At 39.7% G+C, this 133,286-nt stretch overlaps 3 protein-coding genes and 2 long non-coding RNA genes across 16 annotated transcripts; 1 reads left to right on the top strand and 4 right to left on the bottom strand.

Annotated features, from left to right (window-relative positions):
• Positions 1–1,909: 1,909 nt before the first annotated feature.
• On the bottom strand, positions 1,910–14,007 carry LOC141599225 (succinate--CoA ligase [ADP-forming] subunit beta, mitochondrial-like). Of its 3 annotated transcripts, none has more exons than XR_012523768.1 (10): positions 13,818–14,007; positions 12,439–12,546; positions 10,979–11,031; positions 10,519–10,606; positions 9,901–9,978; positions 9,660–9,803; positions 4,141–4,242; positions 3,914–4,021; positions 3,300–3,363; positions 1,910–2,258 (listed from the first exon to the last, which is right to left on the bottom strand). XR_012523768.1 is itself a non-coding variant. In XM_074419179.1 (7 exons), exons 2-7 carry the CDS (start codon positions 12,541–12,543, stop codon positions 8,808–8,810), a joined length of 489 nt encoding a protein of 162 aa, XP_074275280.1. In that variant the 5' UTR covers positions 12,544–12,546; positions 13,818–14,007; the 3' UTR covers positions 8,760–8,807. The 3 variants fall into 3 exon arrangements, 1 of the variants encoding a protein (XP_074275280.1); XR_012523767.1 differs by having other exon boundaries at positions 9,901–9,981; positions 13,818–13,890; XM_074419179.1 differs by lacking the exons at positions 1,910–2,258; positions 3,300–3,363; positions 3,914–4,021; positions 4,141–4,242 and adding an exon at positions 8,760–8,828.
• Positions 14,008–43,302: 29,295 nt separating this feature from the next.
• Positions 43,303–43,923, bottom strand: LOC141600631 (uncharacterized). Its single transcript, XM_074420877.1, has one exon. It carries the CDS (start codon positions 43,921–43,923, stop codon positions 43,303–43,305), a length of 621 nt encoding a protein of 206 aa, XP_074276978.1.
• A 21,593-nt stretch (positions 43,924–65,516) lies between these two features.
• Positions 65,517–101,187, top strand: LOC141599222 (nuclear pore complex protein GP210-like). 10 transcript variants are annotated; one of them, XM_074419172.1, is made up of 8 exons: positions 65,518–65,857; positions 66,806–67,071; positions 67,720–67,885; positions 67,968–68,192; positions 69,630–69,976; positions 70,408–70,588; positions 81,579–81,757; positions 100,899–101,187. In XM_074419172.1, exons 4-6 carry the CDS (start codon positions 68,066–68,068, stop codon positions 70,561–70,563), a joined length of 630 nt encoding a protein of 209 aa, XP_074275273.1. In that variant the 5' UTR covers positions 65,518–65,857; positions 66,806–67,071; positions 67,720–67,885; positions 67,968–68,065; the 3' UTR covers positions 70,564–70,588; positions 81,579–81,757; positions 100,899–101,187. The 10 variants fall into 10 exon arrangements, with proteins under 10 accessions (XP_074275276.1, XP_074275273.1, XP_074275271.1 ...); XM_074419175.1 differs by lacking the exons at positions 81,579–81,757; positions 100,899–101,187 and adding an exon at positions 74,096–74,226 and having other exon boundaries at positions 65,517–65,857; positions 67,968–68,141; XM_074419170.1 differs by lacking the exon at positions 100,899–101,187 and having other exon boundaries at positions 81,579–81,996.
• Positions 101,188–110,430: 9,243 nt separating this feature from the next.
• LOC141602462 (uncharacterized) lies at positions 110,431–111,140 on the bottom strand. The gene is made up of 3 exons (XR_012524457.1): positions 111,040–111,140; positions 110,650–110,778; positions 110,431–110,572 (listed from the first exon to the last, which is right to left on the bottom strand). It is a non-coding gene; the product is annotated as an uncharacterized LOC141602462 (long non-coding RNA).
• A 9,374-nt stretch (positions 111,141–120,514) lies between these two features.
• LOC141602461 (uncharacterized) lies at positions 120,515–123,947 on the bottom strand. The gene is made up of 3 exons (XR_012524456.1): positions 123,770–123,947; positions 120,977–121,059; positions 120,515–120,839 (listed from the first exon to the last, which is right to left on the bottom strand). It is a non-coding gene; the product is annotated as an uncharacterized LOC141602461 (long non-coding RNA).
• Between the last annotated feature and the right edge of the window lie 9,339 nt (positions 123,948–133,286).

Below are 133,286 nucleotides of genomic sequence, written 5' to 3'. Positions count from 1 at the left end.
AGATTAGCCTTTTTTCTCAACTGATTATATAACAGCCCGTGAAGTTCACGGGTTTAAAACTAGTGAGTTCTAATTTCAAAACTCACGATTTTATTTTGAATATTCAAGGTTGAGATTGAAAAGTTTGAGCTTTAATTGAAGTATTTGAGTTTTAATTTCAAAGATTTCATCTATACTCAAAATTGGATTTAACAACTCAGAATTTTCATCTCAAAACTAACAACTTTAAATTTTTCATTTCTACGACTTTCAGTTTTATCATTATAAATAAGGAGTTGTGCCTTACTTATACAAATTATGATTTTAGTTTAATAACAATTACTTTTAATATGACAACTTCATGTTTTAAGACTTGTGTTTTTGTTATGAAGTACGAATTACGTTGACTGATAATTTAATTTGACAATTTACTTAATTATAAGTTAAAAACTCAAGGCTTTGAGATGAAACTTTGTGTTTTGGGTGGTGCGCCTCATAGCGGTGTGAAGATCAGCGTTTGTAGGTGAGCTAAATGGCAGGGTCATTATCGTTCGTGAATGACAAAGGCATCAGTCCCGTGCATTAACGGTGGTAGTGTGAGGGAATGTCGTTGATGAAAATTTCAGTTACCCCATATTGTTGGTTTTTTTTTATTTCTTTTTCCTTTTTAATTATTTAAATCTTTGGGCTTTTAGTTAATGGGTTGGTCTCATGATATGAGACCGTCCTATATAACAATTTGTGCTCCATATAATTGAATAGTACAGTTTTTTATGCATGTAAATTTGTCGGAAGAAAAGCTTGAGAGAGACGGTCTTCACTGTGTTAGGGAAAGACTACTCTTACCCTTTTATGTGTTTTTCATGACCTTTTTTTTAAATTTTGATCGTTGCTTGAATTGAATCTTAACTACCTTATACATATTTCTATAATAACTGTATCTAATTTACCTTCAATCCTCATTCAAATCTATTTTATTACTTATGGTACCATTTTTACTTTAAATTGTAAAACAATCGCACAATAAAGTTTTTCAAATCATTTTCTTATTTGTCATAATATGATATTTCGATTCGCAAATTAGCAGCAACTTTCTTTATATTTTAATACTCCTTGTAAAATATATATCAACCTTTGTACTTATCAATAATTTGTGAATATCTTATTTAAATTTTGATTAATATACTTTTATATAATGACAAATGAATGTAAATAATATATAATAAACTATCAATAGAACTTGAAATGTATTGTGAGGGAAATAACTTTAAAATTAGTAGGAGAAATACATATGACATTTGAAAAATAAACTTCCTATTATGTATAATTAAATATGACATTAGCAATAACAAAAGACGTAGGACATATTTCAGCGTTCATTTTACTCTTTACATGAGTAAATTCCATGTAGTACGTATTATTCATGCACATATTTCAGCCTCATAATACCTCATTTTTTTAATCGAAAGTTGTTATAAAATTGAATATTATAAATATATCAAAGGTTTTTTTTCCTTCTAATTTAATAAAAAGTGAACCAATACTAATGAATAATTTTTTAATATTAATAAATTGTAGATAATTAATTTATTTCTTGTTTCTAATAATAAAATTGTAAAATAATTAATTATGGAATTGTTTGTACTTATTTGTTTATCTTTTCTTACTAAGAGCGATTTTTATGCGTAAATTAGACATTTACTTTAAATAAGAGAGATGATCTATCTCTCATTTAAATCAAATTTCCATTTTCCTTTTTGGATTTTTGTAAGAACTAGTTGTTGCACCGCGCCCTATCGAGCGCAGTGCCCCAATTTGGCTAAATCGTTATGTGAAATATGAAGGGCAAGTGAAAACATAACATGATAGGGCGCGGTGCCCCAATTTGGATAAATCGTTATGTGAAATATGAAGGGCACATGAAAACATAGCAGGTCTCCCAACATCATATATTTTAAACCGGTGGTCCAAACACAACCAATGTCATGACATATTAACACCCGTGTTTGCTGATAAATAACACGCTTTGCTTCAAATTAAGCATACAACAATAATAGAGAAAGCACATTATATGAGAAGTTTTTTCGAAGACAGAGTAACAACCTGAATATACAACTCCAATATAGTCCAATGACAACAAATATGCTTAGCAAATTATGGAGTTACAAACTAATGCCTTAACGATGACCCAGCCGCATAAATTTATTTTCGTCCACATGAACAGGCCCTTCTTCACCTACAAGCTGCACCTTTCTTCACCTACAAGCTGCACCTGGAACCTGCACATAGTCCACCCGACCAATTTAGTGTATGAAACTATTTTCATCGTAGAGGCAGTAACTCTTCCATGTAAAATATACGACGGAAATCAAGGAAAGAGACAAGTCAGCTCATGGAACCATGTTAGCCCTCAACCTATCCACTCCTATTTGAACAATGGCTCTATTGTTAGACCATTTGAACAGTGCCTCTTGCAACCATGTTAGCCCTCAATCTATCCACTCCTATTTGAACAATGGCTCTATTGTTAGACCATTTGAACAGTGGCTCTATTTCACATGAATAGATTACTCCTAGAAACTATTTTAGACACGAAACCTCGTATGGACTACTATTGTCCTATTGTAAATTATTTTAGACACGAAACCTCGTATGGACTACTAAATGAGATCTCTTTACTTTCGTTTTGGGTATAAGCCAACCTATTTGTGAAATTTAACCGAGGACATTAAGAACAATTGGTCGATCAAGAAGTTTGACCAACTCAAAGAAGTCACTTGGATACATCAAACAATTTCAAATTAAATCAACAAAAATGAAATCAATATACAGCTAAAGCAAGCAAAAATAATCAGCTCAAGTGTAGTAAATTTTGTTATTTGCACCAACCCCAATCAGACTAACAAGACAATTTTCACTAATTTTGACAATGGTAAAGCAAGAGTTTATCAGCGTAAGACAATTCACACCATTACTTTAAAGGTCAGAGTAACAATAAAGAAACAAAAGCACCAAGCACTACTGAATTGACGTAATTGGAAGGGAGAGAAGATAACAAGATGAGCTGCTAACGATTTTCTTAAAAGGTGGTGGGTTGAATAAGCAGGGAGATGGGAGACCATGGTATACAGGATGAATAAGCAGGGTATATATGTATCTCTGTGCCTCACACTGGTTTCTGCGCTGACAATAAAGACTTGACAAACCCCAGAATACAGAATAAAAATCTCCATGTCATTTCCACAGAACAGTAGGATAACTATACAGCCTTGAAAAACTCCCTGAATACAAGAGCATAGGCGGCATATAAATGGATCTACCTTATGTGGAAGCCTGAACGCGAGACCTGGATGGTCAAAGCTATGATATCCCACGGACGAAGTCCTGGCATGAGACGAAAAATTAGTGAGAATTGATCCGACACGATTTATATGAGACCGTCTCACATGTGACACCAACCAACACACCATATAATCAAATGAGTAATGCTATAAGCACAAGGATGATTCAGGAGCCAAAATGGGTAGCCCCACACTTCCATAAGCACAAGGAGTCCACTCCCATAAATCACTTTGGAACGGATTGGATAGATTCTATATGAATCAAAGGGTGTATGAGAGAAATTTAGAAACCACTTGTAAGCAGAAAGGTATGGAGTACGGACCAATATCACAACTCAAATCACACCCAAAAGGGAAAGAAATACAAGGCAACTGATCTGAAAAAAGTCAAAACAACATTACCAGGGACTTTATAGCACTTGGTTCCTGCAAATTACAGGGTAATCGGGGTTCGGATGTAGGCAAACTTACTCTTGTTTTAGCAAATAAAAAAAAGTTCGAAACAATCAAAGTAACAACTGAAACAGGTTTCATGATCAATGAAAAAAAAAAGATTTAAATGAATAGATTAAGAAAGTGAAGAAAGAGGGTACCTATTGAGCATGGTGCCAAGAGATACTATGGTAGACATTTCTGAAGAAAGTGGCTGCGATAGTCAGTCCCAAAGCGGTTGTAACCTCGCTAAAAAACCACTCTCCTACCTGGTGTCACAGAAATCCAAACTCATGTTAGGTGTTGGATCACAAGAAAACGAAGCTCGTGTTAGGTGTCAGATCACAAGCCTGAAAATAATACGAATAAGGTTAACATTGTAGCATACCATGTCCCAGGTGAGAGAAGGAATCCATAAAAAGCAGCCATCAAGAAAAAAATACCATCTGTAAACCAGCCGGAACAACTCAAAAGTTCAAAATCTTCAGTCCTGGAAGTTCAATATATCGCATAAATTTCAGTTAATATATCGCATAAAGAACCACACTCGGCCTGTATATTGGTAGGCTGGCCCACATGGATTGCCGCCGCAACAAATAAAAACGATTGGGAGTTTTGTGACAATGCAAAAAGGAGACCTAAACTGCAATTCATGGGAGCAAAACTGCATAAACTAAACTTGACAATTGAGTAGAGACTATTAGGGAAGAGAGACGGGAGTTCAGGAACTCGGGAATGTCAAGAGGAAAGACGACGTGGATATTAGAGGGAGTTCAGGAACTCGGGGTGTGACGCGTGCAAATTACCACTCTAGTCATCATCACTGTAAACATGTCAAAATAAAATAAAACTAATACTTATTAATTCATATTTTTTCACTCTACAAATGGAGACCCATCTTGATATACTTTTCAACATAAATTTTCGTTTTTTATCCGCTTATATAAAAAGTCTTGTTGATAAGTTTTTTTTTTTTTGTAAAATGTTAGGCCAAACACCAACAGTTTTATAAAAAAGTGAGCGAGTAGACTACTAGATTTTTGTTCTAAGCAAGAAAACTGTATATTCCAAATGTTCCGAAAGAGGTTACCTCTAATCGATTTTTAAGCATGTGTTCAGAATGTGCAAACATACCATTTGAAATCACCTCCCTTTTAGTTTTGGAGTTTTATGTTTATCACTAATTTAGGAATTAAGGAATTTAGGAATTCCAATATGGGAAACTGTGTTTTCTATGCCAATATGGGAAATGGATAGAAAACACAGTTTAAATGATAGGAATTTAGGAATTTATACATAAGTTAATTTTTTGAGTATGAATGTATGCATGACTAAACATAGTTGTGATCTTTTGTTTCTTGTTTCTCGTCACAGGCGGACAATTCTCTTGTCTACAGACAAATGAATGCGCTCCCAGCCCTTGCCCGTCTTCCTGCCTTGTCTATGTGAGTTTAATTTCCTGATGCAATTTCTCACACATTTTTCAATCAAGAGTCATTTAGAGCCATCTCTATATTTTCAGTTAACAAGGGCAAGATTGCGGTCTCCATACGTTAGACCTGCTTTCCTCACTTTAGCCACAACCCTTCTTTGAGGTTTTGAGTCACTGGGTTGACGACCTTGCAAAAAGTAAACAGAAAACAGGAACTGTGTTTTCATGACGTGATTACTTCTTTTTGGTGTCTCACATCATGACTTTCAACTACTAGATCGAAATGATCTGATGGCTGCCCTTTTCGAACAATTGTGCATGTTGTGTTTACTTTTTCGACTTAAGTGGGGGTGAGAAATGTGGTATTTGTTTAGTTGCTGTGTTCAGACCGCATTGATCCATTAATTTAGGTTGTCTTTTGAAGTAGGATTTCTAACTTTTCAATTACTTTAAGGAGTCGGATTATAGATGCAGTAGACTCTTGAATAATAATTTGTGAAATGTTTTAAGGAGTCGCCGAGCCTACTCTACTGCAGACGGAGAGGACAACTTTCCCAGGGCCTTCTCAATGGAGCCAGGCGAGTTTCCCAAGGTACTTTGTTCCTCTTAATTTTTTCTATTCATGAAAGTTTCAGAAAGACATATATCATCAATATTTCAAGCATTTTTAACCCTTTCAATATTTGCAGTGGATAATAAAGGGGCGCGTAATAATGGGTGTTCCCATCAGACCTAATATGAAAGTCCAGATCGATACCGATGCTAGCTGTGAGCATATTTTTAAAGGGAGATTTTAAATGTGCATAGGGCACGTGGCACGGGATGTGGTGACAGGGGAAATTTTATGGTATGCAACGGGCGTCTGCAGACATTTTTGTGAAGATCCGAATGTAGCAGAGTTGGTTGGTGAGGTCTTCACGAGATTTATAGCTAGGCGCTTCAGCGTTCGCGATTTTATTGTCGTAGGCGACAATGAAACCGCAGTGGAAGTATTGAATAGATCTGTGCATGACCTTCCTAGGAAGAGGATCAAAGCAAGTGTGCATTTCACCTGGAGAGAACTCTACGAATGCTTTTGGGAGGGGGAGAGTATAGATGATGTAGAGGTGCATAAGATTGGCAGGAATGATAACAAGGCTGCAGATTATTTGTCACAAGCCGCACGAGATGGTGGTTCTAGTTGGGACAAGCATGTTGAATCTTTTTTGAAAGAAGTGAACAAGGATAAGAAGCAATGGAAGAAGAAGCGGGTGTTGAAGCAAACTTGGAAAATTGAAGCACAAGTGAAGGCAGAAAAGATGGAAATGGGGGGTAAGAAAGGTTGGTTGTCTGGTGGAAATATGAAAGAGAAAGGAACGAAAGAAGATCTGAAGAACGTTGCAACACAGAGGCAGCAGCAAAAAGGAGGGAAGAGTAGGTATGATGACAACACTAATGGTGATTTGAAGAAGAGAGCTGAAGCAACTAAAAAGCAACGAGAAAACTTTAACAGAGCTAAGGTCTATCAAGGACAGAAGCAGGTGAAGCCAGGGAAGAAAGAAGATCTGAAGAACGTTGCAACACAGAGGCAGCAGCAAAGAGGAGGGAAGAGTAGGTATGATGACAACACTAATGGTGATTTGAAGAAGAGAGCTGAAGCAACTAAAAAGCAATGAGAGAACTTTAACAGAGCTAAGGTCTATCAAGGACAGAAGCAGGTGAAGCCAGGACAGAAAAGGAGGTAGAGAAGCAGCAAGTGGTGTTGGTCTCATCTATGGTTTGCTACTGATTTGTGGTCATGGACATTTGTCATTCCTGCAAACTATTCATGAGAAGCAACAAATGTCCATGACCACAAATCAGTAGCAAACCATAGATGAGACCAACACCACTTGCTGCTTCTCTACCTCCTTTTCTGTCCTGGCTTCACCTGCTTCTGTCCTTGATAGACCTTAGCTCTGTTAAAGTTCTCTCGTTGCTTTTTAGTTGCTTCAGCTCTCTTCTTCAAATCACCATTAGTGTTGTCATCATACCTACTCTTCCCTCCTCTTTGCTGCTGCCTCTGTGTTGCAACGTTCTTCAGATCTTCTTTCTTCCTGTTTCTGTCCTTGATAGACCTTAGCTCTGTTAAAGTTTTCTCGTTGCTTTTTAGTTGCTTCAGCTCTCTTCTTCAAATCACCATTAGTGTTGTCATCATACCTACTCTTCCCTCCTTTTTGCTGCTGCCTCTGTGTTGCAACGTTCTTCAGATCTTCTTTCGTTCCTTTCTCTTTCATATTTCCACCAGACAACCAACCTTTCTTACCCCCCATTTCTATCTTTTCTGCCTTCACTTGTGCTTCAATTTTCCAAGTTTGCTTCAACACCCGCTTCTTCTTCCATTGCTTCTTATCCTTGTTCACTTCTTTCAAAAAAGATTCAACATGCTTGTCCCAACTGGAACCACCATCTCGTGCGGCTTGTGACAAATAATCTGCAGCCTTGTTATCATTCCTGCCAATCTTATGCACCTCTACATCATCTATACTCTCCCCCTCCCAAAAGCATTCGTAGAGTTCTCTCCAGGTGAAATGCACACTTGCTTTGATCCTCTTCCTAGGAAGGTCATGCACAGATCTATTCAATACTTCCATCATGTTTCATTGTCGCCTACGACAATAAAATCGCGAACGCTGAAGCGCCTAGCCATAAATCTCGTGAAGACCTCACCAACCAACTCTGCTACATTCGGATCTTCACAAAAATGTCTGCAGACGCCCGTTGCATACCATAAAATTTCCCCTGTCACCACATCCCTTGCCACGTGCCCTGTGCACATTTGAAATCTCCCTTTAAAAATATGCTCACAGCTAGCATCGGTATCGATCTGGACTTTCATATTAGGTCTGATGGGAACACCCATTATTACGCGCCCCTTTATTATCCACTGCAAATATTGAAAGGGTTAAAGATGCTTGAAATATTGATGATATATGTCTTTCTGAAACTTTCATGAATAGAAAAAATTAAGAGGAACAAAGTACCTTGGGAAACTCGCCTGGCTCCATTGAGAAGGCCCCGGGAAAGTTGTCCTCTCCGTCTCAGAGAGAGTAGGCTCTACGACTCCTTAAAACATTTCACAAATTATTATTCAAGAGTCTACTGCATCTATAATCCGACTCCTTAAAGTAATTGAAAAGTTAGAAATCCTACTTCAAAAGACAACCTAAATTAATGGATCAATGCGGTCTGAACACAGCAACTAAACAAATACCACATTTCTCACCCCCACTTAAGTCGAAAAAGTAAACACAACATGCACAATTGTTCGAAAAGGGCGCAGCCATCGATCATTTCGATCTAGTAGTTGAAAGTCATGATGTGAGACACCAAAAAGAAGTAATCACGCATGAAAACACAGCCTCGTTTTCTGTTTACTTTTTGCAAGGTCGTCAACCCAAAGACTCAAAACCTCAAAGAAGGGTTGTGGCTAAAGTGAGGAAAGCAGTCTAACGATGGAGACCGCAATCTTGCCCTTGTTAACTGAAAATATAGAGATGGCTCTAAATGACTCTTGATTGAAAAATGTGAGAAATTGCATCAGAAATTAAACTCACATAGACAAGGCAGAAGACGGGCAAGGGTCGGGAGCGCATTCATTTGTCTCAGACAAGAGAATTGTCCGCCTGTGACGAGAAACAAGAAACAAAAGATCACAACTATGTTTAGTCATGCATACATTCATACTCAAAAAATTAACTTATGTATAAATTCCTAAATTCCTATCATTTAAACTGTGTTTTCTATCCATTTCCCATATTGGCATAGAAAACACAGTTTCCCATATTGGAATTCCTAAATTCCTTAATTCCTAAATTAGTGATAAACATAAAACTCCAAAACTAAAAGGGAGGTGATTTCAAATGGTATGTTTGCACATTCTGAACACATGCTTAAAAATCGATTAGAGGTAACCTCTTTCGGAACATTTGGAATATACAGTTTTCTTGCTTAGAACAAAAATCTAGTAGTCTACTCGCTCACTTTTTTATAAAACTGTTGGTGTTTGGCCTAACATTTTACAAAAAAAAAAAACTTCTCAACAAGACTTTTTATATAAGCGGATAAAAAACGAAAATTTATGTTGAAAAGTATATCAAGATGGGTCTCCATTTGTAGAGTGAAAAAATATGAATTAATAAGTATTAGTTTTATTTTATTTTGACATGTTTACAACATACAATTTGTCATTTGCATTAAAAATCTTTAAAATAAAAGTAAAAGTTAGTCGGGCCAAACAGCACAGTAAAGTAGTTTCAATTAGTGATTAGATCTGAAACTAATTTGCTATTAGATCTCAAAGCTCCTCTCATTTGTTGCTGAAACTTAGTACGATTCCAACTGAATGTTTCTTTCTACGTTTGTTAAACTATGCATAAATTCTAGTGTATACAGCGGAAAAATAGAAAGCAAGTCAGCAAAAATCAAATATAAAGCTATACAGCGGAAGTTTTCACCTTCAGCAATGAGTAATCGCTTTGACTGGAAAGATTATACAGCTTCTTCATTTGATCCACGGCAGCTGCCTTCAGTGCAAGACCACCATCAATGACCTTTAAAGCATCTTCGTTGGCACTTCCAGTGAAAACGTCGATAGGGACCTATACAGTCAATAAGCACGAATCATAAACATAAGAAAATCATTCACGCACCAAAAGGAGATTAAAAAAGTGATAACAACAAATTTCAGGAACTTACAGGATCCCCAGCCTTGGGGTCAAGGGTGAGGGCAAAGTACATCTCATTTACCAATGTCAGCTTTTCGCACAAATAGACCTGCTAGCACAGGAAAAGAAATAATCAGGTTCCAAATATCGCCAAATCTGACTTCTCAAAGCAGCAGACCGACAGAGGAGAAGGTGTAAAGACAGAAAGTAAAACATACTTCTTAGAAATAAACGTTAAAAAAGTCATAAAAACATTGTTTGCAATATCAGCGGAAACCATATTACATAAATGAACTAAAACAATTCTAAAGCACTGTTCTCAAGGCAAAATGGGCCTATGAATCATTGAAGACAACTCATTATGATGAGGCAGGACATAACTTTAACCAGATTCAAGTGCTTCATGACCACACTAAAGAAGTCCACCAATTTTACTACCATGTAATAGACTAATAACAACAAAAAATACCCTCTGCTTATGGAAGGACTACATTTGGTAAGGTGTTCCCCATCAACACTACATAACATGACAATTAGGATACTTCATTTCCAATAATAAGAATCTCTTTAACAAACAGCAATGTCCAACACGCACCCGTGTCAGACACTTGCAGCTGATTCAGTAAAAGAGCAAGCAGATATAAGCTACCTGGTTCAGTAAAAACAGCTTAGCCTGAGATGCATTTGGTTCAATAGCGGGATCTTTATCAGCATCTCCAAGCATGATTTCATGGACCCTGCATGTAACAAAAATAAGTCAACTGAGCCATCATATGACAAATACACTTTACTCCGGCATTATTCCTATTTCCTTTCACAATTCAGGTAGGATATCATGATATCACGTAAAATGGTGACTTAGTAAAGCAATTGCTCAACCATGAGCACTTGAAAAGCAAAGAGTAGCAATACTTTGTACTTGGTGCACTCAGATGTCAACAAAACAGGGATAACCGGACTTTCATTGTCAACACCCTACGGTGCACAACTGTTGGTGCTATTTTTATACCTTTGATTAACGTGGAATTTTTCTATTTAATAGCACAAGGAGGTTAAAACCCCAAAAAACTCTCCATTAGTGTTAATTAGAGTTATGGGTTATAGCTTACCTTTTTGCAATATTAGAGGACACATCTGCCGGATTCACAGCCTTTGCTCCCAGCTGAACAAAAAAAAAACATTCTAGTAAAGAAGGTAACAGTCTCAAGATCTGCGAATGTCAAAACCGTAAACTAAGCGCCCAGAGGGTAAAAGGAAAGCAGAAAAACATAGATGTTCGCTCCGCCTGTTTACAAACACGCTAAATCCACACAATATCAGACACATGACAATAATCTTGTCAAAATAGAGATGGCTTAGGAGCACTAAATAACTAATGTCGGTATATTCCGTAGATGATAAACATGATTAGCTTACGAGCATTCACCATATTCAGCAACCAAAGCAGAATTTATTAGATCTCTTAACCATTTTCTAATCTGATTTAAATTGAATAATTATTTTCACTTGTTAGCATTTTGCTGATTTCCTCTACTTTTCCATTAGTTACAGAATGCCAAACATCAAGCTAGTCAACAAAGTGTAACAGTAGAAGTTTTACGAGCTTCACTCTGAGCTACATATATGGGGAGCTTGGCAAGGAAATCAGATAATTAGAGAGCACATATCTTATTCAGTTGAGTGCGGTTAAAGGCTTGGCCATCTCAAACCCCACTAACTTGGTGTTTGTAAAATAAGTTTTTGGCGCATAGGTCCCGCATCAGCTTCCTTATCCAACTTATTGTAATATTTGTACTCTGTAATTTAATCTCTCACAAATAGTTCTCAAATACAAGCTTTACGTATGAAACAACTATCCTGGTTCCCTTAATTTTTCAGTAGTCTACACGTAATATTCTGAGTAACCACCACTAACACATTACATCATTCTTTGGATCGCAGATTCGCAGCATAAAAAAAACTCCTATTAACTTACCTTAGCGGCGTAACACAACTTGTCACTTCCCAATCACTAAATATACTTCCTTGAGAGGGCCAAAGGGGATACGGTGAGGAAAGAGAGGAATGAAAGGCTATACAACTTGTCACTTCCCAACCACTAACCACCTTCTCCTCCCCTTGCTTTTCATTTTATGCTCTTAATCCCTAATAAATACACACATCCCAAGCGACCCCTAAGACACAATGTCCCTCTCTAACAACCTCATGAATAGTTTAAGTATTTCATTATAGTCTATCCCTGCGAATAGCCATGTTTCCTTTTTAAACATGTTTGTTTGGCAGAGAGTGAGACTTGGAATTCCTACCCTACATGCATATAATTACATAAAAACTAGCCAAAAGCAAACATAAAGTATATGTAGAGACAGAGGAAGTACTTTTTTTGTTTTTTCCACGCAAGTATATCTTATATATAAGAAGTTGATGAGTGTATATTACGACAGTTTGTGACATACCACTTACAAGAGTGCTTCAAAATTCAAATAAAGGGTGTTGCCAATAGAATCACAAAAGCAAACTATACACATTCATAACAATCAGCATCAGACATTTTGATGAGAGGTGATACCTCAACAAGTGCAGCTTCATTCCTAGGAAAAGCTCCCACGATAGAAGGAGAGATTTCAACTTCCCTTGCACCTGCCATCATAGCTGCCTCGCCCCACCCTAGCATATTCTATCAAATGAACAGCCACAAAAGCGCAGGTCATATATCTTATCTCGTAAACTAACTAGCAGGCCCGGTTCTGAGGGTCGTCTAGAGGGGCGGCGGCCTAGGGCCCAAGCTAGAAAGGGGCCTATTGTTCAGAGTGTTAAAATAATAATAGTGGTAGGAAAAGAAAAAAAATCTAATTTAGTAAAAACGAAGCAATGCTTTTCTAATTTCTCACCCTGACTCTCTACCCTCCTTTTTTTTTCTAAGACCCGAATTCCCAACTCTTTTCTTCTTTAATTGGAAATTTAGAATTAAAAAACTCATCTTCTTATTCCTAAGCAACGGTTTCTTAATTTCAATGGCCCAAGATATAAGATATATGATCACTGATTAACTGATTTAGTTGATCATAACCTTAAAGCTTTGATTGAGATGGTCTTCAAATGTGGTAGGGTGAGGCTCTTGATAAAAGTTAACGCCTTAATTAAGAGTTAATCTTCTTCCACTACCACCACCCTTAATCCACCCTACACAACCCCAAGAACTGCAGCAAACCCACTATTAATGTTTTGCCGCAACTCCTTTGGTCAACCACCGCCAAAATTATTGGCCACCAACCTCTTGGCCAAATTACCACCAAAATTGCATTATCTCACTACTAAAATTCGACCACCACTCCTTTGGTCATTTGTTAAAAATTCGCCACAACCCCTCATGGTAGATATTATTTTTAAGCGAAAGCAGCAAACCACTTGCCCAAAACCCGGCATGGCTCATCCCAAAATCCACAAAGCCTCTTCCGCTACACTAAGAATTGCATTATACCCACTCCAAATTATGACACTATCCTTCTCTCACTACCAATTTCGGCCACCATCTTCTTATTCTTCTACTGGATTTACCCCAAAAGAATAAGAGGACAATTATCTAGAGTAATTAATGCATTTTTTTGTAATTGGAAAGGTATACGCAAAAATAAAATTCAAACACCACTGATTTCACTTGCATTAACTAGCACATGTACATTATCCCTGAAAATCAAATAAGCAAAGCTCAAAGTTTAAAGCACTCATTCATTAACTAGCACACTCTTCGACAAATCATCATCAGTAAAATCAGATGAAACATATGAAATTAAGAGCAAATTAATATCAATTGAATAGCAAATTAATACAGTACTAATTTAAGGGCAAATTCGTTTGAATAGAAAACTGAATAGCAAATTCGTATGAGATTCAATTCAAATAAGCATATGAAATTAAAAACAATAAAAAGATTAAAATCATACTTACTAAATAATTGATGGATTCGAATTAGGAATAAAAAAAGAGGGATTTATCCTTCTTGTCTGGTCGTCGTCTTCGCGGTCACTATCGTCGTCAAATTTGCCGTTTAATCTCAGTTTATGGTTAGAGGTGCGTTTAGGGTTAGAGCCTAGAGGTGGGTTTTGGGCTCAAGGAGAGAATTGGGATTTTGGTAAAGAAAGACAGTAAGAAGTATAAGGTAAAGAAATTAGGTTGACTAATCAACATATACCATCCTCTCGGATGAGAAAGGTAAACGAAATTCAAAGAATTTTCATTTACCACGGAGAACCATAATAAGAAAGGGTACAAAGAAGGAGACTCTAGTCTGAAAAGTCGGATACTTTAAAACCCCAAAAAAAAAATTCATTACGATAAAATAGAAGCTGAGAAGTAACCTTACCAAACTGTAAATAACACAAAGGGGAACAAAGAAACCTAAAAACCAGATTTGTGTACACATCCAAAAGGATTAAAAACTTCAATACACATTCATCAAAAAGCTAAACTTTATATTCTGAAAAAAAATGAACAATGAGTTCAATTTACAAAGGTAAATCGATACAAATTGCTATTAAATCCTTAATTTAAACCTTCGTACGGGTTAATAACCTTGATTATTTTAAAACTAAGTTATAGAACATTATCGATTAGGTGTTTCGAAATTCAAATCCGGGTATCCGATAATTCTTAAAAAAATGAAATATCCTAATCTTTTATGGTCTCTTGATACGTACTTGATTCTAAGCATTAAGTAGTATATAAAGTTTTGTTATCTCGAATTCTAATTTATTAAATACTAATCATAATAAGTGTAAGGCAATATGGGCGCTTTGATAACCCTTATGATTAATATAAAGATAGGTGTTTTGAAGTTCAAATTCGGGTGTCACATAATTCTAAATAAAATGAAATATCCTAATCCTTTATGGTGTCTTGATACGTACTTGATTCTAAGCATTAAGTAGTCTCTAAAGCTTTGTTATCTCGAATTCTAACAAAATTTATTAAGTACTAATCATCGTAAGTGTAAGCCAATGAGGGCGTTTTGATAACCCTTATGATTAATACAAAGATAAGTGTGAAATAAATGAATAGTTTACATTTGCTATATTTTGGTAGGGGGAATAAACCAAATGTAAACTATTGACTAAGACGGAGGGAGTATATATATTTTGTTTGAACCATATACCTACCCTTCAAATACGGACAATTTACTTACACATGTCATTCTTATAAGTTAGTCATTTCAAAAAAAAATTGTTCAATTAATAAGACCGTCTTACATAAAAATAATAATTAATTTTTTAATTACTTATACATAAAGTTCATTTTTATGTTGTTTCTTTCACAAAGCACATGTAATGTATACTCCTATGATCATCTTATTGCTATCATTCCACCGTAAAGGCGTAAAAGATAAATCCGTCTATGTTTTTTGCCACTATAAGCAAATATACAATTTAGTGACAATAAAATTATAGTTTGTTAAATTTTAATTTTAACCATTAATAATAAAAACTCTTAAGAGCTATCTTTCACAATACTTAAGTGACTCAAAAGATTTGGGTTGATTCCCATGTTTTAAGTATGGCTTCTATTTATAATCAAAAGATCACCCTATCTTAGCTTATGCATGCTAATCTTTCAATGTGAGACAAATCTACTATTTACACGTCGTATATTCACAACACCTGAATTATTTTTCAATGTGGGACAAATAACATACTAATAAATACACCATCTTTTTCACACCTAGCTCGATATCCAACTCGAATCCCGAAATACGGACAATTTGCTACTCATATATCTAATAGTAGTTATATTTAATATTTAATAATATGAGCAAATACTATATGTTAATATTCGTACATTCAACATCCAATCCAATTAATAAAGAGCAAATACTAACAAACTAATCTTATCTAGAGTCTAAAGTTTTTCGCACATATATAGATAACATTTGTGCAATTTTATCTTATTGCTAACAAACTAATCTTATCTAAAGACCAAAGTTTTTCTTATGTAAAAAATTAACATTTTTTTCTTATAAATATTAAGTAGTTTTTAAGAGTTGGACTTTCTAGATAAAAAAAAATGTTAAAACTTGAAAAATTAATATTATTTAACGTTACTTTTAAATTCTCTTATATAATAAGAATACTACTGGTGTATGTTCGTTATTTAAAAAATAAGCTTAAAAATTAAAAAATAAATAACTTATTGTTAAACTACTAAATTTGAGTAGAAAAGGAGATGATATAACAATATATAATTGTGAAACCACCAAAATCAAAACTATAATACAAATAAATTTCACTATTGTGGAGGTAATAATACAAACTCTTATAAGAGTTATCTAAGACAATATTTAAGAGATTCAAAAGATTTTGGGTTGATATTTAAGTTCCAAGGATAACTCATATTTATAATCATAGGATCATCCCAAATTATGTTAATGTTCGATGTGAGACAATTCTACTATTTATAATAATAGGATCAGCACACCTTATGTTAATTTTTCGATGTGGGACAATTCTACTATTTATAATAGGATGACCACACCTTATGGTAATTTTTCGATGTAGGATAATTCTACTATTTATACGTAGTATGTTCACCACATCTTATTCTTTTACAATGTGACATATAATATACTAAGAATTACATCATTTTTTTCGCCCCTAGTTCGACATCCAACTCGATTTAATAAAGTTTTGTTCTTTGGATTTTTCCCTCTTAACTGATGTATGAACTCTTTTTGTAAGTCTTTTAATTTAAGTACATATTTAAACAAAAAAAAAGTTGAAGACGGATAATTCCGTCTTAAATAAAAATTCGTGGATAATAAAATACAAATAAATTTGGTATTAAGACTACATAAGCTGTTATGGCTTATGGATTTTTTAAGAAAATATTTTTGTAGCATTTTATTATGAGTGTGTTGTCAGTTGCTAGAGCTAATATGGTAGATAAACCTTGAGCTCTTTGCTATACTTGGATTTCTTCAACTTGTTGTCCGCTTAATTGTTTGACTAATATTCAGTGAGTTGGTCCCATTGTAATGAAATCATACCTAACTCATTTTTATATTCTCATTCTCATTAAATTGAGTTAATCAATATTAATCGCTTTTAAGACTTATTAATTATGGAGATCATGCATACTTATTGTTACATTTGTTAGTTAGTCTAATCAGTGTTCGATTGTTAGATTAAAGTATAATATAATTAGATAATTGAATCAAGAAAATCAAGGTCACTTGTATCAATTTAACTGTTAGAGCACAACAAATATAACATATAAGACAACTGTAACATATAAGAGCTCTTTAAGAGAGTACTTAAGAGACTCAAAAGATTTTGGGTTGATATTTAAGTTCAAATGATGACTCATATATATAATAATAGGATTATCACACCCTATGTTAATCTTTTGATGGGATAATTATATTATTTATAATTGGATGACCCCACCTTATGGTAATTTTCCGACGTGGGGCGATTTTACTATTTATACGTAGTATGTTCATCACACTTACATTATTTTTGAATGCATGACATACATTATTTACTTTAATTGCAAATGTAAATTGTAACTTAAAACAAAAAAAAAACTTAAATATGACTTTAGAACTCAAATATTACAATTGTAATTTAAAATTATTGAACAAAAAGTAAAAACATTTATTACTTAATTTTAGAAATTTCTTTTTAAGATAATTAACTTTAAAAGGAGATAGTTAACTATTATATATTACTTGTCGGTATTAATTGTCGGGCGGTTAATTTTATTTAACTAATTTTGTTACCCGTGAAAATCACAGGTCCATTTCTATCTTGCTTATCGATTCCCATTTGTTGTGCATATGGTTAATATCGCCCTTAGTTCTGTAATGTGGAAGTATTGATTGATACACTAAGTCATTACCCTTATTTCCTCAAGGTAACAAAGCAAGCAAGTGCCCTTTATTTTGTTCCTTGTTGATTAAGTCGCACTTTTTTTCTTCTTCTTTCTAGCTATGAGAGGTAACCTTTAATTCTTAATCCAACTTTGTGAAAATTTTTGTCAAATTCTATGAGCCTCACTATTCCCTTTTTTGGTTGTTACATGTTGGAAAGATTTTATTTACTTTTATTGTTTTTTGTATTGCATGCTTTTACTCGATATTTTCATGAGAATACAATTAAAACACACAATAATTATTGAGTGGGAGCCATAAAATTACCGTGCATTTTAAGATTTTAAGATAGGGGAGGTGTCAGCTTTATATTCACATTGGTAATGCTTTTATAGGTTAGTCTTTTGGTTATGGATTGACCATGCAAAGCGGAAATGTTCTAACAAATACTTCGTAGACTGTAGTTCTCATTGTCAATTCAGAATATATCTCGTACACTTGGGCTTGATCAACTTTGCTCGCTTCCGGCAACCTATATCTTAATTTAACGACTTGTATCTCGAACCTTTAAAATCAACCCAAATTTTTATAGTTCTTCAAGATTGAAAGGAAATGCATCATCTTATTAATATTAACATATATATGATCTGAATTATTAAATATAAGCTATATATAAAGAGATGTTTCAATATGAAAAGAGGTATGCAATACAAGGTAGTGACCCAATCTCCAGAAGCTCATAACCAGCAAAACCACATAGGGAGATAAAATAGTAGGGGATCGTTTAATTTCGACGCAATATGCAAATTGAATATATCATCTATTTTACATCACAAGCCCGATCAAGTATTTACAATTCACGTTCCATCATATAGCGGAAAACCTAGAAATACACAAAAGTAATACGAAATATAGAGTAGTATATAATCCACTTCTGGTGGTGATATTGCACGCAAATTCCTTTGCATCTAAATCTCTAATTATTATTAGTCCAAGTAATCCAATCCAAACTCTTTGAAATCAATTATCTACTCCATTAACAACCTGAAATAACAACAAAAAAGCTATCTTTAAAAAAAATACAATTTTAAATCAAGGGAGATACCCTACACAATTTTCAGTTCATTTTCGTAGGTGATGTCGAAGATTTCAGGGGTGTATTGCTATGAATAACCATCAAATCTAAAATAGAAGGAAGCTGCCAATCCCACCGCTCCATCTCTTGCTTCAATTTTACTTTTCTGTTTCATATTCAATATAATCATATAAACATAATGTTAATGGGCAAATAATTACAAACTTATAGTAGTAACTTTACAATAATGATAATGACTAACAACAAATAAATAAGAACATCACACATGCACAGATGCACTCATGTAATATCATATACGAAAATTAAGAATTAGGTGTCAGTTGCTTACTATAGACTGGGCATATTTCATCATGTTATTGGTGACGATGCAAAACAATTCTTTCGCATTTCAACAATGTTGATGAGGAACATTTAGAGTAATTTTACGTAACGCATTGGAGCAATAATGCAAGAAGTTAGAATGTTTATGCGAATACGGTCAACTATTTACAATATCAGGACCTTTTAGTTTCCAGCACCATTATTGGCAACAACGCATAGGAGTAATTAAATGGTGTTAAGGTAGATTAATTGAGGTGGCCATTAAGGATGCAGTGTATGATTTAGATGCTTAACTTTGTATATTTATATAAGAGTAGAAGGATATACATTATGTTTGGCTTGCTTTATTATTTTGCTATTTTGTCTTCTTAATTGTCCATGTTATACATTCAATGAATACAGAGTTAAGAGACTTATGTTTCCTCTTTCAACTGTGTTTAATTAGAAAATCTTATCTTCATTAACGTAAAATGGTGAGAGTTATAGTATAGATTTAATTCGGAATGAGCGTTAAGGAGCCAAGGAGGTGAGAATGTGTAAAGACAATTTAATTTAATTTATTGGGTTAATTTTTTTATGAGCCGTTGACATGGGGTTTGGAGGGTGTTAGGCGGCGTTTAGTAATTCAATGTGGCATTTTCTATATGGTCTACGTGGCTTTTAGGTGGCGTTTTAGCTTAGCCTTTTAATAAGATTTTATAGATAATCAACTTTAAAAAGAGATAATTAAAAAAAATTAAAAATATTTATTATTATATACTACTTGTTGGTTTTAATTGTCGGGCAGTTAATTTTATTAAGAGAGAGAAATGATATTGAGCTTTTATGTTTATATGATTGTATCGAAGATAACATAAAATATACGAGTAATCTGTGAATATTTTTTTTTCTAATTTTTAGAATATAACATAAATATAGACAAAACTTTCGTATATAAATTGTATACTTTTTTTATCAATAAATCTTGATAAAACATTATTCAGTCAGAACTTTGTGCATTTTTTGTAAAAATCTTCATTCATTATTTAGATTTTACAAATAAAATGAATGAGTAGATCCGTGTAATTTTTGCACGGGTTTAAAGTTAGTAAAAGGTAAACAAATGACCGGAACGGAGGGAGTATAATAAATAAAGACAAAATATTGAAGACAAACAACAATAATAACAAAAATCGTGGCAAAAGACTAATAAACGTAACAATATTCGTAGCAAAATATTAGTAATTTGTGATAAAGTTTAGTAAATTGTGGTCATAAACATAACATATGTGGCGATATATTATGGCAATATACCTATTGATTAATAGAAGTTTTTTCTTACGAGTCTTTTTTTGTTTCTCAACGCCCAATGCGATCGCGAATCCGGGTTTACAAAACATCATCAACGTAAAAGCATAGATAGTCCCGTAAATTTCACGGGTAATAGAACTATTGATTTAAAGAAAATGATCATACATTGTATTTTTTTAAAAGGGCCCTAATCTACACTTTTACCTAGGGCCCCACAAACCTCGGGATCGGGCATGCTAACTAGATAGGGTTATTATAACCTAGGTTCAAAATCGGACAACATAAATAAGACAATCACTCTACAAATGCACTAATAGCTTCCTACCTAGCCATTCCTCATCTTCCACAAGAATACTCATATAAGATAACTACACTTTCCGGCGCATTTGACGATTCAACACAAACAACGCCTCACAATACAACAGATTTTCTATAACTAACATCAATTGAAAAAAAATTAATTACTAAAAACTCCTACCGTAACTAATCAATTTCTTACATAATAATATATGATTGGATGGATATATGTAACGGCATGAGATTACCGTAACAATTAGACGAACAAAAAATCGTTCAAAATTCAAATAAACTGAAGCTCGAAATTAAGATACCGCAAAATTACAAAACTATATAAAAATACATTACTATAAATAATTACACCTAAATAAGATAATTGAAATTGAAAAAGTAAACAAAGAGATATGAGGTGCGAACCACGTGACGAAGAGAAGCGTGGAGAACACGTGACTGTTCTTCCTGGTACTCAGTCACATGACGTTTCCGAGGAGTTTCCTTCTCCGACGTCGATTTAGTCGAGTTAGTGAATTGCGATTGATCAGGAATGTTAGGGTTAGGGTTTTGCGGAGAAGACGAACAAAATCGAAATGATGATGCTAATGATGACAATGAAAAGGCGATGATGGAAGGACGATTAATGACGATGGTTGATCGGAGTGATTGTTGAAGAAGGCGGCGTTTAACGGCGGTGCGATGCATGGTTGCGCGATGCATGGTTGCGCGGCGGAGGAGTGGTGGGATAAATGGGGTTAGGGATAAATGGGGTGGATGAGGGGCTTAAATATGGTCCGATATCCGATCTGAATCCGATCCGAATTTTTGGATATCCGATCCGAAAGTTAAGTTTGGTTTGGATATCTGATCCGAAATCTTTGGTTTTGGTTTGGATATGGATATTAGAATTTGATGGGGCATATTCTGCACCGCTGACCAAGTCAACATACTGAGCAAGGTCAAAGATATCCACAATAAGTCAACGACTTAGACAGTCTAGCCGATGCAACCCATCGGCTCACACTGGGTCTCGGCCTGACAACCAGCCAGCCGGGACACATATCCGCGTACTCATATCCAAGACCCTCGGCCGGCCTGCCATAGGTCCATCGGCCGAGGGTAGAACGGTCTTTCCACCTGCTAGCCACTTGGCCACTACGTGACAAAAGGTGAAAGCCTATAAATACTCCTCAACCTTCATTGAGGAAAGGATCCATAAATTAACCTAAGAATCACTATTCATCTGGTAATATCTTCCTTATCTCTCTACAATATATCCTTAGTCAGGTAATAGCAACTTATCCCACTAAGTTCACTGACTTGAGCGTCGGAGTGAGTACGCTTGGCACCAAGCCAAGCCCTCAGTTCGTTCATTGTTGCAGGAGAGGCCGAGAGGAACGATAGAGACGCGAGGAATCCAACTCGAGACATCATTCTACAAGCCACGGGTGGTAACAATACTTGCTCTGGAATTACACCCGGAACAATTGGCGCCGTCTGTGGGGAAAGACACTAGAAGCTAGTCACATTCATTCCCAAACAAAAATACACGCAAAAAACCCACCCCAAAAGCCAAGAAGATGTCGAAAGAACAAGAGGCATTCGTGACCGACGAAACCGAATTCTACCAAGATGATACCGTCCACAAATCTGGAGCTGTGCAACCCTCCGCCGGTCAAGTGATTCAACCGGAGTACGGGATGCCAATAATACCAGACACTCCGCTGTCTGCCGACCAGGTCACCATCATGGGACATGTGGTTGACATAGCAAAACTGAAGATGCTCCTGGACCTAATTGGGAGTACGCCGGCTCACACTATCACGCCGACAAGAGCGGCGGAAACCGTCCAGGAGACCAGGGCCCAAAATGTGACCCCAAGAAACTTGAACGGAGCATTAGGAGAAGCTGACCCTGTCAAGACACCGGGGGAGCCCAAAGTGGTCGTGGTGGACCTAAGTCCTTCTCGCACTCGTGAGAAGACTGTGTCGCCGCGGCACGAACGAGGCACACCCCGGAGGAGCGAGAGAAGCCCAACTCGTCAGAGTTGGAGAAGAAGCCCGACTCGCCAGAGTCGGAGGAGAAGTCCTTCTCGCTACGAGGAGAGAAGCCGGACTAGGAATGCGAGGAGCCGATCGCCGCGTGTCGTCCGACATGTAGTCAGGCAACCCCTCAGCGCCTACGTCCTAGATACCCCTGTCGACTAAGTCGGGTTACCACCTATAGCATACAAAGGGGAAGGTGACCCGACCGACCACGTCGAGGCTTACGAGTCTCACATGTCGGTATGGGAGCAACCTGATGAGGTTTGGTGCCGAATCTTCCCAACGACACTTTGCATGGGATGGCACGAGTTGGTACAAGGGGCTGCCGACGGGTCGGTATATCTTTATTACGCCGACCTAAAGGACGCATTCCTAGCCCAAGTATTCTACCGCAACAAGAGGAGGGCCGTGGAAACATCGGACCTTCGACTATCGACAGAGGGAGGCGAGTCTCTCCGAGGTTATGTGAAGAGGTTCGACGCCAAGGTTCAAAGAAATTCGTGAGTGAACAAATGAATCAAATGGCGACCTTCGCGCTAATGAAAGGCCTCCCAAGGGGAGACCTAAAAGACGAGCTCATCGAACGCGGCGGCCTGACCTTTGATGCCGCCAGAAGGTTGGCTGATCAAGCCATTAAAGTGGAGGACTACCACAAAATCTGGGTAGGCCCCAGCGGGGCCGACCACTTAGAAAAGAAGAGCCACCGGGAGAACAACCCGAATGAAGAGCGCCGTGACAATAATCGGTCACGGTCTGGCCAGCCTGCCAGGAAACAGGACTCGGCGGGCGCCGGGGGGAGTTCGGCACCGTACTACGGAAGCGATAATAATCACACCCCTCGGTCGTATCCCGCCGAGGTCTTCACCCCGAGCAAAACGAAGGTCGGGAAGTGGAAAGGCCCCTAGGGCGAGAAGTGACGGTGACACGAGCCGATCTTTGTGAGTACCACGCCACACCGCCACTTAACAAATGACTGCCGGCATTTGAAAAACGCCATTGAAGATCTAATCCGAACGGGAAGTCTCGGCAAATACGTAGGCGAGGCCGAAAAAGATACCGACAGGTCAAATAAGAAATCCGTTTACGAGCGAGTAGGAGTAGTCAATGTCGTCATCGGGGACAACGAAACGGTGGGTCCGCTCATGGGCACAAACGGCACTGAATGAACTATATCAGGCCATCAACTTTGTGCCCGACACAGCAACCCCCGCTTCCAACATCCCCGATATGACCATTGGGAAGAAAGACTACGAGGGAGTCATCGCCCCTCACATTGACCCACTTGTGGTCCTCCTGGACATAGCCAACCACTTGGTGAAGAGATGCCTGATTGACACGGGCGCCTACACGAACATTATGTACAGAGAATGTTTCCTCGACCTCGGTCTGACGGTTGAAGACTTGAGCCCCTACACCAAACCGTTGTACGATTTTTAAGAGCCGGCTGGTACCCCAGGATCAATCAAGCTGCCCGATAATGTTAGGCGAGGGAAGTGCGGCCAGGAACGTTATGTCCGAGTTCGTGGTCATTGACGGCTCGTCTGCCCACAACGCCCTCATAGGCCGGGTCACTTTGAGCGAAGCCGACGCTGTGATGTCCATCCGGGCCCTAACATTAGTGTATGTCTCGGACCGGGGGGAGGCGCATAAGCTCGTCTCGAAGAACGAGGAGGATCCCGGCTTATGGGAGGTTTACGCTAACGGCCCTTCCATGGCGAATAGCTTGAAGGCCGGCATCGTTATTGTCAGCCCAAACGGAGACATGTTTGAGCACGCCTTGAAGCTTACCTCATTGGCCTCAAACAACGAATCCAGGTACGAGGCGGTGATAACCGGAGTTGAGCTAGCTAAAACCGCCGGGGCGGAGCATCATGGTGAAGACAGATTCACTCTTAGTGACCAACCGGATCGTAGGGAGAGTACGGCCGGGACTACGGGACGATAAAGTATCTAGAGAGGGTGAGAGCCGGCGCTTGAACTAAAATCCTTCCGGATCACAAAGACACCCCCCGCATCCGGAAACGACCGGACCATCGGCATGGTCGAAGGAGCAGAGACCGAGGAGGTAGAGATTGATCCGGGCCGCACCGTAATCGTCGGTGTCAACAACTGGAACCGAAATTCGAGCCGACCTCCTGGACTGCGAGGAAGAATAAAGATGTTTTCGCCTACTCAGTGGCCGAGATGCCAGGCGTGAGCCGGGAGGTGATTGTTCACAAGCTGAACGTACTCTCCACCGCTCGCCCAGTCAAGCAGAGAATGAGGAACTCCTCGGCCGAGAAGGATGAAGCCATCAAAGCCGAAGTGGATAAATTACTAGCGGCGGGTTTCATCATGCCTTGTACTTATCCTGAGTGGTTAGCCAATGTTGTAATGGTGAAGAAGTCATCGGGGGCATGGAGAATGTGTGTAGACTTTACCAACCTTAATAAAGCATGCCCCAAAGATTGTTATCCCTTGCCTCGAATAGATAGTTTAATTGACGCCACGGCGGGCTACACCATGCTGAGCCTGCTGGACGCCTTCTCAGGGTATCACCAGGTATTCATGGCCGAGGAAGACATGCCTAAATGCGCATTTATCACTGCTAACGGCACATACATGTACAAAATGATGCCGTTTGGTTTGAAGAACGCCGGAGCAACGTACACAAGGCTGGTGGACAAAGTGTTCCAAAATAAAAAAGGACGGAACATTGAGGCTTACGTCGACGATGCTATTGTAAAGAGCAAATCTGACAGCGAGCACTTGGCCGATTTACACGAGACATTTTGTTCACTAAGGAAATACAAGATGAAGCTCAACCCAATGAAATGCAACTTCGGTGTCCGGGCAGGTAAATTCCTAGGTGTACTTGTCAGTGCCAGAGGCATAGATGCCAATCCAGATAAAGTCCGAGCAATCCTAGACCTGCCAGAACCAAGGAATCGAAAAGAGGTTATGATGCTGACCGGGAGAATGGCGGCTCTCGCCCACTTCATCTCTCGGTCAGCCGACAAAAGCACCCCATTCTTCAAAGTGTTGAAGGGGAATAAAGACTTCAGCTGGGGGGAGGAATAGAGCACGGCTTTCAAGCAACTGAAAGCTCATCTTCAAACTCTCCCAACTCTGTCCAGGCCGGTACTGGGGGAAACGCTATACCTATATATAGCAGTTACCTCGGCCACGGTCAGTGCTGTGATCATCAGGGAAGAGGACAAACAGCAACACCCAATCTACTTTGTCAGCCATACGCTGTTGTCCGCCGAGAGAAATTACCCACTGATTGAAAAAGCAGCCTTCACCGTCGTCGTTGCCGCGAGGAAGTTAAAACCTTACTTCGACGCACACCCCATGACGGTCCTAACCGATCAGCCATTGGAGAAAGCTTTGGAAAAATTCGAACGATCCGGTAGGCTCGTCAAATGGGCAGTGGAACTCTCTGCCTTCGGCATTCAGTACAAACCAAGGCCTTCGATAAAAGGGCAAGCACTTGCAGATTTCCTAGCCGAATGCACATATCAAGAGGAGCCAAACCCAGGTGTATGGGAGGTTTACACCGACGGCTCCTCCACGACGAACAGCTCAGGAGCCGGCATCCTTATCATCAGCCCAAACGGGGACGAGTTTGAGTATGCCTTGAAATTCACCTTCTCGGCCTCGAACAACGAATCCGAATACGAGGCGGTGATAACCGAGTCGAGCTAGCTAGGGTCAGCTGGAGCGAGAACACATTGTGTTGAAGACAGACTCACTGTTGGTTACTAACCAAATCAGAGGGGAGTTTGAGGCTCGGGACGACGGAATGGTAAGGTACCTGGAAAGGGTAAAGGCCGACATAGCGAGATTGAAATCTTTCCAAATCCAATGCGTTCCCAGATCTGAGAACAACCGGGCCGACGCTCTCTCAAAACTTGCCAGTTCAACCATCAAAAATATCAGCCGAACCGTGCTAGTGGATATCGGGACCGCTAAAAGCATCATCGACGACTTTCTGCGCGGTGGGCAACATCGAGGCCGTGACAACGTGGATGACTCCCATAATGAAGTACAAACTTGCAAATGAGTTGTCGGAGGACCGCAATCTCTCGGCCAAGATAAAGAGGATCGCCGCCAGGTACTTGTTGTTTGAAGGAGAATTATACAGAAGGTCCGTAATAAGACCACTTTTGAAATGCGTCGGCCCAGCCGACGCAGAGCTAATTTTGACAGAAATTCACGAAGGCATCTGTGGTCACCACATGGGGGCAAGAACGCTGGCCCACAAAGCTCTCCGAGCCGGCTACTTCTGGCCCACCATGCTTGCGGATTCCAAGGCTAAAACCAAGAAATGCACGAACTGTCAAATGCATGCTCCGGTGATACACGCTCCTTCCCGAGACCTACAACCGGTGCTTAATCCCCTCCCTTTCGCACGATGGGGATGGATATGCTAGGGCCATTTCCAACGGCCTCCGGAGGAAGGAAGTTTTTGATCGTCGCCGTTGACTACTTCACCAAATGGGTTGAAGTCAGTAGCGATGACTGCAAAAACCACAAAAACCGCCGTCGAAAAGGTAATCTGGGAAAATGTTATAACTCGTTTCGGATTACCCCAAGTTATGGTATTTGACCACGGCCGAGAGTTTTGGAGTGACCTGATAATGAACTGGTTAGAAGAGCTTGGCATCAAGTTTGCATACTCCTCCGTCTCATCACCCACAGAGCAACGGGCAAAGGAGGCGGCCAACAAAACAATCCTCAACGGTTTGAAAAAGACAGTTGAAGACCTTAAGGGAAGGTGGGCCGATGAACTACCCGGTGTCCTGTGGTCCCTTCGGACCACGGAGAAAGAAGCAACGGGGTACACCCCCTTCCACTTAGTCTACGGCTCCGAAGCAGTCCTGCCAATCGAAGCGACGGTGCCAACATTCAGAACGGCTACCTTTAACCCAGTTGAAAACGAAGAAGGCCTGAGAGCCTCCCTAGACCTGGTCGAAGAAAGCCGAGATACGGCATGCCTCAACTTGGCAGTATACCAAAACCGGATGAAAAGAGCCTACAACCGAAGAGTCCACAAAAGGGACTTAAAAATAGGAGATCTGGTCCTAAGGAAGTCGGCCGCCACCAACAAAGGAAATATTCATGGTAAATTAACGGCCAACTGGGAGGGACCCTACAAAGTAGTTGAAGAGATGAGACCGGGTACATACCGGCTGACCGACATGGGGGGCGTGCCCTTGATGAGCCACTGGAACACTGACAACCTAAGAAAATACTTTGTATAAGCGGCGGAGGTGTCCAAAACCATTGTCGGCACCCCGGCGCGTGTTTATATCTAGTGAAGAAACATCCAAATTTTCCGCCAGTATTTATCTCCTCCGTGGTCGATACGCTAGAAGAAACGTATACTTAGTGCAATTGAGACGCAAATCTAGCGATCAATATGCCTACACAGTTACGAACGCTGTCGAGCCGCAACCCCGATTACCTCGGTCGAAGCCGAGAGCGACGGGGAACACGTCGGTCGATACGCTAGAAGAAACGTATACTCAGTGCAATCGAGACGCAAATCTAGCGATCAATATGCCTACACAGTTACGAACGTTGTCGAAGCCGCAACCCCGATTACCTCGGCCAAAGCCGAGAGCGACGGGGAACACGACGGTCGATACGCTAGAAGAAACGTATACTCAGTGCAATTGAGACGCAAATCTAGCGGTCAATATGCCTACACAGTTACGAACGCTGTCGAGCCGCAACCCCGATTACCTCGGTCAAAGCCGAGAGCGACGGGGAACACGTCGGTCGATACGCTAGAAGAAACGTATACTCAGTGCAATCGAGACGCAAATCTAGCGGTCAATATGCCTACACAGTTACGAACACTGTCGAGCCGCAACCCCGATTACCTCGGTCGAAGCCGAGAGCGACGGGGAACACGTCGGTCGATACGCTAGAAGAAACGTATACTCAGTGCAATTGAGACGCAAATCTAGCGGTCAATATGCCTACACAGTTACGAACGCTGTCGAACCGCAACCCCGATTACCTCGGTCAAAGCCGAGAGCGACGGGGAACACGCCGGTCGGCACGCTAAAGACGTTAAACACAGTTGGGACATGCATTCAAACTGCCTCGGTCATACCGAAGGTAAAAACGAAGGCACTCAATTAATAACGCAAAAAGACAAGTGAGGGATTGTGATCAAAGCCCCGGCCAAGCCAAAGGCCAATAAGACGAACTTTATTGAAAACGATTCTGAGAGAGAGTACGACGACGGCCGTCCCCGTAGGGATAAGCCTAAACACAACCTACCAAGAGTTTTACTAACAAAACACGGGAAAGAAAAGCAAAAGATTACAGACATATCATTTGAAGCGCCAAAAGTGGCAGGGAGGAAAGGCTCAATAGTTGGCCCCCGAATAGCTAAAGCTATCCGAGATGCCGGGTGAGTCCGGTGACGACCGCCCGTCTCCCTATGCCTGTTGCTGCCCTCCATCAGTAGCAGCAGCATCTTCGGTGGCCGGCTCAGAAGAGGGCTCGACATTTTCAAGTTTCTTCAGCCTCTCACCCTCCTTCACCTTTGCATCATAGGCCGCCTTGGCCTCAGCTATCCGAGCCGCCTTCGCCGCCTCCGCCTTCTCCTCGCAGCCCCGCTTCGCAAAGATCGGCCATCTCATCCAGAAGCTGCTCAAATTTATCCCACGGGAAGGAGCCGTCAGGGATGAGCTTTTTGATTGCCTCCCTGGTCGCCTCCTCGGCCTGGTCCCGGTATTGGGCGCACATTTTAGGGAGGAGATCATCTTGAAGCATTTCGATATCCTTCTCCTTTTGAGCAAGGGAAGCCCGCGTGTCCCTCAGCGCCTCCGCCTGGTTATGGAACAGATCCTTCCACTCTTCCCTCTTGGCAACCACGGCGTCATAAGCGCCCTTATACCGGTCCCGCTCCTCCATCATCTTGGCAGTGGCGGCATCAGCATCCTCGACTTTGGCCCTCTCGGCCTCCAACAGCTTCTCAACTTCCCCCACACGCCTCTTGGCAGCAAAGAGGTCCAGCTTAGCCTTCCCGGCTTCACCCCTTGCAGCGGAGAGATCAAGCTTAAGCTTTGCGATCAGCGGGGCAGATTGGGCCACGGCTTTTTCCTGCTCCATGATGTGAGAGCCGGCTATAAGGGTCCACTTCGCCAGCCTCTTATATATTTTCTCACCCTCCGCCACGAGCTCGTCGGAAGAAATCTTCTGAACTGAGGAGTCAACGGTGACATTTCTATCACCCGTCTTCTCAGGCTGCTTCTCGAGCTGCCGCTCAGTTAGAACGACAGCTGCCGACGGCGGATCTACAAAAAATTTACACAGAGCATCCACGTCAACACGCATCGACACATCAGAAAGTCGGTCATCAGGAATGTCCAACGAACCAGCTAAGTCTCGAACCGCAGTTAGGTCCGTACCCGATCCGGACCCTCTTAGTCGGAGGGCCGGTTGGGGCGCCTTCTCCCGGCAACGGTGGAAGCGAGACGGTGGCACTTTTCTTTTCCTCGGAGGGAAGGAACCTTAGCAACGGTCACCACCCCATCGGTGATATCGATGACCTCCAAATGATCCTTCCGGACCACGGGAGTTGAAGAGGGGTTGACACGACGCCGCCGCCGTTTTGGACGCCGCCTTCTTCGTTCTCTTCGGCACGCCTCCGAGAACCCGTGCAGGGGCCGCCTCGGATCCAAAGCCTTGTTTGCTGTCCATCAGCTCGTTGGGAGCTAGTCTGCGATCAAGCTTGGTAGCCGTAGGACGCCGTTGAACAACCTTCTGTGGACAGCGGGCCGCCCACGAGGGCGCTTGGTGAGAAACGGGGACAAGCGTTTGCATTTTGTATGGAGTCGCCACCAATTTTATGGGAAATTGGAACCGTTCGAATACCTCGTGTCATGTCAAGACACAAAGTAAAGACATGAACACTAAGCAATCGTTACCCTTAGCATTCTATGTCTAGAATGACTCTCGTGGATGCCAATGAACACGGGTGTTCACGGAGATCTGGAGTAAGGGGTGAGGGTACGTATTAGGAAGCTCTTTTGATCGAACACCTAATCCCGCCCGCCTCGATAGCGGCCTCTACTAATGATTAGGGAAGTTATTCGTACTTGATATATCGTCGGCTATATGCATGCAATGCAACATCCAAGTTTTAATCCTAGCATGTGAGAATTAATACTAAGTCGGTTGAACAATTAATTAGGCATACAATTGGGTCGAAGTTGGATTTAAGTCAAATTACATGTGAAAACATACAAGGGATAAAACGATAAAGATTATAAAGATAGAAAATTACAATGATGAAAATTACAATAATTACAACGGAATAAACGATTTATGTCGAAAACACCCTTAAAACGGATAATTTGAGAAAAAGGAATAAGAGAAATAAAAGAAAGGATTAAATAAATTAACGAATAGAAACCAGGTGACATTACGAATATTAGTTAAATAATTACGTAGGTTAATTAAACTAGGTCAAGGCAGAAAAGGAGTTCAGGGACAGAACTCAACCTGGAAGAGGCGCAGCAGAGCTGCGCCCTGCAGAAAGGCGCAGCGATTCTTTGCGCGTCATTCCCAAGGGTGAGTTAAGGGCCGTGTGCCGAATCGCAAATCGTTAATGTTAATTGTTAATTTTAATGGATCGATTGATGATATTACTCGGATAGAAGTGATTAACAGAATTATTTACATATGAATGGGTCGTAAAAACAGTAAAACATGGATGAGACGGAATTAAACGGATTAATTACATGAAGGGACGATGTTAATGAATGAGTCCTCTATTAAGATCAATTAATTAGGCTAAACATGATGAATATACAATGAATTAACAATGAATACGGATGCAAATATACCAACAATGAATTCCAGAAACTCAATATGAATGAATTGAATCTCTAAAACCCGAATTGAATATTAATAACGAAAACCCGCAAATATTGATTATAAGGGATTTAAGTCGGATTTATGATGATTAAATACATGTGAATTAATGATGATTAAATATACACGTGAATTATTAAACTATCATGCGAACGAATTGACGAAATACGAACAGAAACAAATAAGAAAGACGAATTACAGAGGACGGGGAAGAAGAAAAGAAGCAGGAACTGCGGCAGCCTCACGAAGAGGCGCAGCGATTCTTTGCGTCTTTCTCGACGCCTGCTCATCGGAAATCCGCAAAAACAGGTTTTAAAGCACGGTTTTAGAAATCGGTTTTAAAAGATGTTTTCGACATAAACCTTACAACGATGATACGAAAAGTAAAATACAACAAATAAAGAGAGTATACACCCTCAGACTTACATGTTGACGGAACGAGATGAACTAAGTATCGACTAGTGAATGCTTGACGCGAATGCAAAGAGAGTGCCCTCGTAAGAGGAAAACGATTGAAATAAATTGATTAATTAGATTGATTATTGTGGAGTTGGTCAAATTGGTCGGTCATACAACGGAGAGGCTGGTACCCGGAAAGATCCGAGCTTACGTGGTCGGAAGTCCAAGCACGTAGGCGCCAATTAGTAAGAACGAAGTCTAGAATGCAAAGGGAGAAGAGAAGGGCGGACACTCGCGTGAGAAATATGAGGAACGAAAGCTCATATTTATACTAATCACACGGAGGAGTAGGGTTTCGGAGACTCTTTGGAAGTGAATCTCGGAAAGATATAAAAAAGATACGTAAATCATGCAAAGAAGGGCCTGGGAAGAGGCGCAGCAGCCATTGCGTCCCTTGGAAGAGGCGCGGACTGCTGCGTCTATTCCCGAGAGGTTTCCTCCCGCTGAAGAAAGATTTCCGCGTTTGAGTTATGGTAGGACGGAAATAATCCGATTATCTTGTGAATATTACGGAATATTATTTGCCAAAAGATAAAATTGGTGAAATATGGAATAGAAATATCCGGAACATTCCGAACATTCTCGACTCGGGATTTAACAACTATCGAAAAATGGAGACGGTTTTTGACCCGGACTCAATGTACTCTAATTATCGCCAAAACGACCGTATCCGGACGTAGATGACAACTAAGAGGTTGACATTAATATTTGAGCAATCACTTGACGATAAACTTACGAACTGTCACAAATCGTTCCGCGAATCAAACATGCGGCCCAATCATCACCGGGTGGTTTGCGGGAGGTGCGAAACGAGGTGTCTCTGAGCCCCCACTTTGACGAGGCTTGGACAAGGCGAAAGTCAAAGTATAGCCATCAGGTCAATCGAAGATTACAACCTGACGACTATGGCGACAAGAGGCGGCTCAAGGGGTCTGAGCCAAGGACCTGTCGTCGGGAACATTTTAAAGTCTGTCGACTATCGGGGAGGGTCGTTTAAAGTCCATTAGACTACGTAAGGAGGCTCGCCAACCATAAGAAGAGACCATACCTGAGGCTTCTTTCTCGAGACGCTTCCGGAGGTGCATAGGAGCTAAGGTTAAGCGTGGGAGCTAAGGGTAAGACCTAAAGGGTATATAAGGATTGGTGCTAGGGTATGGGGCCCTAAAGGAAAGCATTAACGGGAATGAGGCCTAACGATAAGATCAACTTAAAGGTGGCTAAGGCCTGGGTATAGGAACTTCTGGAGAACGACACCTTGTCGAACTCCGCGGGGAGACACAAAATATAGTGAAAGCAGCAGGACGTTGGTAGAAACTGCTGGGGAATCCGCTTGCGTCGGTCTCAAGCGAACTCTGGCAAAACTTGAGGTTGAATCTGCTTGCGTCGGTCTCAAGCGAACTCTTGTTGGGAAATATATTGACGACTAGGAACATCTTGATCGTCATGGGAAAAAAACCTGAGTGAGCGGTACTGCGAAATACTACTGCGCCGGATAAAATAATTTGAGCAATACTGCAAAATACTGCTGCGCGGATATAAGGATATGAGCAATACTGCAAAATACTGCTGCGCTGGATAAAACGCGGGCCGGAACAAAAGAAAACCATCGAAACGGACCAAAAGAATATAATAGCGTTGAAGAAGAGGCGCACCAAAGATGGGCCCACAAATAACGAACTCATAACGAATTTTTGAAAATTCGTATGGAGGGAACGCCAGGAAGAGGCGCAGCAAGAGCTGCGTCTCTTGGAAGAGGCGCAGCACCTGCTGCGTCTTTTCCCCAATTTGGCAATTTCCGCGTAAAAACGCGAAATCAGAAGGGTTTTATTCATTATTTCGAAACACATTTCCTTCAATTTCTCTCTCAAATCTTCACCATTTCCGTCGAGGTTTGATCCAAAAGCTTGCTTGAAATATGACTAATCGAGGTATGTGTCTTAATCTTGCATTAATCATCTACATTCGTCGAATTTTGAGCCGAAAATTCTAGGGTTTTCGACCCTTTTGATCGAAAATTTGGGGCTTTTCCCCCAAATGGGTTTGTCATGCCAATTTGATGCTAGAAATGGATAGTAGGCAATGTTAGGAACATAACCATGTATTTGCTTTGAATTTTCATCGAGTTTTGAGCCCTTGAGCGAATTTTGAGACGGTTTTACAGCTGAACCGTAAATTGCTTCGAAAATAGCCTTAGGATTACCCATTGGCGGTGAAATTTAATATTTGGGACCCTTGGATGATGGGTAAACTTTCTGCCATCTCGAAATTTTAGTTTGTGACAGCTTTTTCAGGGCACCTTTCTAGGGCATAATCGCCGTTATAACGAAATGCTGCCGAATTTTCGACTTGGACCCGGAACTAGGCCTTGACTTGGACTTGACTTTGACCCAATTTATCACATGAGCGATTGGATTGGCGGGAATACGGCCAAAGATGGCCAGAAAGGGCAGTTTTCAGGGCTCTGGAGGCTCGAAAACTCCTTAACAAAGGCTTGTCGTCATGTGACGCGGCCTAAATTTACTTTAATGTGCAGGTGATGAGGCTTCTACTTCTGGGAGGACTCCCATGGAGATAGACGTCGTTACGGTTGAGGAGGCTTTAGAGCAGGCCCTCACCGCTACGGTGATGGCTACTGGAGACGAGGCTCACGAGGAGGAGGCCGTCGAGGAGGAGGAGGAGGAGGAGGAGGAGGCCCCGAGACGGGCCAACGTCAGGCGAGGAGGTCGTCAGCTGAGGGGAGCTTCTACGTGGGCCGAGACCTGGGAGAGTAGGCACCTTGTGTGGGCTGCAGAGGGTCACCTGTCCTACAGGACGGTGAAGAGTTTGGTAAATAAGAATTCACTACTCATTACCTATTCTCTTTCATTCTTTTCGTCCAAATTTCTTGCAAATTTCCATTCAAAACTAAAGATAGCTTTGTTTCAAATCATAATAGGAGGCCGGGAACATCAGGTCGTTCTCGGGTTACACGACAAATGATGGAGCACTACGAGCGGCCGTCGGCGGAGGAGAGGGCCATGATCGAGCGTGGAGCGTTCGGTCCTCCTCGGTTCAGTGTCCGAGGGATATCGTGAAGAGGAAGTTGCGGGCCAACCTTAGCCTGGTCCGCGCTTTCTTGGATCGATTCTGGGATACGACTTCCACGTTTCACCCGCCTTTTGGTGAGGTGGGAGTTACTCGGAGGATTACGGCATAATTTCAGTCCGCCGGTGTGGGACCGAGGAGATGGTGTGGCCGGAGGCTGCTATGAGAGCGGATTCGGCCGAGGCGAGGAGGTTGATCGGCTGGAGCTTGCCGCCGAAGGCTGTTGCAGTGCCGGGCTTGGTACCCAGTACCTACGTCCGAGACTACTTTGCGGGGAAGACCCCGGTGCTGGTGACGATCGATGGGAGGGAGAGACTGCTCCTCCTCCTTGTCTGGTGAGCGGAGAGAGCTCGTCTTTGGCTTTGGTGGTTCTTGTCTTCGATTTACCTCGGAGACAAGGGCGAGAGGCTATCGACGAAGCTTCTACCCTTTCTTTCTGACCTGAGTTCCCTAGGGCGTTGGGACTGGGTCACTGCTGGTTTTGCGGTCCTCATCCGCTTCATGAGGGCCATGGTTCGTCCGGAGTTGATGGAGAAGGGGACTTCTCCTGGCGCTGTCGGACTTGGACTGCTGTTGGAGGTATGAACCTTCCCCTAGACCAAAGCAAATTCTTTCCTTTGTTGAATCACGAAAGATCGTCATTGATTATTTTGTTTTATAGGCATGGGTGTACTCTTACTTCCCGAGTCTCGCGCCCAAGAGGACAGAGCCGCTGGAGAAGGCCTATCCGTGGTGAGGGATTGGGTGATGTCTTGACGAAGAGCAAGCGCTCTTCTCACAATGTCTACCGGCGGGATGTGAACGCTCTTCAGCTGAGCAGCGTGAGTATCCCACTCGTATTCATATTTCTTGTCCTTTGCTTCCACTCGATCATAGGAATGATTTTTGCCTTAACTTATTGCAGTGGGTGCCCAGACCTTGGGCGGAGTACGCTGGAGCGCCTCCTTTTGTCGCTGAGGTCCTTCGACCTAGGAGTCCGAGTCGGCTGCTGTTGTGGACGTCGATGAGTCCTGTGTGGTATCTGGGCGAGCGTTTGGCTCGTCAGTGCTCTCGGGGCGCGTTGACGGTTCCTATTGACCCTCCGAGGACGATGTTCAGGGAGCCTTCCGAGGCTGAGAGGGAGGCGGACTTGGCTGGTGCCAATGGCGATGACCTTCTTCTCGCTCGGGCGAGGACTACTCGGCGTTCCTTTACGGGAGGTTGGCGTACTGGCCAGTAGTGGTGAGTATCTTTTATTTCCTTGATTTGATTTCGGGAATTACGATGAAAGATCATCGATTAATGAGAGCTATTTGTCTTTGCAGGAGGTTGAGGCGGCGGGCATCGAGCCCCCAGTGTACCCCGAGACCCTTGAGTACACTGACGCGACTGGGAGGACGACGCTCTCCGAGTTGCGTGACTTTGACGTGGCCGTGACGGATGCTGGCTTAGACGACTGGCAGCATCTGATTCGGAGGGTGAGCCTCCAGCTTATATACCTTTCGTGTAAGAACACATTCGGTTAAACTTGTTCGCCTTACTGAGACTTTCTTTTGAAATGCAAGTCGCGCCATCTCGGTTCGTGGCACTTTGGAGGGTGGCCAACCGGCTACGAGCTACCGCCATCGAGGCACTCGTCGGTGGTCGAGGTCGTCAGGTACGAACCTCGTTTGCTTTCTTTTGATTTTTGATTTTCAGTTTTGTTTGAGTTGATTGACATGAGCCAATTTCTTGTTTACAGGGTGACCGCGAGCTGGAGCGAGAGTTGGCCCAGTCTCGGGAGGAGACGGCTCGCTTGTCGAGGGAGCTCGAGTTTCGGGATGCCGAGATTGCTTGCTTGCTCTTATGGCGAGGGTTCTTTGAGTTGGAGGGTGCCCAGCAGTAGTTTGGCGTAGTTTTGTAGACTTGTACATCTGGACATTTGATTTTGAACATTTTCGGACTTGTTTGGGGCGCAAGCCCCCAGTTTGCTTGGACTTTTGTATATATGATGGCCTGAGTGCCTTTGCTTTCTTTGGGTCATGTTGCTTGTACCGCAGTTAGCTCTTGAACAGGTTTGGTAGATAACGGTTTACGCCGTCATGCTGCCGAAATTCACATGGAAATCACGCAAAACATACATTTTATACACATACGGTCTTAATTAGCGCAAAAAGAGACTCAAAAGGATACAAAAATGCAAAAAAATGTCGGAAATGACCGGTTGTCGGGAATGACCGGACGGTAGGGAGGGTTACCCCCTAAAAAAAAAGAAAAAGAGAAATCTACAAGTGTAGAAATGAAAATGTTGAAATTTGTTAAAAAAAATGAAAACAAAAGAAAATGATTTCCTAAAAAAAATGGAATTAGAATGAAATGAAATTTATTTCCTAAAAATAAATAAATGAATTAGAATAATAAAATAAAATAAAAAGGTGCGATAAAAATGGCGAGTGTGTCGACGTCGCCTCGAAATGCGTGCCCGCGAATTCAGGAAGTTTGAAACATGGTAAACTGCTCGTATTTACCAAAATAAAATCCCGTAGGAATAGGAAATTATTTGTTATAGAATTAGGAAAGATCCAAACGCGGAAATCACAGAGAGTGAGCCTGGGGAAGAGGCGCAGCACGAGCTGCGTCGCTTTGAATAGGCGCAGCAGGAGCTGCGCCTATTCCCAAGTTTGTCTCTCCTAACGGATTTTGGAAACAGCAATTAGTATAAATAGAAGCGTCGATGAAGCTTTAAATCACATAATTCTTCCGTCTTTTCTCCGTTAATCTCATAAAAAACTCCCAAAATAAATTTTCAAAAGAAAATTTGTCATCATGAATACTTTGGAGATCCGCTTGAAGGAATGGACTAATGAATTCTCGAATATTGAGAAGCACGACATGGGTGCTCATAACCTTGGGTCTCTATTGAGTTTGAAACTCATTAAGGTGGTAAAACCGTTCTTGGATGCTTGCCTTGACTACTGGGACCCAAATTGTCATGTTTTCGCGTTCCCAGGTGGTGACATTTGTCCTTTTCCGGAGGAAGTTGCTGCTATTGGTGGGTGGGACCCCGAGCATTTACCCGCCATTCCTTCCACTTCACAAGGGTATAAGAGCAAATTCAGAGACCTGCTTGGACTGACTAGACTTAAGGTGGATCGCTTAGTTACCCCGAAAGGTGTAAGAATGTTGGACTTTGTAGACCGATTCATCAACAAGGCTGACCCCACTGTCTCTTATGTCGCTAGGAGGAGAGCATTTGGCTTTTGTTTGCTGCATGTGTATGCTTCCATGGACACGTTGATGAAGATTTGCGAGGTGATCCCCGTCTTTTGGGTCTTATCGAACAAATGGAGCTGCGCAGGAGCCCAGCTTGTTTATGCTTAGGGGAGATCATCTTGGGTTTGGATAATAGGAAATCCAACCGCGATCTGCCATTTCTGGGGAGTCCCGTCATCCTACAGGTAAAAGACACCTTTTCTTTTCTTTTTTTTTCGTGTTTTTTTTTTTTTTTTTTTTTTCCGGGTGTCTAATACCTGCTTTTGGTAGGTTTGGCTTATGGAACGGCTCCGACTGCTCGAGCCCCCAGTTCATGCACTTTTCTATCACTCCCGTATGATTGCGATGAGGACGCGGTTGTACATGGTGGACTTCACTCGGGTTTGTGACTATTGGAAGAACAAGCTGAAGAATGATGATGGCCCGTTGATTAGGTGGGTTGTACCATGGTGGCACCTCAAGTCTGTTACTGGGGTGTCTTCTTTGGATCCCACTAGGTCCGTGCGTATTCCGGGATTGGAGTTCATGGTATGCATTTTTCCGGAAAGATTGATGAGGCAAGTCGGGTTGAAGCAGACTATCCCGAGGCTTGATACCGTTCCGCAGATCGTCAGCGTAGCGCTTACCACCGAGAGCCGAAGAGAGTGGGCTATCAAATGGGCCCAAAGGAACATGTGGTTTTTGAGCTTCTCCGCCAATGCTTTGTGGGTGTCGGATTCCTATCTGAGGTGGAGAAAGGTTGCAACTTCGGAAGAACGCGAGAGACTGAGGAAACGCGAGCCTGTTGACTACAAGGTGCGCGAGGGAGAGAAAGAGAAGGAGAAGCATCTGACAGAAGGAGAAGAAGAAGCTGGATTTCAGTTCATTCGTCCTTCAAAGAAATCAAAGACTACTTCTGTTGCGGAAGTGGTGGTTGGCAAGAATGGAAGAGTCAGGCCTCGAGAAAGACCGTTGGTGATTAGGTCTGAAGTGGTGCAAGAGCGCCCGGCCCGAGGTCGTGACAAGAAGTATGACAAGAATGACAAGGGCAAGGGGAAGATGGAGGAATAGCCCGAGTCTTTATTTATTATTTGATTATTATTATTATTGTTGTAATAAAAAGGAGGGATTTTTAGAATCCTAGCCTATTCTATTTTTATTATGTATCGTATTATTATTATTAGAAAATGAATGGAATAAAAAAGGTTAAATGGTTATGAAACCGTTGTGATTTTCTTTTATTATTCTTGTCGAATTTCAAATGCAATGCAAATGTCCTTCTATTTACATTTTAGGTATAATGGGTTGAATCCCGTGAAGGATTGCCTACGTATTCACTTAAAAAGCGAAATCAAACCCTTGCGCGTAGTTCGAGTAAATGTAAAAGAATAATTGTTCGAAGCAAGAGCTTGTAATGAACATAGAAAATAAGCATGAGCTTTTGCTTGTTCTCAAGGTGCGAATTTAGTTTATTTGATGATATGAGGATGACAATCTTGTCAAAATGCAAGAGCATAGTGACACTTAGCTTATTTCAGCTTGGCCAGGGCCGTTTATTTAGTGCCACAAGAGCGACACATGGGTTTACGCGAGGCGCGTGTTTGTTCCTATTCTAGGCATAGTATCGTTTCAGTTGGTCAAGGTTTGTGGGGTTTGAAAACTCATTTCCATCTAGGTCTGTGATTCTAACCGCACCCCCTGGGAGTATGGATTTGACTAGATATGGTCCGGCCCAATTAGGTTTGAATTTTCCCCTTGGGTCGACAGGTAAAAGAGCTCTAACCGACTTGAGTACTAAGTCTCCTTCTTTGATGTTTCTTGGCCTAACTCTTTTGTTGAAAGCTCGTTTGATACGTGCTTGATATGTTTGGACATTATGTAAGGCGCGTAGCCTACGTTCATCCAGGAGGATGAGTTCTTCATATCTATCCCTCTTCCAATCGGCTTCAGGGATTTGGCTTTCGAGTAGAATACGCAAGGATGGTATTTCTAGCTCGACTGGTTGTACGGCCTCCATGCCGTAGGTCAAATAGAAAGGAGTAGCCCCACTGGGTGTCCTAACTGATGTACGATATCCCCATAAGGCAAAGGGTATCTTGCTTGGCCAATCTCTGTAGTTGTCAGTCATTTTCTTGAGAATTGTGACAACTTTCTTGTTTGCCGCCTCTACCGCGCCGTTAGTCTGTGGTCTGTAGGGCGAAGAGTGGTGATGCTTAATCTTATATTTGGCTAGCAATTGCTCGGTTTCGGCTTGGAAGTGTGACCCGTTATCACTGATGATCTCATGTGGGCAACCATATCGGCAAATGATGTTGTTTTGTATGAATTTTGCCACATTTTTAGCCGTAAGAGCAGTGTAGGAAACCGCTTCTACCCACTTGGTGAAATAGTCAATCGCTACTAGAATGAAACAGTGACCTCCTGTTCCGGCTGGGGTTATCTTCCCGATTATGTCAATTCTCCATGCGGAAAATGGCCAAGGAGATGTCATCGTGTATAGCAACGAAGGAGGGACGTGTTGTACATTCCCGAAGATTTGGCAATTGTGGCAATGTCTCACGTATTTGATGCAATCGGATTCCATGGTGGTCCAATAATACCCTAAACGTGTGATTTTCTTTGCCATCATGGGCCCGCTCATGTGAGGACCGCATTCTCCGTCGTGGACTTCTTCCATCACCTTTCGTGCCTGTGAATGATCAAGGCAACGTAGGACTACACCAAGAGGTGTTCTTTTGTATAATTCTCCTTGCATGAGGATGTATTGGGAAGCTAATAGGCGTATAGCACGTTGTCCCCTTTTGTCCATATCTGGTGGATAGGTACCATTGAGCTTGAAATTCAGGATCGCTTGGAACCAGGGTTCCTGCGCGATTTCTTCTTCATTGGTGATTTGATGGACATAAGCCGGTTCCGATCGTCGTTCAATACACAAAGGCATTTCTACCATGTGGTCTGGCATATTTATCAAAGATGCAAGTTTCGCAAGAGCGTCCGCAAATTGATTTTCCTCTCGAGGTAGGTGTAAGTAGGTTACGTGATCGAAGAATTGAGCCACTTGGTCTATTCTAGCCTGATAGGGTGCGAGGCTTTCGCTTCGGATTTTCCAAGACCCTGTAACTTGATTGATGATCAGTGATGAATCCCCATGTACTCGGAGGTTTTTGATGCCTAAGCTTACTGCCGCTTGTAATCCGATGAGACAAGCTTCATACTCTGCGGCGTTGTTTGTCACCTCGAAGTCGAGTTTGACAGCAATCGGTGTATGCTCCCCTTCAGGAGAAATGAGCAACACTCCTATTCCGAATCCTCTTAAATTTGATGCTCCATCAAAGTATAGATCCCAAGAGTCCACGTCTGTTTGAAGTATGTCTGTAATGCCCTGACATTTTAAAATAAAACAAGGAGTACAAAAGTGACCCTTTTATTTATTAACAATGTTTACAGAAATAAAAAGGTAAACAGAAAAATTGTCCCAGGCGCTACCGCCGTATTCCCTCTACAGGAAATACAAGGCTATTATTATCTTAACATTTGAAGGATTATATTATACAAGTCTATCTTATTACACATTATTTTTAAAACAGCATCAGTTCCTTCCCACATTCTTACTCCCGCATTCCCTTAGCACAACAACCTGAAAAGAAAAATGAAAGTAACGGATCAGCCAACCACAGGCTGAGTATGACTCCGGTTCCCTATAATGGCCTTACATTCCATTATTTTATTTACTATTATTTTTATCCTTCTCATATGGGTCTCCCAAGAATACATATTTATGGAATAAAGAGAATACTAAAAATGACATAAATCCTTCACTTATCATAATCATATCGGCCTACTATTACTGAAAAGAGACTTATTTACGGAGTCAAGACTCCCCCAGCCTAAGTCCATTTTTGTGTACATAGTATAAGAAATCCGGGTCTGAGACCCATCTCGGCCTTAGCCGGATAACATAATTAACGTTCATATGGGGCCATACTTTCCCTTCCCCTCTTTGTTTATATGGGGTCATACTCCCCCCTCCCCTTCTTCCATGTACACAGGACAAAATAATGTCGTCTCATTTCAATAATCGTATCCCGAATGCTATAATTGGCCAATGATGCATTATAACGACAGTACTCTTATAACTTTATAAGACGGTAAATAATATAACATGTGGGCAGTATAACGATTATAAGATGAAAATAACAATAAAACTAATATAACATGTGGGCAGTATAACGATTATAAGATGAAAATAACAATAAAACTAATATAACATGTTATTTCTACTATCTTATTTCAAATGTAAACAATTACTTATATCGACGAAGGGTCCCGAAATCATACCTTATTCTTATATATGGAGTAAGTTGTAATTACGAAATATTATAAAACACTTCTTACTTTTATACTTGTGTCTTTATTTTTATGTATGACGTAAACCAAACTTGTTTTCTAAAATTTTCACGTACGGCTTTCTATTTATAGAAGGTCCAAGCATACATGGCAATCTTATCAAAAATTACATGCAAAGGTGCACGTAAATGCAGGAATTGATGAGTATGCAAACCCTCTGCTTTTGTTAGACACGTAGCATAGCTATCCGTTTTGGTCCGTCTCTCATATATACGTGGTTCCGATATTAACTATATTTTCGTATTAACGGATAAAAAAATATCATAAGGGTTAATTAATAATATATACTCTTACCCTTAATCCTTGTGCCCATATCAAAAGGAAAAAAAATAGCAAACTGGAGGGAGTATTATTTTATTATTATTATTATATATATTTTTTTTTTTTTTTTTTTTTTTTTTTTTTTTTTGAAATATTACATTCTACCCTCCTAATAATAAGTTTCGTCCCCGAAACTTCTAATAACTTGCCATATCTGAATTACCTTATTTACTGGAACAGATGAGGGTATTTGTCTTTCATCTCCTGTTCTACTTCCCATGTTGCTTCTGTTTCTTCATGACGAGACCAAAGAACTTTCACCAATGAAATGGTCTTGTTACGGAGGACTTTCTCTTTGTAATCCAAAATTTGAATTGGTAGTTCCTCGTAACTAAGATCTTCCCTAACTTGTAACGGTGGTATGGTAATTACATGACTAGGGTCAGAGATATATTTCTTTAACACTGAGATGTGGAAAACGTCATGAATTTTTGACAGCTCTATCGGAAGAAGTAATCGATATGCCACATCTCCCACTCGTTCTATTATTTCGAATGGCCCTATATACCTTGGGCTTAACTTTCTCTGTTTTCCAAAACGTACCACTCCTTTTGTAGGAGATACTTTTAAAAATACTGAATCACCTTCCTGAAATTCTAAGGGTCGTCTTTTTAAGTCGGCATAACTCTTTTGTCGACTTTGAGCAGTTCTCATTTTCTCTCTTATAATTCTTATTTTATCTGTAGTTTCTTGAATCAGATCAGGTCCAATGATCCTGGTTTCATCTATGTCATTCCAACACAAGGGTGTTCTGCACTTTTGTCCATATAAAGCTTCATAGGGAGCCATACCAATACTAGCATGGTAACTATTATTATAAGAAAACTCTATTAAGGGTAAGTGTTTCTCCCATGAGCCTTGAAATTCCAAAATACATGCTCTTAACAAGTCTTCTAACGTTTGTATTGTCCTTTCACTTTGACCATCGTCTCATGGGTGAAAAGCATCTGTAATTAAGTTGAGTTCCCAATGCTGTTTGGAAACTTTTCCAAAACTTAGCAAGAAAATTTGTATCCCTATCAGATACAATTGTTTTAGGAACTCCATGTAATCTGACTATTTCCTTTATGTATTTTATAGCTAACTGCTCTGAATTCCATGAGGTCTTAGTGGCTAAAAAGTGAGCACTTTTGGTTAATCTGTCCACTATTACCCATATTTCATTCATTCCTTGTGACGTTGTAGGCAGTCCTGTTACGAAATCCATTGTAATTGATTCCCATTTCCATATAGGAATATCTAAAGGTTGTAAAAGGCCGCCCGGCCGCTGATGTTCGATCTTTACTCGTTGACATGTTAAACATTTCATAACAAATTCGGCTATCTCTTGTTTCATATTACTCCACCAGAACATATGTCGAATATCTTTGTACATCTTATTTCCTCCAGGATGTATCGAATATCGGGAGTTATGTGCTTCATCCAATATTTTCTTTTTAAGGGTTTCTGAATTTGGTACACATAAGCGGTTTTGAAACCAAAGTGACCCATCTTCTTGGATTATGAAGCCATACGCCTTTCCTTTTTGTATATCTTTTCGGATTTTCTCTAGTTGAGGGTCGGTTCTTTGGGCTTCTTTTATTTCGTCACTCAAGGTTGCTCGTATTTCTAGATTTGCTATATATCCTGTCAGATTACCCACAACCATTTGTATGTCCAATCTTTCCATATCATTTTGAATACAAGGTTGTTTAACCGTAAGCACATTAAGGGTCGAAAAAGGCTTTCGGCTAAGTGCGTCTGCTACTACATTAGCTTTGCCCGGGTGATATTGAATATCTAAGTCATAATCTTTGAGAAATTCAAGCCACCGGCGTTGCCTCATATTGATCTCTTTTTGGGTAAAGAGGTACTTCAAGCTTTTATGATCCGTATACATACGGCACCGGACTCCATAAAGATAATGTCTCCAAATTTTTAAGGCAAAAACTCTACTGCAAAGAAGTTCTAAATCATGAGTGGGATAATTATGCTCATGGGTTTTTAATTGTCTTGAAGCATAAGCAATTACTTTTCCATTTTGCATTAACACACATCCTAATCCTTGTTTCGAGGCATCACTATATACTTCTAAGTCATCTGTGCCATTTGGGATAGAAAGAATAGGGGCGGAAGTAACTTTACCCTTTAATTCAGAAAATGCCCTATCACATTTTTCACTCCACTCAAACTTTGTACTTTTTCTCACGAGATTTGTGAGTGGTTGGACCAGTTTTGAAAAATCTTTTACAAAACGTCGATAGTACCCAGCTAAACCCAGAAAGCTACGTACTTCAGCCACATTTTTAAGCACAGGCCAACTCATAATGGTCTCAATCTTTTCAGGGTCTACCTGTATTCCTTTACTTGAGACAACATGGCCTAAGAAATTTATTTCCTTTAACCAAAATGCACACTTCTTAAATGTGGCGAATAATTGATTTTCTCTTAAGGTTTCCAAAACTATTCTTAAGTGTTGAGCATGATCTTCCTCATTCTTAGAGTATACAAGGATATCGTCAATAAAAATAATAACAAATTTGTCCAAGTAAGATTTGAATACTCTGTTCATAAGATCCATGAAAACTGCAGGAGCATTAGTGAGTCCGAACGGCATTACCATATACTCATAATGTCCATATCTTGTTCTAAAAGCTGTTTTAGGAGTATCTTCGGTCTTTATTCTCATTTGGTGATATCCGGAATGAAGATCAATTTTTGAGAAAATAGCACAACCTTGTAACTGATCAAAAAGGTCATCTATACGAGGTATAGGATACTTATTCTTTATAGTGATTTTGTTAAGTTCTCTATAGTCTATACACAACCTCAAGCTTCCATCCTTCTTTTTGACAAATAGCACGGTGTGCTCCCAAGGTGAGGTACTGGGTTTTATATATCCTTTTTCTAACAACTCATCTAGTTGTTTCTTTAATTCTTTCGATTCTGCGGAGCCATCCTATAAGGGGCTTTTGAAATTGGTGTACTTCCAGGCACCAATTCAATAGTGAACTCCACTTCTCGATATGGGGGTATTCCCGAAATTTCTTCAGGAAACACATCTGAGAATTCCTTAACCACTGGTATGTTGGTTATATTTGGCTCAAGTTTTGAAGGTTTAGAAATGTCACATAGGTAACCATTGCAACCTTGTCGTATTAATTTTAGTGCCTTTAGGAAGGATATTATTCTAACTCCTTTATAAGCTTTATTATTTCGGAAAAGCATTTTCTCTCCATCCGCCTCATAATTGTTAATGACTTTTCGTGACAATCTAATATCACGTGATTCTTTGCAAGCCAATCCATTCCTAATACAATATCAAAATCTTGTAGGTTAAATTTAACAAGATCTGTGAGGAAGTATCTTTTCCCTATTGTTAAAACACAATCTTTATACAAGGTAGAACACTTAACTATCTCTCCAGTTGGTAATCCAATTGAAAGTCTTAAACCCTGATGGTGAGGTGTTAACTTTAACTTTTTACTTAACAATTCAGATATAAAGGAATATGATGCTCCAGTATCAAATAAGACATTAACGGGAGTAGAATTTAGAAAAAGGTTACCCGTAATCACGTCGTCAGAAGATTCCACCTCCTGGGAATTCATTACATACATCCTTCCTCGAGTTGGGCCTGGTTTTTGAGCTTGGCGTCCCTGTGGTTTTGGAATAGATGTAGAAGGTATAGAGGTAGGATTATTTCCCGACACCATTGTCCTCCGTCTTGGACAATTATTCCTTACGTGATTTGGGCTTCCACATTCATAACATCGTAGGTTTAAAAGTTTACACCGACCGGTAGGGTGATTCGTGCGACCGCATCCGCACAATGGGGTACCGGGTTTCTATCTTGGAATTGGTTATAAGGAATCTTCCCAAAGTTTGGTGGTTTGTAAAAATTTCTCCCGTTAACTCGATCGTTTTCAAACTTCCTTTTATTCCCCACTTGTTCAACATCTTTTTCATTTATTATCCTTTCTGCATTTGTAGCCTTATCATACATGTCCTGATAGGTTGAACAAGTATGCGTAGATAACCTGTCACGAAGATTCCAACCAAGTCCTCTTTCAAAGCGATTCATTCTTAATTCTTCTGTTGCCACCATATGTGGGGCAAATCGGGACAATTCCATGAACTTGGTGGCATATAACATGACTGACATTGTCCCCTGTTTCAACTTATTAAATTCTTCCTCTTTTTCCTTCCTAAGTGAGGGAGGATAAAACTTTGATCTCATAAGTTTCTTAAATTGAGTCCAATCAAATCCTTCCTCATTTTTCCTTTCTTTCACTGTTTCCCACCATAAGTCAGCTTGCCCTACTAAGTAATATACCGCAAATTCCACCCTCCATTTTTCGGGGCATTGTATAGCATCAAAAAGTTTGTCAAGACTTCTTATCCAGTTTTCAAGTTCCACTGGATCTAATTTCCCATCATAAGTTTTTGGATTACAATTTCCCATTTTCTTAAAATATTGAATACTATCTTCCTCATTATTAAGTTTGTTGTTCCTTATAGCTTCGCTTACTAAGGTGGCAAGATTTCTGATATCCGAATGATTATCAGATATTGATTGATCAACTTCTAAATTATTAGGGTTTGCCATCCTATTAACCATAAAACACATGGATTAGATATTTATGAGTAAATATAAAATATGTACATATACGTTGAAAACTCATTACAGTTATTATACATACACACTACAAACATATGTATACAATATTAACTAGTGTACATATATTATACATTCACACTATTTACCATTTCTGAAAACATCGTTCTATTTACAAACTATATACCAAGATAGGGTGGTCGTCCTTATTTATTCTACAATCCCCAACAGAGTTACATACTTTCATTTTGTTTGCTTATTTCCAACCCTTTTTCCCAGTAACAACCATTGTTTAGGAACCTCTTAATCATTACTTCCAGCGGAGCTCCACTCCTGTGTTACTGTACCATAGTCTTCATTATTACCAGTGTTTACTCCATTATATAAATTGTAGTCTTCCAAAACCAAGTAGTTGTGATCCGATTCATCGTCTGATGCATAAACAACATTATTTTCCTCAAAAGTGGTAAGTTCTAAAGCCAATTCTTCAAAGGTAGGAGACCATCTCAAAAAATTAATCCAACACGAAAGTACTTGGAGTGATTGGGTATTCCATAAATAAGCATGTCGGAATATTTCTGTTTAAAGGTGGCCCATGGAATTGTGTGCTGCAAGGTCATAAGAAGACAATAAGCTTCATATGGTTCCGAGATGGAGTAGAAAGGGAAATAGAATGCGTAATCCTTAAAAACCTTCCTTAAACGATCAATATGCGAGGAGACCTGGTCACCTGGCTTCATAGCTAAATCGTACAGATTTGATAGCGTCATACTACGTATTATAACAAAAATATAACTAATTAGTCAACAAACAAAAATAATAAAGTATGGTCTCGTAGTAAGGTTTCTAAGTAATTCACAAAGGTTATTTATATTTCACATCATACATTATTTATGTACATAAACATTTTCGAGGGATAACGATTGCTAGTCACTGATTATCCGTCAAAATTTACATACTAACAACCACTAAACTATAAACCTAGTGAGCCGCCTTTTTAGTTTACATTATTTATATACATTGTCTAACAACATAACTGGTACTAACTTCCTAATTATCACTTTCTGAACCAAATTCTTCTTTTAGAGGATCAGTAGTGGGACTGTCATCCATATTTTCATTGGTCTCGGTACTTTTATTAGCATTTCCATGTTCATTCCCGTTATCATCTGATAGATAAACAACTCTTTTTCTTTCAAGAGTTATGAGTTCCCAAGCCAAGGCTTCAAAAGTGGGGACCCATATATCGTAAAACGCCCCTTTATGTAAGTATTTCGAATGATTTGGAGCCCCATTCACCACAAGATCATAGTATCTCTCCTTAAAAGTTTTCCATGGAATAATATTGGGCAGGGTTTTTATAAGACAGTCGGCCTTAAAAGGTTCGCTCATAGGATATGCAGGGAACAAAACATTGTGTTCTGATAAGGCCTTCCTCAGCCGTGCCACGTGCTGTGATACTTTTTCGGATGGATCCATAACCAAATCATATGGGTGAGGTCTAACCATCGTGGTTTCTATAATAAAACAAATTTAAATATCAATGGCATAAAATTCATGAAGCTAAATGATTATAACAACATACATTAAATAAAAAAAAAAAAATCCTATGGTATCTACCCCTCTCTCATTTTTTTTTTTTTTTTTTGTATAGCTCTGATACCAATTTGTAACGCCCTGACATTTTAAAATAAAACAAGGAGTACAAAAGTGACCCTTTTATTTATTAACAATGTTTACAGAAATAAAAAGGTAAACAGAAAAATTGTCCCAGGCGCTACCGCCGTATTCCCTCTACAGGAAATACAAGGCTATTATTATCTTAACATTTGAAGGATTATATTATACAAGTCTATCTTATTACACATTATTTTTAAAACAGCATCAGTTCCTTCCCACATTCTTACTCCCGCATTCCCTTAGCACAACAACCTGAAAAGAAAAATGAAAGTAACGGATCAGCCAACCACAGGCTGAGTATGACTCCGGTTCCCTATAATGGCCTTACATTCCATTATTTTATTTACTATTATTTTTATCCTTCTCATATGGGTCTCCCAAGAATACATATTTATGGAATAAAGAGAATACTAAAAATGACATAAATCCTTCACTTATCATAATCATATCGGCCTACTATTACTGAAAAGAGACTTATTTACGGAGTCAAGACTCCCCCAGCCTAAGTCCATTTTTGTGTACATAGTATAAGAAATCCGGGTCTGAGACCCATCTCGGCCTTAGCCGGATAACATAATTAACGTTCATATGGGGCCATACTTTCCCTTCCCCTCTTTGTTTATATGGGGTCATACTCCCCCCTCCCCTTCTTCCATGTACACAGGACAAAATAATGTCGTCTCATTTCAATAATCGTATCCCGAATGCTATAATTGGCCAATGATGCATTATAACGACAGTACTCTTATAACTTTATAAGACGGTAAATAATATAACATGTGGGCAGTATAACGATTATAAGATGAAAATAACAATAAAACTAATATAACATGTTATTTCTACTATCTTATTTCAAATGTAAACAATTACTTATATCGACGAAGGGTCCCGAAATCATACCTTATTCTTATATATGGAGTAAGTTGTAATTACGAAATATTATAAAACACTTCTTACTTTTATACTTGTGTCTTTATTTTTATGTATGACGTAAACCAAACTTGTTTTCTAAAATTTTCACGTACGGCTTTCTATTTATAGAAGGTCCAAGCATACATGGCAATCTTATCAAAAATTACATGCAAAGGTGCACGTAAATGCAGGAATTGATGAGTATGCAAACCCTCTGCTTTTGTTAGACACGTAGCATAGCTATCCGTTTTGGTCCGTCTCTCATATATACGTGGTTCCGATATTAACTATATTTTCGTATTAACGGATAAAAAAATATCATAAGGGTTAATTAATAATATATACTCTTACCCTTAATCCTTGTGCCCATATCAAAAGGAAAAAAAATAGCAAACTGGAGGGAGTATTATTTTATTATTATTATTATTATATACATTTTTTTTTTTTTTTTTTTTTTTTGAAATATTACAATGTCCTCGTCGGGAAATGACCAAGTGTCTATGGTTTGTGCGTCGTTGATAGGATTTTCTGCGAAGAACTCGGCGACGGCGCGACCTTTTATGACTTTCAGTGGGACATATTTGAGGTCGAATTCTGAGAGCATCAGAGTCCACCTTGCGAGACGTCCGTTGAGGACGGGTTTCTCGAAGAGGTATTTGACTGGATCCATTTTGGAATATATCTTGACGGAGTAGCTAAGCATGTAGTGACGTAGCTTCTTCGTCGCCCACACAAGAGCGAGGCATGTCTTTTCGAGTTGCGAGTATTTGCACTCATATTCCAAGAACTTCTTACTTAGATAGTAAATAGCTCTTTCTTCACTTCCTACAGTTTGAGCCAACATAGCACCCATGGCGCTTTCGATTCTTGTGAGATATAAACCAAGAGGTTGATCTCGTTGTGGTGGCATGAGCACTGGTGGTTTAGCCAATATCTCCTTGATTCGGTCAAACGCCTTTTGACAATCGTCATCCCACATGGTGTGGTCTGTTTTCTTGAGTTTCTTGAAGATAGGCTCGCAAATCATGGTAAGTTTCGATATGAATCGACTTATATATTGTACCTTTCCCAGAATCCTCGACTTCTTTTTTCTGTTTGAGGTTGTGGCATTTCGATCAGAGCTTTGATTTTCGAGGGATCTATTTCTATACCGCGTTGGCTGACGACATATCCCAGGAGTTTTCCGGATGTTACCCCAAATGTGCATTTCTGAGGATTGAGTCTCATGTTGTACTTTCGTAGCCTTGCGAAGAACTTGCGAAGGTTTGCAATATGTCCCTCTCTTTCTTTGGATTTGACGATCATGTCTTCTACATATACCTCAACTTCTTTGTGCATCATGTCATGTAGGAGTGTAGTCGCGGTGCGTTGGTATGTAGCTCCGGCGTTGATCAATCCGAATGGCATTACTGTATAGCAATATGTTCCCCATTGGGTGACGAAAGCGGTCTTGTGCATATCTTCCATGGCCATCTTGATTTGGTTATATCCCGCATATCCATCCATGAAGGATAGTAATGCGTGGTCTGCAGTATTGTCCACCAATATGTCAATGTGAGGTAGAGGGAAGTCATCTTTTGGACTTGCTTTGTTTAAGTCCCTGAAGTCAACACAAACACGGATTCTCCCATCCTTTTTGGGCACAGGTACTATGTTGGCTACCCAGTCAGAGTACTCGGAAACTTTGATGAACCCGGCTTTGAATTGTTTATCCACCTCTTCCTTAATCTTTAGAGCCCATTCTGTCCTCATTCGTCGAAGCTTATGTTTCACAGGTTTGAAACCCGGCTTAATAGGAATTCTATGTTCGGCGATATCCCTGTCGATCCCTGGCATGTCTTTGTAGGACCAAGCGAAAACGTCTTTGAATTCATTTAGGAGGTCTAAGAAATCGGCCCTTTCGGTAGAGCTCAAGGTAGTCCCTATCCTAAGTTCTTTGGGTTCTAATTCGGTTCCTACGTTGATGGGTTCGGTGTCCTCTATTACTGGTCCCCCTTCCCCTTCCTGTAATATTTCTTTGGCTACGTAGGGAGGTATTTCGGTCAAGTCTGGGTCTTGGTCATCCTCAGTATCATCATAAACAGAATTGCACTCGAAAGAACACAGAGAGTAAGCGGAACCTGATTTATTCATATTAAGATTTGAGTAAAGTTGAAACAAAGAAGCCAACTGATCCATGGTCAGTGGCGGCAAAGGAACAGTAATTGGAGCATTTCCCGAACTACTGTGACTACTCGAGGCTAAGCTAGGAGAAACGAAGGGAGTGGGGATGACAACAGGAGTAGACTCTCTAATGACTTCTCTAGACTCCGACTCTGACTCCGACTCCGACTCCGACTCGAACTCGTCGTCTTCTCGGTTCTCCTTTGAACATCTCTCCTTCTCCAAAGAGTGAGCTTGAAGAGTCTTCCTTGGTTGTTGGTCCATTTGATAGATTTTCTCCATCCTTTCGCTACTTTGTGTCGGTTTACGTGATTAACGCGGTGGGGTTGAAGCGATCGTCTTGAAGTATCATAGTAATGATCTCATCCTCGCGCCCTAATGAATCGGTCCTCTCCAAACAAGAGGCTAACAGCTTGTTCGTCGAAGCAAGGTGCTTGACGGGTTTTGACGGTAGGAACCGTTTCGGGAGGAATGAAGTAGCAATCGTGAAAGATCTCGATTCCGGCTAACTTCCTCTCGAGATAATGCCAAGGTTCGGGAAATCCATGGAAGAGTTCTAAACTTCCTTCTTGAACGAAGTACCCATTTAGAGTGGGGAGATATGGTCTCATTTGGACTCCCACGTGTTTGCGATTTTGGACTTGAGCGAGCATTTCGAGAACTTCTTCAGCTGTGGGTTTGTATCCTAATCCAAGTGGTATCCTTGTCGAGTTGCCTTTCTTGTATGGTGCGAAGGTGTTCTTTCGGATTGGGTTCAAAGGCATTCCAGGGAAGTATCCCTGAGATTTGAGTATGTGGTTGACCACCAAGTTTGAGTAGGGATTATAGTATAAGGGTGCCAACTCACTTTCTATGACGCTCACACTTTGGAAGCCCCCAAGTTCGTATATGGGATCCGCAAGGACTTGGTTGTTTGATTGCTTCTCAATTATCGCCTTGATGGGTGACGAAGTGATCGTCACAACTTTGCCATTTAGTGGGATCTTGATCTTTTGGTGGAGGGTGGATGTTACCGCTTTGGAAGCGTGAATCCAAGGCCTTACCAAAAGTATGTTGAATGAAGCTTCGATGTCCACTATTTGGAAATTAGCTTTTCGCTCGATTGGTCCCGTGGCTATGGTTAGGCTAGCAAGTCCAACCACTTTTCGTCGTGTACCGTCATATGCACGTACACCCTGATTGGTGGGAGTCCAATCCGACTCCTTCATGCCTAGTTTGTATGCCGTTTTGGGTATGACGTTGACCATGAGCCATCATCTACCAAAGTCATTGGCACATTCTTCTTTAGACAGATGACAGTGATGTATAGAGCAAGGTTGTGACTAGCGCCAAAAGGTGGCAAGTCTTCATCTGAGAAAGTAATAGGATTACTTAGCCTCGGTGGTTCTTGGAAGACCAAGTTGACTACATCTTCAGGAGTGGAGTTATGTGCTACATTCAATTTGGCCAAGGCTTGCAGTAAAGCTTGGCGATGCGGAAATGAGCTTGCCACTAGTTGCCAGACTGAAAGATTAGCCTTGGTTTTCTGTAATTGCTTGAGCAAATGATCAGTGGGGTCGTCTTCATTGTCATTTGGTGTGATGACGTTGGTTGGACCGTTTTGAGTAGTGCTTTGATATGGACGACCCGAACGAGTTAGGTGATCCACATCTTGGTCTTCACCATTTTGGACTATTTCCTTGACTAAGGAGTTTTCAATGAGGTATTCGTCTTCATCGTTATCGGCCCAAACCCCGTTGACTGTAGCTAGTTCCTTCATTCTCATGATATCATTTTCTAGTCGTATGATTTGATCGACTAGTCCATCGACCACGGCGACTACTTCTTGCATAGTGGCATTTTGAGAGAAGATCAATGGTACACGTTCTTTAGGTATTGCATTGGGATTGCGTAAGGTCGTTACCATGTTTTCTAATTCCCACACTTGTCTATCTACACTCCTTGCCCATGCGATGAAGTCGGAAATGGTAGGGGAGATAGTAGAGTAGAGCCTTTCTTTCTTAATTGCATGAACTTCGTTTTCGGTGGGAGAAATGAGATGTGAGCAATCTAAGGTAGATTCGTCACTTGTAATCACTAGAACTCCAAGAGGATTCTGAGTGTTGTTGGGCTTACCTCCTGGTGGAATTGGAAGTCGACCATCTTCAATCATATCTTGAAGCACGTGTTTCAACTTGTAGCATTTTTCTGTGTCGTGCCCTTTGCCCCTATGGTATTCACAGTAGGAGTTTTCATCCCAGAATTTGGACTTCTTTTCGGGTTCGGGAGTAGGTCCAATGGGTTGGAGTTTACCTTGCTTCATTAGCCTTTTTAGAGCGTTGGAGTATGTATCCCCAAGGTTTGTGAACTTCCTTGGTGGGCTAGTTTTCTTGGATGGCTCGAGAAGGTTAACTTCGTCGGTTTTGCTAGTAGAGCCGTAGGAACGACTTGTGGACCCTTGATATCCTCGACCTACCGTTTTGGACAAGAGTCCTTTGCGGATGTCATCTTCAATTCGTGTCCCTAGTACGGTTAAGTCCTTGAAAGTCTTGATGTTTTGGTATCTCAAGTGACTGGCATATATGGGCTTGAGATTATCCACGAACTTTTCCACAAGAGTGGCCTCATCCGGGCGTTCAACTAGTTGAGTACTAGTCTTCCTCCACCTACTTAGGAAGTCGGTGAACCCTTCTTTGTCATTTTGGGTAAGAACCTTTAGGGTACGCATGTTGACTTGGATCTCGGCATTATCCGCGTATTGTTTTGAGAATTCGATCGCGGCGTCTTCCCAAGTAGCGACCTTTTTGTGATCCAAAGTGTAGAACCATTGCTTTGGAATGGTGTCAAGAGATGAAGGAAAGATCCTTAAGAACATCTCGGGTTTGATGCCTTTGATAGACATGTAGTCCTTGAAGGCGCGTATGTGGTTCAAAGGGTTCTCATGTCCTTTAAACTTAGGGATATCCGTCATGCTAAAGTTGGTAGGCAATTTGGAATTGACGGCTTCATACTTGCGATTGTTTTCCCTATAGATGTCATCCCCCTTAAGGTACATCAATTGCTCCTCTAGGTATTGGAGTCTTTTCTCACCAAGTTGTCCCTAGGGCAGGATTCTCATCTTTAGACTCGTCATCAGAAAATTGTAGTACTTCGCCTTTAAGGGGAGGCAATCTTCCCTCTACATCAAAGATACGGCCTTCAATAAGTTCGAGGCGGTCGTAGGTTTGTTCTTGAGTGATTTGCATTTGGGCTATCGCGGCTAGGATTCGATCACTACTTTCTTGAATTTGCTAGGGGTTTGTTTCATCACTTGACCCAGGCATCTTGGAAACTGGATAAGAGATCGGCGACGAATCAAAACACGATCGACTATTCTATCACACTTGCTAAAAGAAGAAAAGTTTTGACTCGTGAAGTGGGTGTGTGCCACTTGTGTTGAGTGAGTTTTGAAGAAAGACAAGGTCTTTGAAAATGTGTGTCCTAGTCAACTGTAGTGTAGTTGCAGGAGTGGACTCGAAGTGAGGTTTTGAAATGGGCTTGCGGCCCGAATTTTGACTTGACAAACGGACAGAGTTTTGACCGGATTTTGCGCTAATTGAAGGCCCTTTTTCGAAAATCTTGTTTGAAAATGAGTTTTGATTTTTTTGAAAATTCGTCATGGTTTTGTTTAGAAGTGGTGATCACGTAAGGTTTACACATTTATACAAGCATTATAACGGGATGCTGAGTGCATTTAAAAGGGTTTTGGTTTAAGAGGGTGGGTTGCCATACCGAACCATCAAACCCGAAGTCTGTGGAGAGGCTCGTGCCAAACAAGAGTAAGGCCGATTCCTAGTCCATTCCCTCGAGTAGTGAAGGCCCTTGATACAAACAAGAGTAAGCATCATGGTATGGATGACGTCAATCGCTATCCATCCTTAGGCCCAAATAAGAATTAGGACCGTTTAGACGGGACAATTGGTCGAATGGGTTGGGTTGGGCCTAGGAAGGCCGAATAAAACGGTCTAGGAAGACCGAGTTATGAAAACCGACAATTGTCTTGTACAAACTTATTCCCTAACCTTGTTCAAGTTTCACCCTAGCTACACGTAAGTGTATCTCCCCAGCGGAGTCGCCAAACTGTGGACAGGGGGCCGCCCACGGGGGCGCTTGGTGAGAAACGGGGACAAGCGTTTGCATTTTGTATGGAGTCGCCACCAATTTTATGGGAAATTGGAACCGTTCGAATACCTCGTGTCATGTCAAGACACAAAGTAAAGACATGAACACTAAGCAATCGTTGCCCTTAGCATTCTATGTCTAGAATGACTCTCGTGGATGCCAATGAACACGGGTGTTCACGAAGATCTGGAGTAAGGGGTGAGGGTACGTATTAGGAAGCTCTTTTGATCGAACACCTAATCCCGCCCGCCTCGATAGCGGCCTCTACTAATGATTAGGGAAGTTATTCGTACTTGATATATCGTCGGCTATATGCATGCAATGCAACATCCAAGTTTTAATCCTAGCATGTGAGAATTAATACTAAGTCGGTTGAACAATTAATTAGGCATACAATTGGGTCGAAGTTGGATTTAAGTCAAATTACATGTGAAAACATACAAGGGATAAAACGATAAAGATTATAAAGATAGAAAATTACAATAATGAAAATTACAATAATTACAACGGAATAGACGATTTATGTCGAAAACACCCTTAAAACGAATAATTTGAGAAAAAGGAATAAGAGAAATAAAAGAAAGGATTAAATAAATTAACGAATAGAAACCAGGTGACATTACGAATATTAGTTAAATAATTACGTAGGTTAATTAAACTAAGTCAAGGCAGAAAAGGAGTTCAGGGACATAACTCAACCTGGAACAGGCGCAGCAGAGCTGCGCCCTCTGGAAGAGGCGCAGCAGTTGCTGCGTCTGTTCCAAGGGTGAGTTCTGGCTGTGAAGCCGGAACTGCAAATCGTTAATGTTAATTGTTAATTTTAATGGATCGATTGATGATATTACTCGGATAGAAGTGATTAACAGGATTATTTACATATGAATGGGTCGTAAAAACAGTAAAACATGGATGAGACGGAATTAAACGGATTAATTACATGAAGGGACGATGTTAATGAATGAGTCCTCTATTAAGATCAATTAATTAGGCTAAACATGATGAATATACAATGAATTAACAATGAATACGGATGCAAATATACCAACAATGAATTCCAGAAACTCAATATGAATGAATTGAATCTCTAAAACCCGAATTGAATATTAATAACGAAAACCCGCAAATATTGATTATAAGGGATTTAAGTCGGATTTATGATGATTAAATACATGTGAATTAATGATGATTAAATATACACGTGAATTATTAAACTATCATGCGAACGAATTGACGAAATACGAACAGAAACAAATAAGAAAGACGAATTACAGAGGACGAGGAAGAAGAAAAGAAGCGAGAATGCAGCGGCCTCACGAAGAGGCGCAGAGAACTGCGCTCCTTCAAGAGGCGCAGATTCTTGCGTCTTTTCTCGACGTCATCTGTTTATCGGAAATCCGCAAAAAAGGTTTTTAAAGCACGGTTTTAGAAATCGGTTTTAAAAGATGTTTTCGACATAAACCTTACAACGATGATACGAAAAGTAAAATACAACAAATAAAGAGAGTATACACCCTCAGACTTACATGTTGACGGAACGAGATGAACTAAGTATCGACTAGTGAATGCTTGACGCGAATGCAAAGAGAGTGCCCTCGTAAGAGGAAAACGATTGAAATAAATTGATTAATTAGATTGATTATTGTGGAGTTGGTCAAATTGGTCGGTCATGCAACGGAGAGGCTGGTACCCGGAAAGATCCGAGCTTACGTGGTCGGAAGTCCAAGCACGTAGGCGCCAATTAGTAAGAACGAAGTCTAGAATGCAAAGGGAGAAGAGAAGGGCGGACACTCGCGTGAGAAATATGAGGAACGAAAGCTCATATTTATACTAATCACACGAAGGAGTAGGGTTTCGGAGACTCTTTGGAAGTGAATCTCGGAAAGATATAAAAAAGATACGTAAATCATGCAAAGAAGGGCCTGGGAAGAGGCGCAGCAGCCACTGCGTCCCTTGGAAGAGGCGCAGCACCTGCTGCGTCTATTCCCAGGAGGTTTCCTCCTGCTGAAGAAAGATTTCCGCGTTTGAGTTATGGTAGGACGGAAATAATCCGATTATCTTGTGAATATTACGGAATATTATTTGCCAAAAGATAAAATTGGTGAAATATGGAATAGAAATATCCGGAACATTCCAGAACATTCTGACTCGGGATTTAACAAACTATCGAAAAATGGAGACGGTTTTTGACCCGGACTCCGAATGTACTCTAATTACTGCCAAAACGACCGTATCCGGACGTAGATGACAACTAAGAGGTTGACATTAATATTTGAGCAATCACTTGACGATAAACTTACGAACTGTCACAAATCGTTCCGCGAATCAAACATGCGGCCCAATCATCACCGGGTGGTTTGCGGGAGGTGCAGAAACGAGGTGTCTACACCTTCCCGTCCTTATCAAGCCCCAACCTCTTTAAGGTCTTCTCGGACAGATCCCGGCCAAATCGGTCTGCAAGAAATCAAGCAAAAGTTACATATAGGAAGCGAAACAAAGCTCTAAAACAGGGATACAACAGGCAAAGATGGGCCTCACACCGACCCCACTCACCCTGATTGAGGGCCGGTATGAGGCCGACGCGCAAAAAGCGCTCATCCTGAAGGATAATCGAGTTGGGGGCAGCCATCCCTTCTCGGCGTCAAAAAGTCGCACGCCGTTTTCCTCCGCAAAGAAGAGGGACCATCGAAGCGTCCATCTTAACTTTACCCCGGGAAACACATCTATCATATTCTTCCCGGTTCTCACACCGCAAGTAAACAAGGCTCTGGAAGGACCGAGGCAATGGGTAGTCCTCAGGCACTTGGACGTACACCCACCGCCGTTGCCAGTCCTTACAAGAGGTAAGCATGGACACGGAGACGTAGCCTGGCTCCGTCTGCACGCTGTACCACCCCACTTTACCGGCGATCGAAGGCCGTAGATGGTGAAGGCGGCGGAATAAGTTTACTGTTGGGATCTCCCCCCTAAAGAGACAAAGCCACACAAAGCCGACTATCGTCCTCATGGCCAACGGATGCAGTTGGGCCACAGCGACGTTCATAGCTTTGATGATGGCCATGACGTGTTCATTCAAAGGAAACCGGAGCCCATACTCCAGATGCCTGATATACACGCCGATGTGACCAGGGGGAGGGCAACAGACCGCCTGACCCTCCTCAGGGATAACGATCTTGTACCCATCACCGAAGGAGAAATGGCCTTTGAAAAGAGTCCCGCGAAACAGTGGCGAATTTATTAGTCCAGCGCGATCAAGACCGATTGTGCGAGCCTCGTCATGATCCGGGACAGACGGCCTCTCAACAACGAAAGAGTCCTCTCACCATCGAAGGAGTCCTCTCATCATCATCGATCATCATCCTCATCCTCCCACTCCTCCGAATTGATGGATTAACTACGGGAGAGGGGACCTAGGACCCCAAACCTTATCGGGATGGCCTCTAGTATCCCCTCCCCATCAAGACGCGACGTGAACCCCCGGCGCCGAAGCGCTAATCCCAAATCACGAAAGACATGATAGCAATGATTATTTAACAAGAGAAGAAAGGAAATTTGTTTGTTTACCTTAAAGAAAAACACTCGCCGGAGTAGCAACCCTGAAAATTAGAAGACAAAGAAGGCCTTGGAAGTTTAGAGAGAAGAAAATTTTGGAGAATGAAATTGGTGGCCAATTTCACGGAACAACTGCCCTATTTATAGGAAAAAGCCCATAAAGAAGGACCAATCGAAATGACCCATGAAGCGTCGGCCAATCGGCGAAAGCGGACACGTGTCGGACATGCAACCACGAAATGTCAATCGTCGCAACAGTTAAACGTCAATCAACGCAACAGTGATCAAGCGTCTTCAACACGCCCCTTCATATCTCTGCCTATTCATTTTCCTCAACAAATTCCTGGGTATCTGTTCTCCGCCGGCCACATGATCAACCATGCTAGGGAGCACCGGCCTGGGGGCAATCAAAAATAACCGGCACTCTCAACCCTGGTCTCGGCCAGCGTCACTTTCTCTTCCACATCGGATGCCCTTTACACATCCATGCGGAGGGGGGATATATATGGTACGGCCTAATAAGAACCAGGCCGAGATAGAAGAAGCCGATATAGGAAAGTTTCAGAAATTACTTTCGCAGAATATACGCTCAGCATACATCGGAGCCCATACCACGGCATAGACTACGCTGGGGGCAAATTGATGGGGCATATTCTCGCACCGCCACCAAGTCAACATATCGAGCAAGGTCAAAGATATCCACAACAAGTCAACGACTTAGACAGTCTAGCCGATGCAACCCATCGGCTGTCACTGGGGTCTCGGCGACAACCACCAGTAGGGACACATATCCGCGTACTCATATCCAAGACCCTCGGCCGGCCTGCCATAGGTCCATCGGCTGAGGGTAGAACGGTCTTTCCACCTGCTAGCCACTTGGCCACTACGTGACAAAAGGTGAAAGCCTATAAATACTCCTCAACCTTCATTGAGGAAAGGATCCATAAATTAACCTAAGAATCACTATTCATCTGGTAATATCTTCCTTATCTCTCTACAATATATCCTTAGTCAGGTAATAGCAACTTATCCCACTAAGTTCACTGACTTGAGCGTCGGAGTGAGTACGCTTGGCACCAAGCCAAGCCCTCAGTTCGTTCATTGTTGCAGGAGAGGCCGAGAGGAACGATAGAGACGCGAGGAATCCAACTCGAGACATCATTCTACAAGCCACGGGTGGTAACAATACTTGCTCTGGAATTACACCCGGAACAGAATTAAAACATTTGGATATCCGATCCGATCCGAAACTATAGTTTTCTAGTATAATTTCGAGAAAATAAAATTTCATTTGATACAACAACTTAATTAATATTTAAAATATTAGAGAAATATCTAGGTAGTACTTAAATTTTATGTCGAGAACATTGGAATCAGAATACTAAAGAAAATCATCATGTAAGACTATGAATATAATCGTGGTTCAAACTTACTTTTAAAGTAAATTCAAAAGTATGGACATCCGATGGATATCCGCATCCGATCCGATTATTTGGATACCCGAACATTGGATATCCGAAACATTTGGTTTGGATATTGGATATCTAACTTCAAGATTTCTAATATGGATATCCGATCCGAACTAGCACTTTGGATCAAATACCCGATCCGTACTCTGCCCTAGTGGGTACAATTAGGGTTAGGGATAAATGGGCTGGATTAGTTAATGGGTTAGTATTGGGTCCTGCTATACGTCGTCGACAATTTACTAATTATCGTCGACCAATAATGTAAATTTCCAAGTTTGCCCTCCATAACATAACTCCATTTCCGTCTCACTAAAATGCAATTTCCGTCTCACTAAAACACAAGTCAATTTCCGTCTCACTAAAATCTTTCAAACAAAAAAAAAAGACGGTTTTTAAAAAAAAAAAAAAAGCGGGATTTGTAATTAACAACATGAACGAGAACTTAGCGATTATCGATTACCGCACCAAAAATTAATCTAAGTCAGAAAATAATTTTTAAAAAAAAAAAAAATATTTCCGGACGAAAAACATTTTCGTCCAGACCAAGGTCCGGACAAAGAAAATTTTCGTCCAGACCATGGTCCAGACAAAAAAAAATTTCCTCCAGATTTTTTTTTTCGGGACGAAAATATTTTCCGTCTGGACGAAAAAAATTTTTGTCTGGACCATAGTCTGGACGAAAAAAAATTTTGTCCGGACCTTGGTCTGGACGAAAAATTTTCTTCATCCAAACCCTTTTTCAACAATTTTTTTTTTTAAAAAAAATTATTAATTTCCGTCTTAAATTAGTTTTGGGTGCGTGGATCGATAATTAAAATAAGTTTTAATAAATTAAAAAATTAAAATAAAACGAACTATCCCCGAACGGGGTTTATTAGTAATTATTAATTATTTTTTTACGAAAACAAAACAAGACGGAAAAAATATAAGGGGGAGTGTGAGGGAGGGGTAGTTTTGGAAGTTCATTAAAATAGTCGACGATAATTAGTAAATTGTCGACGACTTTTAGCAGGCAGGTTAGTATTAGTGTTAATTGGTTGGGTTAATAAGGTGGGTTAGTGTTTGGGTTAGGAAATAAAGTGTGGGTATAAATTGTAAAAATAAGAAAGAAGTAAGGATAGAATGGTAATTGTATAGATGAAAAAGTTACTAAAAAAGGAAAGGGGAACATTACCTGAAGAATCCGTTTCAGGAAAGAGGGAACATTATAACGACTGGGAGGGAGTAATAAAATGTCATCACGTTTGTAAGTTTGTTTACAAGGTTCTTATGGTGGTGGTCTGGTTGGCTTGTTGCTGAGCGGGGTGACCCTCGTTAATAAACAGATCGAAAGGATTTAACGAATGACATGTATGGACTTTAGATCGTACTTGAGGTGATCATGAGCCGAGTCTGGTTTGAATTAGGCCAACTTTGGAGACATAGGCACATAGCCAAATATATAGGCCGGTTGGAGCAGATAGGTTGCCGGCCTATTTAACCACCACAATCCTGGCCTTTTCGGGCTGAAGCGGGGGTTTTGACACCTATTGTACCATTAAATTGGGTTGAGTTTGGGCTAATGGGTCTGTGACTCATTTTCACACGACAAACTTAAAATTACATGAGATTTAATTGAGTTGAGTTTGGCTTAAATAATCTATGACCCATTACATGTGACACAAACATGTATTCAATCTGACACAAAGTTTAATTGGATGTTTTCATGATTGAAGAGTTTTAATGTTGTTGAAGATGGTTAAAGTTTCAATACCAGAGAGAAGAAGAGAGAATTAGGTTTACTGTATTTTTTTTTGTGAAGGGCAAACAAATGGAAAGTGTGGTGTAAAAAGTACTATAATGAGTAAAATATGTACTGCGAAAATAAATTGCGAATATTTATTATTGGGTGATAAATGATACAATAGGTCTCACTTGTAACGGATATATCCGTCACAAGTTTGTGACATATCAAGTATCACCTACATTGGTAGATAAGACATAAAGTAGAGTGCATAGAGAGTCACAAAATAGATTTGTCTTTATCCTCCCATGTGAGTTTTATTTGACCCGTCGCAAGCTTGTGACGGATATCGGTCGTCACAAATGAGAATTTGTGTAAATGATAATGTATATCAACTCATGTTCGGATTTTCTTGTATTTATAACCCAAAACGTATATTTTCACAAGCTCATCCCCTTTAGACTAAAAGAATACGGTGTTACTTTTTCACATACGAACCTTACTCTTTCACATACATTTTTTCATTAAATATACATATGATACCCTTTTTCCTAAACCTAAACAATTAGTATCTTTCTCCCCTAAAATGAATCTAATTGCTCTAAAAAGTTAATTAATGAATCGTAATTCTTCAATTAGTGAAGTAATTAGTTGAACAATTATTAATTTATTTTGTAGAAATTATTAGGATTCATTAATGAAATTAATATGGTTACTTGTTTATCTATTACTTGTATATATTATCAATTAAGGTTTATGATTGTTGGTGGTGCATTAGAGGAAGGCGTCGTGGTTACGGTGGTGCGTTGGTTGAAGTTTTGTTGTGAATTGGCAGTGGTGAAGGTGGTGTGTCGATGGTACTTGGTAGGGATGTTGGTGCGAATGCCAGTGGTGACTGTTGTACGGTGCCGTTGGTGGGCATGTATGTCTACTAAATTGGACGCCTGATATTGCGTTTAAGAAGATTATGCCATTCAGCATTTCAACAGATATAATTACATTCCCTTACATTAATGATTGCAATCTACTTCATTAATGATTACAATCTAAAAATAAGGACATGGAAGTGGAAGAGTGCAAACCTTCGCAAGCATCTAACAATCTTGTACCGTAAGCTACTAAGCTTCGTTAGTCAATTCGTAATGCTATATACAAAAAATATCAAAGCAATCCAATCACTCTATCCTCTCGAAATGCAGGGTGGTCGGACAAGAATAGTGGGGTAGTCGGACAAGGGGAGCAATGCGGGATAAGGGTAGTTGGAGAAAGGGGAAGTCGAGATCGACTGGACCGGTCAAAGTTAAACTGGTCAGACGAAGTGATTACCGGATGAAGGTAAAGGGAAGATGGGAGAAAATCATTGTTGTGTGAGGGAGGCAAAAAAAAATGAGAAGGGCAAATTGGTAAAATGCGTATGTGAAAGAGTAAAATGCGTATGTGAAAAAGTACAACCCAAAGAATAACACATCTATACTATTCCCGCTCATCTTTCCCCCATAGAAAATATTTTCTTCTAGAATATTCCTTTCTAATATATTGTAGTCAAAATATTTTAGTCAACTCATATATGAAATATTTCTACTACAATATTCTACACAATTAATTAATAATAATATTGCCGTCAATCACTATGCCCCATATATGGAATATTTTTGATGGTTATGTTTTATATATAAAAGTACATTTACATTAAATTAAATTCATATTCAATTTATTAAAATAATATTAACACTAAATCTCTAGAATTAACCTTTATAAAATTACCGTGCTGTAGCACGGGTTGCTATACTAGTAAATAATACACAATAGGGAGCCTTTATGTTAAAGAAATATGAACTTTACTTGAAAGTATTGAGTTCATAGGGCAATCTCCTTCGAGGTACTGAAGGCAATTTAATGGGTTGACCCCTCCCAAGTTTGGCTTTTTCCTTCGCAAGAGTCAGGAATCGAACCCCTGACCACTTGTTTAAGAGACGAGAGCCCTTTCCACTCACACCAACCAATTTTGGTATGTATAATCCTATTTGTGATTTGTGATTCTCTTATTAATAGATGTAATGGTTTCCAATTTAACTATACGAGTTTTTGTACATTTGATACGGGTTTTATATCAGACGCATATAAGCAAAGAAACCATATTGAAACAATTTTTAACAATAACAACTCTTGCAAATAACTAGTCCTCGATTAAAAAATCAAACCCCTCCCAAAACCCTCAACTCACTTTCCCCAATTAAACTCAATTGAAAATGCCTTAATCAGTTAGTTAGGGTTCTTCATTTCTGGAATTTCTGGGTTTCAATTCAGTTAATTCACAATGTTACTCCATACTTCACTACTTCTCGTCTTTATATTCGTGCTCAGTACACTCAACAATGGCGTCCAGTCTCTGTCTGGACCTCACATTGCTGACGTCAACATCCTTTTACCCCCTAAAATGACGCACCCTGTTGAATATCGTCTTCTTGCTAGTGATGGTTGCTTTAAATGGTTCGTTTCGTTTTTGTTAATTGGTTTAATTAGGTAGTTAATGTTTAATTATTGTTTTAATTAAGTGTTTGTTTTTGAACTGTTAGGGGAGTGTTTAATTTATCTGCTCTAATTCGATTGGAGTTTACTGTGTTTCGGTTGATGTCGATTGGTAGTTGTAAGACTGCGTACATTTGACACCACTTAGCGCTTTAGCGGGGTTATTGGGGAGCTGGGTTTATAGTATCAGGGTAATATTGTTGATGTTAAGCTACGATTGTCGAATAATGTTGATGTTAAGTGTCGGTTTTCAGGCCATTTTATTAGCTTCTGTTAATAATTAGCTAGGTTGGTGCTTGTGGGTGAGCTATTTTGTTGTGCATTAGCTGGAGTGGTACTCGTTGTTGCTCTACAATAATGGCCTGCTATAAGCCTATGATTGGGTTTCTTATTCACTTAATTCTAGTGTTGAGTGTTTTATCGACATTTCTACATTTAGGGTTTGTGATTAATGGCATTTATTGTCATTTTTAGTGGCAGCAACACCGTTATAACAATGGCTCAGATTTGGGCGGGGAAGGGGGGGGGGATTTATGCAACCTTAACCCTCTGACAAAACCACAAAGAGGCTGTTTAGGATAACCATGATGAAAAGTGAAAACTGCATTGTAATATGGAACGTCGAACGACACTCTGCTACGTCATAGTACGTGAAGTCGTGAACCGTAGACTGGTTTAGTGAGGCACATTTCTAGTGCCTGAAAAAGTAAACCAAGCAAGCAGGTTTGCTATATTTGGGTTTTTGAGTATTTTTGCTGTTTAGATTGCGCGCCTGTTTTTTTTCCGTCTCTCCTTCTTTCGCCATCAGCATGTCCCTGTGTAAATATATATATATTGAAGCTAATAGACTTTTGAGGAGGAGAGAGATTTGAAGTTTTTAATTATCTTTTTTATTTTGATTTTTAATAGGTCATGGGATCATCACGACATCTTATCTGTTGTGCCTGAGTATAGTGAAAGCAATCATTGTTCAACTAGTGCTCGGCTACAATCAATTGCTCCTTACGCTGGACGAAAGGAGACAGCAATCTATGCTGCTGATGTTCTCACAGGAATGGTTGTTCGCTGTAAAGTGTACATTGATATGTTTACCAGGATCCAGATTTTTCACAGCTCGGTTAAACTTGATTTAGATGGTCTTGCGACTTTGCGTGTGCGTGCTTTTGACAGTCAAGGTAACTTTCAAATGCTGATGATGCAGTGGTTTCCTAATGCAGTCACTGCACATGGTCGCTCTTAGGTCTTTGCAGCTTTTATGTGATAAGTTGCCGACTACTTGATAAAATTACTACTTTGCATACTTGTTTCATGCGTGTAACTGTTTTAAAACTTAGAATCACAAGTGGATGCTACTTATATATGAACTATTTACATACATTGTAGTCTCCTCGAATTGGAAGTTTTTTTTTATCTCATGTTTCTTTAAAAACTGTAATAATACTTTCGTTTTCTGTTATCTTAGTACCTCCTCTTTCGCAATGTTATTACCATCTGACTTTATACGGTCTCGAACACAGTAATTTGACCATATTATCTCACATTAATGTATTAACTTTTTTTGTTAATATATTTTTGGGGATTTGTTTTCTGGTAACTAATGTAAATATCTTTGTATCATATAATACTTTTTTTTTTTAAGCATTTTCACAATCGAAGTGTCACTATTTCACCTTAAAATGGGAAGAAGGTTGTTAAACAGATGAATTATTTGATAGTCTTATGTTTAGTTTTTTGAAGTTATAGTCTTATGTTTAGTTGATCGCCTGTAAATTTGCATTGATACTATCTGGACATATGGTATTCACCTAAGATTTGCTCTGTAGAAAATGTATTCTCCTCATTGGTGGGGTTGGGTTCGTGTGGCAGCTGATGCCTGAAAGTGATGGGTCACCTCATCACCTTGTTCACGTCCCTCTGAGCGATTCTCCCTTAAGCGACTGCAGTGGGTATTGTGGCGACCTAGAAATTCAGACAAAGTTTGAAGATAGTGTATGTCTACCAATCTTCCATGTTCAGTAGAGGTCTAGTTGTTTTCTGTGAATTTTTAATCTAATATAAAACTTCTGTGCAGGGGGTGCATTCAGACCTCTTGGTAGTCAAGGGAAGTAGGGAACTAAAATAGGCCAGGAAGTTGTCTCGGTTCGCTTGTTTGAAAGAGAGTATGATAGCATGACAGATAAGATTCATTTGACGGTAGCTGAAGCTATGTCACTGGAACCTCCGTCTCCGGTCCTTGTTCTTGTTGGTACTGCACTGCCTTATAGCCTTAAAGTCATTCGTGGCAACATTCCTCAAGGTTCTTTTTCTTATCTAACTTGACCATGTTGTTTCATGGCTCATCTGATGGCCGAGACAAGAAGGAATATGGCAGTTCTTTCCGGTCACATAACTATTCACACTCGGCCTTTCATGATTTCATCTATTGTATGCCACGACCTTCTTACATATTGATTTGTGTGGTATTTTATGTTTGTTACCGACTTACTGTGATTATGATGTGGAGATCCCCTAGATTATTGCAAAGCATGGAAATGTGGCCGGCATGTTACATATTGATATTTCGATAGCGACAACCAATAGTTCAAAATATCACCTATACAGCCGCGATATGTTTTTAAAATTATAGCCAGCCTGACTTGGCCTTGTTACCTTGGAATTGTGTCTTTTAGTAGGTATTGGGATCATTGTCTTAAGCTAGGAGTGAGTGTTGGCAATACAGTGACTGATGTTTGACCTTCATTAGAGAGGGAAGCCACCACTGATCCAACCATTGGCTGCCACCAGCGGAAACACTACTGAGTAGTGCAAAAATCATTTGTTAGGTTGTAGATTTCAACGAGCTTTTATTTTGTTTGGCTTTTGGTTGAGTGGTTTGGAAGGAGGCTCTATGGTTGGTGATGGAGAAGAAGTAGCATGGGCGTTGGCAAGTGGCTGGCAAGGGAATGATGTTTCTGGCTAGGGGAGGAGAGATAACGATGGATGTTGCTGAAGAGAGGTGAGGGAGGAGCATCCTGAATTGCTCATCATGGGTTGCTTATGTGTGGGTGATGAGGGGAAGGATCGGAAGGTTGTCGGCAACGAGAGATGACAATAAGATTGTCGGCTATAAGGAGGGAAACAAGGTTGCAGATGATGAAGAGGAACAATACCCGCACGAAGGAGAAGAGATTCGGTGGTCTCATGGTGGTTGACTGTGATAATTAAGTGGTTGGGGAGGTGCGACAGGTGTGGGAAGGAGAGGTGGTTGTTAGGGAGGGGAAAGGAGGGGGATGACTAATGGTGGGAGGAGGTTGGGGAGGGTTTTAATTGGGTTTGGGTTATTTAATTATAAGTGTTAGGCTTAATAAGGATAATTTGGTGGTCATTTTACGAAAAAGCCTACCCAAAGAGGACAGAAATGAAAAAAAATGTCCCAAAAAGGAATGTTGGGAGGGAATATTATGGATTGGAGGGATTACCTTTTATTCTTTTCCCTTCCCTTCTGCTCTTCGTTCTTCATTTTCTTTGTTTCAATCACACTATGGAACAAACACGCTTTAAGAGTCTACCTCCACTTTTGCAAGATGTGCCTCCGAATCTAAATGCTTTCACATATGATCCTTGTAGCCTGTTCTTTGGCCTTTATTGGTCCATTGTAAAATATGTAAGCATGTATGCATAGTTTCTGCAAGGAGGTTATCTTTTGATTCCTTTGATAAATTGTTTCATGACAGTGAGGTTTTTTGTCCTTCAGTGGTGCCTTTACCTTCTCCATTTCACCGTTGGTCTTCAACAAATTCATCTATCGCTCAAGCGGATTATTCGATGGGCATAGTCCATGCAATGAACCTTGGTGAAACAAGTATTGTAGTTGAAGATATCAGGGTTGTTGGACATGTCCAGATATCATCTCTGAATGTAGTCGTGCCAGATCATATTTATTTATTCTTGTCACCTATATCTATAAATGGCGGTCCTTTGGAGGGGGCAGAACCCGTAGTGTCAAATGGCCGTTGGTTCGTTGTTATTGGCAGATATTATCTTGTTGAAGTGAAGGTGTTTTCCCGAGGGCCTACGGCTCGAGTGATTCATACTACACCGGTACTTGTACTTTTCGTGTTCTCTTTCGTCTTTGGTTACTAATATATTTTCTTAAATTTATCTAACAATTAAACATGTGAATATTATTAGATCAAGCCGAAATTCTGCATTCTGTTTTTTCTTACAGGACGTGCTTGTATATTTTAAGATAACTCTCCCATCTATTGGTGGTTTATTATTTTCATGATATTTGTTTTCTCATTCCTTTTATTAGTTCATGTGAACACGTATACGAAAATATTTTCACCTTTTATTTTATTCTTATATATGTACCTTATTCTTCATTTGTGAGCACTTGCGTTGCCCAATATTTAGTAGTCAGAGAGATTGATTCTGACTATCCAGTCCCATGCCTTAAACTAGTAACCTTCCCTTTCTATCTCGGATTATTATGTGATACATATGAATTATGCTAGTGCATCTGAATGCAGAATGAAAATGTGAAACTGGATTATTATGAGCCGGAGTATTGGAGAAATTTTTCGGTGCCAGATAGTACTTCTGCGAATTATGGGTGGCAGAATTCAAGAATGCTGGAGCCAATTGCACAAGGACTTGGAAAGTTGTCAGCTTCTTTAACTTACTAATACCAGTCACCCTGAAAAAGAGGAGGTGAATATTTCTTTACTGTCGTTCTATGTTCTCCTCATATTGACACACACTAATGGGCACATTAAAGTGCTTCTATTTACACATTTTTTTCTTGGGTCAGTCCAGAATAAAATTTATTAGTAGGGGAAAAGAAGAAAAGCATACAAGCAGAGTGTATGAGTTTCCAAAAACTTCGAGTACCCAAATATATAACAAGATTCACTGTCAAACTTCACAGAGGAATCCTCTCTTAAAGGAGGGTGCCTTGTAATTAAGTATTAAAGAATGTGTGCTGTCAAGGGTATCTGAGTTTCAAGTTCTCTAGTATCACAAAATAAGAGGCAACAAGTGCTCATGACGTGTAGATGTAGTTGGTTGACTCTATGGCAAAAGACCTACTACCATACTGTCAAACCTATTATAGAAAGAAAATTTGGATTTGTATATTAGGAATTTGGGATCAGAGATTACTTGACACAATCACGGTCCTAATGTATCCTCCAATATTTTCTTTTTCTTTTTGACAAGTAAGATATAAAATTAATTAAGTGACATCAAAAGGATAGCATAGAGGTGATGTCATATACAAAAAAGACATCATGGGTGATGGATACTTGTGCTTTCAAACTATCGCTGGTAATATCTACGATAATAACAAGGGTCAGGTTTCCATTTTGGTGAAACATATGGTTCCGAGTATATCAAAGCTTCAAAAAATGAAACGTGGAACTCTTGGGACTCATAACAGACTAATGTTTTTGAAATGGATCTTTAAGGGTGGATCCTTAAGATTTGTGTTTCGGATCTCGAGTCAACCTCATTGGGCCAGGTGCGGGTTGGGTTGGGTTGGTTTTGCTAGGTATACCAATATTTACCAACAACTAACAATTTTTGAAGTATTGTTTGTTGCAGCCAAAATAGTACTTCCTCCGTCCCGGTCATTTGTTGTCCTTTAGTTTTGGCACAAAGACCAAGGAAAGGGGAGGGAGCCAATGACTAAATGACAAGTGGAATAAATTGAGTGTGAATGATTAAATTACTCATCAAATTCAATCTTAAAATAAAAAGGACAACAAATGACTGAGACACCCAAAAATGGAAAAGGACAACAAATGACCGGGATGGAGGGTGTACTTTTTTTTAGGATTAATTAATGAGAATAATCCATACTTTGAGTGCCCTTCCTATAGTACTCCTAACTATGTTTTAACTCACAATAATCCTAAGTATCCCACCTCCTTCCCTGATTGAACTTGGTCATCCTTATTACCTGATGAAACCGGTCATCTTCTTTGCTATTCTTTATTTCTCTCTTCTGGAACCATTTTTCTCTCTCTCGCTCTCTCGCTCTCTCTCTCTTTCTCTCTCTCTCTCTCTCTCTCTCTCTCTCTCTCTCTCTCTCTCTCTCTCTCTCTCTCTTCTTCTTCTTCTTCTTCTTCTTCTTCTTCTTCTTAATTGTACCTGTTCTTTATTTCTCATTCCTTCTTATTTATTTTCTTTTAAACAATGAAAAAGAACTCCTCATATGCAAGTTCAAGTGATTTAAAAGTGATTAATGGTGTTTTATGCAAGCAAATTTTCATATTTGACTCCATCTTCAACCACTTGCTTCAAAAGCCGGATCTAATCAATCATATCTCTTTTCTCACCATATCATTCCAAAAGTAAAGTTCACAATATCACCAAAGTAATCCGTATTACAAACAATTGACAAGAATGGCGGAATAATCAATAAAACTTATAAAACCGCCCATATATCGTCTCTAAATATAGTAAGCCGGAGCTCCAAACCTATACTAAACAAACCACATCAGTTGGAGGCTCAAACTGGCCAGAATTTTTGAGAGTTATGAATTGTTGTTCGGCGTGTGGTTGAGAAAGGCGCTGAAGCTGGTGGACCGTGGTGCTAGGCGTGACTTAGAATATTTCTCGTAGTTGGGAGTGTGGTGGTGATGATGGGTTCGTTGTGGTGTGCATCGATATGATGGCGCAAGCCTATATTCTACAGGCATATTAATGCGGGAGGATTTGATTATCTCTGTTCTCTCAAGGAGGCCATTGTTGAGGAAGTTAGATGTGGGAAAATAGTCAACAATTTTAGATGCTTTGTTTCTAGACTTTCATTGACAGAGAAAAACCTTCAATTTAAGAAATGGAATTACTTTCTACAATTTGATAAATGAAGTTGTTCTGCACAATTGATGATGATGAATGACGATAATGGCGATGGATTAGGCGTTGAAAAGGGGAAGAGTTATGAAAAATATTGATAACAAAGAGTAAAAGATGTGTTTATGTTCAGCAGGTAAAGGAATAGGAAAATAAATAGACATGTGATCATTTAACAAAGGTTACCGGTTATTTAGGTAGCAGGTCATTTGGGTGTAATATGGGAAGGAAGTGGGATAGTTAGGATTATAGGGAGTTAAAGCGTTGATTGGAGTGTTATAGGAAGGACACCCATAGTATGGATTATTCCCATTAATTAATCCTTTTTTTTATGGGATGCTTTTTTTAAAAACAGTAAATGACACAGGGGTAGCTTGAAATTACCTCAAGTCTATCGATTTTTTCCTGACTATAAGTAGTTATGTATATAATAGATTAAAAAGTGCATTTTAACACATCGATTTTGTTTTTTTTGGTCCGTACGTCTATCGATTTTGTGATGAGACTATTATTAAACTACCTCAAGTCTTCATCTACTAGTTCAATAGTAATGACACGAAGATTTTCACTTATGAAATTGATAGGAGTTTTGTAAGACTTTATTATCAAGTAGTTTTCACTTATGATAATATATCTAAATATGGAATGATATAGGGATTATTAGTCTCGTAAAATTATGGTTGTGAGCTACTCAAATCAACTTAATAATAATTTAAGTAGTTTGCCTTAAAACTCTCAAATAGAGTTTATTAATAATTCTTAAATTGGGATATGATGTTAATACACTGATTTAATTTAAACTAGATTTAAAGCCCGTGCGATGCACGGGCCTAGAAATAATATCGTTTCGTTTCATTTTCCTTATGTCCGACAATAGATACTATCATGAAAGAAAATGAGTGTGGCAATTTTTTTAAATCAAGATTTAATCTAAAATAATTAAACCTTCATTTAGACTCAAAAAAGTTGAACTAAACTGAATTTAATGGAGCCAAAGTGTCAAACTATGCTGAACTGAATGAAGCTAAACTGAACAGAACTAAACTAAAGTAAGTCCATGTTTTTTCGGCTGAAAATAATTGAACTGAATGGAGCTGATGAAGTGAACTAAAGTAAGCAAGTGTTGAACTGAAATAAGGCCCTGTTTTTTTTTTTTTTTTTTTTTTTTTTTTTTTTTTTGGGTTGGGGGGGGGGCTAAAAGAGTTGAACTTAACTGAATTAGTTTAAATTGTGAAGAGATTAGTTGTACTTAAGTGAATGAAAGTAAACTAAAGTGAATGTAGCTAAACTAATTGTGAAGAGATTAGTTGGGTTCCTTATGTTGATGATGACATGCCCATTTGATTTGTGCTATCTTAGTTTACCTTTTCAGGATTAATGATTAAATCAAGCATGGATTAAGAAGTGTTGAAGTTGTTAATCATCTCATTGTATTGAGTCTTAGTGTCATCTAATGTACAAGCGAGAAAGTAGAGTATCTTAGAGTAATAGAAACAGATCCGATCATTTTGCTTTCATTAGTAAAAACAAATTTGGTTGGATTGTTGCCATAATTCGTAAAACTTGAAGCCCTTTTTATCTTTCAAAATCTTCACGTGACTCTTATTTTTCAAAGATAAAATTTCAGATTTTATTAGGAGTTGGTCTTCAACAAAGAGTGGTTTGAATATTTATTAAATTTAAAATGTTTTCTCTTTATGCAAATTCAACCCTTTGGTCTTTTAGAAAACAAGAAATGCTTTTTGCCATATTTGTGTTAACTTGTTATCACGTGACTTGTCTCACATCCTTTGTTTTCTGAAATTGCATGAGCTTTTAAGGATATCTTTCAAACACTCTTTCTCTATTCTTGCCTTTGCAAAAGAGCCCTCTTTGGTGCAAGTTTTGGGTGGTTGCAAATGCCCTTCACATGTGTGGTCTTTGACCCTTCAAAACCCTAGCAACCCCTTCACTCACCTTCTCTATATAAACCGTGCATCTCCTTCATAAAATCTCAAGACTTTTCTGAAATAATTTTCCAACTTTGCAAATTGTTTTTTTAAAGCTTAAAAATCGTGTTTATTTGCAAAACCTTTAAAAGTCTTCAAGTTGTTACGATCGTAGCTCTATCATTACTTTATAATACTAAACTCTCTTGCTTATGAATTGTTGATCTTGTAAAAGTTGTCCATCTCTATTCTTTGTTAAGAATGTGTTAGTGGAAACTTGATCCTTTAACATTCTAAGTGTGTTAGTAGAGTTTAGGACGGAGTAGTCTTAACTCTTGGCAACCGGAGTAGGTTGCGAGTTAGCTTGTCATAAGAACGGAGTAATTCTTGTACTAACTTTACAACCGGAGTAGGTTGGTGTCTTTTATTGTAAGGGTCTTTTAGTTGTCGGAGTAGATCACTAAAAGAAAGCAATAAAAAGGTAGATTGGACGTAGGCACTTGAGTTTCTTGCCGAACCAATTCAAAAATCTCGTGTTTCATTGTCTTACTTTATTTCCGCTGCAATTTATTTTGTTTGTTTGTTTTGCTTTGCTAAACCTTCGAAGTAACAGTTCATCATACTGTCACATTTGGTTTGCAGTCGTATTCCACAAACTGAGACAAATAGCTACAGTCAGAACGATTGTTACTTTCATACTTCAGCAAACATTCATCGTGATACTTGTTTAGTCTTTCAATATTATTCAAAGTATCTCCTCATCTCTTTTGTCCTCGTAACTCACTTTAATTCAATAAAGTTGAAGTTATAAATTTTTTAAATAGTACCTACTTCACCCCCTCCCCCTCTTAGGTACTTGAATCCATAAACTCAACAATTGGTATCAGAGCCTCGTGTTCTTGATCGAGGCTAATCGCCTTAGAGTTTGATTCGTGGGTAATGGATTCCGAGAAACACTCCAAGATCCCGGTCTTTACCGGTTCGAATTTTGGATGGTGGAAACTCAAAATGGAACATTACATCAAAAGTATTGATTATCAATGTTGAAACATCATCCAAAATGGACCTCTCGTCATTGAGGAAACCGATATTCTAAACGGTTTCACCAAGACAAAAGAGGAAAGAAATTACAATGAAAATGACTTCAAGCTTGCCGAAAAAAATTCCAAAGCAATGTCGATTCTTCAACGTTGTGTTGGTGAGGGGGAAGTTAGTCGAATTTCCGGGTGTCCTACGGCAAAATCTATTTGGGATTCCCTTGTACTTGCCTATGAAGGGACGTCCCAAGTAAGAAAACACCGTATTGACCTTCTCATGCAACAATATGAGATGTTTAGAATGTCAAAGGCGAGTCTTTAAATAGTTTCTCTTCACGTTTTTCTTGTATTATTAATGAACTTAAAAGTCTAGGAAGGAATTTCGAGTCCGAGGACATCATTCGAAAAATCCTTCGTAGTCTAACCCCTAAATGGCAACCTAAAGTCACCGCCATAGAGGAAGCTAAAGATTTGTCAACCTTATCTCTTCATGAACTAATGGGATCACTAATGGCTCACGAGTTTAACCTCGATAAGCATTCTAGTGAGTCATCAAAGGGAAAGAGTCTCGCCCTCACATCCTCTCCAAGTGATGGAGAAGATGAGGAGGAAGACGAGTTTGCTATGTTCACAAGGAATCTAGCCGGGTTGGTCAATGGTCAAGGAAACAAAAAGGTTCACTAATAATTACTCGAAAAAACGCTTTCCTAAGAAACGACCTAACTCCACCGTGGGATGCTTTAAATGTGGTGATAAAACTCACCAAATTAAAGAATGTCCCAAGTGGGAAGAAATCAAATCAAAGAAAAGAAGAGAAAAGGTTAAAAAAGACTATAAACATAGAGTCATGAGTGCTATTTGGGGAATGTCCGACTCCGAGGAAGATGAGGAACTCATCGAGGAGGAACTTGAGGCTAAAATGTGTCTTGCAAATCATGGTAAAGAAAAAGTCTCAAAAACCTCGAAACTTGAACACTTAAGATGCCTCATGGCTAATCCCGACGATTCCGACTCCGATTCCGACAACGAGGTAAATCATCTAAAGGCCAAGGCTAGAACTTACTCCAAAGAGAAAGTATGTAAGCTTCTTGACCAACTCTTTGATAAGTGTCGGTTTCAAAATGATAAGCTTGAGGTAATGCAAAATGAGATTGAGGAAATTGCTCAAGAGAACTTTAATCTGAAAAATGAACTAGAAGCAACAGATCACGTCAACTGTCACATCCGAGGCTTATGATGAGGTTAAAAGAGTCAACAAGTTAAACAAACATTTGACTAAGGAACTAGAACGTCTTAGGTTGACCCCCACGGACGTCTCTGACCTTGAAAATGTCAACACTACCTTGGTGATGCAAGTTTCCTCACTAACCAAGGAACGTGATGATCTTTTGAAGGACAAAGATGCTCTTGAGAATGAGATCTACGATCTTGTAGTTGAAGTTGTAGACCTAAGAGAAACAAAGGTCTAAGACCGTTGCTTTCGACAATGATTTAGACGAGTCAAAAGAAAAGATTAAATGTTTGGAAAATGAAAACAAGTGTCTAAAAGGTGAGATTGTTTGTCTCAAGAATGAAATAGAAGTCCTCCATGATAGGCTTACTTTCTTTCAAGAAGGTATGCCCGAATGTAGCACTTCTAGGTCTTCTCCTCATCATAGATCCGATGAAATCGTTGATCTAAACAAAAGACTTGACGAGATGACATCTAAATATGAAGAGTCCAAAGAAAGAATCATGTATCTCGTGTCTAAACTCAACAACCACACCCATGACTTCATTGTTGAGAAAAGATTGTCCATGGAAAGTGTCAACAATGATGAACTCAAGAGGGAAAAAGAAAAGAATTTGCATCTCCTCTCTAGGGTTAAAGACTTGACCAATGAACTTGTCAATGCTAAAAATGTCACTGAAAAATGGGAAGGAAGTCAAACCGTGTTAAACTTCCTCACGAATCAAACCGAGAAATGTGATAAAGTTGCTGGTTTGGGCTTCAAATGGAACAGTCAGACTGACTGTTGCATCCAGAAGCCTAAAACTGATTTTAGAGGAAGGAAATACGTGGGTCTTCCCGAATACATCATTTGCAATTATTGTGGTGACAATGGTCATGTTTTTAATGGATGTACAAAACGATTTGATGACATTAACAAGAATACCAAAACAATAAAGCAAATGTGCATTAAGGAAGACACCACAAGACATGTTGATCACAAAAAGGGACCCAAATTCATTTGTGTTCCTAAACTCAAAAACTAATTTTGTGTAGGGCTTGGTGAGAGGCGGTCGCAATTGGTACTTGGATAGTGGATGCTCTCGTCACATGACGGGTGATAGAAGCCAATTCCTCTCACTTAAAGCATATGATGGTGGCACGGTAAGGTTTGGTGACAACAAGAAAGGTGAAGTAATTGGCATTGGAAAGGTTGGTAAGTCATCATTACTTTGTGTCGACAATGTGCGGCTTGTCAAAGGTTTGAAGTATAATCTCCTTAGTATCTCTCAACTTTGTGATAAGGGTAATTTCGTAGAATTTAGTGCTAATTTGTGTCGAATATTTGATGTCACTACTAATGAACTAATACTCGAAGGAAGACGTGTCAAAGACGTATACTTAACTAATTTGAACACTCTATCCGGTCACACCATGTCTTGCATGAGTGTAATGAACAATGATCCTTGGTTATGGCATAAAAGGATTGGTCATGTTAGTACAAAAACTCTTAATACCCTTAAAAGACTTGACTTAGTTGAAGGAATTCCCAACATAAAGTTTGATTTTGATAAAGTATGTGACGAATGTGCTAGAGGCAAACATGTTAGAAGTTCCTTTAAATCCAAAAGAATTATGAGTACATCTCAACCTTTGCAACTTTTACATATCGACTTGTGTGGACCAATGAGAACTAGAAGTAGAGGTGGTAGTCGTTATGTGTGTGTCATTGTTGATGATTAATCTAGGTTTGTTTGGGCACTCTTCCTAAGCTCTAAGGATGAGACATTTGATGAGTTTCTAATTTGGTTAAGAAAGATTCAAAATAAACTTGGTTTAAAACTTGCTTCAATGAGAACCGATCACGGAACTGAATTCGAAAACTCATCATTTGGTGCTTATTGTGATGACAATGGTGTAGACCATAACTTCTCGGCTCCTAGAACACCACAACAAAATGGTGTGGTTGAAAGGATGAATAAAACCCTTGAAGGAATGGCTAGAACAATGTTATTATCTAGTAAGTTGCCTAAGAACTTTTGGGCCGAAGCGGTAAATACCGCTTGCTACATTCATAATCGTGTCATGATAAGAAGTATATTGAATAAAACTCCCTATGAATCGTTACGTGGAAGAAAACCCAACATTTCATATTTTAGATGTTTTGGAAGCAAATGTTTTGTTCATAACAATGGTAAAAACAACTTGGGTAAGTTCGATCCACGTAGTGATGAAGGAGTATTTGTTGGGTACTCCGATCATAGCAAGGCCTATAAAGTCTACAATATACGAACCTTGTTAATTGAAGAAAGCATTCATGTCATTTTTGATGAGTCGAGTGTGCTTGGACAGGTACAAAACGTGAATGATGATAATGATAGTGATGACGATGAGTTTGAGATTGGCCTTGTTCGAAAGGACTTTGTGTTCGAGGATGAAGAAGCTCCCAAAGACCGAATTGCAATGCATACGTAGACTGTCACCATCAAAGGAGATCGAACTCGGGGGAACACGTAGCACCTCTCTCTTCGTTTCTTCTCTGGAAGCAACAGACCAACGATGTTGCCTCCACCTCCATAACTGAAGTAACCCAAAACAGTGAGGATGAAGATCCTTCAAGGCCAAAAGAAACAGTCACTGTGACTGATGCTGTTGAGGGGGAACAAGAAACCATTGTTCCAAAGAAGTGGAAACATCAAAGCTCTCATCCACTCACTAATCTCACAAGTGATCTCAACTCGGGAATTCGAACAAGATCATCCCTCAACAATCTCGCTCATCTCAATGAGTATTGTGCCCATAATGCCTTCCTTTCTCAAATTGAACCTTCAAATGTAATCATGCCCGATCGATGCAGATCAGTTGCTTGCTATGCAAGAAGAACTCAATCAATTCAAAAGAAATGAGGTATGGCACTTAGTCCCTAGACCGCCTAATCGTACCGTCATTGGTACTAGGTGGGTCTTTCGCAAAAAGCTTGATGACTCGGGAGAAATTGTAAGGAACAAGGCTAGACTAGTGGTGCAAGGTTATAACCAACAAGAGGGTATTGACTACGATGAAACCTATGCACCGGTAGCTAGACTTGAGGCCATACGATTACTTATAGCTTTTGCGGCTCACAAAGGCATTAAACTCTTCCAAATGGATGTCAAAACCGCTTTCTTAAATAGATATTTGGAAGAAGATGTCTTTGTAGAACAACCACCGGGTTTTGAGAACAATGATTTGCCTAACCATGTTTTCAAATTAGACAAAGCTCTTTATGGTTTAAAACAAGCACCAGGGTGTTGGTATGATAAATTGTCTAAATTTCTTATTGAAAATGGTTTTAAAAGAGGCTCCGTTGACAAAACATTGTTTTTGAAGCAACAGTCCAGTGAACTGTTGGTTGTACATAGGGATGGCAATGGATCGGGTATCCGCCCCGGATCCGCCAGATCCAATACCATTGGACCGGATTTGGATTCCATTATTTTAGATCCGTAGGATCCGGATCGGATCCAGATCCATATATGATTTTAAGGATCCTGGATCCGGATCCTTCCTCGAGATCCTGGATCCGATACTCGGATCCATATATTTTCCTAAGTCTAAGTTTCTCACCCAAGCTCAAGCCCATCTAATTAATAAGCTTAAGCCCATTTCCTTTTTTTTAAGTCTAATTTGAAACCCTCGATCCGACTCTCCGTTTTTCCTCAGAGCTTTGAAACCCTAATTTTTCCAAATTACCATATCAAACTCATCTCCCTCAAAGATGCGACGACGGCTGTGTTCCTCCGTCTGACAATCTGACCGTCGAGTCAACGACTCTCTTCGATCTTCTATTGCGACACTCTCATCTCTTCGATCTTGGTTTTCTCAGTTGTACAATCAGGTTCGTTTCCTATCAACTTTGTTTGTACAATCAAATTGGCTTACTAATTAATTCACTAATTAGCTATTGTAACATTAAACTTGGATATTACTAAGGTATTGGGCTACTGTATTTCAGAAACTTGTTGAGATCCGTTTTGGACCCAGATCCTACCCGGATCCATAGGATCTGGATATGGATCTTGAAATTTTAGATCCTTAGGATCTGGATAGGATCTGGGTACACCATCAGCGAAATGGATTTGGATCTGGATCCTGTAGAATCCGGTCCAGATCCAATCCATTGCCATCCCTAGTTGTACAAGTATATGTTGATGACATTATATTTGGTGCAACAAATGAACTCCTTTACTTATATTTTTCGGAACTAATGAAATCGGAGTTTGAAATGAGCATGATGGGTGAGCTAAGATTTTTTCTTGGGCTCCAAATTAAGCAATCAAAGGATGGAATCATGATCCATCAACAAAAGTATATTAAAGAAATGCTTAAGAAATTTGGGATGACTAATGGTAAGTCTCATGATACACCTATGGTAGCCGGGTCCAAATTGGACAAAGATGAACTCGGTAAGAATGTTAGTGATAAGGTGTATAGAGGTATGATAGGCTCGCTTCTCTACTTGACCGCAAGTCGTCCCGACATTCTCTTTAGTGTTTGTTTATGTGCTAGGTTCCAAGCAAATCCGAAAGAATCACATTTCAAAGCCGTTAAACGAATTTTTCGGTATTTGATTGGAACACAAAATCATTACTTGTGGTATCCCTTACATTGTCCTCTTGATCTCATAGGCTTTTCGGATGCGGACTATGCGGGATGTACGGTTGATAGAAAGAGCACCTCCGGAATTGCAACATTCTTGGGTCCTTGTTTGATTTCTTGGGGCTCAAAGAAACAAAACACGGTAGCTCTTTCAACGGCCGAAAGTGAGTACGTTAGTGCCGCGCATTGTTGTTCTCAATTACTTTGGGTAAGACAACAACTCTTGGATTTTGGTATTATTTTTGACTTTGTTCCCATAATGTGTGATAATACGAGTGCAATAAATATTTCCAAAAATCCTATTCAACACTCTAAAACCAAACATATTGATATTCGTCACCATTTTATTCGTGATCATGTGGAAAAAGGACATGTTAAACTTATCTTTTGCAAGACCGAAAATCAAATTGCCGATATTTTCACTAAGCCACTTGCAAGAGAACATTTTGAGAAATTTAGACTAGAAATTTGGTTAATTAATTGCTTGTGATTTTTAGTGTGAGTTTTACAAATTTTCTTAATTGATTTAATTAAAATTGGATATATGTCATTAAGTATTCTAAGTGCATTGACATCATGTTTAGACCAAAAATTGACACCGTATTCGTGAGTCGGTAATCACTCAACCTCATATCTAAATTTACGTTTATTGTATGCTATCTCGCGTTTTTATTTCGAGTAATTAAATGTGTTTAAGTTGGGCCAACTACCTCACCTCCCTCATTTATTGGGCCATTTACTACCTCAACCCATCATCTATTCCTATCCGTCCAAACTTACTAACCCACAAATCATCCATCTCTTCATCTCCCCAAATCCTACCCATTTACCTACCCTTAACCCACCATGGTAAAGACTTCATTCAATACACCTATACCCATGAAACCCACAAAGATGACCTCACCACCTGTCACATCAAACCCACCGACAACAACAACTCCAAACATGCCTTCACCTAAAATCTCCCACACCTTTCCTCCACAAACCTCAAACACGATTCCTTCACCTAATCCAGATCCTCCAAACCCACAACCATCACCGATCTCCACTGTTCCATCATCACCAGACGACATCCCCATCTCCACCATGGTAGGACGTCGCACTCGAGGAGGTCGAAAGAAGAGCACTGCTTTGTCCCAAGCTCTTCCTCCGAACCTAGGTTCACGTGAATGTCGAGGATATTGAAGAAACTGAGTTCGATTTGAATGAAAATCCAACCAAGTCCGCCGAGTCGACCCGATTCCGTGAAGAAAAACAACAAAAGGAAAGAAAAAGCCTCTCCATCCCAATTACCCCCATTTAAAAATGTCGAACAAAGTAACATCGAAAACCCTCCCTGTTAATCCCCCGATGAAACACCCACACCCGGTGAACCACCTCTCGAAAAAATCAAAACAATCAAAGAAAAAATTGGTGTACCTCTCTCCCTCAGATTCGGTTTCCCTAACCTCTAAATGGGACTTGGCTATTGTTTGGGATCACCTTGAAAGCATAGATCTCCCTACCTCCATCTACAAAAATTGTGAGAGGTTGATGAATCCCAAAGCTATCCATTCTCCTCGGGTTTACAACCAAACTTGGTTCGAGCCTCCTGCTTTTCATACTGTCCGTGACATGATATTGGCTCAAGGTTGGGAAAAATTGCTGGAAATGCGTGAACTGGTCTTTGTGAGTGAGGTGATTCAGTTCTTTGCAACCGTCCGAGTTGATAAATCGGGTGAATTTCTTACGGCTAAGGTGAACGGTAAGCCTCTGAAACTTTCTCAATCTGATTTTGCTACCGCCCTTGATATTCCAGCCGGAGGTTATGACAAACTCCCCTCCGAAACATGGGTTGCTTTACCTTATGCCTCACCCCTTAATGTTGCTCAAGTTGTGTGTCCCAAAGCTGTCACTTGTGGTCCAGTGAGTAATACCCAAATACCCCCTCCTCTTCGAATCATTTTTAACATGTTGTGTCGATCAATTTATCCCTCGGGTGATCGGGGAAAACTCACCATAGCCCAACAATATTTAATCTATCATATTGCAACTCACAAAAAGGTGAACTTAGTTGGGTTAATGTTTAAGCGTTTTCATCTTATTTCGACCAAACTTCGTAGACCCTCTTCTAGCATGATTCACTTGCCCTATGGAATGTGGTTGTCGGTTGTGCTCAAGGCACAAGGGGTTTTAGTGAGTACTAGCTTGGGTTCATTGGATATGTGTGACATTATGAGTGATGGTCAAATGGGGAAAATGCTTATCAAAGTTGAAATGATGAATTAATCTCGGTGAAAATTAAGAAGGACCCGGAGGTTGGGTCATCTAGTCAAGTGAATTCGGGTAATATGCGGGAAGTTCTTCAAGCCGTGGCTGAGTTAAGTGCTTGGATTAAACAAGATGCCCATCAAAAAGATTTAGCTATCTCGGCCCTTGCTTCCACAGTGGACCTCATCCGTGGTGAGGTGGATATCATTTCCACCCTCGTGTCAACAAAGGAAATTGGTGATGATGCTCATGTGGATGATGATCCTTTGGGTAGTGGCTCGGATGGTGAACAAGCTTCCTCTCCTTAGCCTATCCCTTCCTTCTTGGCCCCCTTGACTTTACCCGTGCCCTTTTTCATTTTGTCCCACCTTGTTTGTGCCCTTCTAAGACATTATTTTCTTTACTTGTTATTTTAATGCTTGGTGGTGTAGTTTAAACTCTATTTAGCCGTGGTGAACTATGGTGAACCTATGTTTAACCGTATGTTTATGTTGACTTTGTTACCTTGTCACGCTTACATGTGCCTTTTTGCGTTTTCTTGTGATTATCTGCACTCTAATGCCTTTGACATCCCTATCCTTTTTGATGATGTCAAGAGGGGGAAAAGGTAAACTCATGCTCTTAATCTCATTGCATTTTGATTAACAAATGTCTAGGCCTAACCTTCTTAGTTTTGAATCTTGTTTTGGGGCAATGTAAATTTGTCATGGTAGTTTGATTCTAGCTCTTGCCTTAGGTAAGGTAATATTGTCCCTTCTCTCATTTGATCTTGCTTGTTTAAAATTTTGAATCTTGAATTAAGGTGTTTACATTGCTTATACATTCGTTTAGGGCTTGTCATCATCAAAGGGGGAATTTGTCGGGTTCCTTATGTTGATGATGACATGCCCATTTGATTTGTGCTATCTTAGTTTACCTTTTCAAGATTAATGATTAAATCAAGCATGGATTAAGAAGTGTTGAAGTTGTTAATCATCTCATTGTATTGAGTCTTAGTGTCATCTAATGTACAAGCGAGAAAGTAGAGTATCTTAGAGTAATAGAAACAGTCCAGTCGACTGTTGCTTTCATTAGTAAACAGCTGCTTGGATTGTTGCCATAATTCGTAAAACTTGAAGTACTTTTTATCTTTCAAAATCTTCACGTGACTCTTATTTTTCAAAGATAAAATTTCAGATTTTATTAGGAGTTGGTCTTCAACAAAGAGTGGTTTGAATATTTATTAAATTCAAAATGTTTCCTCTTTATGCAAATTCAACCCTTTGGTCTTTTAGAAAACAAGAAATGTTTTTTGCCATATTTGTGTTAACTTGTCATCATGTGACTTGTCTCACATCTAGGGATGGCAGTGGGTCGGGGACCCGACCCAGACCCTCAGGGTCGGACCCTAATGGGTCGGGTATGGGTCTCATTTTTTCAGACCCAATGAGTATGGGTCGGGTATGGGTCTTAAGAAAATATTTCGGGTCCGGGTCCGGGTCTAAGTTATGAGACCCATACCCGACCCTTAGACCCTTTATTAAAAAAAAAACAAAAAACAAAATCACAACTTTCCTGAATTCATACTGGCAGACCGTAGAAACCCAACTAAAGTCTCTTTCTCTTCCCTCATCCCATAAAGTGATAAAACTCAACCAAACTCTTCTGACAATACCACCACTCCACCACTGACACAAGAAAACCACCACCACAGCACTGATACGCGACTGGCAACCAACTCTCTAATAGGCGGAGACCGACAACCACCATTAACGGCAGCCAGCGACGGTCAGATGGAGACGGCTATCAAGTACGGTATTGATTTTTGGGTTCCGAGTTTGATTCTTTCACATGTATTTGGATGTAAAACTAATTTAGGTCTTCTTTGTCTTTCTTAATCTCTTTGGTATGTATATTGGATTTGGTAGTGTACAATAGAGATTAATAAACTCATAATGTTAAAGTAGTATGAATTTTTTTTTTTTTAATATTATAGACCCCATAGTTTGTTAATCCCGTTACTAAAGTGGTTTGAAACTCGGACCCTCGGGTAGACCCAGACCCTACCCTTATCCATAGGGTCCGGGTATGGGTCCTCAAATTTTAGACCCTTGAGGGTCTGGGTCGGGTACGGGTCCAAAGGGAAAATCTCGGGCCGGGTCCGGGTCTAGGCGGACCCTACCCAGACCCTACCCATTGCCATCCCTACTCACATCCTTTGTTTTCTGAAATTGCATGAGCTTTTAAGGATATCTTTCAAACACTCTTTCTCTATTCTTGACTTTGCAAAAGAGCCCTCTTTGGTGCAAGTTTTGGGTGGTTGCAAATGCCCTTCACATGTGTGGTCTTTGACCCTTCAAAACCCTAGCAACCCCTTCACTCACCTTCTCTATATAAACCGTGCCTCTCCTTCATAAAATCTCAAGACTTTTCTGAAATGATTTTCCAACTTTGCAAATTGTTTTTTTAAAGCTTAAAAATCGTGTTTATTTGCAAAACCTGTAAAAGTCTTCAAGTTGTTACAGTCGTGGCTACTGTTACTTTATAATACTAAACTCTCTTGCTTATGAATTGTTGATCTTGTAAAAGTTGTCCGTCTCTATTCTTTGTTAAGAATGTGTTAGTGGAAACTTGATCCTTTAACATTCTAAGTGTGTTAGTAGAGTTTAGGACGGAGTAGTCTTAACTCTTGGCAACCGGAGTAGGTTGCGAGTTAGCTTGTCATAAGAACGGAGTAGTTCTTGTACTAACTTTACAACCGGAGTAGGTTGGTGTCTTTTATTGTAAGGGTCTTTTAGTTGTCGGAGTAGATCACTAAAAGAAAGCAATAAAAAGGTAGATTGGACGTAGGCACTTGAGTTTCTTGCCGAACCAATTCAAAAATCTCGTGTTTCATTGTCTTACTTTATTTCCGCTGCAATTTATTTTGTTTGTTTGTTTTGCTTTGCTAAACCTTGAAATGTGATTCATCATCTTGTCACATTTGGTTTGCGATCGTATTCCACAAACCGAGACAAATAGCTACGATCGAACGATTGTTACTTTCATACTTCAGCAAACATTCATCGTGATACTTGTTTAGTCTTTCAATATTATTCAAAGTATCTCCTCATCTCTTTTGTCCTCGTAACTCACTTTAATTCAATAAAGTTGAAGTTATAAATTTTTAAAATAGTACCTACTTCACCCCCTCCCCCTCTTAGGTACTTGAATCCATAAACTCAACACTATCTCATTATTTCATATATACTCCTTGAAATTCACACAGGTGGATCATTATTTTTGAGTGAGATGTTATCCTTTTATTTTAATGCACTTCTACTCAATATTGGTCATCATCTTTTTTATTATTATCCTTTTGAATATTTTATAATAGTTTACACCAACTCATATGTAGAGTACTTTGATTCCAATACAAATTCCATGATTAAGATAAATATATGTAAACTTTTTTTTTTATTATTATTATTATTATTATTATTATTATTATTATTATTATTATTATTATTATCCTTTTCAATATTATATAGTAGTTTACGCCAACTCATATAAAAATACCAACTCATATGAAAACATATGGCATAAGGGTATGTATATTTCTCATTTATAATTTTTGATTTCAATATAACCTTAACCAAGTACCAAGTTATTATCTCGATTGTTTAAATAAACTAAATGACAATGTTATAAGTGTATGTAGAATCTATTGTACGTTTAATATGAATATTTTACATTTGCTTTATTTTGTAAGAGTGACCTAAAACAAATATAAAATATTTACTGAGATGAGGAAGTATTAGTAATAGCTTTGAATGAGCCCGATACAAACTTAAAGAGGATGAACTTTTTATCATTGATTACATTTTGGTACCCTTTACCTAACTCCAATAGTAACAAAATTAGAGGGTATAAAAAATGATATTCAACCTTAGAATTTGGGTTTGCATGAATGTTATAAGTGTATGTAGAATCTATTGTACGTTTAATATGAATATTTTACATTTGCTTTATTTTGTAAGGGTGACTTAAAACAAATGTAAACTATTTACTGAGATGAAGGAGCATTAGTAATAGCTTTGAATAAGCCCGATACAAGCTTAAAGAGGATGAACTTTTTATCATTGGTTACATTTTGGTACCCTTTACCTAACTCCAATAGTAACACAATTAGAGGGTATAAAAAACGATATTCAACCTTAGAATTTGGGTTTGCATGAAACTCGCTTTAGCAACTGCCATGGTCGAAGACTAAGATCAAAGTAGTGGGATAAATATGTAGATAACTAAATTTCTAAAGTTGGTGGGTGCATGGATATAAAATTCCATTTGTAGATGTGACTATAATTACTTATCAATGACTGGCCATTAGCAATACATACACACAGAGAGATAGATAGAGACATACTTAGTTACGTCTGAGCAGGATGTTGAATTTAATTAACGACTCAATTCTAACTCATTAATTTACTTAGAGAACATCGCATGAACACTAAAACAATCTATGAGATTGATTATATACATCGAAAAACTATAGAGAAATAATATAATCTCATCGCACAATCACAAACCAAACAATCCGCAATCATAACCGTAATCTTCAATACTACGTAACGTAGAATTTAAAAACCAACAAATAAGAACGCTTAGTGTCATAATGCTTCGAAAAACGTTTAAAAATTTGTCTCTTTTAAAATTGGAGTTAAGCTCGTTTGCCTACAATGAGACGATGCAGCCTAGGAACATGGAACTTTGAGTGATATGAACAGCTTGAGGGGGAGTGTTGACGTGTTATAGGTCATGTAAATTTTTGCAATAGTACCATCACATGATCTACCATCTATACGAAATTACGGAAGTATAAATCGTTTTATACTTTAGTTTTATACTAAAAGTAATTCACTCAACATACCTAACTCATTATACAATCTCCGTACTCTATCAACGCAATCACACTGCAACAAAAAATAGAAACCGATATCAATACCATAAGCAAATAATAAAAGTGACGTTTTGAACATTAAATTTGTAGTAGACTGTATAGACATAAAAATTACTTCTGAGCATTAAAACGAGTGCCTTTTCTGGTACCAAAACCAGTTGCTGCGGCATGTTTGTTGTACAGAGTGAGTAAGTATTCCCATTTTGTAGCCTTCAATCCGACAAGATAACCAGAGGCGTCAAAATCTACAAAAATTGCAGACAAAAGAAAGACGGTAAATGATAACGATTGAATAATTTTGGATGATAAATTGTACCAGCCGCATAAACAATTGACAAGCACACCAATTAAACGCATAAACAATTGACGAGTAGACGGATATATATTACGAATTCATTGTTTAATTTATAGGTACAAGTGCAATCTGTTTTAGCATGATAAAATGCAGGGGTTGACCAATATAATCTTGTTTAGTTGTTCTTAGTTACAATAGACGCATCAAAAAAATGACGATCAGACAAAATAAACGCATCAAAATCTTGCAATACCTTCTTTTAGAGAAACAATTGATCCGTCCTTCAAAATAATTGAACCGGGATTAGCATCTTCATCTACAATATCGTCGTTATGGAATGGAGGTATTGTATCATCATTGTCATTTGTTCCGGGTGTAATTCCAGAGCAGTTATTTGTTACCACTCGTAGCTTGTAGAATGATGTCCTTGCTTGAATCCTCCCTTCGGTCTCCTGAAACGATGAACAAACTGAGGGCTCGGCTTTGGCCGAGCGAACTCACTCCAACGCTCAAGTCAGTAAACTTAGAGAGATAAGTTGTTGTTACTTGGCTAAGCGTATATTGTAGAGAGATAAGGAAGATATTACCAGATGAATAGTGATTCTTAGGTTAAATTGTGTGTCTTTTCCTCAATGAGGGTTGAGGAGTATTTATAGACTTTCACCTTTTGTCACGTAGTGGCCAAGTGGCTAGCAGGTGGAAAGACCGTTCTACCCTCGGCCGATGGACCTATGGCAGGCCGGCCGAGGGGTCTTGGATATGAGTACGCGGGTATGTGTCCCGGCTGGCTAGTTACCGGGCCGAGACCCAAGAGACAGCCGACAGTCGCATCGGCTAAGGCCGTCTAAGTCGTTGACTTCTTTGTGGACATCTTTGACCTTGCTCAATATGTTGACTCGGTCGTGGTGCGAGAATATGCCCCATCAATTTGCCCCCAGCGTAGTCTATGCCGTGGTATGGGCTCCGATGTATGTTGAGCGTATATTCTGCGTAAGTAAAAATTTTTCTGCCCCGGCTTCTTCTATCTCGGCGGCTTCTTCTATCTCGGCTTGGTTCTGCTTAGGCCGTACCATATCCCCCCTCCACATGGATGTGTAAAGGACATCCGATGTGGAAAAAAGAAAGTGACGCCGGCCGAGACCCGGGGTTGAGAGTCTTAGGTTGATTTTGATTGCCCCGGCGTGCTACCTAGCTTGGTTGATCATGTGGCCGGCGGAGAACAGATACTTAGGAATTTGCTGAGGAAGATGAATAGGCAAGGAGATATGAATGGGTGTGTTGAGGACGCTTGGTCACTGTTGCGTTGATTGACGTTTAACTGTTGCAACGATTGACATTCCGTGGTTGCATGTCTGACACGTGTCTGTTCGCTGATTGGCTGACGTTTCATGGGCTGTGCCCTGATTGGTCCTTCTTCATGGGCTTTCCCCTATAAATAGGGCAGTTAGTCCCTGAAATTGGCCACCAATTTCATTTTCTCCAAAAAATTTCTTCTCTCTAAACTTTCAAGGGCTTCTCTTCTAATCTTCAGAGTCTTTACTTCGGCTAGTGCTTCTCTTCAAGGTAAACGAACAAATTTTTCTCAATCTCTTATTTTGTTACGTAATTATTGCTACCATGTCTGCTGCTGACGCCGGGACTAGCACTTCTGCGCCGGGGGGTTCCCCGTCGCGTCTTGATGAGGAGGGGATACTAGACGCCATCCCGATGAGGTCTGGGGGCCCTAGGTCTCCTTCTCCCGAGGTCGATCCAAAAGCTTTGGAGGATTGGGAGGAGGATGATGATGTCGATGATGACGGTGATGATGCTGGTGAGGAAAGGATTCCTTCTGGTGATGAGAGGCCGCATCTCCTGGATCACGGAGAGGCCTGTATGACTGGTCTTGATCGTGCTGGACCCATAAATTCGCCGATTGTTACGGTGAAACTTTTTCGAGGGTCATTTCTCCTTCGGTGAGGGGTACAAAATTGTCATCCCGAGGAGGGTCGGGCGATCTGTTGCCCTCCCCGGGCCATATCGGCGTATACATCGGCACCGGAGTATGGGCTCCGGTTTCCTTTGAATGAATACGTCACGGCCATCGTCAAAGCTATGAACGTCGCCGTGGGCTCACCGCATCCGTTGGCCATTAGGACGATAGTCGGCTTCGTGTGGCTCTGTCTCTTTAAGGGGGAGGTCCCAACGGTTAACTTATTCCGCCGGCTTCATCATCTTCGGCCATCAACTTCCGGTAAAGTGGGGTGGTACAATGCGGATGGAGCGGGCTATGCCTCCGTGACCAAGATTACTTCTTGCAAGGACCGGAAACGGCGGTGGGTGTATGTCCAAGTCTTGGAGGACTACCCATTGCCCCGGTCTTTCCGGATCCTTGTTCACTTGCGGTGCGAGAACCGGAGAATATGAGAAATATATCTCCGGGGTAAGCTTAAGGTGGGCGCTTGAAGGTCCATCTTAATGCGAGATGAGAAGCGGGCGTCAAATTGTTTGATCTTTGAGAAGGGATGGATGCCCCAGACTCGTTATTCTTCGAGGATGAGAGCGCTTTCTTGCGTCGGCCTCATCTGCCCTCAACCGGGGTGAGTAGGGTCGGTGTGAGGCCCATCTTTGTCTGTCATGCTTCTGTTTTTAGAGCTTCGTTTTATTTCTTCTACTTAACTATTGCTTCGTTTCTTTTGCAGATCATTTTGGCCCGGATCTGTCTGAGGATATCCTTGGGAGGATAGGGCTTGATAAGGACAAGAACGTTGTCAATTTGCACCTTACGGCCCAGACTCGTGATCGCAGACCGGCTCCCACGACCTCATGGATCGAAGAATCGAAGGCACCGGACCGGCGGTGGCTCAAGCACGGGTTCTCGGAGGCATGCCGAAGAGAAAACCAAAGGCAGCGTCCAGGTCGGCGACGACGTCAATTCCAACTCCCTCTTCAACCCCAGCGGTCCAGAAGGAGCATGTGGAGGTCGTCGACATCACTGAGGAGATGGTGACCGTTGCGAAGGGCCCTCCTCCTCCAAAGAAGAGAAAAGAGCCACCGTCTGCTTCCACCGTTGCCGGGGAGAAGAATGATTCAGCCGGCCCTCCATTTAAGAGGGTCCAGGCTGGTACGGATCTAACTTGCGGTTCAGACTTAGCTGGTTCGTTGGACATTCCTGATGACAGACTCTCTGACGTGTCGATGCATGTTGACGTGGATGCTCTGTGTAAATTTTTTGTAGATCCGCCGTCGGCAGTCGCCGTTCTCACTGAGCGGCAACTAGAGAAGCAGCCTGAGAAGGCGGGTGATAGATGTGCCACCGCTGACTCCTCGCTTCAGAAGATTCCCCCCGCCGAGCTTGTGGCAGAGGGTACGAGAATATACAAGAGGCTGGCGAAGTGGACTCAACTAGCCGGCTCCCACATTATGGAGCAAGAAAAGGCCATGGACCAAGCTGGGCCATTGATCGAACGGCTTAAGCTTGATCTTTCCGCTGCAAAGGGGGAAGCCGGGAAGGCTAAGCTGGATCTCCTTGCTGCCCGAAAGCGTGAGGTCGAACCTGTGAAGCTGCTAGTGGCCGAGAGGGCCAAAGTTGAGACTGCTGATGCCGCCACCGCCAAGTTGATGGAGGAGCGGGACAGGTACAAGGGCGCTTACGACGCCGTCGTTACCAAGAGGGAAGAATGGAAGGATCTGTACCATGCCCAGTCGGAGGCGCACAGGGACACAAGGGCTATTCTTGCTCAAAAGGAGAAGGATATTGAGATGCTTCAAACTGAGCTTATCCCGAAGATGTGCGCCCAATTCCGGGACCAGGCCGAGGAAGCGACCAGGGAGGCAATCAAGAAGCTCGTTCCTGAAGGCTCCTTCCCGTGGGATAAATTTGACCAGCTTCTGGATGAGATGGCCGATCTTTGCGGAAACAAAACAAGCTGCGGAGAAGGCGGAGGTGGCGAAGGCGGCTCAGATAGCTGAGGCCAAGGCGGCCTATGATGCAAAGGTGAGGGAGGCCAAAGAGGAGGCTGAGAGGCTAAAAGCACTTGAAAATGTCGAGCCTTCTCCTGAGCCGGCCACCAAGGATGATGCTGCTGCTGCCGATGGAGGGCAGCAACAGGCATAGGGAGACGGGCGGTCGTCACCAGACTCACCCGGCATCTCGGATAGCTTTAGCTGTTCGGGGGCCAACTATTGAGCCTTTCCTCCATGCCATCTTTTGGCGCTTCAAATGATATGTTTGTAATCTTTTGCTTTTCTTTTCCTTGTTTTGTTGTAAAACTCTTGGTAGGTTGTGTCTAGGCTTATCCCTGTGGGGACGGCCGTCGTCTGTATTCTCCTTGTAATCATTTTCAATAAAGTTTGTCTTATTGGCCCTCGGCTTGGCCGGGGCTTTGATTACAATCCTTCACTTGTGTTCTTGCGTTATGAATTGAGTGCCTTCGTTTTTACCTTTGGCATGACCGAGGCAGTTAGGATGCATATCTCAACTGTTTTTAACGTCTTTTTAAACATGTTGGCATGTTGGTTGCTTCCTCTTTTTAGCGTATCGGTCGTTGTGTCCCCGTCGCTCTCGGCTTTGGCCGAGGTAATCGGGGTTACGACTCGACAGCGTTCGTATCTGTAGACATATTGATCGCTTCCTCTGCCAGGCCTTCGGTTGGCCGAGGCGGCTAGAATTGCGTCTCAACTGTACTGAGTATACGTTTCTTTTAGCGTATCGGTCGTTGTGTCCCCGTCGCTCTTGGCTTTGGCCGAGGTAATCGGGGTTACGGCTCGACAACGTTTCTTTTTCTTGGGGTGACTGCCTTGTGGCAACCGTCGGCGTCTACCTCGAAACAACTATGGAGGGGACAAGCACTTTGATGGAAAACTCGGGTGATTCTTCATTTGTTATGATCATACGTTGGGGTGCCCACAGTGGGTTTGGACACCTCCGTCGCTATACAAAGTACTTTCTTAGGTTGTCGGTGTTCCAATGGCTCATCAAAGGCACACCCTCCATGTCTGTCAGCCGGTATGTACCCGGCCTCATCTCTTCAACCACTTTGTAGGGACCCTCCCAGTTGGCCGTCAATTTACCATGAATATTTCCTTTGTTGGTGGCGGCCGACTTTATTAGGACTAGATCCCCCACTTTTAAGTCCCTTTTGTGGACTCTTCGGTTGTAGGCTCTTCTCATCCGGTTTTGGTATACTGCCAAGTTGAGGCGTGCTGTATCTCGGCTTTCTTCGACCAGGTCTAGGGAGGCTTTCAGGCCTTCCTCATTTTCAACTGGGTTAAAGGTAGCCGTTCTGAATGTTGGCACCGTTGCTTCAATTGGCAGGACTGCTTCGGACCCGTAGACTAAGTGGAAGGGACTGTACCCCGTTGCTTCTTTCTCCGTGGTCCGGAGGGACCACAGGACGCCGGGTAGTTCATCGGCCCATCTTCCCTTGAGGTCTTCAACTGTCTTCTTCAAACCGTTGAGGATTGTTTTATTGGCTGCCTCCGCCTGCCCGTTGCTCTGTGGGTGGCAGACGGAGGAGTATGCAAACTTGATGCCAAGCTCTTCTAACCAGTTCATTATCAGGTCACTCCAAAACTCTCGGCCGTGGTCAAATACCATGACTTGGGGCAACCCAAAACGAGTTATAACATTTTCCCAGATTACCTTTCGACGGCCCGTGGTCTTCGCCGAATCTTTCTACGACTTCAACCCATTTGGTGAAGTAATCAACGGCGACGATCAAGAACTTTCTTCCTCCGGAGGCCGTTGGAAATGGCCCTAGCATATCCATCCCCCACTGTGCGAAAGGAAGGGGACTAAGCACCGGTTGTAGGTCCCGGGAAGGAGCATGTATCACCGGAGCATGCATTTGACAGTTTGTGCACTTCTTGGTCTTAGCTTTGGAATCTGCAAGCATGGTGGGCCAGAAGTAGCCGGCTCGGAGAGCTTTGTGGGCTAGTGTTCTTGCCCCCATGTGATGGTCGCAGATGCCTTCGTGAATTTACTGTCGAGAATCGACTCACGTCGGTGGGGGGCCGACGCATTTCAAGAGTGGCCTTATTACGGACCTCCTGTATAATTCTCCTTCAAATACCAAGTACCTTGCTGCGATCCTTTTTATCTTTTGCGAGAGGCTGCGGTCCTCCGGTAATTCATTTGTTAATTTGTATTTCATTATCGGAGTCATCCACGTTGTCTCGGTCTCTATGTTGCCCACCATGCCGACGGCCTCAGTGATGCTCTTGGCATTCCTGATGTCCACCAAAGACGGTTGGTGACATTCTTGATGGTCGAGCTGGCAAGCTTTGAGAGAGCGTCGGCCCGGTTATTCTCAGACCTGGGAACACATTGGATCTGGAAAGACTTCAACTTTGCTGTGTCAGCTTTTACCCTTTCCAGGTATCTTACCATTCCGTCGTCCCGAGCCTCATACTCTCCTCTGATTTGGTTAGTTACCAATAGCGAGTCTGTTTTCAACACAATGTGTTCTGCTCCGGCGGCTCTAGCTAGCTCGACTCCGGTTATCACCGCCTCGTATTCGGATTCGTTGTTTGATGCCGAGAAGGTACCCCCTTTGGGCTGATGATAAGGATGCCGGCGCCTGCGCTGTTCGTCGTGGAGGACCCGTCGGTGAATACTTCCCATACTCCGGGGTTTGGCTCTTCTTGATATGTGCATTCGGCCAGGAAATCTGTAAGTGCTTGCCCCTTTATCGAAGGCCTTGGCTTGTCTTGAATGCCGGCGGAGAGTTCCACCGCCCATTTGATAAGCCTACCAGATTGTTCGAATTTTTCCAATGCTTTTTCCAATGGCTGGTCGGTTAAGACCGTCACGGGATGTGCGTCGAAGTAGGGTTTTAGTTTTCTTGCGGCGATGACGACAGCAAAGGCTGCTTTTTCAATCAGCGGGTAATTTCTCTCGGCGGGCAACAACGTATGGCTGACAAAGTAGATTGGGTGTTGCTGTTTGTCTTCTTCCCTGACGATCACGTCACTGACCGTGGCCGAGGTAACTGCTATGTACAGGTATAGCGTCTCCCTCGGATCGGCACGACGAGTTGGTAGAGTCCGAAGATGAGCTTTCAGTTGCTTGAAAGCTGTGCTCTGTTCCTCCCCCCAGCTGAAGTCTTTATTCCCTTTCAACACTTTGAAGAATGGGGTGCTCTTGTCGGCTGGCCGAGAGATGAAACGGGCTAGAGCCGCCATCCTCCCGGTCAGTATCATAACCTCTTTTCGATTCCTTGGCTCCGGCAGGTCTAGGATTGCTCGGACTTTGTCTGGATTGGCATCAATTCCCCAGGCGCCGACAAGTACGCGAGGAACTTACCTGACCGGACACCGAAGTTGCATTTCATTGGGTTGAGCTTCATCTTGTATTTCCTTAGTGAACAAAATGTCTCGTGTAAGTCGGCCAAGTGCTCATTGTCGGACTTGCTTTTTACAATAGCATCGTCGACGTAAGCCTCAATGTTTCGCCCTTTTTGATTTTGGAACACTTTGTCCACCAGTCTTGTGTACGTTGCACCGGCGTTCTTCAAACCAAACGGCATCATTTTGTACATATATGTGCCGTTAGCAGTGATGAATGCGCATTTAGGCATGTCTTCCTCGGCCATGAACACCTGGTGATACCCCGAGAAGGCGTCCAGCAGGCTCAGCATGGTGTAGCCTGCCGTGGCGTCAATTAAACTATCTATTCGAGGCAAGGGATAGCAATCCTTGGGGCACGCTTTATTAAGATTGGTAAAATCTACGCACATCCTCCATGCTCCCGATGACTTCCTCACCATTACAACATTAGCTAACCACTCAGGATAAGTACAAGGCATGATAAAGCCCGCCGCTAGTAATTTATCTACCTCGGCTTTGATGGCCTCATCCTTCTCGGCTGAGGAGTTCCTCATCCTTTGCTTGACGGGGCGGCGGTGGGGAGTACGTTCGGCTTGTGAACAATCACCTCCGGCTCACACTGGCATCTCGGCCGCCGAGTAGGCGAAGACATCCTTATTCTTCCTCGGCGGAGTCCGGAGGTCGGCTCTAAATTTTGGTTCCAGGTTGACACCGACAGTTACGGTGCGGCCTGGGTCAATCTCCACCTCCTCGGTCTCTGCTCCTTCCACCATGCCGACGGTGGTATCCATGCGTTCGCCCTCCTGTTGCAAGGATGGGCTCTTCCCTTTCTCTGATTTCTTCGCCACTTTGAAGGATTGCATGTTGCACCCTCTGGCAGATACTTGGACATTGACTACCTCATCCTTCTCGTTCTTTGAGATGAGCTTATGCGCTTCCCCCCGGTCCGAGACATACATCAATGTCAGGGCCCGGATGGACATTACTGCGTCGGCCTCACTCAGAGTGACTCGGCCTATGAGGACGTTGTAGGCAGACGAACCGTCAATGACAACGAACTCGGATATAATGCTCTTGGCCGCACTTCCCTCGCCGAACATCACCGGCAGCCTGATTGACCCTGAGTGGTACCAGTAGGCCCCAAAAAGCCGTACAACGGGTTGGTGCGGGGGCTCAAGTCTTCAACCTTCAGACCGAGGCTGAGAAAGCATTCTCTGTACATAATGTTTGTGTAGGCGCCTGTGTCAATCAGGCACCTCTTCACCAAGTGGTTGGCTATGTCCAAGTGGACTATAAGTGGGTCGCTGTGAGGAGCGATGACTCCCTCGTAGTCCTTTTTCCCAATGGTTATATCGGGGATGTTGGAAGCGGGGGTTGCTGTGTTGGGCACAAAGTTGATGGCCTGATATAGTTCATTCAGGTGCCGTTTGTGCCCATGAGCGGACCCACCGTTCTCGTTGCCCCCGATGACAACATGGATTACTCTATCCGTTCAAAGACGGATTTATTATTTGACCCGCCATCTGTTTTTGGCCTCCGGCTACGTATTTGCCGAGGCTCCCCTTCCGGATCGGCTCTTCAATGGCATTTTTCGAGATGCGTGATCGTTAGTTAAGTGGCCGTGTGTGGCGTGGTACTCACGATCGGCTCGTGTCACCGTCAATCCTCGGCCTGGGGGGCCTTTCCCACTCCTGACCCTCGTTTTTGCTCAGGGCGAAGACCTCGGCGGCCGACACGATCAGGGGGGTGTGATCATTGTACCGCTTTTGGTAGTACAGTTCCGAACTCCCCCCAGCGCCCGCCGGATTATGTTTCCTGGCGGACTTCTCAGTCCGTGACCTATTATTGTCACGGCGTCTTTCATCGGACCGTGACCCATTATTGTCACGGCGTCCTTCATCCGGGTTGTCCTCCCGACGGCTTTTCTTTTCTGAGTGTTCGGCCTCGCTGGGGCCTACCCAGGTCTTGTGATAGTCCTCCACCTTGATGGCCTGGTCGCCCATCTTCCTAGCGGCGTCTAGGCCCAGGCCTCCGTTCTTGATAAGCTCATTTTTTAAGTCTCCCCTCGGGAGGCCTTTCATCAGCGCGAAGGCCGCCAGCTCGGGATTAATCTCTCGAATCTGCTGAACCTTGCCGTCGAACCTCTTCACATAGCTGCGTAGAGACTCGCCCCCCTCTTGTTTGATAGTTAGGAGATCCGATGTCTCCACGGCCCTCCTCTTATTGCAAGAGTACTGGGCTAAAAAGGCGTCCCTTAGGTCGGCGTAACAGTATACCGAGCCGTCGGGAAGCCTCTTGTACCAACTTTGAGCCATCCCATGCAAAGTTGTTGGGAAGACTCGACACCAGACTTCATCGGGCTGCTCCCACACCGACATGTACGACTCAAAAGTTTCGGCGTGGTCGGTGGGGTCGCTATCCCCTTTGTATGTGAGCGCCGGCAACTTCAGTTTGGCTGGCACGGCGGTTTCAAGGACATAGGCACTGAGGGGCTGTCTGACCACGTGTCGAACGACACGCGGCGATCGGCTCCTCGCATTCCTAGTCCGGATCCTCTCCTCGTAGCGGGAAGGGCTTCTCCTCCGACTCTGGTGAGTCGGGCTTCTTCTCCAACTCTGACGAGTCGGACTTCTTTCGCTCCTCTGGGGTAGGTCTCGTTGGTGCCGCGGCGACGCTGTCCTCCCATGAGTGCGGGAAGGACTTAGGTCTACCACGACTACTCTGGGCTCCTCCGGCGTCTTGGCAGGGTCAGTTTCCTCTAGCGCTCCGTTCAAGTTTCTCGGAGTCACATTTTGGACCCTGGTCTCCTGGACGGGTTCCGCCGCTCTTGTCGGTGTGACAGTGTGAGCCGGCGTACTACCAATTAGGTCCAGGAGTAGCTTCAGCTTAGCTGCATCAACCACGTGTCCCATGATGGTGACCTGGTTGGCGGGCAGCGACGTATCTGGTATTATTGGCATTCCATACTCCGGTTGGATTACTCCGCCGGTGGAGGGCTGCGCAACTCCAGAATTGTGGACGGTATCATCTTGGCGGAATTCGGTTTCGTCAGTTACGAATACCTCTTGTTGTTTCGACATCTTCTTAGCTTTTTGGGTGGGTTTTTGTTTTGGGAATGAATGTGACTAGCTTCTAGTATCTCTATCCCCACAGACGGCGCCAATTGTTCCGGGTTTAATTCCAGAGCAGTTATTTGTTACCACTCGTAGCTTGTAGAATGATGTCCTTGCTTGAATCCTCCCTTCGGTCTCCTGAAACGATGAACAAACTGAGGGCTCGGCTTTGGCCGAGCGAACTCACTCCGACGCTCAAGTCAGTAAACTTAGAGAGATAAGTTGTTGTTACTTGGCTAAGCGTATATTGTAGAGAGATAAGGAAGATATTACCAGATGAATAGTGATTCTTAGGTTAAATTGTGTGTCTTTTCCTCAATGAGGGTTGAGGAGTATTTATAGACTTTCACCTTTTGTCACGTAGTGGCCAAGTGGCCAAGTGGCTAGCAGGTGGAAAGACCGTTCTACCCTCGGCCGATGGACCTATGGCAGGCCGGCCGAGGGGTCTTGGATATGAGTACGCGGGTATGTTTCCCGGCTGGCTAGTTACCGGGCCGAGACCCAAGAGACAGGCCGACAGGCTGCATCGGCTAGGCTGTCTAAGTCGTTGACTTGCTGTGGACATCTTTGACCTTGCTCAATATGTTGACTCGGTCAGCGGGTGCAGAATATGCCCCATCAATATATATATAGAAATAGGATCCTATAAGTCCACCATTTTAAGTTGAGTCCATGAGTCCTCATCTAAGCCATTGAATCTTAAAAAATGGATGGTTAAGATTAAAAGATAAAAGACAAACAATTCACACTACCTATGCATAATTAATTGTTTGTCTCTTTTACACCAATTTCCCATACACTAATTAATTATTTCTCTTAGAATTTCATTTACCTCTCATTTTTATTTCATTTTCAAAACAAATCAAAATTTTTATTTCCGCATAAAATGAAAGCCACTTCTTAAAAAGCTCCGTAAATCTTCATTCGGACTCCGATTAGGGCGAAATAAAAGCCTAAATTTATTATTTTTTCGGGCCCGACATAATGGTGATATTTTTATATACCATTGAGTTTTCAAAATATTCAGTATTGATCGATTGTGCTCGAAGTATAATGGTTTGTGTTTGTTTCTTAAATTTTTGTTGAAATCGTTGTTAGGTATTTAAAATGGTTTGATAATGTTAAATATAGTGATTTGTATGATTGTTTTTTTTGATGAATTATATCTACATTTTTTAGTTATTAATTGCAATTTTTTTATGATGATGATGATGATGATGATGATGATGATGATAAGTCGTTGGCGATATTGATTGATGATGATGATGTTGATATGTCTTTGGTGTTATAGATTGATCGGTTGCTTGGAATATAATGGTTTGTGTTTGTTTCTTATTAATTTTTTTTGGATTTTGTTGAAATCGTTGCTTAGGTATTTAAAATGGCTTGATAATTTTAAATATAGTGATATGTATGATTGTTTTTTTTATTATGAATTGTATCTAAATTTTTTAATTATTAATTGTAGTTTTCATATGAAGATGGAGATGATGATGATGATGATGATGGTGATGATAAGTCGGTTGGCGATATTGATTGATGATGAAGATGTTGATATGTATAGATTGACGATGAAGATGTGAGATTTAGATTGATTCATTTAGATTGATGATTGTTGATGAATGTTGTAACTTCAATTATATAGTGTGTAACTTTATTCTTGTAAGGGTGTAACTTCAAGTAGTGTGTAACTTCGGTTGCATTTCATGTAATTTCAGTTTGGTAAGGGTGTAACTTTAGTACTTTACGAGTGTAACTTTAATCTTGTAAATATACAAGTTTGAATATTACTATTTTGAATATTTGTAATTTTAGCACAAGTTATGTAACTTTAGTGCTTCATGAGTGTAACTTTAGTGCTTTATGAGTATAACTTTAATTTTTCACGAGTGTAACTTTAATCTGTTAGGGTCATTTTGTATATAAATTTTGAATTTATTAATTTGAATTTTTGTAATTTTAGCACAAGTTTATGTAACTTTATTGATTTACGAGTGTAACTTTAGTGTTTTGCGAGTGTAAATTTTATCCTTGACGGGTGTAACTTTAGTCCTTTGGTAATTTTGTATATGTAAAATTTGAATTTGTGTAACTTCATCACATGTCTATCTAATTTGAATTGTTGAAGGTGTAACTTTAATATGTGGCGTGTATAACTTTAACAAAGCAAGTGTGTAACTTTAGTTCGTTCCACCACCCTCGCCTCTTCATTCGGAATCCAATTAATTATATGAGTAAATTAATTAATTAAGTTCAAGTAAAATAGTATAACTTCAAGTGGGCATAGTGTAATTTCAAGCAAATGAGATAATTTCAAGCAAATAGGGTGTAACTTTCTAGTAATTAGCCGTACTCAAAATTTCGAAAACTCAATGGTATTCAAAAATATTACCATTGCGTTGGGCTCGAAAAAATAATAAATATAGGATTTTTTTTCCTGCCTGCTAAAGGTCGTCGACAATTTACTAATTATCGTCAACAATTTTAATGAACTTCCAAAACTACCCCTCCCTCACACTCCCCCTTATCTTGTTTTGTTTTCGTAAAAAAATAATTAATAATTACTAATAAACCCCGTTCGGGATAGTTCGTTTTATTTTAATTTTTTAATTTATTGAAACTTATTTTAATTAGCGATTATCGATCCACGCACCCAAAACTAATTTAAGACGGAAATTAATAATTTTTTTTTAAAAAAAAAATTGTTGAAAAAGGGCCTGGATGAAGTAATTTTTCGTCCAGACCATGGTCCAGACAAAAATATTTTTCGTCCAGGCCCAGGTCCAGACGGAAAATATTTTCGTCCAGACCCAGGTCCACACAAAAAATATTTTCGTCTGGAAAAAAAAAAAAATTAACTTTTTTTTTTAAAAAAAAAAAAAAAAAAAAATTCCGGACGAAAATATTTTTCGTCTGGACCTGGGTCTGGACGAAAATATTTTCCGTCTGGACCTGGGTCTGGACGAAAAATATTTTTGTCTGGACCATGGTCTGGACGAAAATTTTCTTTGTCCGGACCTTGGTCTGGACGAAAATGTTTTTCGTCCGGAAATTTTTCTTTTCTTTTTTTTTTTTTTTGAAAAAAAAAATCATTATCTGACTTAGATTAATTTTTGGTGCGGTAATCGATAATCGCTAAGTTCTCGTTCATGTTGTTAATTACAAATCCCGCTTTTTTTTTTTTTTTGAAAAACCGTCTTTTTTTTTTGTTTGAAAGATTTTAGTGAGACGGAAATTGACTTGTGTTTTAGTGAGACGGAAATTGCATTTTAGTGAGACGGAAATGGAGTTATGTTATGGAGGGCAAACTTGGAAATTTACATTAATTGTCGACGATAATTAGTAAATTGTCGACGACGTATAGCAGGACCCTTTTTTTTCGCTTTAATCGGAGTCCGTATGAAGATTTACGGAGTCTTTTACGAACCCGCTTTTATTTTACGCGGGTATGAAATTTCGTTATAATATTTTGGCAATTGAAATATAGATGATAGTATATTAATTTAATAAATTAGTTGATAGGAAAGAGAAAATAATTGATTATAAAAATTGGAAATTGAAATTATGGGAGACAAAGCATTAATTGCATGTTGGGTGAGTGTTTTTTTGTTTTAATCTCAACCATTCATCTTGTAAGATCAAATGGTAGAGATATGGACTTATGGACTCAACCAAATTTGTGGACTCTTTTGAACCTAACTCTATATATATATATATATATATATATATATATATATATATATATATATATATAGTGATAAGTTCTTCTAAGTCCTTAATATCTTTTGAGTCCCTAAGTCTTTATTAGGGCCCTTGGATTAGGAGAATGGAGAGTGGAGATTTGCCTACTTTAAGCCCATTATACGCGTGAAAAAAAAAAGGAAATAGGGTGAGCAGGAGAGAGGATGTGTGTGTCAGTACAATTGACTATTACCCACTGTGCACACACACACACATGCATAATCACTCAACAACCTTCCTCAACACATTTCTAAACATACTCCACCAAAACACAATTTGAAAAAAAAACTCATCAGACTGGCGAAAATTTAGAGCAAATCCTACTTTCTTCATTTCTCATCTTCCTTTATCAGCTTGCATTATCAGCTTCCTTGATCATCTTCCATTATTATCCTCCAAGCTCAGAAACAAACAACAAGACCAACGTCCAACGTAAAAAATGACGGATTTGCAAATGATTCCATTTGGCCATGGTAATTATTGGATTGTTTTTTTTATTTTCTTCATGTTAGTTTATATATCATATTTTTATGAAAACATTAGGTTAGATATGAACAGTTGTTTAAATATGATGAGGAAGTGTATTTTAGGTTTTTTTTGAAGCTTGTTTTTTATTATGTAAAATCTGTAAATCCACTCTTTTAACATGAACTCCATCATTATGGAGTTCAATATCAACTCTGTGAATAATAAGTTAAACTTCTCGATGATGGAGTTATTTATATGGTAGAGTTCAACATCATATGTCAGGCTTGAAATTTATAACAGTGAATATAGTATCTGCAACATGACTGTAACATTAAAAAGTGTAATTATAATGCGATGAAATTGTAATTTTAACTGCAAAAGGTGTGATTTTAAGCCACCAAAGTATTATTGTAATTATTATGGTAGAATTGAATTTCAAAAGTGTAATATTTGTATCTTAAATTGAAATTGTCAAAATCGTAAGTATAACTTATAAAAGTGTAATTATATCGATAAAAGTATAATTTTAACAGTAAAAGTGTTATTGTAAGAGACAAAATATGTCGGTTTTCAAATCGTAATTCTAATAATTACAAGTATAATTGTAACAGACAAAAAGTGTAATTATAACAACCAAATGGTTTATTGTAATGAAAAAAGCAAGTTTTGAAACTGTAATTGTAATAATAAAAAGTATAATTCTAACAGATTAGACTGTAATTTTAACAGGTTAAATTGTTATTATAACAGGCAAAAGTTCTAAATTTGTAAACATTAATTCTTACTAGTAAAAGTGTTATTGCAAAAGACAATTTCTAAAGTTTTCAAACCGTAATTCTAATAGAAACAAGTATAATTGTCACACGAAAAAGTGTAATTTTTAACAACCAAAGGATTGATTGTAATGAAAAAGTCAGTAAGTTTATAAACTATAATTGTAATAGTAGAAAGTATAATTCTAACAGGCAAAAGTGTAATGATAACTACGAAAAGTGTAATTTTAAGAAATATATAATTTTAACAAATATATGGGTTACTTTAAGTTGTTATGAAAACAATTGATAATAATTACGCTATTGTCAGATAATATTGAGCACAATGGAAAACGAAAGCCGAACGAAGAAGAATTTTGCAAAGACGTTGAAGCTAAGTTCACCCTCTATGTTGGTCGAAATTCCGGAAATAGAGGAAGCGGTGACATTTTATAGAATTTATCTTTGTTGCTTGTGGTTTTGATGTGCGTAAGTACACGACTAAGAGATGGCGTGGAGGGGAGATCAAATCTAAACTGTTGGTTTGCAACCGGGAGGGGTTCAAACAGAAGGGACAATTGGAGTGTAGTGGCGGTCAGGACTCAGGTAGGAGACACAAAGTCAGGCGTGTTGGTTGCAAAGCGAGGATTAGGCTATTTGTGATGAATGGGGAATTACGAATTGACAGATTCCACAAAGTGGCCACAACCGTGAACTCGTATCGACCCGAGAGATAGAGAGTTTCAAAAGTTGGCATGCAACATAACAGACTATCACAAAATGATAATCCTTTATAATTCAAGGGTGAGTTGATTGAAATTACACTTTTCTTGATTAAAATTACACTTGTTTATGTTATAATTTCACTTTATTTCGTTAGAATTACACTTTTGTCATCTAAAATTACACTTTTTGAGTCTACAATTACATTTTCTATTGTTAAAACAACACTTTTCTTTTTTTGAACTGATATATTTGTATCTGTTTTAATTATGTTTTTGGTAATTAAAATCCGTACATCTAAAAGATTGTCAATAATTAACAAATTTGAAGATAGGAGCTACGAAGACTTACAAAATTCTGAAGGAACATGTTAATGGGTTTGAAAACATCGGTGCTAGTTTGAATTCTTTTAAGAACTTTCACAGGGATGTGAAATGCTACATTCATGAACGGACGGTCGGATGTTCGTGGACCACTTTAAGGAATTGGTCATTACTAGACCAGGGTTCTTCTTTGACTATGATGTTGATTCTGACGGTAGCCTTAGTAAAGCTATATGGGCCGACGGGATCGCTAGAAGGAACTACTCGGTTTTGGGGATGCGGTGTCGTTCGATCCGACGTATTCCACCAATAAGTATGACATGTCGTTCACACCTTTCATGGGGTTGATAATCATAAACGGTCAGTCACTTTACGTGGAGCGCTTGTTGCTCATGAAGATGCGGACTCGTTTAAATGGGTGTTCACCCGTTTTAAGGTGCGATGGGTGGCAAAGAGCCTAAGTACATTATCACCGATCAGGATCCTGATATTCTTAAAACGGTGCCATTGGTGTTCAAGACAGCTCGCCACCGCTATTGTATGTGGCATATCATGAACAAGGTTCCAAGCAAGTATGGAATGGCGAGAGATGATTATTCAGTGTTTCTAAAGAAATTGAATGCCATAATATGGGATGAAGACATTGAAGCGGCAGAGTTCGATGCAAAATGGGAAGAAATTGGCAGGGAACACAATGTTAATAACATTGACTGGTTCCAAGAAATGTACGCTAAAAGGAAGCAGTGGGTTATGGCTCATTGTAGGAACCTAGATATGGGAGGTGTTATGAGGACAACCCAAAGATCAGAGAGCGAAAATAGTTTTTTTAAGAGATTTGAGAGTAAGTCGGGAACATTAGTTGAGTTTACGATGCGTTTTGACAGCGATGGACCAAAGAAAGACACACACAAAGCAGTTGACAACGTAATGCATACGCTTCCCCGAAATATCAACGCATCTAGCTATTGAAGTGCACGGGCGCAAGTGTACGATTATAAAGTATTAGAGGAATTTAAAGAAGAGGCCAAGTGCTCAATTGGTACTTGTAAAAGTAGAGGATTCACTTTGAGTGTGGCTCTTTAGAAGTGACCACCGTAAGAGATGCAAACAGGGACAAAATTATGAGGTCACATACGCCCGGTATCATTCTCAGTAGCAATTGTTTGTTAAAATTATACTTTTATCCGTTAAAATTATACTTTTGTTGATTAAATTTACACCTAGGGTTGTTAGAATTATACTTTGGGTTGTTAAAATAATACTTTGGGTTGCTAAAGTTATACTTTAATCCGTTAAAATTACACTTTTATTGATTAGTATTACACTTTGGGTAGTTAAAATTACAAATTTATTAAAGTTATACTTTTATCCGTTACAATCACACTTTTATTGATTAAAATTATACTTTTGTGTATTACAGTCACACTTTCATCTGACTGATTTAACTAACATATTACTCTATATTGTTGAACTAGATACATTGAAAGCCACTTGTAGCTGCAGAATGCTTGGGAGGAAAGGCATTATTTGCCGGCATGTCATATGGATTTACTCATCAAACGGAGTGAAGATTATTCCAGAACAATGTGTTGTTAAAAGATGGTGTAAAGATGCAAGGTTGTCTAAAATGTTCGATTGTAATGGTGAAGCAACTGAGGACGTTGATATAATAGATGGAAAACAGATTGCGATGTCAGTAATGTGGTCGGAGATTCATCAGACAGTTGGGTTGCTCTTGGGAAAATTGAAGAATGATGTCGAGAACTTTTCTAGTCTAATTAGACAGTTTAAGGAGAAACTCTCACCATTAGGATCACCATTGAATAAACGACAACAGTTGGAGAAAATTCTTGGATGTTCTCCTAGTGAGGAGATAACCATTTTGCCGCCCAAGAAATCCAAGAACAAAGGGAGCGGAAAGAGAATGTTGTCGATGAAGGAAAAAGCAGTTGCTTTGGCAAGGAAGCCAAAACGTATGTGTAAAAATTGCAAGCGATTAGCTAACCATGACAAAAGGAACTGCCCTAACCCATTCGCAGAGCACCCGCCAGTGTCGCAATCGTCAGAAACCTCGTCGGAAGAAGAAGAAGAAGATGGAGAAGACGAAGAAGAAGGAGAAGAAGAAGAAGAAGAAGAAGAAGAAGAAGGCATCTTAGAATAATCAATATAATACGTAATAAGTAGTACAATTTTTTGGGGATGTCTACACAAAATACGAGGTACAACATGATGTTTCGTATTGTGTTTAGACATCAAACCGCCAGAAGACAACAAGCGGTCGCCGTTGGTATTACAATGTATTTTGATGAAGTATTTTTTATTAGACGACACAATTATAATGTGCAAATTCAGAACGTTGAAATTTTCACTCTTGACTATTATGACAAATTATGTTCTTAAAATTACACATATCTAGGGAATAAAATTGCAATGGCCTCATATCTGCTTAGGGTAGGATTGTTATGATCAGAATTACACTTAAACTCATTATAATTACAGAGTATGCAATTTCAGTTACACTTCGTCTCTACTAAAGCATTATAACATAGTTATTATTGCACCATCTTTTAAATAGGTAAAACAACATAACTATATTTTCATAAATAAAACTCCTAAAATGACACTTTTGCCTTTTAAAATTACATTTATATTTTATGTAATGTAAGGTCTATCTGTCACTGCTATGGCCTGTTAGAATTACACTTCTGACGGTTAGAATTACACTTTTGTGTATTACAGTCACACTTTCTTTTGACTGATTTAACTAACATATTACTCTATATTGTTGAACTAGATACATTGAAAGACAGTTGTGGCTGCATCTTGCTTGAGAGGAAAAGGCATTGTTTTATAGAATGTTGTAAGATTGTTTACACAAAAACTAACTGTCTACATTAAGGTTGCTAACATCTGCAAATAATACAAAGTATGAAATAAGTGTTTACATAGCCAAGGGAATATTCCCACAAAAACAGAACTACTAAATTAAGGTTGTTATTTTTTCACATTGGCACGGGGGCTGTCTACGCTTCTGTTGTAATACCTTCCACAGTTTGTCCTTCGTGCTAACAAAAGCTTTGACCTTCTCGAGCACACCTTCGCGCATAATGTTCATGTCTGCCAGAACGAGGGTAGCTACCAGCTGGATCACCAAATAGCGCCGTGATTTCTTCTTCTCGAGGTCTTCATGCTCAAAAGGAAGACCCTCGTATAAGAGCATAGCCATCATGGTGAACAGACCCGACTCTGGTTGGTTGAGAGTAGGTGACATCCCGCTGAAAGGTATCTGGCGCAACACATAATTAGGAATTTCCCGTGCCCTAGTGTTCTTCTTTTCCTTACCCCGTGATTCTAAATAATCACTCACTGCGCTAGCCTGCAAATGTACATAATTACCTTATAAAAACTGATTGAACAAAAAAGATAGCATTCGGAAGAAAGCGATCGACAATAACTTACAATTAAACGCGCTGCTTTGCCAAAATCGCGACTTTTTCAAATCGAATGCCTTTGTCCGTCCAAAGAAGTCGATCGTATTTGATTTGTGATTGAATACATACGCATGCGAAATGGTCGTCAATGCGAACGGGACAAATAGCAAGTCTGTTTTCAAGTTAACGTACGCTCACTGCCGACGATGAAGGTGTCCCGGATCTGTACAAAGTTGTCATAGTTCTTTGTCGATTGTGTGCCTGGTTGTTCAAACGTCCCGAGCATACCCAACAGTAAATCCTTTAAAAGGCAATAGTGAACATGATTAATGTGGTTACATTGTCACCCAAAATTACACTATTGTCCCTTAAAATTACACTTCACACGGTTAGAATGACACTTTTGTTGATTAAAAGAACTAAAGTGAAACATTCACATAATAACACTGTAATTAAGAAAAGTGTCATTCTAAGTAACAAAGGTGTAATAGAAGTGGACATAAATATTATGCAATGATTAATGGAATTACCATGTGACGTATACCAAAGAATGACATCCTCATTTGGTCGCCATATTCCTCCTTCTCCAAATGGTTCATCAAAATCGACCAGCACTCGATGACATTTAACGACATAAGGTTTTCAGGCATCAAGGACATAATGTCTTTTCTCCGAAGCGTTGCGTGACGGGTGTACCAGACCAGCTGTTCACTGCACTCCGTAATATTAAAGAAGTCGTTAATTAAAGTAAAATAAATGTGAAAAATAATCTGAGTATCCTTGATTAAAGAAGTAGTTAATTAAGCCAGATTGACAGACCGTTCATCATAAGTGTGGTCATCTAACAAGCAATAGTCGGCAACATGCTTCCTCCTGTTTTTAATATCCTTGATTAACGCTTGGTTGCCCCGGAGCAGCTTCGACACCACATTTGTGTTGAGACCACCTCTACCACAGTCGAGAGAGCAGCCCAACCCGTCCCCCTTTCCACGGGGATGGCTCTTAACAGAGGATAGCGCTTTACCAGATGGAATGCGCATGGTAACAGGCGTCGCCTCCATAACGGGCTCTTCAAATTCAGTTACGCGAGCACGTTTTGTGGACTCCGGCCCTATGTCACCATCTGTTTTCCTCTTAACAGCATTCAACTTTTTTGTCAACGGATGTCCAGCAGTCGTTTTGAAATAACCAACCCGCATCAAGATCTCTTCTCTCGATCATCGTTAATGTCACGAGGGACGAGTGTTGCGGCAATCTCAAAGACGGTACAAACTCATAGCATCCTCTTTCCCGAGGTCACATTGAAAAGGGCTTCCGCGGTAGAACATCATATGTAGCATCATGAAAACACCACAGTCATTTCTCGAATACCCTTGACCTTGCCAGCTGAACTCAATGTTGACAATCTTGAACCCGCTGACCTTTGCCCCTTAGACAAACTGACCCTTTAGACACCAAATACTTCCCCATTATATTTGCATGAACATGAAAAACGTCGGTGTGTTAACGTAGTACGACCCATATAAATTGGTTGACTTTTGGATATCGGACACTTACCGAAATACGCGCTATCCCTCCGTAAGGGAGCGTTTCTATTGGGTCATCGTACTTGCGGTTGTCGAGGTAGTCAATCTGCTCGGTGAGAAAGTTGATGCACACGCAGCTGTAGTGATCACCGTCGCCAGATAACACGGGCAGAAAGATCTGCACCGTGTGTCGCTAAGATCAGAAAAAGGAAAACTTAAAAACCATGAGACAAGATTACATGTTTTGTTACCTACCATGTCCGTATCAAGCTGGAATGGTGCACGACAGGTTTCAGCCCAGGCATCCCAGCCACCATAAATGTCTTCGTCTTTGTTCAACACTTTCCCAAGCTTTTGAGCGTTCCAAATATACCTTGCGGGGTCCTTTAATTTGAAAAGTGTTAAATGCGTGAACAGATAATTAAAAGAGCTATTTTATAAAAATAAAGTGAAACTTTAACAAAAAAAAGTGTTAGAATAAACTCAGTTTAAACAATCAAAAGTGTAATTCTAACGGCAAAAAGTATCATTTTAACGGACAAATGTGCAATTTTAACATACAAAACAAACTTTTTAACTTTAAAAAGTATAATTCTAACGGACAAATGTGTAATTTTAACACACAAAGGTAACATTTTAACTTACAGTGTGACTTAGTCCAAAGAAAGAACGGGATATGTCCGAAGGTTTCATGATGTGGTTGAGTAGCAAGCACCAACCATCAATAACACTTGTCATGATTTGCTCCCGAGGGTTCAAAGTTGCAATATCTTCCCGGGTCATGAAATAAAACTCGCTGAATTGGACCAATCGTTCCCTACAACAAAAAAATTTAATTAGCCAACAAATATATATATAATTAGGAATGTTAAGGGCCTCTTGTAAAAAATAATACACTTACAACTCGTTAAACGCGTCTGACTGATTGAACGCATAGTCAATCACGTATTTCCTGTCACTGAACATTGGCACTAGGAGCTCCTGACTGAATGCTAGGTTTCTCGTCGCAAAGCACAATTCAGGATTAGGTGCCCCACAATCAATAGAACACCCAAGGTTCTCAATGACGTGATCCATGCATGGTAAGGGCTCACTCGAGTGAAGTAAAAAAGGATGGTAGCTCAGATCACTGTGAGGGACGTACGGGACCGGGATAAGAATGTCGGCGTTCTCTGCCTCTGGTACTACGTCAGCTGTTACCTCTCTGTGCTCGATAGTCCCTTCCGAAGACTTCCCGGCAACATCCTCAACTGCCGCATCTCGTAATAAAAATAGTGTTATTTCATCATCGGTAAGTAAGTGTAATCGTGCGAGAGAAGAAAATATAATTTAGTAGACAAAATTATAATTCAAACACAATAGAGTGTTATTTTATCACAAATAAGTGTAATTTTAACTAAAAATAGTCTAATTCTAGAAGACAAAAGTGTAATTGTAAGCTACAAAAGTATAATTTTAACTTAAAAAAGTGTAGTTTTAGCAGAGAAAATTGTAATTCTAACTAAATAAAGTGTTATTTTAACTAACAATTGTCTAATTGCAAAGAGAGAAAAGTGTAATTCTAAGCCAAAAAAGTGTTATTGTAACTAAAAAAAGTGTAACTTTAAAAGAGAAAAATGTAATTCTAACTAAATAACTTCATCCACAAAGACTTCTAAACTCGAAGGTCAATGCATTACCTCCGTGATCCTTCAAAGTGCCCCCATCCACCACCTTCTCTACCACTGTCTGAGAACTTGTATCCAAATTTGGCTCATCATTATTCCACCCCTCCTCATTTTCGCATGCACAGATATTTGGGTGCTCCCGGAACAAATGCGTTTTACGTCCGCAGAGAGAATATACGATACTTGTCCATTCTACGTCCATAAATTCCTTTGCTCGCAACGCATATACATATTCCGCCGCTCGTTTCCTTTAACAACCGCTCGTCAGTCGTTGCGCATCCGCCGTTTCCTGCACCCTCTTCATAATGTTGTTCGGCTGCGCGCTCTGCATCACATATCTCAGCAGTCGAGAATAGGAACTGAGTGGCAGGGGGGCAACTTCTATGTTCTGAACTTCCACCAAAGCATTATCCGCCTTCTCGGGCTCCCCAAAGATCGTGCCCACAAAATTCGCAGATTTAGAATCCACTTGTACAAAGATCGTCTAGTGTTGCAGAAACCACTATTGTACTTGAACATTGGAGACCAGGGTCAGCATTACCCTTCCCAATCTTGTCATCATCCTTGTCCGTCTCAGCATTCAGAACTTCACTCACATGCACAACCGCTCCCGTAGCGTCGGAGGCCACTTTCCCCAATTCTCTTACCTCTCCAATTCCATGGTCTTCTCTGGCCGGCATTTCTGCTCGGCGCTCTGCTTCAATAATCTTCGCAGACGAAATCAGCAATTGAGTGACGGGTGGATCAGCGTCGGTGGGCCCATCCTTCTCATTTTTATTGTCAGCTATCTCAATATCCCCGGCCACATGCACGTCCATATCTATCGTCTGCTCTTCTTCCTTTGCAGCTGCTGCATTCGCATAGAACTTCTTCTCAGCCTCATCAAGATCTTCTTTTGAATATATATCTTCGAGAATTTCCCGGTCAAATTTTGATGGTTCTTTAACAGCCACCTGCTTTCCATCTACCTTCCTCCTTCTGTAAATAACGGAAATCTCACGAGTACTACCAACATCCACGTCGGTGTCCTTACTGTACTCGTCTCTGTTAGCAGAGTCCGTAAATTCAGCCGTGTCGTAAAATTGCACGGCCTCCATTATCTATTGTGTAGACACCTCCCGTGCTTTCTCACTGGCTGCTTCATCCGAAACAATTGAGGCGGCCACCGTGCCTTCGCGGTCTGTACCAACATCTACAGTCACCTCTTTCTCATTATCGTATCCATCATCCTCCATATCATCACCATCCTCCTCATCGTCAACATTATCACCATCCTCCTCATCTCCCTCGTCCTCATCACCATTGTCCTCCTCTTCATCATCGTCACCAACATGCTGCTCGTACCCGTCGTCATCTACCTCGTCATTCGATCATCGATCACCTGGACTTTGTTGCGAAAGTGCTGATTTCACGGAATGATTTATTCGTTCACTATCTCTGCGCATTTCCACAAAGATAATCCTTCATCCTTTGGCTTTGAAAGAATGATTGCGTGCATTGTGTAGCGACAGGGTCACTAGAATGGTTCATCCCTCCTGTTAACCTTTTGAGCGTCATGGCTGCATCTGCATACCATGAATAGAAGAAAGTAGCATTCCTTTGCATCTTCAAGTAAAGTTCATGCACATCCTACATTAAAATACAGATAATTGGACAATTGTTTAGTCAAAAGTGTTCATTCAAAAGTATAATTTTAACCTTGACAAGTGTAATTCTAAGGGCAAAAAGTATAATTCTAACGGACGAAAGTGTAATTGTAAGCTACAACAGTAAAATATTAACTTTAAAAAGTGTAATTGTAAGCTACAACAGTAAAATATCGCAATTACAATTGTAGTCTAATTGTAGTGAAAGAAAAAGTAACTTTAAAACATTAAAATTAGCCTTGACAAATAAACAAATAGCACTTACATCTACAGCCCGAGCTTTCAACTCCTCGTCATCATCAACACCAGAAGGGAGTTCAATCTCGATGAACTTCTTCCCCGTCCTGGTTGAAGTCACTTGTAATGCCGCATCACTAACCACATTTCCAATGGCCAACACTTGGCTGTCATTAGGCACCCCACCAATGCTTAACAGTTCTTTTTGAAGGCACCGATGATACTTTACCAAGGACTAAGTTAGCCGACCCAAACGGTTCTTGTCAAGCTCACCATGTAGTCTGTCAGAAAGCGTCTGCGGTCCCCAAAGGCTTAATGAGAGGCGGTCGTGGCGACAACTCTTACCACGTAAATCGAAACGTTGAAAGTACGTAATCATTAAGAAGGGGATACACCCCGCCAGCGTCTGTTTATTTTCACCAGTAGCTGCCGCAGCCTTCACCAAATTTTCCAGCACATAAGTACACCAATCGTACTGCGTAATCGAGTCCACATCTTCAACAGCTCTCAAAAGCTTGAAGTCAACCCCACTATATGACGTTGGAGTTAGGAATGATGACATTGCGAGCGAGAAAAACGACTGCGAGAATGCGGACCTCCTTTTTGTATTTTTTTTTAAATATCTTGGAAGACAATTCCTAAATTAATGCCTTCGTTAACCCCTTTTATGTTGTACGCTTTTCGCCATTTATCTTTCAATTTCTTGTTCTCCTAGCGCTTGAGAATCCTTTTGGCGGCCCGTAGGTACTAGATAAAGAGTTTTAGGACCAAGTGGTAACATAAAACAGTCATACACGTCATGCTTGGTGACCATGAACTCCTTATCCTTAGCCCGAAAAATATACGATTCATCACCGAATGCTTTCGAAAAATCTTTAACATAACCCATCGGATATGTTTTGAGCTTAAGCTCCAGAATACCACCGAAACCGATCCTCCGTACCGCATCTCGCCGTGCATCATTAAGCTTTTCAACGAGCTCAACAAGTCGCTTCGGCCGACTTGACACCACCTTTGCTATTTTGTTCGTGTCCTGGTTTCGCTTTGGTTTGGCAACAACAAGCTCCTTATTCAACTTGACAGCACCTTTGCTTTTTTGGACTTGCCGATTTACCCTTATTTCCACCGACATCCGTTAACATTACTCAAAATTAATTGTTGCATACAAAAAAAATACTACAAAAAAAAGTTTAAATTGTAGAAAGATAAAGTGTAATTATAGCGACCACAAGTGTAATTCTAATAAAATAAAGTGTTATTTTAACAGCAAATGTAAAAAACTCTCAAAAAAAAAAGTGTGATTGTAGCAAAGACAAAGTGTTATTTTAACAAACAAAAGTGTAATTGTAGCGAGAGAAAGTGTAATTCTAACAAAATAAAGTGTTATTTTAACAGTAACAAAGATGACATTTTAACGAGAGAAAAGTGTGATTTTAGGCGACAAAAGTGTAATTCTAACAAGATAAAGTGTTATTTTTACAGAAATAAATGTGTAATTTTAGCAAAAAAAGTCTAATTGTAGCAAAAGATAAAGTGTTATTTTAGCAACAAAAGTGTGATTCTAACAAAAGGGTAATCAAAAGTGGGATTTGTAGCAGAATAAAGTGTTATTTTAGCTTACAAAAGTGTAATTCTAACAAAATACGGTGTTATTTTAACAGCAAATGATGACATTTTAACGAGAAAAAGAGTGTGATTTTAGGCGACAAAAGTGTAATTCTAACAAGATAAAGTGTTATTTTAACAAAGCTACAAAGTAATTTTAGCAAAGAAAAGTGTAATTGTAGCGGATAAATTGTTATTTTAGCAACAAAAGTGTAATTCTAACAAAAGGGTAATCAAAAGTGGGATTTCTCCAAAAAAAAAAAAAAATGGATAAACTAAATTTTAACAAAGAAAGAGTAATCAGTAAGCAAAAAAAGTAGGATTTTTCAAAAAATCTGACTAATCTTAATGAATATGAACATATATGCTAAAAACGTTAGTTGACAAAATACAGTGATCAAAAATAAATGTCCTACATGTCCTAAATGTGCTAAAAATAACTCAAGCATCAAAATGAAGAAACCAAATACGGTGATCAAATAGAACAAAGACATCAACAATGGTGACAAAGTACAAGATCAAATACAATCCAATAACATAACAATGTCCAATAAATTAAAAAAACGTCTAAATAAATGAAGAGAACAAATAATAAAACTCTAAAAACCTTAAAAAAAATCATAAAACTCTAAAACCCCCAAAAAAATTACCTTACAAGTGATTGAAAGGACGACAATGGCAGTTTGCAAGTGAGCAAAGAAAATGGAGAAAAAAACGATAATAAGGTAACAAAAAAGCGATAAAATTGGGGGATTTTTAGAGCAGTTGAAATGAATGGCGTTTAATTTGGGGGAAATGTTTTGGGGAAAAATTAATTTTGAATAATGGAGAGATGATAAGTGGGGGAAGTTAGTAGGACGTGTGTGAGTGATGTTTTGATTGACAACCCCGTAACGCTAATACCCTATGAGTGGTAGGAGGAGAGAGGTAATTATTTTAGCCATTAGAATAATATTATTAGTTCTTTTTACTTTTTTAATCTAAGCCATTCAATAACATGATCTAAGAAAGAGAAAATGAACCCATAACTAACTCAGTGTAAGACATGACTTAGATGATCTTATTACTATATATATATATATATATATATATATATATATATATATAGAAATAGGATCTCGTGCGAACTGAAAGTTCGGTGCGAACTTACGAACTCCCCTTATCCCCAAGATCAAATAATTCTACGGTTAATATTAAATCCCAAACACTCGTTTATTTCCTTTCTCCTTCCAAACACAGACCCCACCCCGACTTCCCACATATTAATCTAACACCACGGCCACCCATACCGACCACCCGTACCAACGTCGGCGACGGAGATCTCCCTTCCGTACTATACAGTTGTTGTCAGAGAACCACTGCTCTTCTACGAAGTTTGCATTCTATCGATAATTAGGTGATGTTTGTGGTTTAACTCGACGATGGTGGCTTCTCCACCACCGGTGACATTCACCATCAGTGACCTCCGGCGAGATCAACTACCCAGAAGAACAATTTGATTCCCCTAAAGGCAGAGAGAATTTGCGTGAGGCTGACCTTAGGGAGCTTTGGGCTGATGCTCCATTGGCAGGTACTAAACCGGGTTGGGACCCAGTTTGGGCTGATGAAGATGATTGGGAAGTTGTTAAAGATGAACTTCGTCAAGGAAAAGATCCACCAATTGCTCCATTTTATTTACCTTATCTAAAACCTTACCTTGCTATTCCTGATAATCATTACGATATTTCCAATCCTAAGGCTGTTTTTGAGGAATTGGATAGGATTGAGGAGTTTTTGAAATGGATTAGCTATATTTTTGCTGATAGTAGCTCGTAAGTTTCCGTCCCAATCATTTGTTTACTTTTGATTAAATGACCGAAAGTAATGGAGTATTTCGTAATTAAGTTAATTATGCGTTGTATGTATACAATGCTCTCGTATTAGAGCAAATTCTATTTGGTAAGCAATCTTTGATGCCTGGTAAATACACAGTTTTCGCCTGTTTATGGTCAAACTGTGGAAAAGAGGACTTCTCGACACACAAATTTAGACTTAAACCAAGAGGAGAGCCATCAAAAAGGACATAAATCCAAGATGAATAAGTGTTTCTAGCTTGTTTGTGCAAATTCTATCTAGCTTTTACATTTATGACGCTTTGATATCACATACGATGATGTCGATATCACTACTTTGAATTTCTAGATACACGCTTTTACGTTATTTGATACACTTACTTACATTGCTAGATACACTCTTTTAAATTGCTAGATACACTCATTTACCTTGTTAGATACACATCTCTGATAAGTCAGATACACTACTTTGGATTTCTAGATACACGCCTTTACGTTGTTAGATACACTTACTTACATTACTAGATACACTTACTTACATTACTGGATACACTACTTTAAATTCTTGATCACTCTTTTAAATTCTTTGAGATCACATCTATGACATGCTAGATACACTCTTTGACGTCATGCCTCGTGTTGTTGGTGATTTGTTCGATTGTGGGAGATTGATGCAAGTTCAAGACGTTTAACGTCTACATGAATCAATGTTCTCTATTTCAATGTCACGCCCCTTAAGATCTAGGATTCCTTCTACATGCGGTGTCTTGCAACAAATAATCAACAATTGGTTTTGTATACTCAGTTTTACAAGTCTTTGCTAATAAGCCTTTGCCTATTGGTCGCTTGTTCCCTAATTACTAGTACTACTACTACCTTCATTTAACCCATTATTACTTTTGTGCCAAAGTTTATCAACATGAACAAAATATGTAAGTGTATAATGTAAAGTTGGTATAGGTGAATTCACACATCATTGGTTTGACCACCAAGTCAAATGAGGCGAATTAATTATAAATGGAATGGCCGCATTATTTAAGATCTTTTGATCTGTAATTGTTTGGTACTTAGACTTATAGTATAAGATATCTACTATCTACTCATTTACCTTGTTAGATAGAACGATTTGCCAAAATGGGGTTTTCTCGCAAAGTAATCAACAAAATAGGTAGCTTTTCAAAGTTATTACCCAAAATGGGTCCACGTCATCCCGAACCTAAACAGATTCAAGTCGCTTCCGTGAAGGAAAGCGACCTTATACAAAGTGACAATTTATGCTAACCAAACCTGAGGAAGTCATTTTAAAGTAAGTCGCTCTCCCGGTGAGCGACTTTATTTCAAGTCGCCTTCCCCCAAAGCGACTTTGTAGTCCAGTAGCAGGTTTTTTTGGCCAAAATTTTCCTTCTCCCCCAGAGCAAAGTCGCTCCGTGAGTGGGCGACTTGAGTTGAAGTCGTCTTCCCCCACAGCGACTTTGCTTAGTCCAGAATGAGGTTTTTTTGGCAGCTATTTTGATCTTTGCCTCAGACAAAAGTCGCTTTGGGAACGAGCGTTTTGACCTTAAGTCGTCACCCCACTGAGCGACTTGAAGCTATTTACATAACAATCAAAGAATCAAATGTTCTTGCCCGGAATTGTTCTCCATGTTCTTGTTCTCATTCATTTGACAACCAAGGAAATTATCCTCATCAAGAACAATAATGCACAAAAGAAGACCAAAGGAAAGTTTTGAAAATAACTTAAATATTACACCCAAACCAAATTGTTGTTAACATCTGATACAAACCCAAAGTAGCTTAAATCTTAGACAAACTAAATTGTTTTAACATTTGATACAATCCAAAAGGCGCTTAAATATAATACAAACCAAAGTGTTTTGCTTAACTAGAAACATAAAACAACACTACTATCTTCTAACTTGACGGCGACTCCTCTTTGATCTCCTTGGTTGAGACGATGATCCTTCCTCATTTTCCGCTTCTTGGACGGGAGATAGATGAGTAATGTGGTCCGCTTGTGTTGTAGCATGAGTTGGACTTGGGTGAGGAATGTTTGGTGGTTGGATGAGATGTCCACAATGTGCACTTTCCAAACAATGAAGAGTAGTATTTTGCATGTCAAGTAGCAAATTTCTATAGCTAGCATCCATTTCATGAAGAGATGTATTGTTCATGTAGTCGGTCACTTGATGGTAGATATATGAATGACCACCCGCAAGAGTGTCCAAGTCAGCTGCACTAGGAGTGTAGTGATGCTCATGGAGGTATTTGTCAGTCAAGATCCGATTTTGAGGACTAACAATCCGACGAGTGTGCTCCCGATACCATACCATGTATGGATCATGGTGTGACATGAAACCACTATAAGCATAGTCCCTTGTCTTGCCTCGTTTATCAGTTTTATGAAGTAAAGGCTCGGTGTTACAATTGGGAGGTATTGTTTGATGCCATCCAAATTGCCTAACAACCCTATTAGGTATGTGCATCTCAATAATCTCGAAGCATATCAAAGGGGCTTCAACAACCCACTCCTCCTCATCCTCATGGCAAATATCGGGAAGATATTGTAAGGTCTCTTGTGTATAAGGTTGCCAAGTGAATTGTGTTTCCGTCAATTTATCAAACATATCCCTATATGTCACAAGACCAAGCCTATGATCTTTATACTTACGATCCACCCTCAACCATTTACACCCTAAGGGATCCTTTCCCGCTACCATTTGGGAGCCTAGAGGATAGACTTCTCCCTCATTCTCTACAAAATGTGACCTAACAATTTGGGGACGACCTACAACAACACGTTCCCAAGCCCATAACTCAAGGAGAACAATTGGCCCGTATATTTCACTCTTCCCTCTTTTAGAAGCACCACACAAGTTTCTATATAAACAAGATAGTGCAGCAGAGCCCCAACTATACTCATCAATTTCATCTAAATTAGCCAACAAAGGTAAGAAAAGGATACAAACCTCATTACCGCTTTTATCGGGAAGGATGATTGTCCCGATCAAATAGAGAATATAGGCACGAACATGCTTATAGAGCCTATCATCGTCAGCATCTTGTGGTAAACCGGAGAAATTACCACTTAACCATGTCAATTTCAAACCCAAGCCTTTTAACTCGCTTGATGATGGCCTTAATCCCAATAGTTCCTCACACAAAGCGGGCCAATGGTGATCACTCCTACCGGTCACCGCCTTACCACTTACCCGTAAACCAAATAAAACATTCACATCTTGTAAAGTCACGGTTGCTTCACCAATAGGAAAGTGAAAAGTGTGAGTCTCCTCCCTCCACCTCTCAACCAATGCGGTAATCAAATCCGGATCAACATACAAAAAACAAAACCGATGAACTCCGTAAAATTGAGTATCTTTGATAAAAGCTCGAACCCTAGGATGAACATAAAACTCATCTTTTGCTTTCAAGTGTACCCTACATTTCAACGGACCATGATCCTGCAATAGACATAGTAAGGTAAGAAATAAAATAATTAGTAAAAACATATAAAAAGAATAAAATAATTTAAAGTGTCACTTTTATAATTTAAAAAGAATAAAATAATTAGTAAAAACATATAAAAAAAGTAACTTACCACCCCATTCCATATAGATTCACTTCGGTGGCCCGCTTGTAATGTAAGAAGTTCGGGGTTAAGTGGACCCGGATCCATGAGACCTGCAACACAAATAAAGGTAAGTCTATCATGATTTAATAAGCAACAAATAATTAATTAATAAATAAAAAGAATAAATAATTTACCCTAAGAACCAACAATTTCACGATTTTTAAGAGGACATCCACGCTTGTTGTGTCCTTTTTTACGACATAGGGTGCATGTATTTTTTGTTTTCGTTTGACCCTCGTCCATCTCATTACGAATCCTTTTGGACTTTGGCCGACCATGTCCCCTCTTCAATGACATGTCTGGTAATACATGCTCCCCAACCCAATTAGGCCAATGACGTTCATCGTGACCGGATGAAAGTTTGGCTTGTAAGAACCCAAATATTCCCCACAAGTAAAATACGGGTCAATAAATTGGTCCGTCGTTAGATTGTAGGTTCTACAAACTCGCAAAGAACATGAGAACATGGGAAATGGTAGATCTGAAACTTGTTGCAAGTACAAGTTCTTTTAGACAAGTTAACGGTATGTCTATGTCCACCCTTTCCTCTTTGTCCTTTGACCTCTCCCGCTTTTAACTTGGTAGACTCCGGTCTCTGAATTAAAGAGTTCAACCTTATGATGGGCTGCTTTTTCAAAATTGTTTTCAACATACTTGGTGACTACGGGTGAAAACTTCAAACCCTCCATTATTCTAGCCTTAGCAAATTCACGCCTTTGGACAAAGTAAGAATTTACTCTAAAAATGTGACTTTGACAAGAGCAAAGATAGGCAAGAAACGAGCTCCCTTTAGCACATTATTAAAAACCTCGGCCAAATTGGTTGTCTTGATTCCATATCTAAGGGCACCACCATGACACATTGACCACTTTGATAAAGGTAATGTATCTAAGTCCGCCCTTGCTTGTACATTCGATTCATTGATCTTTGCTAAACCAAAGATTAAACTTGATGGATTGATGCTTTGAAAAGTCATCCCAACTAAACAAGTCTTTCAACGCCCTATTTTTGAACTTTGAATTGATGTTGGATGCATGGTGTCTTATACAAAACCTATGATATGCAAATGGTTCCTCCCACCCACTCCCATTTTCATTCATGGCTTTCATGATGCCCTTATGCCTATCGGATATTACACAAAGCCCAAAGACGTTGTGTAACCAAACATCTAATACATGCCAAAAACCATGACCATGTATCGGTAGTCTCCTTTTCAACTATAGCAAATGCAAGAGGATATAGTTGATCATTGGCATCAACTCCCATGGCAATCATAAGCACCCCTTTGTATTTGCCATACAAATGAGTCCCATCAATTGTAATTATAGGGCGACAATGAGGGAATCCCTTGATTGATGCTCCAAAAGCCCAAAATACCCTACCAAATATCACAACATTTGGATCATCGGTTGGATAATTTACAAATTGAACAACAAGACGGGATTAGCTTCCTTCGAGCTTCAAAAATCGAGGAAGCAATCGGTATGATAACTCCCAATCACCAAATATGTCGGCAAGAGCTTTTTGTTTAGCTTTCCATGCCTTCATATAAGTGATCTTGTAGTTATATTTATCAATTATTATTTCAATAATTGCATTTACCGTCAACCCCTATCCGCCTCCACAATATTCCTAATGGCATTACTAATAAAAGTTCTTCGCAAGTTTCGGTGGTCTATAGGCATGATGTCTCCTACACATGATGTCTCATGACCACCATTGTATCTCACAATAGTAAATGCATCGGAAACCAATTTTTTTGGGTGGCTCTTAATGTCCAACTACATGATGTAGGTCTCCTCCCACATTTGTATGTCACAGTGTGAGGCTTTGACTCATGAACTTTGAAACTTTGATTCACCCTCAAATTATACGATGTAATTGCTTCCGTCAAAGAACTCTTATTAGGAAATGTTTGACCAACACAAAACTCTCCCCTAACATCAAATGGGACAACATTTTTCCAATTAGCCCAATTATTCCTTTGTATTTCATCAAATTTAGAAATACTATTGAATTCCTGGATTTGGAGCAAAGGGAAGACACATGATCAATGTCCTCATCATCCTCATCACTAGCATTCTCTAGTCTTAAATCAACATCAACCTCAACTTCATCCCCTTCAATATTACCGTCCGCTACCTCTACTCCAATATTATTTGTTAACAATGACACATACCGATCATCACTCCCTATACCTTGTACATTATGCGTTGGTGACATAAAATTATTTAACATCCTAGTAAAAGACACATCGGGTACTACATTTGCATTACTCACTTGAGGTTGTTGAATTGGTATCAACTCAACATAAATGTCCATAGATCCCGCCTTTGAATGACATATACTAGCCCACATCGCTTGTAAAGAACGGTCATTGTTGAGAGAAACAACCTTAAAACATCCAAGACTAGTTAACTTCATTTTCAACACTAATTTATACTTACTACTATCAACACCAATGGTTGTGTATACCTCATTGTGTAGATCATTGAAGCTCATATTACTATTAGCAAAAATAAAAGACTCATTTCCACCTACATAGCTTACACACCCATCTCCTTCAACTATTTCACCATTCCAATAACACAATAAGGGAAAATGACTCCTCTCCATAGCTATAACTAAAAAAAATCGAACTACAACACTAACAACCACCCAAATTCAACACAAACATGAAATATATGGAATAATAATCAAAAACTAGAGTAAATAGCTACTCTAATCAAGTACTAATTAAGAAAATAAGTAAACTAATACCTTCAATATGTTTCGAATTTGCCCAAGAAATACCCAAATATTTGCTTGATATGGCTTAGAGAGTAGTAAATTGTGTTTTAATCAAACCAATTGACTGATTTAGAGTAGATTTTGGAGGAAAAATCGAAGAAATTGAGTTAGGGTTTTGATTTGGTACTTTTTTTTTTTTGATAATGAATACGGGGTAAGGGAAGGAAAGAGAGGAGCGATATAGGCAAAGAGTTAAGTCGCTCTCCCTAGTGAGCGATTGACCTTAAGTCGCTCTCTCCTGTGAATGACTTGACCTTTTCTCCAGCTTCGCAAAAACCGAGCCTACGTGGACCCATTTTCGACAATAACTTTGAAAACGCACCCATTTTGTTTATTACTTTGTTAAAAAAGCCCATTTTAGAAAAAAATTCTGTTAGATAACATCTCTTTAGATAAGTTAGATACACTCGTTTACCTTACTAGATACACACATTTTTGAAAAGGTTAGAACCCATAGTGTATACAATCATTTACCTAGCTAGATACACTTATTTACAAATGAATACACACACGACTAAAAATGGTTCCAAGACGGTAAATCTGATCACCCATCACGACGGCATAAACATGCTTGGAAGTTGGAACCCTATAGTGTATACCGCTGCGCTTATCTTACATAAATACTAATTGGGCTGTGAAAATGAACTCTGAACATGTGCTATAAATAAGCCAAGAGTTGTCTATTCATGATCACAGAACAATCCAAAAAAAAACGATGAATTTAAATCATCAGGCATCAATGTACGGTACTCCACGAGTCCACGACACGAAATCATTAGGCCGTAGAAACTAGAAACATCATGTTCAATTATGGAATAAAAGTCAGCCTTCATTCATGTAATGACTAGAGAGTATGGCATTGCCACCAATAATTTTAGAACTGGAAAAAAAGCCTTAGAAAAACAGTTTTGGCAAGTAAAAAATGTTCTGAGTACACAAGGAAATACACCCTTTACTCATCTAATTGATGCGCCATTCTAGCCATACACATTCACTCCTAGAATGAAACTAATTCAGAAACAAACCAAAGCACATCTCAACGACTGTAGTATGATTAACAATTGAACAACAATCCCATGAGATTCGCTATACCACCAGCCACACCATACGACGCCAAAAACCACCGGCGACGTCAGACGACCATCCCACCTCCTACCTACCACCAGGCCCACCGTACCCCGTCTAACACCAGACCAACCACCCAGCCCAAAAACTACCACCAATACCAGAGCCACGCCATTAACCTTTCTTCAATTGGCAACTCAAAAAACCACCTCGTCTCTCACAACAATACGCCACCGGACCCTCAACCCTTTCTCTTCGCTTGGGCACCCTTCATCCCCGACGCGACACGCCACTATCGGAAACCGCGAGACTAACCAGTGATAGTTTTTTGCAAAATTCATTCGAAATGCGAGATCTAAATAAACGGAGTAAGATTTCAAAAAACTAATTCCCCCATCGAAGAAATCGGAAAATTTAGAGCTGAAAACTGCAATTCGTGGAAGTTGTCGCAAAATCCTCCCTCAACTGGTTGTTGGCAAAAAGAGCGGCGACTTACTTGCTTGGTCTGCGTGGCCGCGAAGAGCAGCACTATCTCCGGCGGTTGTCAGGGAAGCTACTATGGATAGTGGTGGTGGTGACTGGATGAGGAAGATGGAAACTTCAGTGGATTTGGATAAGGAGAGAAAAGTCAGACCGTGTTTGGTTTTGTTGATAATATAATTTGTTCAATTAGTTCCTACGGTTCGTATTGAACTTTAGTTCGTATAACTTTGGTCCATTTTTTGTATAACTTTAGTCCAATTTTTTGTATAACTCTGGTGCATTTTTGTATAACTCTGGTCCATTTTTGTATAACTTTGGTTCATTTTTGTATAACTTTAGTCCAATTTTTGTATAACTTTAGTCCATTGTTGTATTTAATTTTAGTCCATTTTTGTATAACTCTGGTGCATTTTTGTATAACTCTGGTCGATTTTTGAATAACTTTGGTTCATTTTTGTATAACTTTGGTTCATTTTTGTATAACTTTGGTTCATTTTTGTATAACTTTGGTTCATTTTTTGTATAACTTTAGTCCAATTTTTTGTATAACTCTGGTCCATTTTTGTATAACTCTGGTCCATTTTTGTATAACTTTGGTTCATTTTTGTATAATTTTAGTCCAATTTTTTGTATAACTTTAGTCCAATTTTTGTATAACTTTAGTCTTTTTTTGTATAACTTTGGTCATAAAATGTATAACTTTAGTCATAAAATGTATAACTTTAGTCGTAAATAGTAAAAAAATCAAATAATAAAAAAAAATAAAATCAAAACATAACACAAATCATAAAATCAAACAAATAAAAAAACTTGAATAACAATAATAAAAACCAAATAACAATAACAAAACAAAAAACCAAATAACAATCACAAAAAACCAAATCTAAAATCCAAAAAAAAAACCAAATAACAACACCAAATTTAAATATCGTGTGTATAACTCTAATGCACGCAGTGTATAACTTTAATAGACAAGATGTATAACTTTAGTCCAAAAAATCAAATAACAATAACAACCAAATAAAAAAATAACAACCAAATAAAACCAAATATGTAACACTAACAAAAAAATACCAACAATAATAAATAACATTAAAATACCAAATCAGAAAGAAAGAAAAAAAAAAAAAAAAAAAAAAAAAAAAAAAAAAACAAAAAACGAAACAACGAAACAATAAAAACAATGAAACAAATTAAAACAATGAAACAATGAAAACAATCAACAAAACACCAAACAAAACAATGAAACAATGAAAAACAAATTATAAAACATAAAAACAAAAATTATAAATAGAAAAACAATGTAAATCTGAAAAAGAAAAAGAAAAAGAGAGAAAGAAAGGGAGGCAGCCGGCGGTGTGGCAGGCGGCAGCGGGTTTATGTGGCAGGCGGGAGGGAGAAAGGGAGTAGATCTGAGGGTGGTGGGGATATGCGGCAGGCGGCAGCGGGAGGGAGTCGTGGTGGTGCGTGGCAGTGGGTTGTAAGGAGGGTTGGTGTGGTGTGGTGCGGCGTGGTGGAGTGCGGTGGTGTTGGCGGAATTGGTTGGTGGTGTTGGCGGGTCTGGTGGTGGGTGGCGGGTTGTGGGTCGGGTGTGGTGTGTGGTGGGGTGGTGGTGGGTCGGGTGTGGTGTTTGGAGGAGGGTTTTTTTGGGTTTTTTTTTTGTTTTTTTTAGTTTGGTTTTTATTTTGTATGAGTTTGATTTTTTTTGTTGTTTAGAGAGGGTGGGAGAAAATGAGAGAGAAAGAGTGAATGTGAAAAATGAGAGAGGATGAGTGAATGAGGAAGTGAGTTGGGAGATTAGAATGATGGTAGAGTTGTACAAAATTAGGTAGAGTTATACACAATTAGGGAAGGAGATTAGGGAGGGAGAATTGTGACCCTTCAATGAGATGTAATCTCATCCCTCCATCCCTTCCATCCAAGGGCTCTTATAAGGACTTAGGGCCTTATTAGATGTAGTGGCCTTATAAGAACCCTTCTCTATATATATATATATCTATATTAATAAAGGAAGCTTTTTTCGAGCGATTACATAGACTCTAACTTTTACGAACTACCTTAATAATTAAATAAGCAACAGATAAATATTTGATGATTAAATAAGCAACTGATAAATATTTGAAATTGGAAAGAGAACAATATTCCATGTACACCATGAAACTTAATATTAATAAAAAAATAAAAAATACTTATAGAAGTCAACTAAATCTCGAACAACTCCGTCATAAAATATAGGAAAGTGTATATATACACATTGCACGTAGATTTAAATTCCCCAAATTCTTCCTTTTAGAGAGCCCCCCTCCCCCTCCTCTTTTACTTGTGATCTTTTTTTTTGTCATGATAATGATTTGTAACTTTTAATGTATGTTATAATAATTTTTTTTTTTTCTTTTTTTTTTCTTAGTTCCAGCTTATGATTGAAATTTGTTTTTCTTTGGTGTAGTGCAATAGCGCCAATACTCTACAAGATGTCAAGATCCTGTATACACGATGTACTCGCGTTTTTCGTATTTATAGATTGATTTATTTCCGGTATCTCACGCTTCTATTATCGTCTCTTTTAATAATTTATACATAGAGAACCCGTAAATTAGTAAACACGTGACTTTGATCGATATGGCACATCTTTAATTTAAATCTACTCCCGTATTTATTTTCTAATTGGCGATTCTTAATTGGTAATCATAGTTTTTCTTATCATAATATTAGTTTGACAATTAGTTTTAAACTTTTATAATTTTGAATGAAGATATGAATACCTTAAAGAAGAGAGGAAAAAAGGCATGTTGGAGATCAAGGATTTTGAAGCATGCTAAACATGAAGTTATTTGAAGGTTTCTTCCTCTAGAGAACTACTATACCACACAATTAGCAGAGTTAATAGATCCTACAACCAGTTGTACCCAGTTGTATGCTCTAGAACCCGAGCTATATAATAAAGTTTTCGAGTTTTGTTTTAAAGAAGTCGAGCTATACCATAAAATTTCTGAACTCACTCACTTAAACATAAAAAAAATTAACTTTAAGGAAGCTCAAAAAAATTACACATAAGCTCGATAAGATATAACTTGGTTGTATGATGCTATTGTACCACTGGAGGTATAATGTTATTTGTGCAATTAGCAGGTGTACCAAGGTAGTTTCCTATTTAAGACGAGGATATCCGTTTTAAGTTTGAGATGGGTCAAATATGTCCTTATGGAATGAATAAGATAAAACCAAAATGCAAAACGAATAATTTCGTCTTAAGAAAAACTAGCTGGCGTATTATGTCAATGGTTGAAAATATATACTGCATATCCGTATTGTGTAATTATGTTGTAGGATGGATGTGGGTTGTTATGCACACATACCTTTAAATTTCAATATTAGTCTCATTCTAAAATATGTAGTCACGTAATTTTCTGAATTACTCCCTTATTATGGAACAAATATCACAAATAATCTATACTCATCTTATTAACATCAATCTATAATTTTTTGCAGATCATATTTACTGTTGCTTGAAAACGAACGGTCCTTAAGTTACAAAAATATGCTTCAATCAAATTTACGAAAAAGTTGTTTTAATATTTCTTTTTTTTTTTTTTTTTTTTTGGTAAAATGTGAGAGTATATTATATATAAAAAGGAGTCAATTACATACTAGCAAGGCATTTTAAATTGCCTAACCAATCTAGCTCATGAGTAGTCATTCGTCTTTTGTCTCTTTCCCTTATTCTCTTCCTCATATCGTCACTAATCCATTGAGCCAAGTAGCGAGGCCTCATCAGAACCTGCTCCACTCTACACTTATTCCTTTGTTGCCATACATGATACAAAGTACTCATTACCAAAGCAATCTTCACACCCCGCTGAACTTTCATGCCAGGACTATGAACACACCAATGCAAGATATCATCCTCAGGTAGTTTTAGACCAGTACAGTCCATCACCGCCTGTAAGACTCTCCTACTATAGTCACACGCAAAGAATAAGTGCTGCTGTGTCTCCTCTGCTAATCCACACAGTAAACATTGCCCATCAACATCCATCCCAAAGCTCATGAGTCTGCTATTTGTATGAGCAATAAGCCATCCCAGGAAACGATGCTTAGGTAAATTCCAGTTATCCCATATAACTTTAGACCACTCCACTGTAGCTTGTGTACCTCTAAGCCACTCATAACATCCAGTCGGGGTGTACCCAGAAGGTTGTACCTGCCATGTCCCTTGCACATACCCAGCTGCTAACCTCTGCTTCACTCTGCATATCCTCCTCCACACCCAACTGGAATTGCTTGTTGGAGTGTATTCCTACCAATTCCTCCCTTTCAGATAGTTAGCTTTCACCCAATTCACCCATAAGGACTCCTTGTTTGTTGCTACCCAATCCACAAGTCTTCCAACCATTGCTATATTCCATAGTTCTTGATTTTTAAGCCCCAAACCCCCTTCTTGCTTTGGTCTGCAAATTTTATCCCAAGCAACTAAGGGAGAGCGCCTATAATCTGCACTACCATCCCATAGAAAATTTCTGCATATGGCTTCTATTCTCAAAATGACTCCCTTAGGGAGAACGAAAACAGAGGCCCAATATGAGTGTAAAGTATTCAAAACATGTTTCACCAGGGTTAACCTTCCAGCATACATGTTTTAATATTTCTCCATATTTCTCTTTTATTCTCTTACACTTTTTAAACTTGACATGTCTAATAACCATCTATAAAGCATTTGCTATTAATCTATTATATATCAGATGTACATAAAATATTCAATGATATATACGAAGTACAAAAACTTTAATTTTGGCTGTTTTCTTAATTCCGACATCTTATTGAAAAAAAATTAGGGATTGGATTCTAAACTAAACAGGCAAAAACGAAAAATACAATTTTTCATTTGCAAAGTTTCATCGAAGTAATAATTTATCACAACAAGTTTAAGGTGATGTGCCATGAAGATCGTGTTTTCCCGGTTCAGTTTATTAGTTTAGTTCATTGCTACTAAATTAATTCAGCTCGGTTCCATTTTAACGTTACTAGATTTAGGTTTCACTTTAACTAAACTCTCTGGAAAAAAAAATTTACGGTCAACATAAACTCTATACTCTATAGTACGCCATTTACCTTGTTTCAATCTTTTTAGCTTGCTAATTTTGTTGTCATAATCAGACAATCAGTCAAATGTGAAATCAATTAACCAAATTGATTAGTATCGACAAATAGAGTATGTACCTGCATGACTGCATAATGTTTGTAGTTGAATTTATTGGGGATTATAAATCGAATTCAATTGGAGATTTATTAGATTGTGACGACATACATTATGTTTGTACATAATTTGTTAATCGGTTTGTACAAGAGATTTGACTTGGGGTTACGAGAACATTTAATTATGATTCTGTCAATAAGCAAATTGCATGTCATAACTCATAAACACAACCCGGCCATATATGACAATTATTTTATAATTAGGTAATTTAGTATGTAATAAATATGTACTCTGGTTATAAAAAAAATTTCTATAAATTTCATCTCAAATTAAGAGTTCGATCGAAATCCTCCGTCTATAAACTTATACTCCGTAATGTTTTTGGTATATTAATTCTTTTTATTTGTAAAAGACAACATTAGAGAGTCATGTTCTTTTGGACTGAAACTGTCTGAACTGAACTGAATTTAATGGAACTGAACTGAAATAAGAGTTATGCCCTGTTCTTTTGGACTTAATTTCAGCTAATTTCAGTTCAGTTCAGCTCTATTCAGTTCAGTTCAACTTTTCTCTTCACAAATTAACTCTTTGTTTCAGTTCAGTTCAGATCTATTAAGTTCAGTTCAGTTCAGTTCTGACAGTTTCACTCCAAAAGATCAAGGCCTTAATGTGTGAAGAGAAGAGCTGAACTTAACTTAACTGAACTAAACTAAACTAAACTGAATAGCTAAACTGAACTGGAATGCACTGAATAGAGCTGAACTGACCTGAAATGAGTTGAAATTAAGTCTAAAAGAACAGTGCCACATTTTTTTATAATGGTCATAATTACTCTAATTTATAAGCTTGAGATAAAATGTCTTGTGACTTTAATTTTTAGAGCTAACACGGCAAAGAATAAAACGTAGTGTGAGTTTTTTTTAATAAAAATATAAAAATAATTTTGTTACAATAATTTTAGATTACACATTTAGTATTTTTCAGTTACTAGGTTATACATAATAGTATACTACAAATAGGCCCGTGCATCGCACGGGCATTAAATCTAGTCTAGTATATTAATAAAGGAAGCTTTTTTCGAGCGATTACAGAGAGTCCAACTTTTACGAACTACTTTCGAGTCTCCAACTATTACAAACTACCTAAAATTTATCTAAATATTGAAACTACCTAAAATTTATCTAAATATTGAACTCTTATCTACGGAGTATTAGATAAAGGATGATTGAAACTCTGTAACTACATATCCTATTGGTTCTCAAATACTCCTGACTCCACCATACCTATAAATTAAGATATTCAATGTATCTCGGATTAATCTTTTATACTTCTATGTTTATGATCTTGATTGATATTTTTTTTGCTTTCATTGTGTTTTTCGTAATTGCTAAGAGCTAATGCTTCATATATTTTTGTTATTATGTTCTTCTAACATTAATGCAAGTTATAATGAGTTTAATGTACCCTGTTGTTTTGTAGATATTACATGTATGATGATTGTGTTTGATTCAAGATCATTGGAGATTATTACAAATTTACTATTTCTTACGGTAAATAATTAAAGCTTTACAGGTATGGATTAATCTTTTACACATCTATGTTTATAATCTTGATTTGTATTAGATTTAGCAAGAGTTTTATAAATAGTTGTACACTAATTGTTCTCTAAGACTAACCTTACGATAAGACCAGCCCAAATTCAGATAAAGCCCAAATTTAATTGACAATTCACCCCTCTCTACTTCATATCTTCTCTTACCCACGTCCTCCACTCCTCCTTCCTAAGCCATTTCATGCCCAAAATCATTCACCTCTGACCTCCGGCACCGATTTGGCCAATATACCACACCTATGACTGGCGGCCTCCACTCCGACACTAAACGACGACCATAGTCTTCCCCAAATTCCCCCATAAATATTCATCCAATGTTAGGAGCTTTTAATTTAAAATATCAAGTTGTCAAATTAAAACTGGTTGTTAATAATTTAAAAAGCTCATTATACAAAACTAAAGAAGACTCTAAATTTTATATTTAAAATAGCAAATTTAAGGATTGGATTTTCAACATGACCAGATGATTTTTTCAAGTTAACTTTTTTAGTTTTCAAGTTAAACTTGTGAGTTTTAAATGTAAAATCCCAACTTTTGACTTAAAAGCTCAAGATCTCAATACAAAAATATGCATAATCAAAGTAAAACAATAAGTTCAAATTTGGAAATTTTGAAATTCAATTGTATATATTTGGAATTTTGAAGCTCAAAATAAAAACCTGACGGTTGGTGGTTCGTGTCTGCCGATCTCCCGACGATGATGGGATCGACATAGGAATGATGATGTCAATTGCAAGGAATGTGGTGGAATAAGAGGCGGTGGTGGCGGAAGAGGTGAGGGCGGAGGAGGAGGTCGTGGCAGTGACAAGACTTTACTATTACTACGCATTGTTTTTTTTTTTTTTTTTTTTTTAGAGACTACGCATTGTTTTTAAGCTTTGAACATTATGATGGATTTTCAATTTTTTTATTATCTTATTGTTGTTGCTGGGCTAACTCTCCTTTTGGGCCCGTCCTATGTTATAGGACGGTCTTATAGAAGAGTTACTGATAGTTGTATTATTGAATTGTGTCTCAAAACAATTACAAGAATATGATCATATATTAATCTACCGAACTTAAGGTAACCTTAAGATCTTCTTTAAGTCAATCATATCACATCTATTGTACACAAATTCTCATATAAGAAAACA

The sequence above is a fragment of the Silene latifolia genome, chromosome 9 (genome assembly GCF_048544455.1).
Source record: "Silene latifolia isolate original U9 population chromosome 9, ASM4854445v1, whole genome shotgun sequence".
Classification (NCBI taxonomy): Eukaryota; Viridiplantae; Streptophyta; class Magnoliopsida; order Caryophyllales; family Caryophyllaceae; genus Silene; species Silene latifolia.
Note: the sequence above shows the minus strand (reverse complement) of the source record. Positions and strands in the feature narration are given on the sequence as shown.

Bases quoted from the DNA above. Each gene is read 5' to 3' on its own strand.
- LOC141599225 (XM_074419179.1), bottom strand. From the start codon at position 12,543: ATGCTAGGGTGGGGCGAGGCAGCTATGATGGCAGGTGCAAGGGAAGTT. The intron at 11,032-12,438 runs GTATCACCTCTC...TTTTTTGTTCAG, and splicing joins ATGAAGCTGCACTTGTTGAG to CTGGGAGCAAAGGCTGTGAA. The intron at 10,607-10,978 runs GTAAGCTATAAC...TGTTACATGCAG, and splicing joins TCCTCTAATATTGCAAAAAG to GGTCCATGAAATCATGCTTG.
- LOC141600631 (XM_074420877.1), bottom strand. From the start codon at position 43,923: ATGGCTCCCTATGAAGCTTTATATGGACAAAAGTGCAGAACACCCTTG.
- LOC141599222 (XM_074419172.1), top strand. From the start codon at position 68,066: ATGACAGATAAGATTCATTTGACGGTAGCTGAAGCTATGTCACTGGAA. The intron at 68,193-69,629 runs GTTCTTTTTCTT...TTTGTCCTTCAG, and splicing joins TCGTGGCAACATTCCTCAAG to TGGTGCCTTTACCTTCTCCA. The intron at 69,977-70,407 runs GTACTTGTACTT...ATCTGAATGCAG, and splicing joins GAGTGATTCATACTACACCG to AATGAAAATGTGAAACTGGA.